Source organism: Aquarana catesbeiana, linkage group LG02, assembly GCF_042186555.1.
Source record: "Aquarana catesbeiana isolate 2022-GZ linkage group LG02, ASM4218655v1, whole genome shotgun sequence".
NCBI lineage: Eukaryota > Metazoa > Chordata > Amphibia > Anura > Ranidae > Aquarana > Aquarana catesbeiana.
The window spans coordinates 156,680,147-156,824,325 of record NC_133325.1 but is presented as its reverse complement, the minus strand read 5'-3'; the positions used below and the strand labels follow the sequence as shown (position 1 = coordinate 156,824,325).

Sequence of the window (144,179 nt, the reverse complement as noted above, 5' to 3'; positions counted from 1 at the left end):
GGTCTGAGCACTGACGGGCTGACCCCCCACCCCTTCAACCTCTGCAGCAATCCTGGCAGCACTCATACATCTATTTCCCAAAGACAACCTCGGGATATGACAACTCAACTTTATTGATCGACCATGGCAAGGCCTGTTCTGAGTGGAACCTGTCCTGTTAAACCGCTGTATGGTCTTGGCCACTGTGCTGCAGCTCAGTTTCAGGGTCTTTGCAATCTTCTTATAGCCTAGGCCATCTTTATGTAGAGCAACAATTCTTTTTTCAGATCCTAAGAGAGTTCTTTGCCATGAGGTGCCATGTTGAACTCACTATCAGTGACCAATATGAGAGAGTGAGAGCGATAACACAAAATTTAACGCACCTGCTCCCCATTCACACCTGAGACCTTGTTACACTAACGAGTCACATGACACCGGGGAGGAAAAATGGCTAATTGGGCCCAATTTGGACATTTATACTTAGGGGTGTACTCACTTTTGTTGCCAGCGGTTTAGACATTAATGGCTGTGTGTTGAGCTAATTTACACTGTTATACAAGCCATACACTCACTATTTTACATAGCAAAGTGTAATTTCTTAAGTGTTGTCACATTAAAAGATATAATAAAATATTTACAAACATGTGAGGGGTGTACTCACTTTTGTGAGATACTGTGTAGCACCCTCTACCATAAGGTAGGTGATAGATTAGGATTTTTTGGTTTAAGATATCAGTGTAGGCAAATTTAGCTAGGCCTGTGCTGTAGGTTAGGCCTGTTTGTTTTGATTTGAGATTGGGAGTGTTTAGTGTAGTGGTGGATGTGACCACCTGTGCTCTGACTCAGAGGCACCTCCCCTGCTTTCAGGAAGATTGTTCTGGAACAGAGGTTGGATCTGAAGTTTGAGTGGCAGGCAGCTTATGTGAGGAGCTCTGGCCAATTCCCATTCGGTATTGCCAGGGGGCAGGCCTCCCATATAAGCTGGGGTCACATGCTGCCCAGGGTTCTGACGGTGCAGGAGAAAAGGAGAATGGAGTTAGAGGTAGCTGCCGCAGGGCGTCCCCATGTGGGGGGCGCGCCAAACACAGAGGAGGGATGGAGGAGCCATTAGGATGTATTCCTGGATAAAGATCTTCATTGTGGAGTTGGTGTCAAGCTGCTGTGACCGGGGAACACAGGACTTGTACACAGGAGAAGATCTGTGAAGGAGAAGCAACAGTAGGACTGAGGAGAATAGACCAAAGTTCTGTGACCGGGGAACACAGAACTTGCACACAGGAGAAAGTCAGTATGAAAGAAGCAAGAGGAGAATTGTTGAGAGTAGTGCAGAATGCAGCATTTGCAGTTATGGACTGGCTGGGAACAGTAGTCCGCCTATTACCGTGTGCTAGGCCATCAGGGAAAGGTACCGGGTATCTCTGGCCTTGTAAAGCACTCTGGTAATTCCTTCCAAGAGACTGTGTACCTATCAATTCACTGAGCCACCGGGGAGAGGTATTGCATGCCTCTGGCTTATTGATTTGCTGAAGCAACACCATTCAAGTACAGCCAGCAAACTAGGGTTATTCAGAACGATCCCTTTTTGTATTACTGGAAGTGAAGCAAAGGGAATCTAACAGTTTTGCAGTAGAAGATTTGTACAAGAAGAGAGGAGTCTAGAGGAGTGATAATCTGCAGGAGTGAGTGCAGAGATAGCAATAGTCTGCAGTGGAGCAATGCAGAGGAAATAGACTGTGAATGTTAGAAGTACATAATTTTCAGGGCTAAAGGTGCTAATCAATGTTCTATAAAAGTGATGACAATTCAATAAGTGCTATGGGCATCTCATATCTTCCTTTACCCCAACCAAGTTGTATCCCGCAATAAACGCAACAAAACTTTGCAAATGACTGCTCATTGTCTCAGAGGTGATAGATGGGGGTCTGGCAGCAGGGTGATTTGGTGGATGTTAGTAACTAGTGGTAACCAACCGCTATACTGTATATATAATCTTTTGCTTAGGCTTTCTGGTCTAGGAGCAGAGATTTTTTTTTTTTTATTAATGGCAAGGTACTTTTATTATTAATGCAATATTGTGATATGATACAGAATGACTCATCTTCAATTGATTGGTGTAAAATGTTTTATCTTCTGTTCTTTTCCACAGGAGCACTTGAACGGTTGTTTTACAGCTGAAGGAAGCTTTCTAATTTAGGAACTTTGTGTGTGGCAGTCCCTGTACCACACTGCAGTGGGGTTGAGAGTTTATTCTCCGCACTTCCAAATTCTCCATAACATGATGCTGGTGCAGCTATCTTTATAGTGTCTCTTCCTCTCTTTAAGTGGTCTGTTAACTTTCACTGTGTCACAAAACAATTATTAGCTTCCCTATCAGCTAATTAGCAATTAGGGTTATCTCAGACCTACACAGGCTAAAGAAACTCCTACACATGAAGGAAGTAGACATAGAAGGGAGGCTGGACTTGCAGGCACAATCTGAATGCCCTCAGGCACCTCGGCAGCTGACACACTCATAACCATGGATGGTTTGCCTTTCATGTCTTTCACTAACAAAAATGATTAAATAAGATTTTGTAATCTGTCCAATATCTTACTTCCTCAAGAAGTGTTGAGCAGCAGACACAGGAACTGCTGCTCAATTGTTTTTTAATAAAGTTTGGGCTTCAATAAAGCAAGCAATGACAAGTATTTGCCTTACATAGACATCGCTGGCAATAAAGGAAATCACTGCTAAAAAGTTACATCCTTAAATCAATCCTGTCACCAACCTTAAAAATTTGGAGGTAAAAGCAAATAAAAATCAAGTAATTTAAAGCGTTTTTTCTGTCCTTAAAGTGGTGTTCCGGCCGAAATTATACTTTTTAAATAAAAGTACCCCTATAATAAACAAGCTTAATGTATTCTAGTAAAGTTAGTCTGTAAACTAAGGTCTGTTTTGTTAGTTTATAGCAGTAGTTTGTTATTTTATAAACTTACAACAGGCCGTGGCCATCTTAAGTGTGGGCATCTGAAGCCAGACTGTATTTCTTCCTGGATCTCATCTTTGCAGATCTCGCACATGTTCAGTGCAGCACAAGCAGTGTAATAGGTTTCAGGTCAGGTTTCCATAGCAACGTCAGTGTCAGAGGAAGTTGCTGCCCCTTCCCAGAAGGCATTGCAAACAGGAAATGATGCGATGGGCCACGGTCAGGGAGGAGGAAGTGAAAAATTAATACAGCAGATATACAGTAGGTGCTGAGAAAAAAAAATTAAAATATCCAATTTGTTTACAGTGCACAGTTTAGTGAGGGATGCTGAAGAGTTGTAAAAGTGGGTGGAACTCCACTTTAAATTACTTTTCTGTCTTTAAAGCGGACCTTCACTTATTGTTTCATCTTTCCATCTAATAAATCTTCTGCCCTTGTTGTTTTAACTTTGGATAGTCAAAAAAAAAATTCTGCCAGTAAATACCTTATACAGCCCACTTCCTGTTTCTTGTCTGGTAAAAAGCCTAGGCATATAACATCATGCACTGCTCTCTCTCTCTCACTTTCATGAGAGTTTGCCAGGAAGGGAGGGGGGATGAGTAATAAGAGGGCTAATGAGAGCTGCAGAGCTGGAGGTGTGCCTCTGTGTCTGTGTAAATCCAGGAAGTGAACAGGCAGCAGCTTCAGCTGCCCACAGTTAAAATGGTTGCAGCCAGTGGAAGGAGATTTCTGTAGCATATTTGGCAAGTACAGAATCACAGTATATACAGGGCTGTCTTTTCGCATGGGCACGCTGGGTGGGCATTTGCCCCGGGGGCTCCACTTGCCTGGGGGGCCCCACCTGCCCAGCGACCCCAGCCAAGCAGTATGTAGTTCCGCCAATTCAGGGGGGGCCCACCACCCGCCCATTCACCCGTGTGAGGGGCACGCCCGCTGCCTACCAGTGTGAGGGGCCCACCTGACCGGCTGACTGTCCTGTCACTGTGTGAGTGTGTGTCCACAGTCCACTCTGGCTGCTGTTCATCCACCGCGAGGAGGGGGGCTTTCACCCGCTATGGGGAGACGGAGAAGGCAGAGGCAGCGCTGAGACTGTGGACTGCCCCGCCCCCACCAACCCAGAGACATAGTGAAGATAGGGAGGCGAGGTGGATACTAAAAAATTAAGTCAGCAGGCCTGCTGACACCAAATGAGAGAAGGCGGGGGAGGAGCTCTCCCCTCTGCGGCTGCAGGGAGTACCTGTAGCGGCGACTACCCATGAGGCAAGGCATCCTGGTGGGAGAAGGCACAGTGATGGTGACGGAATTCCCAGGGAATTGATTGATTGATGGTAAGATGGTAAATATCACCGCTGCCACCCCCCCAAGTACCACTGCTGCCACCCCCCCAAGTACCACCGCTTGCCACCCCCCCAAGTACCACCGCTTGCCACCCCCCTCAAGTACCTCCGCTGCTACCCCTCCCCCCCAAGTACCACCGCTGCCACCCCCCCAAGTACCCCCTCTGCCACCCCCCCAAGTACCACCGCTTGCCACCCCCCTCAAGTACCTCCGCTGCTTCCCCTCCCCCTCAAGTATCACTGCTGCCACCCCCCTCAACATCACCGTTGCCACCCCCCTCAAGTATCACCGCTGCCACCCCCCCTCAACATCACCGTTGCCACCCTCCCTTAAGTACCACCGCTGCCACCAATAAATAATTAGTGCTTTTGTACTGTCCCATTTCAATCTGTAATTGCTTGTTTTTCAATTACTTGCTTTTCAAGCTCGTGTTATATTGTCCAAACGTTGTGTTAATGTTTAAGCACTGATTTTGTTGGACGTACCAATAAATTGTGATTTAAGGATGTAACTTTTTAGCCTTATTGATAATTTGCTTTTTTTATTCTTGTGCATAATTTTGTAGACAGTGCCCCAGTGCATTGTATTGCCTGGGGGCCTATATTGCTCTTAAGATGGCACTGAGTATACATATAATATTATGTAAAATGGTTGGAGGGAAGCTTCAGAATGGCAAAGATGTTTCTATTACAAATTATGTGAGCAGACTGCAGTTCCTCTTAAATTTATTCACTTGCAATGTGCATCTGCAAAAGCAAATTTGACTAAACTTTTCAATCAGAGCAATGCCTTAATGAAATGTACAAAGCCATTGGCTCAAGTTTCCGCTTCATATTGAGGTTAGTCCCCCAAAATGTCAATGACACACGTTTGGTGGTCTTCTCCCTTTATGAACTCCCAGCAAAGGAATGACTATGCCCACCCCTGCTGCTTACACTGTGCTGTAAGAAAACATAGCACACATGGTGCTAAAGTCTTTGGTGGGTCCATCTGGAAAGGACCACACTAACACAATAAAGTAAGGCACAGTCATGAAGAATACCAGTTGTTATTGTATGTGGTCCTTATCAAAATAAACTTCACAACACAAAGAAAAGAGCAATGAATATCTAATAGCCATCCCATCACTTGTAATATAGGTCATGCAATATAATGGTTAACTGGTTGGCAAATCTGATCATACAAGATTATATTAGCAAGCAGTTATAATGAGATGCACCCATTACTGAAAACATCACAAACACTTATAATAGCTGTTAGGTCTGTGGCCAATTTAAACTATTTTTTTAAACTGGGTTTTAAATTCAAAAGACTGATTTTTTTTTTTTTTTTTTAATTCACACTACTGTTTTACCAGTTCCTTGCTGCATTTATTTTTTGGTTCTGTCTATACATTATACAGTATCAAAACTGTTGCATTAGTTACATCAGCCTTTTTCAACCAGGGTGCCCAGGCACCCTGGGGTGACTTGGCAAAATGCCTAAAAATTGTTAAAACATTGTTTACAAGCCAGCAGGCCTGTCTTTTAATTACACAAAGCCCACAAAGCCATGGGTTTTCATTATGCACCATTATGACTTTCTAGACACTGGCATCCTAACAGCCAATGATGTCATTAGTTGTTAAGGAGGTTATCTGTTGCCTCCACATCATCCTTGTTTAACCCTCCTCTGCCCCTCTCCCTCAGCACTGAGGTCACATTAGCTGACTGATGGAGAGAATTGAGGGAGAAGAGAAATATAGGAATACTAGTCAGTACCAGTGTGCAAAAAGTGTATTTGCTTTAGAAGAATAAATCTTGGGTTAGGTGTCCTATGTGTGGAAGTTGCTGCATTGTGTAAAACTATTAGAATAGTTTTTTACATTTTAGAATGGGGTGCCTCAAGACTGTCCATATTTTTAAAGGGTGCCTTGAGATTGTCTATAATTTTAAAGGGTACTTTGACTGGAAAAAAGGTTGAGAAACACTAAGTTACAGGATAGAAAATACAGTATAGTCAAACCAAAGGTAACTCCACTTGGCACATGGCTCTACCCCAATGGTGTCTCCGACATTCTAGTGTTTAAAAATGTGGACTGCGAAAGAATCAGAGGAATAAAACAAGAAAACAATACAGTGAATAGTTAGCCAGATCATTGTTGTAAACATATTGTATGAACGTTTCTGATGTCCTAGGTCAGGGTTAAGCAACTTTAGCACTCCAGCTATGCTGAAATTTCAAATCCCACCATGCCTCGGCCTTGGGGAGTCACGCTTCTGGCTGTCAGAGGTATGCAATGCCTCATGGGACTTGGGGTTCTACAAAAGCTGGAGTGCTGAGGTTGCCTACCACTGTCCTAGATGACATAACCTTTATGCCAGTACTTTAGACACAATAAAATATAATTAAGATTTCCATTTGTTCAGTACCATGGACAGAGAAACTATGCTAAATTGAAACCAAATATGCATTACCAGACAAATTCTGGTATACTATATTTATGTAAATTTGAGCTTTATTACCAGTGCTGATATATTTGTTTTATGGACTACAGAACATACATACTGTATAATAATAGAGGTTTAATAGCAATTGATGCAAGAAAATTATAATGCAAGAAAAAGTTACTTCAGTAAAAACTGAACATCTACTTTCATAAGCATAGCTGACTTCCAGGACAGTAGTCACAATGAACAAACTGGCAACTTCTGTCATTTCACTTTTGGCTGATAACATTGAGCCATATTCTGCAAAAAAGGTTACATACAAGTCAGATATTTACATTGAATTGTATTGGATACTTTTACAATGCATATTTACTTAAACAGTTCTTAAACATAATCCTTCTTTATAGCTTTGTTGCATATCTTTATTTCCTTTATTTTCACCCAGTGATCTTGAAAGTACACGTCTCTTGTCCTAGTATCACATTAAACATACTGTATGGATGGGGGAACAGCATTGTCAACCTGGGACAGGACTAGAACTTCTCTCATCTCTTTTTTCAGTAGTACAGTGGGGAGGTGTTCTGTAGTTCAGAGAGAACTGGGAACGATGCAAACAGATAACAGTCAGCATGGGCAAAGAATACAGAAAGTTATTAGATCACAAGATTTCTGGCAGAACCAACATGTTTTTTTTTTTTGCTCTTATCAAACTAATATGACAAAACACTTTAACAGACAAAAGGAGTAGACAAGAGAAGTTCACTGTTGCTCGGGTTTACATATACTTTATGATTTGCTTCACATCTGACGGTTGCAGTTGAACATGGTTAAACCCAGTTGCAATAAATGCCATTGCATTATCAGCATAAAAATATTATACAGTCAATCACGTCCCACTCTTGCATGTTGTATGCATGAGACATACAGTTTTTAGTACATAAAGGTTTAAAAATGGAACTCCGACTGCATTTTTATTTGCATGGGTGCAAGGCAACTTCTTTATATGGATCCTCATTAAATATAACGTGCATACCTTCTTTTTTAAGAAAGATATCATAGACACAAGTTACTGACCTGAGGCTGTAGGACAGCTGCATTCTAAAAGTGATGATCAATCTGATAGTTGGTTTGTTATAAAAAGCTGAAATAAAGTAAAACTCCAGTCAAATCTTTCAATTTTAGCTCTTGGCAGAATAAGGAAGGGTAAGAACCTTATTCAAAGTTTGTATTACTCTCTATGTCCCCATTAAAGAGATTTCCGTCACTTCCTGTCCTGTGGCCCTCTAAACATTAGTATCTACTCAACAAACACACAAATGGAAACTAAAACCAAGCAGTGGTCTGAACTCTCCCCCACTCTACTAAAAATGTTTCATTGTTCTCTATGCTCCTGCTAAAAAGTGGTTACGCAGTGAGAAAAAGTCTTACAAATGAAGGCACAAACAACAATAAAAACCTGACCATGTCTAACCCGTCCCTACTTCAAGGCAGGAAACAAAAAAAAGAAGTTCCTCATCTAAATTTAAACAGATCTGGGAACACCAAATCACACATTTTTTACATTGCAAACTTTAGATTTGTGAGGCTGATAACATACCCCATACCCAGGGTTGGATTAAGAGCATCATGGGCCGTCTGGTGCTGAGGATTTTGGTGGGCTCAGTTTCCGCAGACACACCCCCTTACATCACAGTCCACAGAGTTCCCCCTTACATCACAGCCCCCCTTTATATACACTGTAAGGGGAAACTCTGATGTAAGGGAGGATTCTGGTAACCAGATATCCTCATACATCAGGGTCCCCCTTTCTATACACTGTAAGGGGAGCCTCTGATGTGATGGGTCTCTGATCACCATAGAGTCTACAGCGATCCCACTTACTTCAATGTCCCCTTTTACCCCAGAGTCTGCAGAGTTCCCCTTTAAACCAGTCTGCCAGATGATGAGGGGGCCAGGTCAGTCATGACAGCCCCCTCACAGAGTCATTTACCGTACATGACTGCCCCTCCCGCAGTATGCGTGAGCATTGCCCTCGCCTCAGTGGGACTACAATTCCCAGCATAGTGGGTTGGGCTCCCATTTCTCAGCTGCTCCCCCGTGCCCCATGCACAGCTAAGACTGAGCATGACTGCACTGCATGAGAGGACACCCTCTCTCCCTGGCTGCTGAAGTGCCACACGCACACACTGCCACTGCCAGAGTCTGTGATAGCAACTAATAATTTTCATAGCGGTGGACAATGGGCAGTGGTAGTGCTGCAGTGCACGCAGCAGGACTCTTTGGGTGGCTGGACCTATATTAAGGTAGGAGTCTGGAGCTGCAGCTCCAATAGCCCCTACGTTAATCAGGCTGTGCCTCATGTGCAATGTTTGTACTGCTTTTTAGGGAGAAAAAGATTTAACAGAAAAAAAAGCTTAGGAAAATAAAAAAAGTGCAACTTCTGAACTCAATACGGTGACATTGTTTTCTGGATAGCATTACTAGTTTACTGAATTATTTTATTTAAAGCTATACTGTAACTCTTTTATAAGGGTCAATTTTAAAGGCACGCAACTCTTGGTTTGTGGGGGGTGGGGGTTGCCATTTTGGCCAGGAGCTTCCCAAGATGATACAAAGACTTGGGAAACTAGGAAAGGCTATTCGTTTTACATACATTTAGGTGTCATTAGATACATTCTGCTGCGGAGTGCAAATCCTGTGGGACTATTAGGTCTAATTTCCACTAAGATGTATACTATGCTTATGTGTTTTCCTTTTCATCTTTGGTTAAGTGTTCTACAATCTAGATACAGCATACTTCTCCATGTCTTCAAACAGCAGCATCTATTCAGAACAAGGCTCAGCGTGGAATGAGAGAAGTCATGTGAGCGGAAATAGGAAACACAATATTGTAGAAGGAATTCTTTCACCTTATCAGTTCATCACATGCAAAGGGGGTTTCAGCTTCAGAATATAACGAAGATAAAATGTAACAACAAACATTAAAAAAGAAAACTCTGGACCGGACACTCAGAAACTGGTTTCCAGATAGTAGGTAATAATGGGATGCAGCAAAAACTATATAGCTATACAATGATGTGTTTTAGATGTAAAATAAATCTATCTATCTATCTATCTATCTATCTATCTATCTATCTATCTATCTATCTATCTATCTATCTATCTATCTATCTATCTATCTATCTATCTATCTATCTATCTATCTATCTCTTTCTGGAAGTATATTGTCCCAGCCATCGGAATTGTCTCTCTAACCAAACGTAGGTAGTAGGCATCATTATATGTAGAGATCAGCAAATTGGTCCCCATTATTTGCTTTCCTATTGTAGAGCTCTTTTGGGGGGAAGGGGGGTTTATGACAAATGTCCCTCCCCAAACAGGATATTGTACTAAGCCTGTAAGTAAATAAGAGAACCAGAACCTTCGCTAAAGCCGTGTACACACTACTGCGGGTTGCATGAAAAAAATCTGTCATCCAAGGTTAGTCCAGCAATCTCCCCCCGCTGAGCTGTTGTGTTCTGACAGTGGGACCGGCTTCTGTCAGACAGACTGACATACACACGAGCAGAATGTCACCCGTTTGTTTTTGAACTGGCAAATGTCTCCTGACATTCTGCCCGTATGTACGGGGCTTTAGTGGAAGAATGGGTTTGATAATAAATTGGTAGTACCTCCACCTAGGACAGAACTTCTGTGATCAAAGGGGAATCCCTTCCTGGAAAATTAACCAGTAATCTGATCAAAGTATCTGGGAGCAGAGAAACCGAAAACAGCATATAACATTAACCATAAGTATATAGATACACACCAGTAGGAGATAATACTGTACAAGCTTTATATAAGACAAGATTAGATAATGGTACATACAAAGTACAGGTATTAACAGCAAAGGCCCCAACAAGCGTCCTGGTGGAATTATGCACATATACCCTGATATATACACTTATTATTAGAGATAAAGCCATGGCTGTGCACTGTTTGCCGCCTCCCCCAAAAAAATACCACCAGCCGCCACTGTTGGCTATATTTGTTTTAATGTGTTAATTCGTTATTTCTGGAGATTACTTATGCACTCGGTTTGGGTTGGATGGAGGTGGATCCATTAGAATCATAACATAACGAATGGAAAAATGTTTATTTCGGATACATTCGTTATATTATGATTTGGAGATTCTTCCTCCGTGTCCCCCTCCATTCTGCTGCTGTCCCCCTCCGTTCTTTCTCCGTGTCCCCCTCCGTTATTCCTCCGTGTCCCCCTCCGTTCTTCCTCCGTGTCCCCCTCCGTTCTGCTGCTGTCCCCCTCCGTTCTTCCTCCGTGTCCCCCTCCGTTCTTCCTCCGTGTCCCCCTCCGTTCTTCCTCCGTGTCCCCCTCCGTTCTTCCTCCGTGTCCTCCTCCGTTCTTCCTCCGTGCCCCCCTCCGTTCTTCCTCCGTGCCCCCCTCCGTTCTTCCTCCGTGTCCCCCTCCGTTCTTCCTCCGTGTCCCCCTCCGTTCTTCCTCCGTGCCCCCCTCCGTTCTTCCTCCGTGCCCCCCTCCGTTCTTCCTCCGTGTCCCCCTCCGTTCTTCCTCCGTGTCCCCCTCCGTTCTTCCTGTGTCCCCCTCCGTTCTTCCTCTGTGTCCCCCTCCGTTCTTCTTCTGTGTCCCCCTCCGTTCTTCCTCTGTGTCCCCCTCCGTTCTTCCTCTGTGTCCCCCTCCGTTCTTCCTCTGTGTCCCCCTCCGTTCTTCCTCTGTGTCCCCCTCCTTTCTTCTTCTGTGTCCCCCTCCGTTCTTCCTCCGTGTCCCCCTCTGTTCTGCTGCTGTCCCCCTCCATTCTTCCTCCGTGTCCCCCTCCGTTCTTCCTCCGTGTCCCCCTCCGTTCTGCTGCTGTCCCCCTCCATTCTGCTGTCCCCCTCCGTTTTGCTGCTGTCCCCCTCTGTCCTGCTACATAGTTACATAGTTACATACATAGTTACATAGTAGGTGAGGTTGAAAAAAGACACAAGTCCATCAAGTCCAACCTATGTGTGTGATTATGTGTCAGTATTACATTGTATATCCCTGTATGTTGCGGTCATTCAGGTGATTACCTAATAGTTTCTTGAAGCTATCAATGCTCCCCGCTGAGACCACCGCCTGTGGAAGGGAATTCCACATCCTTGCCGGTCTTACAGTAAAGAACCCTCTACGTAGTTTAAGGTTAAACCTCTTTTCTTCTAATTGTAATGAGTGGCCACGAGTCTTGTTAAACTCTCTTCTGCGAAAAAGTTTTATCCCTATTGTGGGGTCACCAGTACAGTATTTGTAAATTGAAATCTGCTTTCCCCCTCCATTCTTCCTCCGTGTCCCCCTCCGTTCTGCTGCTGTCCCCCTCCGTCCTGCTGTCCCCCTCCGTTCTTCCTCCGTGTCCCCCTCCATCCTGCTGTCCCCCCAAAAATTGGCAAAAAAAAGTATCAAAAACCATCCTTTTTGGGCGGCGCGGGGGGGGGGGGGTGTCCCTGAATGGCAGTTTGGAAATGTGGTCACCCTACAGAGGAGTACTAGAGGTCACAGTCTCTAGAGGAACAGGAGTACATGGGAAGTCCACAGGAAGTCCTGGATTAGGAACTGGAGCTAGGAACTACAAGAACTGGGGTCTGTGGCAAGGAATACAACTAATGCTCAGGAGAAAAGTGCAAACAGATGGTTGTACATAGGTCTATCAATTTTCCACCTAAGACACAGAAGGTGCATCTGATCCTGTGCATATCTGCTCCTGACATGCATTGGCCACTTCTATAGAAATTGAAATTGTTGTTGTTTCTATCTTTCTCATGCAAGTTTTCTCTGACCTTGTCGAATAGTAGTACATCTACTGTACAAATTGTTCCTTCAGGCTTCACCCTGGCCAGGCTGTCTTACTTGTCCCGTTTCTCTATGGAGAATCTATATTGCTATGTGTTGCAGTTCTAGTGCATATTGAGGAATGGATTCTCCTGCCCTCTGCTTCCTGCCAATGAAGGTCCCCTAATGCTATGCTTGGCTATACAACACTTGTAAGCAATTGACTATCTTGTCAAGGAATTCCTGGTATTCTGCTGTGAGGTACAGGATTAACCTTCTTGCTTCACCCATATAGAGCTAGCTCTGTTTGCTGACCGGTAGGGTCCCGTATGATCAGATCAGACCCTGCAATCTCTTGACCCGATCACTCAAGTCCTAATCTGAATATTTTGATAATTGTTGCAGTATCCCGTATCCAGTATCAAATGGATTCTTCTATCCACAGAAGCAGGCTGTGCCATAGTTTTATAACAGTGGGACTCCTCCACTGCCAGAATACACTACTCTGATTAGATTAGATCATCTTCTGTCGAGCGCGAATGGCCATAGATTGATTGGATTGATCAAAAGTCCATGTTAAATTGGCTAAATTTCGTACTATCTATGGTCTGCTTTAAAGGGGCCGTGCCTGCATTTGAGCATGGTGAGTAAATAAAACCCTGCTACAGTCTCAATCAGAGTAGCATGTGACAGGGTGACAATGCAGGAGTACAGTACAGTGCCTGAATAAGGACCTCCATAGCAAGATTATCAGGTATTATTTTAAAATATCAATTTAAAATGATTGAAAACAACCTTTGAAAGTACATTGACACATTTAAGCTTTTATCAGATTTTAGTGATTGGGTTTAGGCCTACTTTAAGAATGTTGAAAAAATTACCCAGAGGAGCATTACAGCATACCTCCCAACCATCCAGGGTTTGGCAGGACTGTCCCAAGATTTTTCCCGAAATCCCAGCATCCCGCTGACCTGGGCTAAATTGATTGGCACTTGGCTCCACTAATGCACTTCACAGGGGATGCTCTTGTCTGCAGGGTGCCTGAGTCCCAGACACCTCAAATACTCTCCCTGCATTATTGTGACAGGCAGCAGCAGAGAGAGATTCCTACTGCCTGATGCAATCATACATAGATAGTGCAGAGTGAACCTTCATCTAGATCTAGGCTAGCATCCTCTGTTCTGACGTGTATCATGCACAACAGTAGGAGGAGCCCAGGAGAAGGGACTTCCCCTAGCATTGAGCCACACTGATCTGAGGAAGATTTATGCTGTGAGGAGTGATTTTAGAGAGGAGGGGTGAGTTTACGGGTTGTGGGGTGTTTTGCGAGGGGAGAATACTTGTGCTAAAATGAGGAGTTGGGGGGAATTTGGGAAAGCATTTATACTAAAAGGAAGATTTGGAGATTTGGGGGGATTTGTGCTGGGAGGGGGGATTTGGGAGGGCTGTGCTAGAAGTGGGGAGAGGATTTGCACGGGAGGAGGATTGAGGGGGGGGGGTTATGCTGAGAGGGGGGATAGTGGGAAGGAGAATTTGTGCTGGGTGTGGATTGGTAGGGGTGATTTGTGATGGGGTGCCGGGTTGCGTTGAGAGAGGAAATTTGAGCGGGAGGATTTGTGATGGAGGGGGGGGTTGCTGGGAGGAAGAATTTAGGCTGGAATGATGAGGTGTGCTGGGAGGAGGGATTTGGGGGTGAAAAGGATTGGTGCTGGGGGGGGGAGAGGATTTGTTCTGAGAGGAGGAATTTGGGGGAGAGGGGATTTGTACTGGAAAGGGGGATTGGGGAGAGGATTTTTGTGGTAGGGGAGATTAGAGAGAAGGAGGATTTGTGCTGGGGAGGGATTTGGAGAAGAAAAAGATTTGTGCTCAGAGTGGAAGAGGATTTGTGTTGGTAGGGGGATTAGGAGGAATGGATTTGTGCTGGGAGGAGGATGGGGGAAGGGGGGAGAGGATTTGTGTTGGGAGGAGGAATTTGGGGAGTGGAGTAGGATTTGTTCTGGGAAGGGGATTAGGGTGGATGGAGTAGGATTTGTTCTGAGGGGATTTATGTTGGGGAGGCAAAGATTTGTGCTGGGAGGGGCGAGCATGCAGATTAGTGCTACATTTTTTGGGGGGGGTGGAGATTTTTACTGAATGTGGGGCAGAGTATTGCTTGTGGGGAGATTGCACTCGCCCGACCCCTGAACTGTGTGTTACACACCCCTGACTACTGCACTCTTTTTGTTTTGTAATCCTGACCCCTACCGTGCATAGCACACCCCTGTCCCCTGCATTCTGCACTATACACAGTATACTATATTGTACGCTACAGACTCCTGCACTATTATTATACAGGTTTTATATAGCGCCAACAATTTGCACAGCGCTTTACAACATGAGGGCAGACATTACAGTTACATTACAATTTGGTACAAGAGGAATCAGAGGGCCCTGCTCGTTAGAGCTTACAATCTTAAAAGGAAGGGTCAATTGATACAAAACGTAATAGCTGTGGGGGGATGAGCTGATAGAGGAAGTAATACAGTGTTAGTTAGAAGCAGGATAAGCTTCTTTGAAGAGAAGGGTTTTCAGGGATCGCCTAAAGATGGATAGATTAGGGGACAGTCAGATAGATTGGGGTAGGGAGTTCCAAAGGATGGGAGAAGCTCTGGAGAAATCCTGGAGCTACAGACTCCTGCACATTATACTCCTCATCACTGGCATATACCACTTCACACAGTACTGTGTGGTTGATATACTAATAGAAATTAGCCCGAATATGCCCCAGGAGTTCATCCAGCATTCCCTAGATCAACCTTGTAATAACCTAAGCAAGACAAGTGATAGCGGGGCTAAGCCCGGTACCGCTAGCTATGGCTCCCACAGTTTGAAGTGCATATCTAGGATACCCCTACGCTGATAGATCTGCCACTCCTTTAGTACAGTAGTATTAACTTGTGTATCCAAGTAATTAAATGTGTGGGGGGGGGGCTTAAAAGCTGTTTGTATAAAGAGAATATAAGGCCTTTCTTATCAGAGGTGCATGATACATTTCATTTCTTGCCATACCCTTTACTGTTAGGTGTTGTAGCTACAGTCTGAGTTAATACCTCAAACGTCAAAGGGGCGTTTGAAGAAAACACCTCCCAAAACACCCCACGTTTCCTATCTGCAGGAGAGAGCCTGGGGAGGGAGATTAGAGGACCTCCATGATTTGATTATGGTGATAATTCCCCTTGCTTTGGTACAAGTCCATATAAAAGGTGTAAAAGAAATTAATACTATCACCAGGGCAAGTAGATTCCATGGCTGCTGACGTCTGAATAGAAGTAATGTATTTGGATGGAGATTGGGAGCTGGCAATCACGCCTAGTAAATGACCCGTATTTTCCCCATCATCATAATATTGACTATGGGCAAGGAATTGGTTGTGTTCAGCTTTATTCAAGAGTGATTGTTTGTATAGTAATTGTGCATCTTATCACACAGACCTATTTGGAGAAGAGGGGTCAGAAACATTATGAGATTCAAATCTCTGTACCTCCAAAGATAAAAACTCTTCCCACTGGATGCAGGACTTTCTATATTTTCTAATTTCCTTAATCAATAAACCAGTTCCTGAAAATTTCTAAATTCTGAGCAGCCCTGATCCTTCTCTTCTCTTGTCCCCGCTGGAACTCCTGGCCCCTCCCCCTTTCCGAGTGTCCCCACTCATGCGTGCTTGCTCCCAAGCGATCAATTTGGGTACAACCAGCCTGCCAGATTCTCTTTTGCAATTATTGTGTTGATGGGGGAATCATGCCAATTTCTTACCTGCAACCCGTCGCTGCAGGAAAGAAATTTGCACCATGTATGGTCTGCCTTATGAACCCACAGAGGAGGATAGGGAACAAGCACCTATGAGTGTGGGCACTTAGAAAGGAGAAGGGGCCAGGAGTTTCCGGGGAGTGAAGAGAAGAGAAGGATCTGGGCTGCTCTGTGCAAAACCATTACACGGAGCAGGTAAGTATAACATGTTTGTTATTTAAAAAAGCGTGCCTTTAATATCACTGAAAACTTAAATTAGAAGTTTAGGCTATACTATACCCTACACCTCCCCATTGTCCTCAATACATTTTAGCACTAATCGCCCTTTAAATACCTTTTTTTTATATGCGGTCAACCGTAAAGTTATTTTCTGTGAGATGTGCGGCTAGTGTAGGGCAATGCTGGTGGGCGCTGTATTGTACTCGTTTTTGGCTCAGCACATTGCATAGAGGAGTCATAAAAAACAAACCAAAACAAAGAAAAAAAGGTATTCAAATTGTGATTTATGCTAAAATAGGCAATTGGATGCAGTGGGAATGCAACATTTAAAATGTAGGGTATTTTGTAGCCTAAACGTTCTAATTTAAAATCAGGACACCTGTTAAACCTCTTAAACCTGTTTGGAGATCTACTATATTCCTTGCTGCACTGAAAAGTTTGTTGTTTAACTATTCCAGAGATATGCTGGCCATAGATGGGGCCATTTGCTTTCCTGCAACCATGGGTTGGAGCCAACCATGTTGGGAGAATACACAATAATTATTAGTGTCTATAGCCGCTGGCAATAATCACATGATAAATCCAACAGGCTGGTTGTACCCAAGTTGTTCGATCGATCATCTTGGGTACAATCAGCCTGCCCACGCGTGATTCGAATCTCGGCCAGTCCCTGTTGAAGTGGCAGAGATTCAATCTGTTTATGGCCGGCTTTAGAGACTTCAATATGATATATTATTGCCACAATAAGTTATCATTGTACACAACTTTTTTATTACATTTTTAGGGCCAGATTTTATATTTCTACTAATGAAAGTCCATGAAAAAAAAGAGTGGTTTAGCCATCATAAAACAAAGGTATGAAAAAGGGATAAGCTGTAGAAGATCTATTCTTTCTAATGAATGATTAGTGCATACAAACAGACTGGAATGTTACATCTTGTCTGTAGGTGGGGTTTAAAGAAAAAATGAATGTGTTCACCTAAATGCAGAAAACACTAACACTTGACCTTCAACTTGACAACATGTATCAGCCATGCAGTCCATTAATGCTGCTGGCCAGCATACATAGCAAATCACAAAGTTCCCACAGTGACATACAGTTTACCATGGAGTCTTGTGCTTCATCGTTCTCAGAGCTTATCTCAACTCTTATACTGTGTTTCCTCTATGTATTTCTATGTTGGATAGTGTGGGGAAGAATTGGAACCCCTGTTTTTATTGCTGTCTGTGCCCCTTTTAGGGAGCCCAACCCTTGCCCTCTCTTTCTCTCTCTCTCTTTGTCCTGGTGACTACTTTCCAATATTTTATGGTTGTCAGGGGACCAGGAGGTGAGGGAAAATATAGTAGGGACACCAATCACAATGACATCTGTCTAACTGTCCTCAACAGCAGGATCTAGCAGAGTAAAAAAACAGCAATAGCTTAATCAATTCTTTATTGAAAAATGGATAAAAAAAAGTTGACTACAGATACACTTAAAGATTTGGCTTTTAAAGCTTGTTTGCACCTTCCTGCCCTCCACTGCCGCAATTGGCACTTTTTTGGGGTGGAGGGGGAGCGGATACCTGATTTTGACAAGTACGCGCTCCCACTTCCTGGTAAGATCGCTGCACAATGATCTATGTCATCTATGTCATGTCCGGCCCCTCCTCCTTCCTCCTGTTACCTGTCTGTGTCCCAAAAGGTGGCAGGACCATTCAGAAAGGCTCCACTGTTGGTTTCCTTTACTTGCAATACCGGAGCCTGCATCCGAAACCGAGGGACGAATCGGCTTGTGGTGCCAACATCGTAGGATCCCTGGACAGGTAAGTGTCCTTATAATAAAAGTCAGCAGCTACAGTATTTCTAGCTGCTGACTTTTAGTTATATTTTTCTTACAGGCTGGAACTCCGCTTTAAAGTGGAATAATGGGTAAAATAAAATTTATATATATGATGCAGTCTGAAAATTTTTTTTAGTCCCTTGTAACATAGTTTTGTTACCTGTTGATCATAACAGTCAGCTTTTATATATTTTGTTTAAACCTTTTTTTCTGAAAAACTGTTACTATAACTGCTTAAACCCTTTCCACCCTTCCCAGGTATATCTTTAAAAGGTTCTGAATGCTGGGGCAAGATTGGCTGTCATGGTGGTCACACGATCGGGAGCCAGTCCCACCAGCTACCGATCGTTAGTGGGGACCAAGAGCTGTCTTTGACTCTGTGCTGGAAGCACACTCTCAGCAACGAAACATGCCCACCCCCCCAGTGATGCATATGTGCCACCACATACCATATATGTGTTACTTTATGGCTTTATTTGTTTGTCTCTTACTTAAAGTCCTTTTTAAAACTATGTATCCACGTAAGGTGTGTAATTTCACTGCAGAACAAGCAGCGTTACAGAAAGGAAAATAAAATCTACTCATCTAAACTAGGTTATGGGGGACTCACTGTTTAATGAGTTGGATTGCCCCAGTGTGAAAAAGAGTCATGCTTAACATTTAAAAAAAAGAAAAACTCCTGATTTGCTACATGCCCAGAATCCTACCCTTTCTAACCTGTGTTGGAGATGCAGTCAGTCCGTTGGAACTCTCCTCCACATCTTTTGGGAATGCCACATTCTAGGCCCATATTGGAGTGAGGTCCAAAGATTATTACAAACACTTCTTTCTGCAACCATTCCACTAAATCCCATACATTTTCTTCTGGGTCTCCCTTTCCCGGATATCCCTAAATCATCACAGAAACTTGCGTCATTCATATTATTAGCAGCAAAAAGAGCCATCCCTAGGCTCTGGCTCTCTACCTCCACCCCCATTTTACATCACACCCTCTCCATAATAGCAGATATACGCAGGATGGAGCAAATGTCTGCTAAGATTGAAGGTAACTTCCTCCTATTTGACAAAATATGGAAGGCTTGGGATGTTTCAATATTTTATTCCGAACCTGTTGTTGTCACACCTTTTTAAAGTCTGCTAGCAATACCCTTTGACCATCCTTTACACCCGATTGTGTAGTTAACACATTTTAATTTATTTTTGACCTAAATTCAGATACAGTATGGACACTTTTTATTGAAATGATCCAATAATGGAAGCCGCCGACATTTGACTATACTAGTATCCTCACCAAGATATATTATATTACTTTTTCTTGTCTATTGTTTTGATATATATAACTTCTTCTTTGATGTTAATTTGGCTTGATCTTTGTACCTTATGATACGTTGTTTTATAATTGTTAAAACTGTTGAAAAATAAACAATTAAAAAAAAAAGAAAAACAAAAAGAAAAAAAATCACATTTAGTGTAATATTGGCTGAAGCAATTTGATTATTACCTTGCTTCTGGAGACGTAGGCTTATATCTAACTTCAGGACGATCAGGAAAGAAACGCGTTGGGTTTTTCTGAGCGGTAGCATCCAGTGTTGAGAAATACACTTTGCAATTCTTGCTATCTGCATATGTAACATTGACATCAAATTTTTTGAATATCATGCATACCAGAGCTCATGTAGTTTTTAATTCATGTTCTATATATATTTGTACGCAATAAAGAAGATTTCTTTATATATATATATTATATATATCTAGTTAAATTTTTTTTCAACTGCCTATAGTCCCTTGGGAGCATTTTTTCAATTTCACTATATCTAACTTGATTTATCCCCTCTTCTCGTTCTGTCACTTAAAATAATTTACAAGGTGCTGGTTATAAATAAATTGAAGGTATCAGTCTGTCACAATGCTGAATGCTATTTGGACAGGCATTTAGTTAGCTGTGTGTGACAGTGAGAATTTTATAATGTTAGGTGATAGTGACAACTGAGAAAACAAACAGTAAACACTGTCACAACAGGACTGGAGTCTAGAATAATATGTGAAAAGAAAGCCTATGGAATACAAAAATAGCCAAGAATGGCTAGGACCATGACATGCACAGTAGCATTTGGTCATCATTATACTCATATGTCTACTCCCCCCCATCTTCTTTTTGCTGACCCGGAAGCAAAGCATAAAATGAGAGGGGGGAAATGTCACTTCTGGATCCCCCTTCTCTTGTACTGGCATACTGGCTGGGAAAGAATCTAATGCAGTGTGATCTGCACTACATAGGATCCATTGGAAGGCAGGTGAGACGTCTTTTAGACCCGGATGTCTCAATAAAAAGAAACCGTCACCAAAAAATCATTACATGAGGGACTTTTTATCCCTTATGTTATAAAAAAAGTCATGTAAATAAACGAAAGTTACACCCAAGTACTTAAAATCTCCCCCTAAAATTTATTTTAGGCCCTCACCCCCCACCTAATAATAATTCTAGCATTAGATGAAATGGGTAACTCTAAACAGATGACCTGTATGGGGCTTTTATAGGGTCGCCTATGGAAAATATGGGGTACGGAAGTTTGTCACCATTTCAGGGGCGCACGCAATTTTAAGGTTTGACATGTTGGGTATCTATTTACTCAGCACAACCTCATCTTTTAGGCTGTATGTCCATTTTCACTACAAATAAAATAAGCATTTGTTCAGCAGTTCAGGTGCGTTTTTTTGATGTGGTTCTGATGCCAGGTTTATGACCGGATTTTCAGCAATCAGTGCTGAAATTCTGAACTGAATGCTGAACACAACTGAACACATGTGGGATTCAGAGGCGTTCCTATAGAACTCAGTGAGCCTGGAATTCACACCTGAACCGCACTGCAGTGCTCAAAAAACGAATAGGACTCTTTTTAAATTTGCATGCATGTGAACAGCTTCAATGGAAATTCATGTTTTTCCATATATCATGCGTATCAGATGCAGTTTAAAATGCATCCAATTGGCATGTATGTGAACTGAGCCTTATAATGTACCAAGATATTGGGTAATTTATTGCGTTTGTGTGCCCCAAAAAATGACTTCAATGTATTTGTTACTGAAATTTTGCACTTCCTAAACCATTGCATTATATTATATTGTGTAACATAAAAAATTGGAACTACCACCATTTTATTCTCTAGGGCATTTGCTTTCAGAAAATGTATAATGTTTTGGAGGTTTTATGTAATCGTCTCTATTTCCCCAGTCAGTCCATCCCCCACACAGTTAGCAAGCACCTCCTAGGGACACACTTAACCCTTTAATCGCCCCTGATGTTAACCCCTTCCCAGCCAGTATCATTAGTACAGTAACAGTGCATATTTTTAGCACTGATCACTGTAATAATGTCACTGGTTCCCAAAAAAAGTGTCAAAAGTGTGTTAGGTGTCCGATTTGTCCGCAGCAATGTCACAGTCCCGCTAAAAATCACTGATCGCTGCCATTATTAGTAAAAAAATAAAAAATAAAAATGTCATAAAAATATTCCATAGTTGGTAGACGCTATAACTTTTGCACAAACCAATCAATAAATGTTTATTGGGATTTTTTTTACCAAAAATATGTAGCAGAATACATATTGGCCTAAATTGATGAAGAAATGTAATTTTTTAATTAAAAAAAAAAAAACGCAGAGGTGATCACATACCACCAAAAGAAAGATCTATGTAGGGCGGAGGACTCCAAGATGGCCGCTTAAGCCTGGAACTCCGCACCAAACCGGCTGATCAGTTCACGTCGCAGCTGCCTGAGACTGGCAGGATGGTAAACGGCCACATATTCCTCTGAGGGAACCCCTAGGGAGACGTTTCATGTCCAAGGGCATGGCCAGAAAGGACCTGTGGCCTAGAATCAGCACTGATTTGGGTCTGCTCGGATCCAAGATGGTGGCCGCGACGCAAACATGTGCTGAGATGGAGGAGGAAAGCATTAGGCCCGCAACCACGGACCCCCTGCAGGCTTCTCCAGGACCTAATATGAGTAATCTCCACACAGTGGCACCCTCCTCAGCCTCAACAGTGTCGCTTATAGGGCACACTATGGAGAATTACATGCTTTCCCCCTTGGGATCTCCTGAGGTCTACTCGGCCTCCCCACACCAGCGAGGGCACATGAGCTCAGACACCCTGATAAATACAACCGATTTGTTCTATAGACTGTCGGAGATGCTTGATAGGGGACTAACTACCACAGCAGCCAGAATAACTGGAGACATTAAGGCAGACTTCCAGAAACTGGGAGCTGGAATGGAGGCGATCAAATATAAGCTGGAGTCCACAGTTGCTAGGGTCATCCAGAACTCTGATCATATCCAAGTTTTGCAGGGCCAGCTTGACGGCCCTTTCCAGAATTGATGATCTCGAGAACAGATTGCGGAGGTACAACTGTACATTAAGGGGTCTCCCGGAGTCTGTCACTGATGTTACAACAGCAGCCCAGAGCTTCATCAAGGAGCTCATCCCAGACATTCCACAGCATAAGCTAGAATTGGATCGAGCTCGTAGAGCACTTGGTCCCCCGGGCAGAGATGGTGCCCCAAAGGATGTAGTGGTCAAGCCGCATTTTTATTCAGTGAAAGAGGAGATCATGAAACGGTCACACTAGCAAACGTCACTCCTCTGTCAAAATCACCCGTCCATCTCTCCATCAACCATATATAGAAGACGGTCCCTGAAACCCTTGCTGAGGGTCCTCTCTCAAAGGGACATTAAGTATTGGTGGGCCTTCCCTTTCGCTCTCAAGTTTACCTTTAAATCCAAGACCTACTCATTCTTCATACAGGAAGGAGAAAAGCTTTTTCTGGGCCTGAGATTCATCACACATGGTCCTCCTCGCACCCCCCCAAACTCCCAAACGGGGGCCACGAAATGCCAAACACCTGCTAGTCCCATATCTCCAACATGGAACAAGTCCAACTTCAAGAAACCCAAGAAAGGCAGAGCCCCTTGAATTGACAAGGATCAGTGCTCATACACCTCCCTTCTTGGTCAACACCAGATTTTATGAGATTAGATCGGTTTAGGACCTTACTAAGGCATCACAATGTTTTTTTCTTTTCTTTTTTGCACTTCTGTTGCCCGGTACTCCAGTTAGTTTCAATGACTGGACTTTTTTCACTAAGCTCTGTTCATTGGATATTATTGTTTGCTCCATTCTCCCAAGATAGCGGCCTCATCGAATGTTCCAGATTGGTAATGCAATGGACAGAATCCCGATTTTGATAGCCATACCAAGCTACTCAGCGAACATTTCTGCAACCGGCTCTGTGATGCTGCCCTCATCCTCACTCCCCCCCTTTTCACCCTTATCCATAGTTCCCCTCTCCCTTCCCTCTCCCCCTCCCTACCCTAACCCCCCACCCTCCTCGCCCTCTTCCACTCCCCTATCCCATACATTGCTTAGCCTGAGTAGGATGGACCATTTTTTTGATCCATTTGTTGTTATATGCGAGTTTTAGTCAGATATCAGATATATGTCTATCTGGGTCACAGCCTGCTTGTGCGCCCCCCCCAACCCGGTGGATATGTATTCTCAATACTCACTAGGTGGGACCTTAGCCTCACAGGATGAGGTTGAGACAATTGCTGATGTTGTGGGCAGAGACAATATCCCTCTCCCGCCTACTGGAGCTCCCCGAGGGCTCTTCTCTAACCTTTTCTCTTTCTTTTTATTTCGCTAGCACTATCCTTCTGTTTTCTTTGGACGACCCTCAGGATCCCCCTTTTCCTGCCATCTCGCATTGGGTCTTCGGACCTTTCTGGATTGGACCCCAACTAGGATCTCCCAAAGGTAAGTGACAGCGTATCAGGTGAGATCCTTACCCCTCTGCTCGATGGCTAACGATACTACTTCCTCTCCCCCACTGTGGGGATGAATTCACAAAGTGAAACAACTGAAAATTTTGCAGTTGCTTCATGCCCCAAAACATCATTCTCCTTCAGGAGACACATTTTCCGAAGCGTTATAACCTCTCCTCCCTGCATGCCAAATTCCCTTTGTTCTTCCTTGCAAACGCTGAAGACAAGATCAAGGGGGTAGCTATTCTAGTTTCTAACAATTGCAAATTTCCACCTCAGTTAGAACACAGAGACCCCAAGGGCAGATTTGTGCTCGTGAAGGGGACAATAGATGACCAACTGTATTCCTTAATCTTGTACTATGCACCCAATCAGGGTCAGGCTGACTTCTTCCAAGCTATGCTTAAAACGCTAGATCCTATGTATGAGGGGGACTCGAATAATGCCCTGGACTAGGGGTTGGATAGATCTAGACCACCTGGTTCCCAACTCACTTGTCCTCCTAAACTGAGCCTCAAAATAGCCAAATCAATATTCCAATATGGGTTAGAGAGAGATGAACTCAACCAAGTGGGATTACACACACTTTTTGTGCCCACACCAGTCCTACGCAACGATCAACCATATTTTTATAACCACATCCTCAATCCCAAACATATAAAATCGTGCATTAGAGAAATGGTTTGGTCAGGCCATTCTATAGTCCTTCCAGGGGGGACTTATACGTTGAATCCACAACACATTATGGAAACATTTCACACTTTCTATAAGAAACTATATAGCGCGGACGGTAACAGTAATACGTCCCACATGACTTTGTTCTTGGATTCTCTCCCAATTCCGACCCTGGAAACCAGACAAAAAGATAAAATGGAGGCCCTGATATCAGAGGAAGAAGTTCTGCTAGTCATTAAGAACCTTAGGAGGGGGTCTGCCCCTGGCCCAGATGGCTTTCTCCATGCCATAATATAAAACGTTTGCGCAAATTTTAGTTCCACACCTCACACGCTTCTTTACCTCCAAAACTAAAGGGGACCCCTTTGATAAACACCTTGACTCAGCTTTTATCTCAATAATACCCAAATCGAACAAAGACTAAGGAGAGGTGGGGAACTATAGGCCCATATCTCTAATCAATAATGACATGAAGATCCTGACCAAGATCCTAAAGAACTGCATGGCATCGTTCATTGGCTTGTACGTCCATAGGGACCAAGTAGGTTTTATCTCCAGTAGGCGGGGCCCAGATCAAATCAGGAGAGCGATAGATATAATTTCTCTCCTACAGATGGGATGGGACAAAGGGAGACATCAGGAGGGTTTGCTCCTCTTGATTGATCTCCAAAAAGCTTTTGATTCGGTGTCCTGGCCATACCTGTTCAATGTCATGGGTCACTGTGGGCTTTGGTCAGAGATTCATGGGTCTTTTATCAGCACTATACTCCTTTCTGGAAGCCCAAGTTCGCCTCCAAGGGTATTACTCAGAGCCTATTAAAATAGCTAGGTGAACTAGGCAGGGCTGTCCCTTGTCCCCTTTAATATCTGCAACTGCAATAGAAACCTTGGCAATAACCATACATACCCACCAGGACATTCAAGGGGTTAATTGCTGTCCGAAGACCCATAAATGTGCCCTATTTGCAGACGACTTACTATTATTTGTCACTTCACTGATGACTTCTCTCCCAACCATTTGTGCGCTGTTAGCAGATTTTGCCAAGGAGATGGAGAAAATGGAGAAAACTGCTCTGTCAGTTTTCTCCGGGTTTTGCTAGTTCTGGATGGGATTCTGTAGTTTGGAGATCCCTGAGAGTCATGGGTGGGACGGGATCTCCAACCCTGTGTCCAGGTCTTGAAGATAGCAAGCAGGGTGTGTGCCCAGCTGCACACAGCCCATATAACAAGGGGCTGGTGAGAGCAGAAGGTATAAGGAAGGTGGAGTTGGAGCAGTGGCTCCTAGTGAGTGTCTCTGTGTAAAGACAGAAGCTGTGTGCATTGAGGGGCTTGAAGCCTGTGTGTTTAAGAAGCCCGAAACAGTGTGCATCCAAGACCGTGGGCCTGGAAGAGCTGGTGGTTTGAGGGACCAGTACCTGTAGCAGCATTGCTGTTGAAGAGTAGCCAGGTGGGCTTGTATTTTCAGTTGTGTCTGAATGACGTTTAAACCCCTGCATGGGATTCCTGAGTGGACTTTTGTTTCGTTTTTATCATCTAATAAACGTAGGCTACCAGGCCCTTAACTATAAATGCCTGTCTGATGTGGACTCACTACATGAAAACGCATCTACCACTGAGCTGAACAATCCCCCATGCCACAAGTGTTAGCTTCTCCCCTCCCAAAAAAAAAACTTGAAGCGGTTCTCAAGGGCTGGGCTCTCTATGACATATCTTAGCTAGGGAGGATCAACGCAGTTAAGATGACGCTGCTCCCCAAACTACTCTATCTATTTTGTGCCCTTCCGAACCCCATCAAAAAAGATCATCTGCGGATCTTCCAATGCAAAACAATAAAATTCATATGGGGCTCTACAGGACACCGCCTCTCGAGGGGAATACTTTACAGACAGAGACCACAGGGAGGGTTAGAGTTTCCCAATTTATTATGGTACTACCAAGCGGCACGATTAGCATAATTATCAATCATCTACACACGCCTTGAAAAACCTGATTGGGTGCATAGAGAAAGACAAGCAGTCCCCACAAATACACTGGATTTGCTACTCTAGTGCCCTCCTAAAGATCGCCCACCCATTTTGTCCCCCGTGTTGTCTCATTCTATATCCCTCTGGGAGGGTTTGAAAGGCCTCCCATACTTGACCTCGGACATCCAACCACTAGTGCATATCTTTCCTATTCCTGAATTCACACCAAGAATGAACATTAAGGCCTTCAGATGGTGGCTGGATAAGGGGTTATACCGCATTGGACATTTCCTTACCCCCCTGGGCCCACTCTCGCTCAGGTATTGTAAAAGCAGATTGGAACTGCCTGCCTCTGAGAGATTCAGATTCATGCAAATATCTCACTTCTTACACTCTCAATGGAAAAACAGACCAGCACCTCTGAGGTTGACAACCTACGAGCAATGGTGTGGTCAAGCCACAGAGCGGAGGGGGGCATATCCACAATATACCTGTCACTAGCCTCAAACAGCTCCAAGCTATCATATATGCTGGCGTGGGAAGATGATATCCAGGATAGCTGGGATGTAGAGGCCTGAAACAGGAACTTCTTTAGATCCTACAAAGGTATACACAACATAGACCTTATAGAAGCAAACTTAAAAGTGTTAACAAGGTGGTACCTGGTACCTACCAGAAATGTTCCCAGCCTCCTCTCCCCAATGCTTCAGAGGCTGTGACTTCTCAGGGTCCATGATTCATATATGGTGGGACTGTCCGAGAATTAGGGGGTTCTGGAATAGAATATTCCACATAATATGTAAAGTTACGGGATGCCAGGTCCCCAAAGACCCCACAATAGCACTTCTCAATGCCAGGGCTCCTAAAACCAATACAGCTAACCAGAATCTAATTTTCTTTATTCTTTTGGGAGCAAAACTGACCATAGAACGCGCTTGGAAACAACCAAACGTGTAGCCTCCCTGGCGGTTTTCCCGAGTGTAGCTTGGGGTTAAAATTCAGGACCATTAGCGGTAACCCCGAACCACACTCGGGATTACATCGCAGGATCCTGGTGTGGCTTTACTTACCTTGTCCCCGGGATTCTGCGATGTCCCCTGCAGTGTCTGCGGGCTCCGTCCTCCTCCAAAGCCTCTCCGTGCCAGGCTCCGTTCCCTGCGAGCGGCGCAACGCACGGGGGCGGAGCCTGGCGGCAAATTCAAAAAATTGTAAAAACCATAACACATACAGTACTGTAATCTGTAAGTAATTATTTCACATCCCTTTTGTCCCCAGTGCTTTGTCCTATGCCCTGCATGCAGTTTTATGTTATATATACTGTTCTTTCTGCCTGGAAACTGGAGATTGTCCATAGCAACCAAAAAGTGTCCCTTTACATCAAAAGTGGCTTTAGACCAGCTAGAAAATAGCGATAGTAAATTAGAACACTTGCAGAATTGAGCGATAGTGAATCGTGGGGAAATTTATTTTATTATTATTTTTTTTTTTTTTTAATTATTTTTTTTTATTTATTATATTATAATTTATGTTTTTGTGTTTCAAACTTTATCATACCCGGGATATCTACTAGACTCTTGTTTGGACAGATTTAAGTGTGTTATTGTTAATAATTACAGACCTACAATATAAAACGCCAAATTTCCATGCAAAATAATTGTACCGCTTTCCGCACCTAAAATCCGAAATAATCATACCGCCAGGGAGGTTAAGTAGGCCGCTGCCAAACGAAAAATCTCCTGGATAATGGCACAAAAAAATGGTTTGCTCCCTGATGGACTCTGCTGCGAAGTTTGACGCGACCTGGGAACCCTGGGCATTCTATATGGGTATACATTGATTTATCACACATGGTTGTAGTGTGGTGGTGGGGGGGGTCCTGTGGGGTTGGCTGATCTAAGTATTTTCCTTATTTTTCTTTCTTCTGACTTCTCTTTCTTTGATATATAGTTGCGCACTACCTTCTAATGAGTGTAGTTCTGCACATTTAACCACTTGCCGACCAGCCGCTGTCATTATAATGAGGCAGGCTGGCACAATCCCACGGACTGTGGTAGCTGTACGTCGGCTCTTTTAGGCGGGATAGCAGGCGCCCACATGCCGCTGGAGGCGCGGGGTGCCGATGCTCGTGACCGGTGGTCGCGATGACAGGCACGAGAGGCAGAACAGGGACGTGTGTGTGTAAACGCACAAATTCCTGTTCTGTGAGGAGAGGAGATGCAGATCGTGAGTTCCTAATAGCTAGGAACCACGATCTGACATCTACTATAGTCAGTCCCCTCCCCCTACAGTTATAACACACACTAGGGAACACAGTTAACCCCTTTATCGCCCCCTAGTGTTAACCCCTTCACTGCCAGTGACATTTATACAGTAATCAGTGCATTTTTATAGCACTGATCACTGTATAATTGTCAGTCGTCCCAAAAATGTGTCAAAAGTGTCCGATGTGTCCGCTATAATGTCGCAGTCTCAATAAAAATTGCATATCGCAGCCATTACTAGTAAAAAAAATAATAATAATAAAAATTCCATAAATCTATCCCCTATTTTGTAGACGCTATAACTTTTGTGCAAACCAATCAATATACGCTTATTGCGATTTTTATTACCAAAAATATGTAGAAGAATATATATCGGCCTAAACTGAGAAAAAAATTGCTTTTTTTAAAAAAAAAATTGGGGATATTTATTATAGCAAAAAGTACAAAATATTGTGTTTTTTTTCAAAATTGTCGCTCTTTTTTTGTTTATAGCGCAAAAAATAAAAACCGTAGAGATGATTAAATACCACAAAAAGAAAGCTCTATTTGTGGGAAAAAAAGGACGTCAATATTGTTTGGGTACAGCGTCGCACGACCGTGCAATTGTCAGTTAAAGCAACGCAGTGCTGTATCGCAAAAAATGGCCTGGTCATTGAGCAGCCAAATCTTCCGGGGCTGAAGTAGTTAATGTAGTTTTCAGGAACCAGATACCCAGAGGCATTGGGCAGGCAGGATCATTGCCTCAAGATAACACAAGCTCAGTCAATCTGCCATTGAATCAGACACACTACTACACCTTTTATTTGCCATATAGAATCTCTACATTATAATCTTCAGTTAGATCAGTTCCTCTGCGAGTGTTAAAATTTACTGTCTCTTTTAGACGGATGATCTCTTTGCATTATACAGGCCTCTGTTGACTGTTATGCCATTGTAACACCCCTATCTTGACTGTTCGAATTTCTGTTTATGATATTTTATCGCTTGTACAAAACAATAAAAACTTATTAAAAGTAAAAAATAAAAAAACAAATAAAAAAGAAAGTACTTTTTGTGGCGACCGTGCAATTGTCAGTTAAAGTAACGCAGTGCAGTATCGCAAAAAATGGCCTGGTCATTAAGGGAGTAAAACCTTCCGGGGCTTAATGTATAGGAATTATTTTGGAAACGTGTGCAAAAAATGATTTAAAGGGGAAGCACACCTATTATTTACAGTATATTTTTTTGTGTAGCCTGATCTCTTACTTGCCTACAGGTTTAGCACAATATCATGTTTGGGGAGGGCCATTTCTCAACACCCGCCAAAAGAGGTCTATGACCCTATAATTGTGACATGTCAGGAATATATTATTACAGACTTTATTGATAGGTCTGCTTGAATTTCCAATTCTTAAACCTAATTGCAGCTAAAATTTCTATAGCAGTTTTTCTTGATTATGAGTTTCCCTGTGATGCCTGTACAAGAAATTGTGGTGGTGATGTGTGGGGGGTTATCACCAGGACATGAAGGCACTAAAAACATTGTAGCAATAAAAATATTGTTAAAAGCTCTATACCTACAGTACCTCACTGAACTAAAATGTGTCTTTGTTTTTGTCTGTACTTTCTTTGCAGGGGTAGTCTATATATTGCACTCTATACTGATACTTTTTTCTCGGGGTGATGTAGGAACAAGTGAATCCATTGTTCCTGGCAGAAACAAAATGGGCTGGAGTTGGCCTTATATTACATTATCCCATAACAACCAAATAGAATTCACTCTGCTGAAGTCAAGCCAAAACCAAATGAATTTTATGGGGCACATCAAACAATCAATGCAAAGTAATCATCCTCAACACCAGCATGTTACGCCCCCTCAACCCCTTTCTTTACAGGCAAATTTTCAGCGCTGTGATAGCTCGACTGAATTATCTGTTCACTAGTGTACTCAATTTATTTTTATATCATTTTCAGAGACAGATAAAGCTACTCTTTTGGAAGTATTTAAAAGCCACAGTTCTTTTGTTTTTTAATTGTTTAAAAGAAAAACAACCAAAAATGTTGAAAAAAACTGTCTCCCTTACTTTTTGTTCTAAAACATATTAAATAAAGAGTCTTTATCTCTGTGGTTCCATCCCCGCAAATTTGTTTGTTGGGATTGGTGCAGAAACTGGTGCCCAGAGTGACAGAGAGAACTCTGATCGGTCTCCTATTTTATGCTTGGGAAATGATCACCTTGTGTTGGAAGAAGCGGGCCCCGTTATCCCTTTCTCTTTGGAAAACACATGTGAATAATGTGCTGCCCCTTTATAGAGATACATATCTACATAGAGGCTGCCCAAAAAAATATGACAGAGTGTGGACAAAATGGTTAGCTGAACCTTCCACAGCAACAACTGTCTGAGGAGTCCACTGGGTATCTCTTATGCCGCGTACACACGGTCGGACTTTTCGTCTACAAAAGTCCGACAGCCTGTCCGACAGACTTCCGGTGGACTTCCGGCGGACTTTCGGCGGACTTGCAGCAGACTTTCTAACGAACGGACTTGCCTACACACGACCACACAAAAGTCCGACGGATTCGTACGTGATGACGTACACCGGACTAAAATAAGGAAGTTCATAGCCAGTAGCCAATAGCTGCCCTAGCATGGGTTTTTGTCCGTCGGACTAGCACACAGACGAGCGGATTTCGGGGTCCGTCGTACTTACGACGTAAAGATTTGAAGCATGCTTCAAATCTAAAGTCCGTCGGATTTGAGGCTAAAAAAGTCCGTTGAAAGTCCGGAGAAGCCCACACACGATCGGATTACCAGCCAGCTTTAGTCCGTCAGCGTCCGTTGGACTTTTGTAGACGAAAAGTCCGACCGTGTGTATGCGGCATTATACTCCTTTCAAGGTATAAGTTTTAAGAATCCTCACGGTATTCCATCTCCTCAGAGAATTGGCGTCTTGAGGGTCTATTTTTCGAGCAGGAGCCACATTGGTTGTGTTTTTTTAGTTTGCTGCATTTCCTGTGCATTGATTAATGTCTCAGTGCACTGTAATGCCATATTAGGACCCGTGTGTGGGTCTAATGCGGGAGCTGTGTCGGGCTATCTTTGTGATGTTGTATGTTTTGTGAAATTTGTATGTTTTATATAAATAAATAAAAGTTTAAGACTATTTATTTTATTTATTTTTTTATTTAAAAATGTTAACCAAATTGTATTCTGCTACAAACTATGGTACATATTTGTGACATTTATCAACCCTGATGTTCTCATTTCTTGAAGCCCTAAAATGCCATGACAGTACTAGCACCCCCAAAATGATCCCTTTTTAGAAAGTAGACACCCCCAAGGTATTTGCTTAAGTGGCATGGCGAGTCTTTTGGAGATTTTATTTGTAATGACACAATTTTTTGGAAAATGAAGAAACTGTGTGCGCTCCCGGAACAGTTACCTGTGGCTAACGGAAAGCTCCTGATCGCTTCTTGCGATCGGGAGTTTTCTGATCATGTGACCGCTGTGACAGCCAATCACAGTGGTCACATGATCATAAATCATGCGGTCACAATAATTCTCCCACTCTACAAGACTCTGGTTCCGGCCGCACCTAGAGTATGCTGTCCAGTTCTGGGCACCAGTCCTCAGGAAGGATGTACTGGAAATGGAGTGAGTACAAAGAAGGGCAACAAAGCTAATAAAGGGTCTGGAGGATATTAGTTATGAGGAAAGGTTGCGAGCACTGAACTTATTCCCTCTGGAGAAGAGACGCTTGAGAGGGGATATGATTTCAATATACAAATACCGTACTGGTGACCCCACAATAGAAATAAAACTTTTTCGCAGAAGAGAGTTTAACAAGACTCGTGACCACGCCTTAAAATTAGAAGAAAAGAGGTTTAACCTTAAACTACGTAGAGGGTTCTTTACTGTAAGAGCGGCAAGGATGTGGAATTCCCTTCCACAGGCGGTGGTCTCAGTGGGGAGCATCGATAGCTTCAAGAAACTATTAGATAAGCACCTGAATGACCGCAACATACAGGGATATACAATGTAATACTGACACATAATCACACATAGGTTGGACTTGATGGACTTGTGTCTTTTTTCAACCTCACCTACTATGTAACTATGTAACTATAAAACCTGCCTCCCGGCAGGGATGGTGCAAGGTTTTTTGACACCCTATGCAAAACCTCATTTTGCTGCCCCCCATTGGCCCCACCCCTGACTCCACCCCCTTTGCCCTGCCAATGTGACAGGAGGTGCCGCTATACAGGAAGCATCGGCTCTGCTTCCTCTAGCGCTGTAATTAGCAACCGCTAATTACACTAGCGGTTGGACTGAGTTAGTTACATGCTGCAGTCTGCAGAGCATGCAAACGCAGAGGGAAGCCAGTGGCCGGGTGCCCCTAGGCAGCAGTGCGCCCGAGGTGGCTGCCTAGTTTGCCTAGTGGTAGCACCGGCCCTGCCTCCCGGCATATGAGACCTCCTAAAGGGCTCCAAGGTGTTAAAGTAATATTTCACTCTCTCAATCAACATTGAATATTTCTAATCCTTATGCTGAGAGCATTAGTAAATAGATAGGAAAATATATCTTATTTACTTGTTTTAAACTTGTTTTTACATTTCTTCAGTTACTTCCTGGTTTCCAGGCCTAGGCAAATAATGTCCTACATCTCAGGAGTCTTCAGGAGGGAGGAGGGGTTTTCTCAGCTATGCTCACCTCCTGCCTGCATGCCTGAGCTAAGGGCAGATGGATTCAGGAAGTAAATGTTACATGAATCTTCTGCCCTTTCTCAAGATGGCCACAGCCAGAAATACTAGAGGGTAGAGCTATATTTTGTTTGAAAAAAGATGCTTTAACATTGGTGCACTGGAACTGTGATTGTCCACATATAAGTTGTATCCCCAAAGAAATATGGGTGACATAAGATCCCACAGTATCCTTCTGTTGCCCCTCTTAAAAATAATTTTGGTAATGTGACCATTAGCCAGTGATGTCAGTGCTATCCCTTCCCCTTTGTTTACATAGTTGTGGATTCCAGGCAGCAAATTAATGGGTCAGGTGATGTCACTGGTTGCTAAGGATGTGGCAAATGCCGGCACATGCTGCTTCCTCAAAGAGGTTGTAAATGCTTAAGGTTTTTTACCTTAATGCAGTCTTCATTAGGGTATAAAAACCTTCTAATATCAGCTCCCCCTCCAGCCCCCCCAAATACCTATCTGAGCCAAATCTCATCCGTGTCTTTATGGACCTTGCTTTGTACACTGGTGTGCAGTCATGTTGGAACAGGAGGGGGCCATCCCCAAACTGTTCCCACAAAGTTGGGAGCATGACATTATCCAAAATGTCTTGGTATGCTGATGCCTTAAAGTTCTCTTCACTGGAACTAAGGGGCCAAGCTCAACCCCTGAAAAAAAAACCCACACCATAATCCCCCCTCCACCAAATGATTTGGAAGGGTGGCCCAATGCTTTTGGCAATATAGTGTGGATGAGTGAGTTTTGGGTGGAGGAACTTGACTGGCCTGCACAGAGTCCTGACCTCAACACCTTTGGGATAAATTAGAGTGGAGACTGCAAGCCAGGCCTTCTTGTCCAACATCATTGCCTGACCTCACAAATGCACTTCTGGAAGAATGGTCAAACATTCCTATAGACACACTCCTAAACCTTGTGGACAGCCTTCCCAGAAGATTTGAAGCTGTTATAGCTGTAAAGGGTGGGCCAACTCAATATTGAACCCTACGGACTAAGACTGGGATGCCAATAAAGTTCATTTGTGTAAAGGCACGCGTCCTAATACTTTTGGCATTGTAGTGTATGAACAAGTAACGCTTATGGGGGTAGGGTTTGTAGGGATTACACTTCCTCCATGTTTCCCTCCTCGTTGGGGGCCAAGTGTGGGACACATAGGAGGCCTACCCTGGGGTGGGTTCTTTTGGGCTACGCTAAGCACCTTGAACTGGGTCACTGCCTTACACATGGGGTACCTTTGCTTGAACGGATGACTGAACTCTAGTTAATTCTCTTGATGTTAACATACACCACCATGGTCACTGCTGCATTTAGGAGGGACATGCAGAGCCAATGCCCTCTCCACTTGTCCAACGTATCGCCGCTACCTCACTCCCAGTAATGGAATGGGGCCCCGCCATGCACCTAGCACGGACTCCATGCAAGCACTCACTTAACTCCTCCTCTTCTGTATCTGTGCACAGACTTAGGACCTCTGCTGTGCTGATCTTCTCGTATTGCTATGGGAGATGGACCGTTCATAGAGAGAGTGCTGACAACAACTCCTGCAAGAGGCTATCCCACCTGCTATCCCACCTGCCACATATACAGACCCAACAGTGAACTATGTGTGCCGGTTACTTGCATTATACCTCAGACAAAGCACAGACAAGTTTTCCACATGTTTTATTTGAGAAAGTCGAGCATTACAGATGACAGTAACACAGTTCTTCCTAACCTAAGCCCTAACTCAGTCTTTGTAGCTGCCCCAGCCTACCTACACAGTCCATAAAGGCAGATCTCCAGAGCTGGTTTCTTTGGGCAAACTGCAGGTCTCAGTGGTCCCATACACTGTAGGGCTCTTTATCCTCAGGTGCTCTGGACTCGGCAGTAAATTGGATGGACATACTCTGGCAACAGCATCATGTCTTACATTATGCACACCCCACTGAATCAAACCCAGTCCCTTTTTATACAACACAGGACCAGGGGGTCGGACCCAAGAAAGCACGCCAAGAAAGACCTGGGAAGCATGTTAACTTTAACCCTCCCAGCTCGGGCAGCATCAAACTTAATCTGCTTACAAGCTCATTCCTATCAATGGTCAGCACTAAAAACACTGGCACTGACTGTGATAAGAAACACTGGCATTGGTTTAATGAGCAAACCAGGAATTGCCACTGGCTGTGATCAGCAAACTGGATACCCTAGCACTGGCTGTCATCAACAAGTGTTTATACTTGTTATCAATGTGATCAGTCAGATGATCAGAGAGATTTTCATTGTCTCTCTTACTTTTGCCTGTGATTTGTACTGTTCGGTAATAGTGCATGGGTAAAGGGATGTTCCCTGACCAGCCATTTAATTACAACAGCTATTTGTGGAGTTGTTAAATTACAGTGACTGATTCTCTACCAGTGAACATTTTGAGAAAGTTACATTCACCACTTCATACAAATATGCCCATATGTGTTTGCCATAGTTATTAAATTTAAGAATAAGAACTCTTTATTCAGTAAAGTAATTATATGTCTTTTAACTTTATATACAATCCAAATATGATGTGGTTGTTACATAAAAACCTGAACCTCTCTAAGTAGAACTGACATTACCATCTTGGGTACACCATTACATGGCATTAAATATCATCATAGAATTATCCATAGTTGTGCTCAAATTTTCTAACAAAAGACATGTTGTCTGGAAGTTTCTAACTCTACTATTTTCCTTTCAATCTCTACAACACAGCTATAGTAAAAGATTATTTGACATTTATTCACTCCTTTTTATGAAATATATTACAGCGGAAATTAAAAAAATGTTGTAGGTCACTTGATTGGAAAATGACATAACCACAATGACATAACCGTTTGTTATAACACAATGGATTCACTGTGGGGCTGGTAGAGTTCTCTCGTGTTCATTGGTGGAGGTAGACAATACAGTGAATTGTCCCAGCAATGGTGACCTGGTGATGGAATTATGGTGTGGGCACCATATGCTATGTTCCATTTACTCACACTGGTACTGGGGATTTCTGTAGAGTTCAGTGTTTCAGAGGTGAAATTAGAGAACTGTTTTATTGGGCATGCTCTGCAATCTTACAGTAGAAAAGTGTAAGGATTAAAATTAAATATCCTTAACATAATGACATGAGCATGGATCTAGGGATGGGTAAGACATGGGCAATAAAACATATTATGTGAAAAATGCAGGAATTGTCAATGCTAGTTCCCTTGCTTTTATGCTGATCTATTGCGAGACACTGCAAGCATTCCTTATTTTCAGTCCAGGGAAGCCCTGCAGAAAGAAGGAGGAGAAGAATAGGGAATTAGCTCATCACCCTTGGGGGTAAGTACAGCAGGGATGGGGGGGGGGGGGGTCTGAGGATGTAGGATATTAGTTCACCTTTTTGTTGTTTCTAAAAAGGTGAACTTCTACTTCAAGGGTACTTGTACACCTTAAAGCGGGTCAGCAACCTGTAGATCGCAATCTATCAGTAAATTGCAGCCAGGTTACCGGTAGATCACGGTCTGGGCTTGCTGACTCGCCATACCAGAGCATCAAATAGTGCAATGCAGAGGGACTACTTGTAAAGTTGGATCTGTAGTAGAGAGCAAGAGCCACATAAGCCGATGCCTCCTCTGCAGCTTTTCTGTGACTTTGCTGCGCTTAGCCATAGACTTCTATTATATACTGCGGTTTCGGTGCACTTTCTGAAAGCACACTACACCTGCAGGATATAATAGAAGTCTAAGACAAAACTCAGCTAACCCAGGGAAGTTGAAGATGCATTGTGCTGCACCCGTGGTGCAGTAAACCACAGCACATCAGTGAGAAAGCAGCCTTATAGGGGGCTCAGAATGGTAAGGGCAGTTTGGGGGGATGGTAAAAAAACCATAGTTAGGATGTGTTTTTATCACCCCACCCCAACCGCACCCCCTTTACTGCAGGAGTTATATGTCCTGTCATAGTTGGTGGGTGTAGCACCTGCCAAGCAAGGCCCATTCAAGTGAATGCAGACCATCAGTCAGTACAGTGCTCTTAAGCTTGAGTGTTACATTGACCAACAGTGGCCACCCATGGAGACAATCTGTAGCACAGTACAAATTACTTCAAAGAGAATTTTAAAAATATATACTAACCCAGGTGGATGCAGCATTGGTCTGATGCTGCATCTGTCCCCCGCCAGCTCTACAACTGAGAACTAAGCAATTAAACACCACTGATCGCTCAACAATTTTTAATTAAACACCACTGATCGCTCAACAATTTTTAATTAAACACCACTGATCACTCAACAGTCTTCAGCTTGTAGAGAACTGGCTGATCCAGCTGCTGGTCCAGGCATCTGGGCGGATTCTGACTATGTGGTCAGGATCTTTTCAGAGCATGGACCAGTTCTGTGATGTCAGCTGACAGCAGGCTTCAGCCGAATGAACTGCACTCCTGCGATCCGTAGGAGAAGTACAGCCAAAAAAGCTTTGGCTATACTTTTCCTTTAACTTTGAACATAATGAGAATACTTTAAAGTCTCTATTAACTTTAATGTCTGTGCTGAGAAGATCAACCAGTGTTGGTAGTCGTTAGCTTACTTAATCAGTGCCACCTTCCATTGGGAAGTATCTCCCCATTATCTGTTCTTTCTCTTGACACCCACAATTTGGACAGGATGTAAGGATAAGAAACATTGACTAGAATCAAGCTTAAAGTTTTACTAAACCCAGAACCTACACTCACTATATCTGGTCTCCCACAGTACACAGATCATGGAAATACAATTATTTTAGTAAATACAAACTGATAAATACCTTTTCTCATCAGCAGAATATAGCAGTCTTGTGACTTCTATCAGTTCCTAGTAAAGCTTGTAGGAGGAGTTTTCATTCTCCCCTGATCTTCTGTCTGGACAGTGCTGATTGGCTCTGTGCTGACCACATGCACCCTCCCAAGAAAAAAAAAAACTCTGTAGCAATACACACCAAACTGAGCATGTGCAGCCCATCCCCTGGCTCTATAAATTTCAGGTTATTTTTTGGAGACAGTGGAAGAAGAGGAGGATCAGAGAAGACAGGATCAAACAGCCTTTATACACAATGCAAATGAAACTCAGGTTTCACAGTGAGTATAACAAGCATGCTTTACTGCATATACAGACTGATTTAGTAACATTTTAAATATAGCTTTTCACACTATTACTTGTCAAATATACATTTTTATTGCATTAGTGCACTTTATTTTCAGTTATTCCATTATTTAAATCTGCATTCACAATCATTTAAATTATTCTTACCTCCAACTTGATGTTTTGTCTGCATGAGTAGTAAGAAGAGCCAGCAAAACTGTAATCCTTGAAATGTCGTTTATTGGTACATCAGAGTGACAATAAAACAATAAATCTGATGCGTTTCGGGAATAGCCTTAGTAGTAGCTAGTTTGAAACAGATATGGCAATATATATATATATATATATATATATATATATATATATACTCACATACACATATGCAGACTCCATCTCTACATAATTGGCCTATCAGGTTAGTGTCACAGAAAATTACCATATTTATTGGTACCACCAATTATTCAAGTGGTTAGTGACTACACATGTTTTTAGCCAGCATGAGGAGGGGGAGAGGAAAGAAAGGCAATATAAAAAGTTATTTTGTTGAGCCAAAAAGAAGTGTGTAGAAAAAATGCTACATGAGATATTAGAACCTTATTACTCCAAGGGCGAAAGTGCAGACTCATGTTCAAGTAAAATACTATGTGGTAGCAGCACAATGTAAGGTCAAGATTAATGGCAGGATCAAAAAAAAGGGATTCAATTTATGGCAGGATCAAAAAAAGGGGGATAAAATTTATGGCAGGAATAAAAAAGTAGGGATTACATTTATGGCAGGATCAAAAAAGGAGGGATGCAATTTATGGCAGGATCAAAAAAGAGGGATTCAATTTATGGCAGGATCAAAAAAGAGGGATTCAATTTATGGCAGGATCAGAGAAAGGGGGGATTAAATGTATGCAGGATCAAAAAAGAGAGATTAAATTTATGGCAGGATAAAAAAAGGGGATTAAATTTATGGCAGGATCAAAAAAGGAGGGATGCAATTTATGGCAAGATCAAAAAAGAGGGATTAAATTTATGGCAGGATCAAAAAAGAGGGATTAAATTTATGGCAGGATCAAAAAAAGGGATTAAATTTATGGCAGGATCAAAAAAGGAGGGATTAAATTTATGTCAGGATCAAAAAAGGAGGGATTAAATTTATGGCAGGATGAAAAAAGGAGGGATGCAATTTATGGCAGGGTCAAAAAAGAGGGATTCAATTTATGGCAGGATCAGAGAAAGGGGGGATTAAATTTATGGCAGAATCAAAAAAAAGGGATTACATTTATGGCAGGATAAAAAAAAGGGGGGAAGTAGATTAATGGCAGGATTAAAAAAAAGGGGATTCAATTTATGGCAGGATCAAAAAAAGGGGGGGGTTCAATTTATGGCAGGATCAAGAAAAAAACATTTGTCAGGAGGGAAAAATAAAAGGCAGAAAACAAGCAGAGAAGGAACCTACTAGGACAAAAAGGCAAATACTGGAGCAGGTGACAATAAAACTGAAGATGAGATGATGTAATTTGAGAAATAGATCCACATCCCATCTGTGGTTCTTGCCTGTGGTAAAGCGTGTCCCCAACAGGAAAATCCACTTAACTTCCTGTTCTAGTAGCCTTCTGTGCTTGTCTCCTACACGTACCGACATTTTGATTTTTTGAACTGCAGAGAAAGAGAAGGAATCCATGTTACCATCATGCATAAATTTGAAGTGTTTAGATCCATTGGGTAACCTTCTCTCATTACTTTATGCTGCTCCGTTATAATGTTCGCTGATCCTTGTGCGAAGGGGCCTAGTGGTGCATCCTACATATTGTAATTTACAAACATCACATTCTACCACGTAGACTACATATTGAGTACTACCATTTATAAAATCCTTAATAGGAAATACCTTATTATTATGGTACGAGGTGATAGACTTGTGATTCTTGTTATGTTTGTTACAATACCTACAAGTATTTAAACCACAACTATACGAGCCATTAGTACTGAGCCACGTTTTGGAAATAGTGGTGGTTTGGTGTAGACTGGGCGACTTAGTTACCTAAAGTTGGGGCATGACGACAAGAGAAATTACACCCTTTAGAAAGCACATCTATTAGGTCCTTGTCACCATAAAGAATGGGAAGATGTTTATTGACAATCTGATTAAACTCTCTGGAAAAGTTTTGACAAAGGTAAGGGAACTCTTGTCCTTGTTCTTTTGATTTTTATGTTGTGTATATTTTAAAGAGCAAGGGGATTTCTCTCTGTTATGCAATAGGTTGTTCCTGTCCTTCTCTGAGGCTATGGAAATGGCTCTATTTATATGCCTCTACCACTTAATCGTTTTGAGATGTTAGAACATTCTAGCTGAAAACTTCCTGGGGTGGAGCAGTTGTGCTTCGCTCTAATAAACTCACCCACCGGGATAAAACAAATAGTATGAGGTGGATGGCAGCTGGAGGCCAGAAGTAAGGAATTTCTGGCAGTAGGTTTTTCCGGAAGGTTCCAGTATTTATAAGACCAGTGCTGGATTTACCCCTGAGTGTGATATCTAGGAAATCAATCATGATCTTATTGCTCACATAAGAGAATTCAAGATTAAGGCTGTTTTTGTTGAGGTATGAGACAAAAGATGTTAAAGAGGAATCAGTATGGTCCCAAATTAAGATCAGGTTGTCTAGGTATCGCCCATACCAATGGATGTGGGGTGCATAGATATTAAGATGTGAAAAAATCACCATCCCATGTACAAATTAGCTAATGATGGAGAACATTTTGCTCCCATGGAGGCTCCACAGCATTGTACATAGAAGGAATTGTGAAAGAAGTAGTGTTGTAATAAAAAGGTGACAGCCATAATGATGAATTATTTTAGCTTGGGATCATAAAAGCTATATTGTTTTATATAAGCCTACTGTTTTGTCTACATGATCACTGAACGGGGACAAGTTGACACTCAGCTATTTGGTTCATGATTAGCACTGATTTGATTAGCACTGGGCAGCACAGCACTTGAATTTGGAGGACACTTGAATTTGCTTCTGTGAACCTAAAATTTGCCATAATAATTATATAATTTGTTATATATATATATATATATATATATATATATATATATATATATATATATATACATATATTTATTAACATCAAGAACACGTGTTTGAAAAAATTGTAACTGATAAAGTTTTTTCATAAATATTGCTTAAAAATGACTGCTTGACCTTAATTAGCCCCCTTTCTGACAGAATCCATAGCGTGTAGATTTTCCGTGTTTTTTTGGATACAGTACAAATATATTCAGTGGCAAGGAAATCTAGGTAACCAGATTAGGGAATTTTAACACTGGTGAGTGGCTGCTTTTGATGCTGGCAGGGAAAGCTAAACAATAGTGTGCATTCATTACTACATGCAGGAACTATCCAGTAACCTACATTTAAAAAAAGGGATACAAACACTTTAAAAAAGTTCTTTGTTCTTGTTCCTGTGTCACCAACAACCTGACTCCGATTCTTAGATCAGTCAGCTCTTTCATACTCCTGTGTCAGTAAATTTGAGTAGGAGGAGGTAGGTAGCTAACAAGCAGGGCATACACTTCAAAACAACATTGAGATTCCAGCTAAAGAGCCAAGCACTGCCAGATCTCACTTTTTACTCCCAATACCACCATACTTATATGTGTTTATATTCAAGTGCACAGTGTCAGAGAGCCTCTCAATAGCTTTGGTTGCCGAAACAATGGAGAATAAACTTTTTTAAAAATGTGCTGCTATTAGTTTTGGCCAGTTCTCAGTCTCCATACATCATGATTGGTTTTCTATAAACATCCCAGTCATCACCATATCCATTGAAATGGTAACTGTATCATACAGAAGCAAAATAATATATTGTTCCGCATGTAGCATTATATTATAAAGCAATATAATAACAACTCACCAACAATATAATATACAGCACCATTATGATATACAGTATCTCCAGACAATAACATTGTAATATATAACAGCATAAATATATTATTTAAATAGCAGCATCATTGTATCCAGCAAGATAAAAAAAATACATCCTCCAGCCAGTAACCTTATAATTTATCGTGAGAAACTTAATATACCCCTAGCAGCATAGTCATAAAAGATCACTAGCTTTTTGAAGCTTTTTGAAGGATCATCAAATTTCTTGGGACACCGATATCTTTTATTATTATTATTATACGGGATTTATATAGCGCCAACAGTTTATGCAGCGCTTTACAATATAAAAAGGAGACAATACAGTTATAATACAATAAAATACAAGAGGATTAAGAGGGCCTTGCTCACAAGAGCTTACAATCTAATAGGGTGAGGCAGGTGGTACAAAAGGTTGTGGGGAATGAGCTGATGGAAGTGGTAGGAGATTAGTTGGAGACGTGATAGGCTTTCCCGAAGAGATGAGTTTTCAAGGATCGCCTGAAGGTAGCAAGAGTAGGGGATAGCCGGACAGGTGGAGGTAGCGAGCTCCAGAGGATGAGAGAGCTTGAGAGTAGGAGGTCTTGAGAAGAGCAGAGAGGACAATTTGGGTGATATTTGGAGATATTTATTATATCTAGAGGCACCAAATACATTTGCAAAAAGAGTTTTTTTCCTCTGCCTATACCTCTCTTGTGGTTTGAGAGCTGTTTTAGAGGCTCAGACTATTGCTTTGTTTATATTTATCCTGTCTATATTTTACACTGTTCAGTGTAGAGAGCAGGATGAGCTGCAAACCAGGACTGAAAACAACAGGAGAGGCATCTGATCCATCCATACACCTGTTTGTATCAATGCCTTCAATGCCAGAAGCCACATATGTTGATTTCTACACCACACACATACAATCACTATAAAAGAAGATAGGTAACTTAGAAGAAGCAGACCCTTACATACATTTACCTAATCCCTGACATCTCATGTTATTCCAGAATGCCAAATCTGGAAAGCAGAATGTTGAAGGATTGTTGTATTTCCTTGTACTCAGTCATTGTCTGCTGATATCTGCATTGTACCACTGATTAGTGCAGACTGCAGACAAGTTATAGGTAAACAATGCAACATTTACACCATCCCAGGCCAGTGGTGGCAGCTGTCATACTGCAGAGAAAGTAAAGATTATATTTGTATAGTTAATAAAACAATGTGTTATGTTAGTTATATTTTAATCACACTCCCTGGTCTGGGCAGTAAATTTTCCCCCAGCAGAATCTACTAGTCTGTGTAAAGAGGTAATGGGTCCTCTTTACTGGGGAACTAGTGACATGGTAATAGGCTTTCCTGAAGCCATGGGGCACTGCCCCTATGTGATTGGTGGTTGGGGGCCCGATGGGAAGAGTTTGGGACTGCATCAGGAGATGTTAGGATGTGAAGGGGAAAAAGAAATCAAGATTACCAAGCATGTGGAGACATGCCTGACTGCTGAATTGGGAGAGAAAGTCACCTTCGGTGCAACATTCAGAAGTGCTACTTTAGGGCAACTAATGAGACCCATGTCCCTCCTCTCTTGTAGGCAGGTGCACAAACTGCTTTTATAGCCATTGTTGTTGTGCATTCTTTTAGGGCAGTGATCTCCAAATTGTGGTCCATGGGCCAGATGTGGCCCTTTGCTTGTTTTAATCCGGCCCTTTGGGGACCAGTCCATCCATTGACATCAATGATGAGATACCATTCCATCCACTAAAACCAATGATGGGACACTATTCCCCCCACTGATACCAATAATGGGGCACCATTCCATCCACTGCCACCAATGATGGGGCACAATTCCTCCCACTGACACCAATGATGGGGCACTATTCCTCCCACTGACACCGATGATAGGGCACTGTTCCTACCACTGATACCAATGATGGTGCACTATTCCTCCCACTGACGCCAATGATGAGGCACTATTTCTCCCACTGATACCAATAATGGGGCATTATTCCTCCCACTGATACCAATGATGTGGCAATGGTCCTTCCACTGACATCAATGATAGGGCATTATTCCTTCCACTGACACCAATGATAGTGTACCATTTAATCTGCTGACATCAATGGCGGGGCACTATTCCTCCAACTGATACAATGGGTCACTATTCCTCCTATTAAAACCAATAATGGGGCACTTTCTACTCCAACTGGCCATAGTCTGCCTCCCCACCCCAAAAGCCTGAAGGTCAGTAAACTGGCCCTTTGTTTAAAGATGTTGGAGACTCCTGTTCTAGGGATATATATATATATATATATGGCTCAAAATTCCAAGTCCTGAGCTACTAGCCAGGCCTCAAGGATTATTCGCCTCAAGTTGCCCCGCCCAACCCCTACCCTGCCCCGCCCCTAAACACGCCCTCATAAATTATTTCATGAAATGACACTTAAATGTTTTATGCAGAATTAAGTTATAAAAAGAAATATTAACAACAACTTTATCCGTGCCCAACAATGCAGCCTGCCCATGTCCACCAATACAGCCTGCCCGTGTCCACCAATGCAGCCTGCCCGTGTCCACCAATGCAGCCTGCGTCCGCCAGTGCAGCCTGTGTCCCCAGTGCAGCCTGTGTCACCAATGCAGCCTGTGTCCCCAATGCAGACTGTGTCACCAATGCAGCCTGTGTCCCCAATGCAGACTGTGTCACCAATGCAGCCTGTGTCCCCAATGCAGCCTGTGTCACCAATGCAGCCTACCTGTACAGGGGAAGAGAGAGGAGAGCCACCGCTAGAATGATCAGAGTGCCGGTAACATACTAGCTTAATACAACCCCTCCCTCATGTCTGGGGGAACTTTGATAGACAGATCACTTGTCCGGACAAAGAGGAGGGGCTGTATGTGATGGCGCGCAGCGGGGAACACACAGCTACTGAAAGGAAAGCTGTTATGTTCCCAGCGCACTGATCATCCTGGAGGCGGCTCTCCTCTCTCTTCTCCTCCGATCGCTGGGAGAATGGCTCCCATACAACCTGCCTGCCAGCGGTGCTCGCCCCAACCCCCCCCCCGCAGCCATAGCTCACCAGCCCTCAAAATCCACTTGCAAAATGCGAGCAGGTGAGTGGAATTTTTGAGGGCTGTATATATATATATATATATATATATATATATATATATATATATATATATATATATATATACACTGGGTGCCTACCCATCACAGGGTACCAAAAAAAAATGGCACTAGTGGAAGAAGCTCCAGACCAAAGTATAAAAAATCCAAATTCATTTATTAGTTTATACTAAAAATCAGCCAACACATTTCAAGGGTGAAACAAACGCCTCCTTTATCACGGTTTCAGTTCAGGTAAGAACCTTGAAAGGACTCAAAATAGAGCTTTTCTGTGTGAATCTGTGCAGGATAGCTAAATTCTGGATCATGAGAGTTACTCGTCAGTATTATCTGCGTGAGCAGTCAAGATAAACCATTTTTATCTTACCTTTATCTGGATTGCGCATGCAGAAACTTCTGGCCAGTAACTCTCCTGATCTGGCAATTAGCTTCCCTAAACAAATTCACACAGGAAAGCTCTATTTTGAGCCCATTCAAGGTTCTTATCTTAACTTAAGCCCTGACAAAGAGGGAGATACTTTCTGACCCCTTAAAGGTGTTGGCTGTTTTTTCTTAGCATAAATTAATAAATTAATTTGGACTACAGTATTGTATCCTTTGGTCAGGCACTCCTTCCATTAGTGCGTGTTTTTCTTCTAGTAACATGCGGGGGTACCCACTGAAGGGTATCTTTGTCTGTTGTGAGCAGTCTAATCTGAGCCAGTGGGCTCTCTGAATGTTTTTGTGCTCTCAATACTTTGTATGAATTTGTATCAAAATCCCACTGCCTCTTGAATACTTTTTTCTTCATTGGGGACTGTGTACAGAGTGATAGGACAATATAATAAAACACAGGCTATCCTAGCTAATTTTTAAAAAAAGTGAAATTCCCCCTCAGATTCAATTTTTGAATGGCAACAACACCACCAAAGTTATATAAAACCAATGTTTATTAGAACATATTTAAAAAAATGATCACTCACACAAGTGGTGATCTGTAAAAATCACATAGAACAAAATTAAATTGCATAGTTATTGCAAACATCTCAAAGTACATAAATATACATATGTTGTCCAAATTCTCTCCAGTAATCCGAAAAGAATCTTCGGTACCCAACGCGTTTCAGGTCCAAGCCCTTCGACAGGGGTATTTATACAGGAGAATATACGTTCAACAACTTGACTAATAAATAAAGAAAGCAAAATGTTGTGATACAGACACAGAATAAAAAACATATTGAACAAGCACCCCTCAAGAGTAACTACCAACATAAAGATACAATTAAAGATACAATGCTCAGATGTACAATTGTTCAGACAGGGACTAGTAGTCACTGCCACATATGGCGTGATTGCAGGTATAGTGCGACCCCCAAGCCAGACAGGATACCCCACGGAGGTCCCGACTGCAGAAGGTCGCAAGTGCGGATGTAAAAGAGGTACCAGGAGCTGAACTAAAACAAGGGGGGATACATATTAGATCCCACCTCACTCACAAAAATGGCTGAGAAATATTGTGGCCGCCCATGGAGAATCACAGGGAACTACAGAGGCATTCAATGCACTTTTAGTTAAATCAAACAAATGTATGTAAAAGGTTGTTGTTATTTACCCTAATAGTGAGAGAGGTATGGTATAACAGAGCCAAAAAGAGCACTGTATAATCCTTCAATGGGGAACGTAGTGTGAACGCAGCCTCCAAATCTTCCCCCTACAGAATTGAGATGTATCAAAAGTGGTATTTTAGGCTTACATCCAGTAAATGAAAAATGTGGGGTGGGGGGAAGGGAGATCCAGTAAAAGGGGGAGGCCATCTCTATACCTGCTGTGTGCTTATCCCATCCATGCTCCATTCTCCCTGGCAGTGCCTGCTGTGTACACTGACCCTGGGATCTAAATATGGCGCTGGACACCCGCACATGTGCACTGCATCACTGCCGTGCATGCGCGGGACGCGACCAGTGGGACCAATGATCTATGAAGCGCATGGCGCCGCCCCCTCCAAATGGTGGGCCATCACCAATGCGCTCCACGGACACTGATGCTGGGAGGCCCATCGCATCACCAACCCCCTCCATTAGGAAGGAGTCAGTGTGGATGCAGCCAATTGCAGAGGGCCCTCCTCCAAGACAGAATGTCGGGGGCCGGGTGGAGATCAGTCGGTGCAGGGACTACTTAGCGCCCTCCATTGTTAGTCATCACGCCATCTAGTGCTCAAAATGAAGCATTGCATACATTCATTTTGTTATCTGAAATTACAAAAGGCTCCACATAAGGAGCCAATTAACAAAGAAGGAGACCGACTGATCACCATCTGTGCAAGAAACAGTAAACATAGGAAGACAACAGGGAGGGAGGAAAGAAAGAGAGAGAGAGGGAGAGAAAGGGAGGGGGAGAGAGAGATATATAGAGAGGGATGGGACCACAGCAGAAACAATCCATCCACCTGACGTGAAACCTTCCAAGAATGGACGATAGCTCACCCAATCGTTCAACCCAGGGAGGGAGGTGGCTCTTAAGGACACTATCCATCTAGTCCTAGCAACTTTAGGGCAGTTAACAGGTATGCCTTCATAATAAACAGTGTCCGTGTATTTAAGCTGCTTTATAAAGAAACACATACTTTTGCATCTTCAAAATCAAGGTAATTTACAAATGGTGTATTTGTTCTCAAACACTGAAAGGGCACAAAAGTCAATATGTGTTAGTTGGATGGCAAAGGTGCAAGGGAAAATAATTTCCACTGATGTATCCAAAAAATATAGAAACCAGGGGAGAGTTAGACCATAAGGATTGATTTTCTAAATGAATAAAGACTGTTCATTTAGCACAGTGGATATTTAACTAGCTTAGGGTATAGAATAAAGATTTGGTAATTTAACTCATAAAATAATGTACTAGAAACAATCCTGTTTTTTAAATTCCCCTTGCACATGATTCGGCATTTAGAGTGTATACAGCTTCACACTATTCATTTAACTACATGAATATTCACTTTATGTGAGCAGCCTCTACTCCTTTAGTAAATGAACCCCACAGAATATGCCCATATCTAAATTATATTAATTTTTTTTTGTATTAAATAATATTAATTATTAATATTAGTTAATATTAATTAATGATTAATTAATAATTGATAAATTAGTGATTCATATTAATTAATGACTAATATTAATTATTATTATATTTTTAAATTTATATTAATATACCCATATCTAAATTATAATTTTTGGGTGGGCAATCCTTTAAAAGAGAAACGTGTGCCAGGATTTATATTAAATTGGTAGCAAGCTATATCTAACTAGAGCAACTTAAATGTTTTTTTTATGCAGTGTTGGAAAATAATTAATTAGATAATCATCCATATGCAGGTCTTAGTATTATATTGAATGCAGTGTTTTAACTGGAGGTATTGATTGTGGACAGAATTTATGTAGTATGATATAGTATGTTAATGAGTAAGCCAAAGTGTAGGGATGCCAAACACAAAATATTAAATAAAAAATAAAAAAACAGCCAACGTGTTTCAGGGCTTTTACTGACGCCCATCTTCAAGACCTAAAAGTATGGCAACCTGCCCAGAAAGGCTCTTGACTGACAGCATGAGCAGACAATGAAGCCTTATAATATGTTAATAAAACTGGGCTAACTGAGCATGTGCAGCTTACCTGTGATCACACAAGTGCAGATTCACTGTCAGATACAAAAGTCACAGCTGCCGGTGAATGTCAGAGTTGTCAGATTACCAGTTTGGCTTAAGTAATCAATAACAGGATATTAAAACCAAGGCACCAAGAAATACAGTTATGTATTAAATAAAAATAATTAAATGCAAATTTAATGTTGAACTCTGGGAAAACTAAAAGTTCTGTCTTGCAGCAAGGCTGCACCCACACGAAAAGGTTTAGTTCCTTATTTATAAAAGTCTAGGGGGACTGGGTAAATTACTTCTACTTACTGGGCCCTTCAGCCTCTTTTACCCTGAACTCCGGCTGTATAAGGTCACCTGACATCACCAAGACCTATGCAGTGCCCATAGCTCATAGGGACAGCCCTCTGCTGGAGCCTAGGGGAGCAGCGCCTGCCAGGGGAGCAGAGGTAATTTAAAGTGCGTTTCCTGTCCCCTAGACAGAAACAAGCTGCTAATCCTTGAAGTGAGGGTTTCACTGCAAGGGAAGACTTTTATTACTTCTGGTTTTGGGCTTTAAACACAGTGTAAGCTCCTGAAATTGTCTTAAAATCAACCTTCTATAATTTCCATTACATGGCATTCAGACTCGGAGAAGAAGGAGCCAAACAGGCTCTGCTATAATGCACATGAGCTGACCATGCCGACAAGAAGAGAAGGCAGTTAGGCTGACCATACATGTTCAATCCCCTTGTGCAATTTTCCTTTAGATTTATCTTAAACTATGTAGTTCCAAGGACCTGCCTAATTGGATACAATTGAAAGTTGTTTAGTTTGTTTGACCTCATATTATATGGATTATAGTAAATCTAAAGGAAAATTGTACATGAAAATTGAACATGTATGGCCAGCCTTAGCAGAGGGAGGACTCAGTGTGTTGCTGCTCCCTCAATGTCCAATCAACAGGCTTGGGTATGTGCAGCACTGTGCAGCTGCTACATTGTTTGGCCGGGTGATGGATTTATAAAACTGACTGCACAGTATTATGATTCATTTGGTACACACTAGAGCAGGGGTAGGCAACCTGGGGCCTTCCAGCTGTTGTGGAATTACATTTACCATGAGGCATTGCAAGGCTGGCAGTTACAATTTTTCCCAGAAGCATGATGGGACTTGTAGTTCTGCATCAGCTGGAGGGCCCCAGGTTGCCTACCCCTGCACTAGAGAGTATCATGTATGTATTTCTAATGTGTATTTGGCTGCTTAGCTGGAGTCTGGCTATTAGTAGCTATCTCTCCTCTAATTATTCATCAGTAATTACTTTTTATGTTGGAAAGAAAATTAGGATTTTTTTCAGGCCTTTAAAAAACTGTATTGCCCTTTAGTGTAATGATTGTGCAAACATAGCTGTGGTTCTTTCACTCTGGAGTCAAATGAGCACAGCACTGCATTGTTGGAGCCACATTCCAGGAAGCAAGGACTAGGTTGCAGCTAGAGGGAAGTATCGTATGACATCATGCTGCATAAGTAACCAATGGGGCACTCCTCATGCCGGGTACCTACATAGATTCCAAGCTCTCATGGTATTCCGGTTATGAGACCTAGCGGCTGTTTGATCCAGGTTTTTCTTTTTGCTTGTTGTGAGGCTCTAGAAATCTGCAGTTTCCATAATCCCCTATTACATCTATGTTGTAACTTTTTTTTTTTTCTAGTACTGGTGAACCACTGATGACACTATTCATTTGATGTGCTGCTTCTGAGATGGCTCCTTACTGCAGTGCACAAAACAGGAATCTCTTTGTGATGACATGTATTAAAAGGTCATTCTACCCCAAGCTCATTTTTCAGTTACAGGTGGAAGCTGATGAACTCAAAGGGAATTTTCTTGGATAGAATCATAGGAGTTGCTATTGCTAGGCTGTCCTCTCCACCTTGCTTTACTGCTTAGTCCATCACTGGTCCAGATCAAACATAAGAAAAAGGTGTCCACATACATAATGGGGTTGATTTACTTTAGGGAAATAGACTGTGCACTTTGCAAAGTGCAGTTGTACTTTGCAAGTGCAGTTGCTTCAGAGCTAAGTAAATGAGCAGAAGCTCTGCTGACTTCCATCATCCAATCATGTGCAAGCAAAAATGCTGTTTTTTTTTTTAATTTTCCATGCACGTGATTGGTTATTCTTTGCAAAGTGAAGCTTTACCTCATTTACTAAGCTCTGGAGCCACTGCTCTTGCAGAGTCCACAGTCTTTGGGGTTGATTTACTAAAGGCGAATAGGAAGTTGCACACTGCAGGAGTATTTGCTTCAGAGCTTAGTAAATGAGCAGAAGCTCTGCTGACTTCCATCATCCAATCATGTGCAAGCAAAAATGCTGTCTTTTTTTTTATATTTTCCTTGAATGTGATTGGGTATTCTTTGCAAAGTGAAGCCTTATCTCATTTAATAAGCTCTGGAGCAACTGCACAGTCTATTTGCCTTTAGTAAATCAACCCCCTATATGTCTTTATAGGGGTTGCCTTTAGTAAATCAACCCCTATATGTCTTTAGTAAATCAACCCCAGTATGTCCATGCACGTTCCATCTCAATGAGAGCCCTGAAGTTTTCCCATTCAAAAAGTCAGAAATGTCAGCTCCTATATTTTTTATCTTGAAAGATTCCTTTAGGACACCCATTGACTAAAATTTCCTTGGAATGCAGGGGGAAATTTACTAAAGCTGGAGCACTCAGAATCTGGTACAGCTGTGCATGGTAGCCAATCAGCTTCAAACTTCAGCTTGTTAAGCTTTGGCAATAAAACCTGGAAGCTGATTGGTTCATATGCAGAGCTGCACCAGATGTTGCACTCTCCAGTTTTAGTAAATCTCCCCCACAGTAACAGGACCCTGGGTCTTTGTCCCCATAACAAAAAGTTGCTTGTAATGAATGTAACAGGTGGATTGACCTGGGTATTCGTGTGCTGCAATCTCCCCTCTGAAGTTCCATAAGGTTTAGTGTTTTCAACCTGTGGCTCTCCAGCTGTTGTGGAACCACAAGTTTCATCATGCCTCTGCCTTTGGGAGTCATGTTTGTAACCGGCCAGCCTTGCAATGCCTCATGGGACTTGTAGCTCCGAAATAGTTGGGGGGGCCACAGGCTGAGCACCCATGGTTGGGTGAGTCAACACACCAACATCTATCCAAAACTTTAATATCAGCTATGAGAGGACTGAACCTTTAGGACCAAGACAGACACAATATCATCCCTTGTAAGTGACTGATCCTGTAGAACTATAATACCTCTGCAAATAACAGAGCACCCACATTATATTAAAACCAGATCCAGCCAAACTACCCCTTCTTTCACATCTTCAAATCCCCAAAGTAAATATGGCTCAAACGATCCAATGAACCATGCAAAGCTGTGGGTGCTGTCAAAAGAGGTTAGCAGATGTAATAAAATGCGTGGGTGAGCAATTTGGCTAGAACCCATGAGAAGACTTGGCAGCACAATTATCCTCTAAATTAAGATGACAGCGATTGGCTAAACAGCTCTCAGTATAATTGGTTCTCTCCAGTCACACCCATGAGACCAGTTTTATCCAATCAAACGCGGAAAGGAAATGAATCGCCACCGGCTCTATATGTCCCTTTAAGGATACCGAATATGCTAATTATCACTCACCTAGAACTCCATATTTGTAGGTGTCAGCTAATGTAAAATGATATTTTCAGGAGAAAAAAAAATGAATAAAAGAAAGGCAGAATCTGTGGGTGGAAAGGCTTAAACATAATGCTGTTACTTTTAACGGCAAATAACAATAGTCCCTGAAATGAAGTCAAATAGAAATAATTAAAAAAAAAAAATTTGTTTTAGGTAAATATTAATACACGTTGGTGAACTGTTTTCCCAGGTTCTGCATGATATTATAATAATATCGACCCTTCCATCCAGCGATCACATGTTAGATCTGCAGACTAAATAAGTCCTTTAAAAGGACTGTTAGATGACTTCAATATTGTTGAAAGTATTAAATCAGAATAGTAAGCTGCCAAGTAAATAAAAAGTGTTGTCTCATGGAACATCCAACTGGAACATAAAATGCCATTTCTCACCCTCCCTTACAGCACTTAGAGCCCAAAAGGGAAAAACATACAAACATAGATCCCATTCAGCAGGACCACCTGGCCAGTCCCAGCATCAGCTTGAAAACCAATTCCCAGCTTTAGCCTGCAATAGATAGAAAGCTCATTCATGACATTCTTGTGATCACACTGCAGGCATTTTCCGCACTCTATGTATGTATAAAAATGCATGTTAAATGATGCTGAAATAAAGTACATACCTACACATAAAAGAAAAAAAAAGTTTATAGATGACAGATGCATACTATGATAAATAGATAGAGAGATAGATAGAGAGAGAGAGAGAGAGAGAGAGAGAGAGAGAGAGAGAGAGAGAGAGAGAGAGAATAGATAGATAGATAGATAGATAGATAGATAGATAGATAGATAGATAGATAGATAGATGAAGGTGATCATTTGCATATTTAAAGCTAGCATCTTGTTAATCCAGGTAGCAGATTTGCCAGCATAGGTACTCACTGATTGTTAAATGGATGAATAGATAAATGTAGATGAGACAGGAAGAATGTACACAGGGAAAGCTGAAGGAAATTCCATAGGCAGACACACATTCAGAGCCCTGAGCCTGACCAGGGTGTCCCATAGCAGCAGCCATCCATAAGGCAGCCAGCCACTCTCTAGAGCCGTATGAACCTAGGAGACCTCCCTAGACCAGAAAACTTTTCTCCTGCAGCACAACCTCTCCAGACAACTTTTCAGCAAACTCAGGATAGGAGATCTGCTTTAGCAAATGTAACTTTTTTTTTTTTAATTCTCTGCCTTGCTTCTCTCTAAATGGTGGTACTTTTTTTTTTTCCTTGACAGAGGAATGAAAGAGTGTAGGTGATGGGGAGGCAGGAGAGGGGAGGGTGCAAGGGGACAGAGAGTGGCAGGCTTTAGGAAAGGGACCTTTCAGCAGAAGGAGGGGTCTGGTGGGATGGGGAGAGGGCAGAGAGGAGTGGAGGGGGCTCAGATTTCAGCACTGCTGGGGGCAGGGGAGGACTAAGATGTGGGCATATACGTTGACTTCAAGGCACTCACGACTATAACTTCAGTACCTTGGCCCAGAGCAGTTAGTACCTAAGTTCTGCTGGGGCCTGGTACTGGATTCTCCCTCTTTTCCCAAGAAATCGGCTGCATGAAGACAAGATAACTTTTTTTTGGGGACAGCCAACCTCCTCTCCACCCCTCCTCTTCTTCACTTTCTTCCCACAAAGATTCTGCATGTCTAACATTTAGACATGTTCAGATTTGTGGATTCAAGGACACTAGTGCTGTTCGCAGCCACCCAAGTCATATTATTAGCGCTTGTAAGATGCCAAGACGAAGAAGATGTCCGTAAGTTCCAAAACTTCATTTTAACTATGGAAACTTTTTTAATTTTTTTTAATTTTGGTTGTCTGTTACTTTGATCTGCATTTTTATATAGGAATTGTGACTTAGCTGTGGTTTTAGCGGTAGTTACTTTCCATGAGGGAAGGGGTTAATGCTAGCGGGGCTTTGGATGTTAATTCATTGCTATTCCCGATGTAGCCGGTAATTGATTGTCATTAGGGTGAAAGTGCAGCAATGCAAGGTTATGGCATCCTCCGTGCTGACAGCATCCTGCAGCGCTGACATTGCTTGGCAACTGCAGCGCAGATCGTGCTGCTGCTGCTTTGTCTGGATTCTGAGCTGCTGCTGCTGCATCACTGCACCCTAAGCTACTAGCTCAAGCTAGCAAAACACTACGAGGGGGGTTCATCAAAACGGGAGCAGCCAGAATAGAATGTGCAGTAGCAACCAACCCACTTCTATCATTCATTTTAAAAGTTTAACTGAACAAGCAGAAGCTAAGAGCTGATTGTTTGCTATGCACAGCCAGTCTATATTCTGTCTCTTCCAATTTTGATAGCTCCCTCCAAAGGGGTCTAAAATAGGAACTCTGACACCCCACTGAAGTGTCTCTATCTTAGGATTTTTTATAGTTCAAGCAAAGTGAATGGTGACTTACCTGCTCCTCAAACAGTAATATATATATATACTCAAAAAACAGTATTATACTCAAACAGTATATATATATATATATATATATATATATATATATATATATATATATATATATATATATATATAATATTTTTTTTTTTTTTTTTTTAACCTGTTCTTGATATCCTTAAATTGTTTTCCAGTTAGACTAGTATCAGCCCTCCACTGTGAAGGAGCTGCAGAGTTATAAAAGAGACATTTAATGACACTTGGCAGCTGAAATTCCAATGTTTCCACTGAGACCTGCAAATTTCAGCTTTGATTGATAGTAAAAGCCTACAGCGATACGCCACAGCACAGAGCCAACATAGGCATTCAAGTTGATGCTGATCACAGGTTAGGGGTAGTTAGTGTATGTGTGTGCAGGAGTTGCATTCTTTCAGAAACTGATCCCTTTACAGTTTGAAGGAACGCAACAAAAACTTCTCTAGGAGTCCCTGTGAATGTTGAAAAGCATTCCTGGGACACACATTCGATCCCAAATGAAGTCTGAAATAGCTTCACACTTCCTAAGCCATTGTGTAGTGATGGGAAGCAATGCAGAATTTTGGGATAGTCTGATAATTGAGTTCTAAAGGTGCAGGGGTTTGCAGTTACCCATAGCAACCAATCAGCTGTCAGCAGCCAGTGAGCAGGCTAATGAAAGGTGAATGCTTATTGGTTGTTAGGGGATACTGCAGCATTTGTTTTGCAACCTGTTACTAAATTAATCAAATGGCATGAATATATTTCATTCAATCAAATATTTAATTAATACATGACCAGGTGAACTGTTTAATGAAGATAAGTTAAAGACAAAAATTTGTAATAGCTATTAATACTTATATAAAATATATGTATAATACTTATATATGCTATTTATTTATCTCTATATAAAAATTACTCAAATATTTGTTAAACTGGCAAAAATTAGTGGAATATATGAGAAAACACCTGGCTACGGAAATAGTCTGGGCAATCCTTCTAGATCAATGCTGGAAGCTTTATTTCTTAGCAGAAATGCTTTAACTTGCTTGGGCAGATCCCCAATGGTAAGAAAAAAATTCTTTTACGAGCCTTTTAAGTCTTTGCATACTACAGATTGTAAAACCATTGCAGAGAGAGTATGGAAAAGGCATGTTGTCTTGAGTATTTGCCACTTTTCGCTGGAAGCACTTTCTTCTTCCATAAAGAAAGGTCTTCTTTTTTTTTCTTTTTTTTTTAAGAAACTGACATCTGCAAAAAAAAGAAATAAGTGTATAAAATCCTGCAGAAGCCAGCTACAAGGATTGTGAACTGGCTCCTCCAGGAAGATCTGTATAAACATATATAGAGAGAGACATTTTTGTTATATAGAAGTCTAATTCTATTGATGTAAACTGTCTACATTCTTAAAATGTGTAATTGATGTCCAGGAATTGCAAAGGGAAAGGGGCCTTCCGGGGAAGAATAGCATTAGTTTAGTGTTCAGGTGAGCAAAGGCCCAATTGGGATGGTATGTAGGATTCTGGGAAATGAACCTGTAAATTGGAAAACAAATCCTTTATGTCAGTAGCTATATTGATCAGGTCTGATTTGATAGGAGCCAACCCAGAATCTTGAGCATCTTAGGCATGTTTGAAGTGGGTTAGCCTTTAAGACATGTAAATATGGTTTAAAGCTGGGATGTGTGGACTTATTTGAAGACTCCAATTGACTATTGTGATGGTTTATTTGCACTACAGGGATTGGCAGCAATGGGTTCCAGATGGAGCTGAAATGCTGCCCATATTTATTTAAACTGGCCCCTGACAGTGAAATGTGAATTGAAACCTCTGTGTATTTTACAGAAAGGCCCATTCATTAAGGGTCCTCTGGGCTACCCAAGCCTAGGCATGGGACCTAAAGGGAGCTACACTGAATATAATCAAGAGCAATTCATGGAGAACAATGCTCCCATCATAACCTCTGTCATTTTGCAATGTATATTATTGTTTTATTATGTTTTCCTTAATATGAACCTTACTTATGTAAGTATGCATCATATTGTGCCTTGTTTTAGTACACCTTCTTCTTACAGCCATTGCATATCTGTATTTAATGAACACATGGTATTTCATTATTACCTTATTTGCAGTTTTAATTGGATTTTTATTTATTTATAAGCAAATGTGAAAAAAAAGGCCTCATGGATACTTGGGACACTTCTCTGGATGACCTTAAAGAAACTTGCTGTTATTAAGGCTCTCCATAGTTCATGCTGTAATATTATATTACAACTTCCTATAATTCAGGCCAACAAATATTGCACTAGGGCATTCTCCTCCCTCTTACCCCAAGCAGCCCCTTTATAATCTGAACTCAGGTCATATTCCTCTGTCTGATACAACACTGCCCCTCTCTGGTAAATTACAGCATTAAACTTATTTTTAATTCACCTGCTGCTGCTATTGCAACTAATAAAATATTTTTAGCATTTTAAGACTAATTTATGAAGAATTCTGCATAGGTATGCAAATAATTTTTAGACAATTTATATGTTAATGCCATTCCCTAAATATGTCATATATGTATATATACATATGAACTTGTGTATATATACACACGTATAATAGCTGCAATATATGACAGTTTTATTTGACTATTGTATTATATTTTTCCCTTTTATTTTATTTCTGCCTCTGCTCTCCCTTCTGCTGCCTCTTTCTACACTTATAATCCCCTTCCCTTTACACCTTGGCATAGTGGATGCAGGGAACTGCGTGCAGGATGGGCAGAGATATAGTGACAAAGATGTCTGGAAACCCGAACCCTGCCAAATCTGTGTATGTGACACTGGGACTATTCTATGCGATGAGATAATCTGCGAGGAAACTAAAGACTGCTCCAATGCTGAGATCCCCTTTGGAGAGTGCTGCCCCATCTGCCCAACTGAGCCGTCCACCACCAGTGATCGTAATTTATTTATTTGTCTTCCATAAATAAATTACATGTTCATGCCTATGGATGGAATACCTTTCTCTAACAGACTGGGCATCCATGGGTACCATCTGCAATTAAAAAGGGCCCCTTGTGCTTAGCCTTCTGCCAAAGTTCCAAGATTCACTAACCTATTTATAACCTCACCACAAATGGAGAGGGTAAAATCTATACATACATATACATTTATATATACACAACTCTGTACAAGAAAATCAAAGTTTTCTTACTGTTTAATTAAAGATTTTACTAGCGTAGGAACGGTACTCTAGAATACCGTGTCCTTTTTTTGCCTTCTGTTGAAACCACAGGTCTGTACTTTTGCGGTTTATTTTGGCAGCCAGTCTGGAAGCACACAGAGCAAAAAAACACGTGTAGCTATAAATATGAAAGGCGCTTTAACCTATTCTTGTCTTTTTGTTTCAAAGGCAGAAGACATATAATCAATGGGGATCCCTTTTTAATAGCTTACCTGCACAGCTAGCACTGTGATTGTAAACAGTAGTACCTGTGATTACAGGTTCTTGTGATTAATGAGCTGTATCCTTGTGCTCATGTAAGATGTATAACTAGCAGTGCTATGTGCAGGTTTAATTAACATCTGTGATCATAATAACCGTTGTTCGTATTTCTTTGTAACTAATAATTTCCTTCCTAACTTTAGATAACTGATCATGTGAAAAAGTGCAACTAACCCACTTTTATATTGTACCAAAAACAAAAGCTCTTTTCATTTCTCTTTATAATCTTGTACTGACCTGTGCCTCAGAGCTCTGCAAGCCAAAATGTATAGGCATGTAGCACATCCACTTGAGATGGAGGCGTGTGCTGGAACACTGGTTTAGTAGCGGAAGTCCTGTGTCATGTGATATAACACTTACCTTCTTCAAGTGAAGAAGGCCTTCATTGTATCTGACTTTTGTCTATGTCCTGACCTCTCTGTTTAATTGTAGTGTACTGTGTTTTGTCTTGCCTCAATATAAATTACTTTGTACTGATTTTTTTTTTTTTTACCTTTCTTCCAATGAACAGGGCAAGGTCTACAAAAGGTACATTAATTTTTACTTTATACATTGATAGTGATGAGTTGTATAGTAATAAACATTATAGAGAGCCCTCTTGACAGTATAGGAGTTGAAAATTATCCAGTGACTCAACATTTTAAGAAATTATTTGGTAAGTTATCATATAATGTAATATTAGTACTATAGTTGTCATGCAAATGCTGAACTAGAAACATGTGGTAATCCCCAACAAGAATTCATTATTTTCTACTGAGATATGTCTTTGTTAGATATACTCATTCATATTAGGAAACATAGGGATACTTTTGGTTACCCTATAGAAATATACCAACCCAACTGATATTGTGGTCTATTTTCATTTAATCAACATTTTTCCTGGTTGATTTTATAGGGACAAAAAGGTGAACCTGGCGATATTAAGGATGTAAGTACTTTTCTCTATAACAGTATCACATGTCATGCTGGTTTTATTTCTGAAGAAAACATACCAGGAAAATTTCCTTTAATAAATGTATCTCTTTTTGTACAGCTTAATGCACCAAGAGGACCTCAAGGACCACAGGTATAAAAAAATCATTCCTAAAACTCCAGATACAGAATTATAAGTATTCCTTTCCTAGCTCTCATTTAATAGTCATTATATTAATATATTTTATCGTTGCTTATCAGGGTCCTGCTGGTGAACAAGGACCAAGAGGTGAACGTGGAGAAAAGGGCGAAAAAGTAAGAAAATAGATGTGTAGGACCAAACTAAATAGATACCAATGACCAAATGAAAAGAAGTGTGTTATTTTACCAAGAGTTTAGATGTGCAGAAGCCCAGCAAATAGGTAGAAATTAGGCCCAATACATATGTAATGCAGCTATTTTTATTGGTTAGTTGAGTCTTATCACATTTGTAATTATGACACTCTTAGTGAATTTAAAGTGTGCACCAGTCTTGTGCCAATCAAAAGTAACAAGTCTTTATGAATGAAAAAGTCTTATGCCCTTCCTTAAAATGATTGACTTTATATCCATCCCATATGGTTAGCCATCATTGATGGCTTAGAAGTCATGTGTCTGTCTTGCTCCATAACCAATGGAGTATATTCATCTTATCTTAAGAGGGAGGAATAGTGTTATTTCTGTAGGGTAGGGCAAGGTATTATTAAGGATTACTTTATAAATGTGTAAGTTACATGCTTTAGAAAGATAAAAATAATTTGTGATGGGTTAATAAGAGATACTTTAAATTAGCATCATACATACATTTGTTTTAATAGTCTTTCAAAAGCTGCAAATCATTATTCCTTGTCTGTAAATAATACATCCATCTAACATAACTGTAACACAAAGTGTCCATTATGTATATTGGAAATTTCAAACTGCATATTTTTTATGACCTGAGAATAATGTGTCCATTTAATCTGCCACTAAGGGTGCTCAAGGACCCCGCGGAAGAGATGGCGAACCCGGTACACCTGGAAATCCAGGAACCCATGGCCCACCTGGACCTCCCGGAGTCCCTGGCTTTGGCGGAGTAAGTAGGCTCAGCTCTGACACCCAGCCTTTCCCACAAAGCCACAAAGTTCACATCTCATGGTCATATCAGCCTGGGACATTTGCTCTACATGGCTAAACCAACCTGACTGACAGTGCTGAAAGACCCTGCTGTTAGAAAGTAGCTTGTAACAGTCACTCTTTGTAATCAGGCAGTTTGTTTGCATTCCTCTGACACAAAATATCTTCTCTGCCCAGAAAGTTTTTTTTTCTCCTCTGGCTGGACACTGTACAAGCAGATGATTGTCCAACTGCAGACAGAGAGACAGAGGCCTCATCATTATCACCAATGTGAAAACTCTAATGTAGATCAAAGTCATGCACCTAGAGTCCTACATTATTAGGATAGTTGGCTTTCATTATTAACTACAAATACGCATTTCTGTACAGTACTGCAAATTCATTTTCAACGTTCATTTTCAGGTATTAAAAAATGGGTAACAGAAACCCTAAATATATCCTTCAGTTCTTTGTATCTCTAAGTCAAAGTCTTTTGACCAGTGTAGCTGGCTGCATTTCTAGTGTACACATGCATTAAATATTATACATGAAAAAGCAGACAGTATTCTTAATATAAGTCATTCTAGAACCTACAGTACAGCTGGGAAAAGGTCTGTATTAAAAGTAAAAAGTCTTTCAGAGTTTCCTCCTACACAAACTGCTCTGGTATACATTCACCAGCCAAGAAAAACTTGCACTCTGTTCACTTCAAGCTTACAATGATGTCATGGGAAGTTTAACATTTTTTTTTAATACTCCTTACCTCGGATCATTGGACAGTAAGTTATTCCATTGAATTGAATAGTATATTACAAAATTGGGAGCCTGTTACAGCTAATATCATATGACAGATATATGTACATGTGCATAGCACGTGGATGCTTTCTCTGAGCAAGATCAGGATGACAACCTTCAAGCTTGCATCTTTAGTAATAATTTGGCAGCGGCTCATCCCGTGTTTTTACCCTCACAAGTTCCCTTCAAGGTGTTCTTAAATCACAAGATTTGAACATTATCTTACCAAATACAGGCACGTGTGCATTCCTATATCCAGGACTGAATTTAACTTTAGACTCATTAGACCTGTGCCTGTAGGCACCAGAGGCAGCTCTGTAAAGTTACTGGGCAAACATTTTTTGACCATAATTCAAAGTACAGTAATCTGATATAAATTTATTTAGACACTGTCACAATAATCCAAACTTGGGTAGAACCAGTAAAGCAAGAAAAGTTCTGTGTATAGAGGTAAAAAAGTGGTTCCAGTACAGGGGTATGGTTCTGGAAGCCTAAGGTTATGTGCCTACATTCTTAAGTCATGATGGCCAGTTGGCCATATCAAAAAAATATATGTCTGGAAGCCAATCAGAACTTTAGGATGGTATAACAGGCAGGGTTGCCATAAGGCCAGCATTCCTTAACAAATATTACATGGCCCAATTTTCAAGTTACCTCTTTATTTCATTGGCCATAGGTGTCATTTTTGCCCCTTGCAAACAGCTGAATGAACATCTTAGTATTTCTAATATTCATCCTGTGTAGGGGCCTCATTGCTTTAGATCACGTTAGAGTAACCTATAGCCCTTCTAGTTGTCATAGAACTACAAGTTTCAGCACATCATATTGGAAATAATAGTTTTTCCCAATCAAAGGGCATCAGTTTGCTCAAATTAGTACTAAATTGAATAAGAGATGTAATCATGCAGTTGTACTGTAAATCGCATTTAAAATATGTAGTGCACACACACTACAAAGGTACACATCATTTATTGTGTTTCATGCTAATTCAGAAATACCTGCCTAAAGCACTATTTCATTAATTAGGCCCAACATAGTTTAATGGCAACAAGCAGAATTGTGTCATTACAATAATTTTTAGATATGATTATTAGGTCAGATATCTAATTTGTACATTTTAACAGTCACTGTTCAGACACGACTTGATAAAGTCTTATTGGCTGTGTGAAGTACAGCCAGTATAGAATGGGTAACAATTAACCCTAAGAACTTGAAGAATTAAAGTTCAAAGTATATCCAAAGCCAAAGTAGTGTAGTAGGGGAAGATTAAAGCTACTGACAGTTTTTATTTACCACATTAGAGAGATTTCCTTTCACTTCCTGTGCTGTAGACTCAACAGGAAGTGAAAGGATATCTTTCCAATGCAAAGGTTATCCCTTCTTAGACAGTTGTCTAACAGGTACCCTGATGGGAAGATTTTTCCTCTATTACTGTTGGTTTTATTCCCACTATTCTTTACTGTGACACAGGAGATTAGAACAATTAGATTGAGCGAATCTTCCAAACAGGGACACTGACAGCAATAAGATCCTGACAGCAATTTAAATACATCTATAAATATAAATATATATATATATATATATATATATATATATATATATATATATATATATATATATATATATATATATATATTTGTCTTTAGTTACACTTTAAGGAAAACTTTTTGGAGAGAAATGTGGAAGTTTCTGACTTCTAATTATGTAAATGGTAGTTGCCTGGCTGTCATGCAGACCATCTGCCTTCAATACTCTCCACTAACCAAGAGAGAGTGAGTTAGAAGTTCTTACTCTGTCTTTCCTAATCTGTGTCCTTGTTCTAGATTGGTGACTTTGAAATGATTAAAATGGACAGTCAGACAGTCAGGCAATTAGCATGTTTAGAAAGTGCTCAGCATTGGCAGCCTTCGTGTTTCTGTTAGAGAAGGGTTACTTTTAACAGCACAGGAAAACCTAAACAAGGCAGATAACAGGATTGATTTACTAAAGGAGTACCTTTTCTATTTATTTTAGCGATCTTCACTTCAATCATCCAATCGCATGCAATGAAAATTCCTGTTTTTTTAAATTAGTTCTTCTGAACATCATTAGGATTTCAAAGTGAAAAGTTCCCTTGGCTTAGTGAAAAATTGTCCTATAATAAACACAACCAATGAGTTAAAAATACTCTTCACTTTAGTTATCAGCTTTTCATATAACATTCTCTTTATAAGAGCCAGTTCACACCAGATGTATTGAAATGCATTTTCCAGCGCATTCCCAGTGAATAACAATAAAAAGCGATGTTTTCCAATGAGACTATTTCACACCACTGTGTTGCATTTCAATGTGCTGAAAAAAAAGTGCTGCAGGCTGCATTTTTATGCAATGCAACATGACTCTTGATAAAAATGAAAGTGAAAAAAAAAAAAAATACGACAAAAAGCACTTGTAAAAAATGCATTGCAATGCATTTAAAAAAACAAATTTCAATGTATGTAAATGCACTTGCATCAATACAAAGAAAATATGTGGTGTGAACAGGCCCTAACACAGGTTTAGGGGCCCTAAAACAAATTGTCTTATGCAAAAGTCAGAAACCCAGAGCAACCAACGACAAATTGTATTTTACAGCTCCATCTATTATTGGTTGCTGCACCACCCTGGAGCTACATCTCCTAGTACAGTAACTTTATGTAGAAAAAATTCAGAACACATTTTTAACTATACTGCAATCACTAGCTGCCATGATAGTGTAACATATATCTGTAGACATTTTGGGGACTGATTCTCCACCCCCAACACACACACACACACACAATTTGAGAGGCTTCCTGGCAGTTAGTTTTAACCAAATAGATCTGTGTGATAGAGTGTGAACGTTAATTTGGTAGCCATGTAGTGTACACTAATTGCTATGGCTTATAGAGTACATTGTGGTCAATCTGTTTAGTTTAAGTTTTATAACCATGAGCTGAAGTTCTGTCTTTATACTGAGTTGATTCACACCTGCTGTACATGGAAACTAGGCTTGCAATGGCAAGCCTGGATTCCATGTGGACCTTCACCACTAGCATAAAGAGCAAACCCAATTCAGAACAGAGATTCGATGTCAGGAGAATTTTAGGCTTATAGAGTGTTGTCACCATTCTTATGTCATAAAGTGGAGCCTAGATAGGCGCTACACAAGAACGAATGCATTCATTTACAAGTCATTAGGAAATGATGTATGCAGGAAAAAATGTGTTCATGATAATAAAATGAAGGACAGGCTGCCTACCTTTAAAGAAACCCTGTCAGAAAAAAAGGGGTCTACATAAAGCCCACTACTTTATCACCTTATACTTACCTTTCGACCCCCCCCCCCATTGGTTCTTCTTCCATGGCTGCCACTACAAAATAACCAGTGTTACAGAATATTCAGGGGGTTCTGACCTCCTCCATTGTTGGGTCCCTAGCAGCCAATCATTAGGCCTAAATACTATCACATGATAAAGGGGGTAATATAATATCAAACAACTGGATCTACTGGTGGCAGCAGAGGAAGGAGTGGTGGTTGAGTGCTGGAGAGATAATCATAAGGTGGTTAAGGGTGAGCTTTGCACAGACACTGACACTTTGAGTTTGCCAGTAGAGATCTTGACCTTTATAGGCTGTCCCAAAAACACAAGGAAACATGTACTGAAAGAAATAGGTAAGCTGCCATTGCTGGCATCTTCTTCTGAAAATGCTGGTTACCTGGCTGTCATGCCGATTCATTGAAGCTGATTTACAGCAAATTCCTGTTTACTAAGAATACCTAATCATGCACAGATGAAACAGGTCACCAGGAATTTGCTTTTCACATGATTGGTTAAATGAATATTTACTTTATTTACCCTTTATTAAGGGAAGATGCTTCATTTCTTAGTAAATCAGCCTTAATGTGTCCCATGCTTTTTATGTTGCTGACTGTAGCATTCAGATTAGAAGTTCTGACTTGGGTCTGACTTCACTTGCTGCATACATGTTCCATGTTAATGGCTCAGAAAGTGATAAAGATTAGCACGGCAAGCAACTTCAGCCTCCAAATTTCTCCCAGGTCATGATCCTTGAGTAGCCATTTAATGAGTTATTTATTAAAAAAGCATATGTTTTAAGAATTACAGCCCTCAAGATTTGAAGGCCTGTCTTAGAAAGTAGATGCCACAGAGAAGCCTTGAAAAAAGTTTAACACATGACCTGATATCAGGATTTCTTATATAGCCATCTTGGATTTGTGCTACTTATGTAAATTATACAGTTGGCAAACCACTTTTGTTTTAGATGTTGCAGTTAAAACAATGCAATGAATATTGATGATGTAAACTCTGACTGGGATGTTTGTTTGTTTCTGCAGAGCTTTGCTGCTCAGATGACAGGAGGCTTTGATGAGAAAGCTGGTGGTGCAAATATGGGTGTTATGCAAGGACCAATGGTAAGTATGCCACCCGTACCTATTGCCAGTGCTCTGTGGCAAACTGTCTAGGGCACCAAAGCTGGCCATATATATGGAATTTCATACAAACATTCCAATTTTTGGAACATTTGTAGGATTTTATAAAGATTAGTCAAATCAACGTTAATTTTCGACCATAGTGATGAAAAAATTTGTAGGATGGAAAATCTTTCTCAAATAAACTAAATACTAACTGTGAATTTGGTTTTTGTTTGGGAAAAAACCTGTTTATTATATCTGAGATTACATTTAAATAGCAAGTCTGAATGACATTTTAAAGGCTTTCAGATAAATCTAGTTGACTCAGTGATGGCAAGAAAACACAGTTTGAAGTGTTACTAAACCCAGGACCCTGCATTCATTATATCTGGTCTCCCACAGTACACAGAACATGGAAATTAAATTATTTTAGTAAATATAAACTGATAAATACCTTTTTACATCAGCAGTATACATCAGTCTTATGACTTATATCAGTGTCCAGCCAAGCACTGGTTAAAGATTGTAGGAGGAGTTTTCTGACTGTCCTATGAGACTGCAAGACCCCTGACCCTCTTTCTGGACAGTGCTGATTGGCCCTGTGCTGATCACATGCATCCTCCCAAGAAAAAAAACCTCTCTAGCAATACAAACCAAACTGAGCATGTGCAGCCTGACTCCATAGACGATATGTTATCAGGAAACTATTAGGGGACAATGGAAGGAGGGGAGGATCAGAGAAGCCAGGATCAAACAGCCAGGATCAACAACACAATGCAGAGGATTAACCCCTTAGGTTCCACAGTGAGTATAGCAAGCATGCTTTATTGCAGATACAGTTTTATTTTACTGTTGTGGGTTTAGTAACACTTTAAGAAGCTCATGACAAGCTTACGACTGGAGAGAAGGAAATGGACAATTAGACATTTTTTTTTAAATTTCCATAGAATAAAAGTGAAACCTGAACAGTTGCAAGTCCCAAGCATTTGGAAACAATCCTACCTTTGTGCTCATTTTATTTTTCCATTTTCAGTATATTATCATTATCAAATGCTGCCTCAAATTAATCTTGAGTTGCTTACGCAAATTTGTTCCTTCACCTATCAGTTGCTGTCTATATATTTGCCAAACACACAGCATTCCTGTTCACCATTATATAAGATAAAATCCCAGACACACAGAGAGACTATTGATTATACCAAACCGGCAGCCCTCCAGCTGTTGCATTACTACAATTCCCAGGAGGCATTAAAGGCTGTCCATTACAAGCATGACTTCCACAGGCAGAGGCATGATGGGACTTGTAGTCCCACACTAGAGTAACTAGAAAACACAAACACTGTTGATCTCTATTAAGTTGTAATAAACAAATATAGACTTAAGATGATTTTTTTTTAAATAATCTTAAACATTATTTATAACAAGATGTTCACATTCCTAAGCATGGATATTAACAAATCTAAAACATAACTTTAATTATGTCCTGTTATATTAAAGACCTACCAAGAAGAATGTTATTAATATAGCATTGATACACACTGTGGTGTTTTATAAAACCACAGCAAATAAATTGAACTTGTACTTTGCACTTTTAGAGCAAAGTAATGTATCCACTAGATATCCTGCACACCTTGCTGCAGATACTTACAATCCACTGAGGCCCCATGCTTCATCATACATGGAAGTACTTTGTATATCCGGGTATGGTGGAGCATGTGTCTAACTGACCTTCCTCACACAATACAGAGTTCAGCACCTGAGTGGTCAGTAGCCAGGCCACTGCCATGGGGATGGGGAAAAGCCCTGTGTAAGCTCCTTTTCTCTGGGCTCTGATGGCCATGCAGTGGAGGTGGAGGAAAAGCACGGGAAAGATATCAATAGCCAAGGTTAGGGGCATTTAAACAAACTCATACATAGCCCTGCTTTTAAGCAGCTTTCATTAACACTTTTTATTTTTTCAGAACTGCAGTGGTTATTTCATAAGTATTGGCTAGACAAGTCATGATTCCCCAGTTACTTGAACCTGTACCTGACATTGGTTGCTTACTCTTGTTTTAATTAATTACATTTTCATTTTCTGTATATAGACAGGGGCAACACTTTACATTTACCACAATGTCGACGGTACTCCAACAAACAGCCAGACAAATTCGTAACAAGTCTACATCTACACAAATTAGACACAATTACCTTAATTATTTCCTTTCCTAACTAAGTCGTGCAAAAAAAATCAATAAAAGCAACCGCAGACCTGTAAACATAATGCGGGATTTGTTTGGAGCTGGACAGGGCTGCTCTTAAACATGCAGACATCAGCTGCTGCTTCATAGAATCCCCACTGAATTCCTCCAGGAAATGTCTACACTCCAGCCTTTCTTGGCAGGCAGTAAATGAAATCAAGAACTTGTAAACATGGCTGCTGTCCAGCCCAAAGCCTCTAAGAAGCTGTGCTAAATAAATATAGATGTGTTACTGAGTAAAAAACAAAAAGCATACAGTTACATACCAGTAGTGCAATACAGAAGGCCATTGATTCCCTTTTTTAATAAGGCTTCACTATCTAGGTTATAATTTAATCATGTTTTATTTATATCATAGGGCCCTATGGGACCTAGAGGACCTCCTGGACCACCAGGTTCTTCTGTAAGTATTTATATTATGTAAATGCTATAGAATTAGGTTTTCATACAATATATCAGCTTGCTGAGTTCTTATTAACTCAATTTTATTTCATTTTTAGGGACCTCAAGGTTTTCAAGGGAATCCCGGTGAGCCTGGCGAATCTGGTGCTGCTGTAAGTATTACATTTATTTAAAATTTTTGTTTTTTTACACACACACAGTAACTGAGTCTTTCTAGACCCAAGCAATAAATTATAATAAACTGCAGCTTACCAGTCCTTAGATGTGGGGGATGCGTTTGTTTTCTTTTTTTCCTTTCTTTTTACCAGATGATCATGCCAGTACTATACTTGCTGTTTTACATTCACAACACTCAACACACAACACTGCATCTATAGAAAAGCAGCAATGTTGCCCTAGGACAGAAAGTGTAGTAAGACTACAAAACACCTCCCCTCTCATCATTTCTATAAAGTAAGGGGAGGTGTTCTGTAGTTCACAGGTAACCTGAACAGGGAGATAACAGGCCATTTTTACCCTTATCATATAGATAAAACAACACACTTTCAATGCTATATTTCTTAGACCAAAAGAGAGAAAATGGAAGACGTTTATTGTTAGGGTTTGCGTATATATAAACACATCCATAGCTACATACTATAATACTGCCATACTCAAACAGCTCTTGATCTACCTCTCATTGTACTGACATCCGGGCCACTGTTTCACAATCTCAGCCATTTCAGGCTGTGGAGAGGTCTTCTACTCTATACCCCCTGCCAACACCCCCCGCCCCCCATATATACACATACCTTTATACGCAAAACACACACGCACACAGTGCCTTTATAATAACACATATGTTGAGTATCAGGGCTTTTAGGCAGTGGGCAGATATACTCTATTACGCCATAATGACTAGGAACATTGTAGAAAGATGTTTAGAGGTAGGGCATTTTTTTCAGGTCATTCAACATGGATCATTAGGAGGTTCATACAATTTATCTTGCTGTCAAACAGACTTGACCCACATTTGATAAATTACACACTATTGTTTTGCATTTCTCTACAAAATCTTCACCCAACATTAACTTTTTGTGAACCATCAATTATAACTCTGTTAGGAAAGAACATCTGTTTGTCCAAAGTATATAAGCATAAGTGTATTGGCTCTTTAAATCCTATCATTAATTATGTGTGCTATTGAAATCTTGTCACACCATAATGTAGCAATCATCAGTTATTTCAGCAACTGAACAAAGTGCTAATGGTGACACCTTGTTTGCGTTTGTGATTGGAAGTGAAACACATTTGCATGGAACATTTAAGTTATGGCTTCAGCGTGACATCTGTATTGTATGGTCCGAATGGCAGACATATACAGTGGAATGATGTCTTTCGAATACTGTGAAGCATAATTATGGTGTGTGGGCGTTTAAAGTGAGCCATGCACTGCCATATAACATGTTCCTTCTTGGAGTGAAGAGTGTAATATTTGGGAATTCTGCTAGCTATACTATCATACTTTGTGAACAACTTGTATAAATATAGTAGATAGACATGTTTTGGGAATGGAAAGTAAAATTGTTCCAATTTGTGGACAGAGGAGGGAGCACTTCTACCCAACTTGTCATGCCATTTAAAGTTTTTTTTAAAATTATCTCACACTCTTGTTTTGTTTATTGTTTAGGGCCCTATGGGTCCCCGTGGTCCTCCCGGCCCTGCTGGAAAGCCTGGTGATGATGTAAGTTTTGCAATTTTGTTTTTCATGAAGTCCAAAATATGTGTACTAGCAGTGCTATGACATATAAACATAGCATGCATTCAGGTGTGTTAGGCCTGATTCAGAAAAGTATGTTCATTTTACACATCCACTCATGTGAAGGAAAATTTGAATTGCCCTTCTCATAATTGGATGTTTAAAGTGAACATGGATTCATGTCATTTCACTTCATACTTTAGTATATTAAACCCATTAGCCATTTATAAGCCTTCTCTATCAACAGTGGGGTTGATTTACTAAAAGTAAAACTATGTAGTTTAAAGGGCATGCCTAAACAAATTACTTTATTTATAGGCATATAACACGCACTTTTTTCCCCTTAAAATCAGGGGAAAATCATGGTGCGTGTGATTGTGAGCCTTTTGACGGCTTTCGGCGGCTTTCGGCCGCTCTCGGCGGCTTTCGGGCACTCTCGGAGGCTTTCAGTGGCTCTCGCAGTCCTGCGTGAGCCAGCGAAGGCCGACGAGAACGGCCAAAAGCCGCCCAGAGCGGCCGAGACGCGCCGAGAATGGCCGAGAGCAGCTGAGAGCCACCGAGAGCGGTGGCGCCATTATTAAACGGCAAAAGCCTGCAAATGACACAGGGGCAAGGCTGCAGATGGACACTGACAAGGCTGCAATGATGGACAAGGCTACAGATGGACACTGACAATGCTACACTGACACTGACAAGGCTGCAGATGGACACTTACAAGGCTACACTGACACTGACAAGGCTGCAATGATGGACAAGGCTACAGATGGACACTGACAATGCTACACTGACACTGACAAGGCTGCAGATGGACACTGACAAGGCTACACTGACAAGGCTACACTGACACTGACAAGGCTGCAATGATGGACAAGGCTACACTGACACTAACAAGGCTGCAGATGGACACTGACAAGGCTGCATTGATGGGCATTTAAATGTAAGCTTTTTTCCTTAAACTTCCCTCCTAAAAGTTTTTTTCCTTAAAATTCCCTCCTAAACTTGGGGTGCGTGTTATACGCCGGCACGTGTTATACGCCGATAAATACGGTATTCAGTTGGTATCCAAGACAGGCCCTAATACTTCATATCTGGAGGGCCGTAGTTTGAAGACCCCTGACCTAGAGTCTAGCATAGTTTGTCAAATGCTTGGTCTTCTGTATGGATCAATATGACAAAGCTAAATATGAATAATTTGGCAAAGTTGGATTGATTGATACCAAAATATAATAGTCGTAGGAACAATGTTAATGGTAAAATAAGAACAGAATTAGCTGTAATATTATTTAACACCATTCTATGTCAGTGAGCTGGGGTATACAATTGTATAGAAACCATTACTATTGGAAAACTATCTATGCCATTCTTTATCTAAACTAATGTTTCAATTACTCACATAGGGTGAAGCTGGAAAACCTGGCAAGGCTGGTGAACGTGGACCTCCAGGACCTCAGGTATAAAAAAATGTATTAAATTGTGTGTGAAAGCTATTAAAAGATAAGTTCATCTTTTTTTTTACCAACACACATCATAGTATAAATCTCTATGTCCTCCATAGTAGCTATATCCTAATATAGCATGTCATGGCCTAAATCATTTACAACACAGATGCAAGATAGCACATTGATGTAACACATTTAACATAATTGTAAGATGAAGATGTCCATTGGAAGAGCTGATGGAACTTGTTTGATCCTACTTTTGGAAGGCCCAGTGATGGACATTTCATAGGGAAGCATGCCCTAAATCCTAAGGTGAAAGATGACATCACATCTGGAATATTTGATGGTACACTGGAGGACTCTGGATACTGCTATAATAAATGGTGGAGATAATTAATGGGAGTAACAGAATATTTGTGGAATGGGTCATGTCGCGCTGGATAAATAATAACACCGTTAATGAGAAATATTACTTATTCTACTGGAATAATGCTTCAAATTATAGAGACCATCATACAAGAATGTTGGAGCATTGACCCCATTAATGGAAAGCAGCATGTTACAGAGGCTGATCAGTGATCCTGCTGATAAGGAACATCATGTGCTCCTCATGGAATACCAACTAGAAGAAAGTATATCTGACTAGTGGAAGACTGAAAGCATTTATGGGGGTACAACTACATTAATTTTAAATGAAGACTGTGTTGTAACTGAAGGAACATTGAAACAATGAAAGAAGGAGATACTGTATGTCCTACACATGGAGCACAAAATCCTTATTGGAAATGACTGTGTCCTGTGATGGGTCGGACTAATATTTTATAATGCCCCAGGAGTGGAACATTCCAACACTGACCTTAACTTCGGTGAAATGTATACATAAAATACCAAGTTACCTGTCCTCTATATACATGGCTTTTAGAAATAAAATACCTAAAAACCAATGTGAAAATGAGTGATTTTAATGTAAATGTATGATAATGAACATACCCTATTAATATTTATTTTCTAGGGTGCCCGTGGATTCCCCGGAACTCCTGGACTTCCTGGAGTAAAAGGACACAGGGTTTGTATTAACATGCAAAAAAATTGAATGTACAAGTGATTAAATAGGAACCTGTATGTAATCATATATTTCTAATTGCAGGGTTACCCAGGTCTGGATGGCGGAAAGGGTGAAGCTGGTGCTGCTGGTGCAAAGGTAATAATCTAAAACCTAATTTTTTTCTGTTATTTAGCAGTCTTAGTACAGTAGTACATATAATACAAGATCCCATTCTAAATGGAAAGAGCTATTGTAACTTCATGATAACAAATCTTATTAAACTCTTCTAATGTTCTTTATATTCTTATAGGGTGAAGGTGGTGCTCCTGGTGAAGCTGGTTCTCCTGGTCCAATGGTAAGTTAACTATTTTGGTATATACCCCACTCCCAACTATTGCTTTTTATTACTCTTAATACTTTTCATTATAAATATGCAATGTGATTCCTGAATACTTAAATGGGGTATTCCTTCCAATAACAAAGCGGAATACTTTTGAATATGCATTCTGATTTTGACCAATAGTGGCTTCTGTGCTCAGAACCCCCATCAATTAGCTTTTACAGACTTATGAAAAATGGAAAGCCAGAGGGCTTATTTATTAAACAGTGAAAGAGGGAAGACCGAAAACCATTTCAACCATAGTTTACCATACTGAAGTCAGATCAGTACAAAATGTATTTTGATTTATTGCTGTAAGTAGAGCTTTGCTCCTTGCACTATATTATTGAAAAGCCAACTTTCATATATTCTATAATCCCATCTTTACATTCTCTGTAGAATCACATCAAATTGTATCTCTATGTCCTAATGTTGTATATCTATTTACCATTTCACGTTTCTACTCTTTAGATAAAATAAAGTCTTTAAAAAATGCTCTGATTTTGTAGGGTCCCCGTGGTCTGCCTGGTGAGAGAGGACGTCCTGGATCTTCTGGCGCTGCTGTAAGTATTAATTAAGGAATTCAGAGTATATCGTATAATTATGTTTAGTAGGTTCTTGTTAGGACACAAAGCTGCTCCCCAAAATAAATATATTGGTGTGCCTATTAAGTCACTTAGCTACGGTTAGGAATGAGTTAGAATTTAGGGTAATTATTCACAAATAGCAATACAGAAACCATCTTGATTTGCTAAAATTCATAAATGACTGAATAGATTTAACTAAGACACAAACAGAATCACTAAGATCGAGACAGGTGTCAAAGTTGGGGCAAATAGAAATATAAAATAGGGGAGGCTAAATTTGCAGGTTTATTCAGTTGGACAGTGGCCACAAATTTTCCTGGAAAACATAAAGGAAATATGAACATGAAACACTCACCTAAGCATTACTATATGAGTAACCAATAGGATTTACATTTGGTCTACCCATCATATCTGATTTAATAGACCAAAAGCTGTTGCTCATGAAAAAAAATCAGGTTTAAATAATTCTAAAAAATGTAATTAAATTTAAATGTAATTACATTTTTTTATAGGTAATTCTACATATATATGTCTCTTGTTTTCTTTGCTTTAGTCTTTCAAACCCAATCTACTACATGTGCTAACCCAAGAATGTAAATCAGTTATTAAAGCGTGACACAAAAATGGTTTCTCATTAAGTCAATAAAATCCTTTTTTTTCTAAATCCCAAACCCTCCGAACTATGAGCAACAAGACAGTTTGATAAGTTAAGGTAGTTAGTGCATAACTACCCAACAGTCCCCTGAAACCTGCCCACAAAATGGCTGCTTCCTGTGTTTGCACAAAGACTATCACAATTTTCTTTAGATGAATGTAGTCAGACATCCAAGCCACAGTACATTGTTTTCATAGTACCATATCTACCTCTGACATATTTTTCAGAGAGCTAGTCTTAGATTACAAGTGGTTACATCTTTGAAGTTACATCTGTGAAAGAAAAACCTGACGTGACTTGTAAAAAGAAAACAATTAGGGTGTGAATAAGGATTATATTTTTCATTGCATGTGTCTCCTTCATGTACAGGCTAGCCACTGGCATGACAATATGTATTTATATTCACAATGTGAATATAAATGTAAACTGAGACATATCCAAATTGCAACAAATCATTGTACTGGTTTAAAACTAATTTCCAAAAAAATATAGATAAATAAAGGAGCTTTCCTGTGTAAATATACATGAAAGCATATATAGAAAATATAATTGATCAGAACTCATCCTAATCCCCTGCAGCTTATAGGTCAGAGCTGAACATTCTCTTGTCCCATGCCTGTCTATGTGCGGATGGTTTCTGTTTAGGCTTGTTTCCAACATTCCAATCTTACCTGGATTCACACCTGACCTCCAAAAACCTTTAAATATAACATTAAATCTAAAAGCTACAATGTACACAATATAGAAGCTGTTTTTGCGGGTAAAAAATACTTTAAAGCAGGACTAAAGCCTTTTCTTAAAAAACAATTCTGTACAGGCAACATAATTATTGCAGAAAAGACATGTGATGTCTCTTCTGCAATAAAATAAACCTACCTGCCTGCTCGCTGTCTTCCTTAGAATATACACTGAATTGCCTGTGTGCCAGGATGATAGAACTCCTTAGCATGGGAGTTACATCATCCCACGCCAGACAATCAAGATAGCTGAAGACCAGCACCAGAAAGAAGCCAGGGAGGGAACTTATGGGTGTCCTTTGGAGCTAAAGTAAGTATTGCGGACTTTAGTTCCACTTTACCAGGAATAATGGATAGTGTCTAAATTAAATGCTTTAGAATCATTTTAGACCCCTTTGTTTAGAGCAGGCATGAGACTAAAGCAGTCTTTACAAGATACATTTATAGCAGGAAGTGGTTGAATGTTTTTCAGGTTTTGCAAGAGATGTATCAGAAAACCTTCAATCACTGACCCATTTGGATAGTAAATGCAGTCATTGGGCTGACAGATTGTCCACCTCAGCCATTCATTGTAGAGCAGAAAACATTTGGCCATGGTAGTCAGCTGTGAATTTACCTATTGCCTGCCAAAGAATAAATCTGCATATGCACATACAAAGATTTAATATCATTGTGAATAAACAATGCAAATTTTGCATTGCAGCACCATCATTTCTGTGCTTTTGCTAAAAGCAAAAAAAAAAAAATAATAATAATAATGTTCTTTTTTTACACTGTAAACCTGTTACTGTTTGTTCGGCCTTGCCCTAAAGCAATTTTATCTCCAAAAATGTGACCTTTACATTTTTCCAGAATTAATGCTTGCCCCCCCCCCCCCCCCCCCGTACTTGCATGTTTTGAAATTGGTGCAATGCTGCATTTTGCCCACTGTGTGGCACTATAGAGACAGTCTACCTCTGTAAGGTCTTTGCGTTTACAGGTTGCTGCATGCAGTGTTGCCTTTCCACCACTGGGTGGCAGTGTAGAAGCATAAGCTTTATCTATCATTTTGGGGTGCAGATTATGTTTCTTTTAGAACAACAAAACAAATAAATTATCTCCACATAGGGTGCACTCATGCAAGAACAACATATAGGTTTTCAAAAGTTAGCGTTTTCATTACATAGGTAATGAAAACATATAACTTTTCAAAAGTTTGCGTTTCATTACATAGGTAAAGTAAAAGGTATCGTATTTCATTCTAAAAGTCAGATAATGTAGGCAATGTACTGAATATTTATCTAAAGCCAGACAAACTAGTCCCATTTAGCATTTATTTAGCATACAGTCACTGAAAAACCAACCACCTTATACATAAATATGTCCTTACAAAGAAATGGAGTATTTTCCTAATAGCCACCAATCAGATTCAAGCTTCCAGGACAGGTCAGATGCTGATTGGTGGCTGATGAGCAGTACCTCTGGTGGACTGGATCATGCTGGATCCAAATGCCAAATAACTTCTCTGTCAACTAACCTGGCACAATCATGCACATTTGCATTAGGCGCCTAGCAGACATCCCCAGTGTTAGCCTCGCTTAGGGGGAAACATTAGTGATCAGCTGGTAAAAATTCCCTCCTGAAGGATGATTCTTCCTCTCTCCCCCATCACAGAGTGTGTGCCATGATTGAGTAGTGTCTATAGACATACAAATGGTTCCAATGGTGCTAGAATCAGATGAATGTTTTCTGTAGGCACCTTTAGAGGCTCAGCTTTTTCAAAGTGACCTTCACCCCTGACAATTTAGATATCACCTTAAATACTGTACATTCACATCAGTCTGTGCCCTCAAGGAGCTTCCAATCGAAGGTCCCTAACTCACATGCATCCATACACGCACACACATACTGGGGCCCAATTTAGGAAGGAGCCAATTAAGCTATCAGCATGTCTTTAGAGTGTGGGTGGAAATCATGTTTCCCAGAGGAAACCCACACAGGGAGAACATGCAAATTCCATACATACATTGTCCTGACTGGCATTCAAACTAGGGACCCCAGCGCTGCAAGACAGAAGTGTTAACCACTCTCTTTACAAATAGTGTTTAATTGTGATAGTATGTGCAACATTAAATATCATACAGCAGGTGTAACGTTACAAGCAATATAAATAAGGTATTTTAATGTATATGTTAAGAAAGCATGTTATCTGATAAGTATGATTTATTATCTAGCAGAATAAATCTAAGTTATGCCTTATATACAGGAATAACATATCTCTGTAGGTCTCTAAACCACAGAATGTAAGGAATTTAGCTGTCTACTTTGATTTATGATCCACAGATGTAAGACTGATCAAATTAATACACGGTAGCATATTGGTTTCCTTTGTATAGATTAGCCTACTCTATTGTGCTCACATAACAATAGAAATCTTATACTAAACAACAAAGCTAGTTTAGATTCACATTACAGTTCAGGCTTTGCTTAATAATACAGTATATATTCAGGTAAGGTATGCGACCAATGGAATAGCCTTCTGGAACATAAATGTTATAAATCTTAATGGAATATAGCAAAGCAATAACTGAAGAATTATGTTCTCCTTACAGGGTGCTCGTGGTAATGATGGTCTGCCAGGTCCCGCCGGTCCACCAGTAAGTAATGTTTTGTAATATTTTATTTAGATTCCATAATTATTTTAGACAGGGCTTTTTTTTTCTTCAGCAGGAACGTGGGGGAAAGCAGCTAAGACACCTCCAGCACTGACTGTATCTAATGGCAAGGGGTGCTGGGGTGTGCTGGAGGGTCCATTGATGCTGGCTGCTGGAGTATCTATTGTTACTTGGGGGATCTATTGCTGAGGGATGGGTCTATTGTTGCTAGGGGAATCTTATGTTGCTTGGGGGTCCATTGTTTCTGTGAGGGATCAACTGTTCAGAGAGGGGTCTATTGTTGCTGGCTGCTGGAAGATCTATTAATGCTGGCTGTTGGGAGATCTATTGTTGCTGGTGGGGAGTCTATTGTTCCAGGGGTGAATCTGTTTTTGTTAGGGTGTATTCTGTTGCAGGGGTCTGTTGTTTCTGGAAGGGGGGGGCTCTATTGTTGTTAGGGGATCTATTGTGGCTTGGGGGGCTATTTTACTGTTTTTTAAATTATCCCTAACAAACTCCATACAAATTACTTAGCACTGCAAAATGATACTTGGTTTTGTTTTCTCTAAAAGGAGCAGTACTGGGAAGGGGGTAGAGGCTGGAACCAAGGGACAGTGCTCGGAGGTGGGTAGGGGGTGGAGACAAGGGGTAACTTGGAAGAAGGAGTACCTGCATCTATTCTCTGAGAAGAAAAAGCCCTGGTTTTAGATATTAATTTATTTAGTATATTTGTTTGTTTAGATTTTTTGTATATTTTCTAACACTGTTTAGATAGGTACCTTTCCATGTAGTAACATAAAGGGTCCCCAGCTCAAAGTTAACAGCAGTGAAACCCTACTCCAGTTATAAAGACTGAAGACCATAACAATATGATTCTCATAAAAAATAATTAGGATGGAGTTATTAAAGAAATAGGTAATGTTCATGTGGTTTAGTGAATCAAGTGAAGCTATGTTCAAGCCAAGCCAAGCCAATCATCAAATCATATGCAAGGAAAAATCCATTTTTTTTAAATCCCTGGCACATATTTGGGTATTCTTAGTGAACATAGCTGAAGTTTATTCACTCTGCTAAGTGAATATTCTCTAGTCATCCACATGCAGTTATACCAGAGTTCACCAGCAGGTGGCGCTGTAGATCTCAGTGCTGAGAAATCCTAAGCTGTATGGGAAAGCTTTACTGTGCTGCAAAACAGAGATATCCCAAACAGATTAGCAACAGATAATCCCCTTGTGTGATTGACTGTGACAATTTAAGTATGCAATATTTTTATTGGTGTATGGCAACTAATAATACGCTTTACAAAATGAATGAAAATGTTTTCTTTGGAATCTCCCAGCATGCTGGAACATTTCTACTATCCAAATGCCAAAGTTGCCTAGCCAAAAAAAATTTCATCTGATCAATAGAAAAACAAAATAGGGGTAGGAGTCAGAGCCACTTTAGCAACAATGACAATGCATGCAATCTCTGAATTTTCCTTAACCGATCATCTATTAGATTTCACCCAAGACTTACCTAGTGTTGGATCTAAAGTAGACTTGGATCTTAGAAAGTAACCAAATAATTATTGGTGTTTAAATCAGTAATAATTGAGAACAGTTTGAGGGAGGGGAAGTAGTGTTTAGAAGTGGCACATATTTGTCTGATACAATGGGTACAATGTATGTGAACTGTATTGCAGAAGTCTCATTTCCTCTCCAGCTGTAAAAATACTTAGGGCTAAACAGTTTTAAGATTTGTCTGCCGGCTCGGAATCACAGCTTGTCTTTGTTTACAGGGACCTGTTGGCCCAGCTGGAGCTCCCGGATTCCCAGGTGCCCCTGGCTCCAAGGTATGTGTTAAGTTACAGCAATTTGTCTGCAGCCACTCAACAATGACATGTAGATGTGCTGAAAACCAGACAGACAATGAAGGAGACCAGACAGAATACATTCTTTACAAGTGGATACATTGAAACAATGGGAAAAGTGCCATAGGCCTAAGCTGATTGGCTGTCATTATTTTATTGATGTTTTCCCAATATGTAAAATGGAAGCAATAGAGATCAATGCTGTGATGATTGGAATGTTTGAGCTGTTATGTCACTGAATGCAGACAGTGAAAGTTTGGGCAAACACATGCATCAGAAACATACATAATACTACATAAATCATAAATATCATGGGGGAAATGTTCTCATTACCACTCCCCCATTCTTTATACATCATAAATAATAAATACTATAGGGATATATTATCATTACTCCTCCCCCATCCTTGGTACTTTATAAATGATAAATACTATAGGAAAATACTATCATTCCCCATCCCCTATACCAGGGATATGCAATTAGCGGACCTCCAGCTGTTGCAGAACTACAAATCCCATGAGGCATAGTAAGACTCTGGCATAGTAAGACTCTGGCAGCCACAAGCATGACACCCAGAGGCAGAGGCATGATGGGACGTAGTTTTGCAACAGCTGGAGGTCCGCTAATTGCATATCCCTGCCCTATACTTTATAAATTATAACTTCATTAGTGAAATATTGTTAACCCCTCCCCTCCCCCTTCTATTTTATAAATGCTAAATTCAATAGAGAAAAATTATCATTACTCCCTTTTATACGTCATAAATAATAAATACCATAAGGAAATATTATCATTACCCTCTCTCCTTTTTATACTTCATGAATGATATATTTCATATGGAAATATTATAATTACCACCCAACCTACCCCCCTTTATACTTCATAAATGATACATTTGCTAAGAAAATATTATCATTACTCCATCCTCCCTTTATACTTTATACATGATAAATACCATAAGGATATATTATCATTACCCTCTTCCCCTTTCATACTTCATAAATGATCAATTTGATATGAAAATAATATCATTACCACCCATCCTCCCCCCTTTATACTTCATAAATTATAAATATGATATGGAAATATTATAATTACCAACCAACATACCCCACTTTATACTTCATGAATGATGCATTCGATAGGGAAATATTATCATTCCCTATCCCTTATACTTCATAAATTTTAACTTAGATAGTGAAATATCATTAACCCCTCCCCCTTCCATTTTTTTAAAATGCTAAATTCAATAGAGAAAAATTATCATTGCCCCAGTTTATACTTCATAAATGATAAATACCATAAGGAAAAATTATTACCCTCTCCCCTTTTTATACTTCATAAATGATAAATTTGATATGGAAATATTATAATTACCACCCAACCTCCCCCCCTTTATACTTCATAAATGATACATTTGATAGGGAAATATTATCATTCCCAATCCCTTATACTTAATTATAATATTTATAGAAATATTATAATTACCACCCAACTTACCCCACTTAATACTTCATAAATGATACATTCGATAGGGAAATATTATCATTAGTCTCTCCTCTTTTTATACTTCATACATGATAAGTACCATAAGCAAATATTATCATTACCCTCTTCCCTCTTTATACTTCATAAATGATCAGTTTGATATGGAAATATTATAATTACCAACCAACCTACCCTGCTTTATACTTCATAAATGATAAATTCAGTGGGGAAATATTTTCATTACTCCCTCCTCCTTTTATGCTTCATAAATGATAAATCATAGGGAAATATTATCATTGCCTCCTCGACCCTTTATACTTCAGAAATGATAAATTTGATATGGAAAATATGTAATTACCACACCACCTACCCTCCTTCATACTTCATAAATGATACATTTAATAGGGAAATATTAGCATTGGTCTACGTTCACATGGGTCTAAAACTTTTACTGATCTTATTACATTTTTTTTCTAGCGCAAAAGTTCCTGTGTAATGATCACTAAATAGTTGTGTAAAATTTATAAATGATGTTTGATAGGGAAATATATATCATTTATAAATAATACCTTCAACATACTTGTAGACAAATAGGCAAATCATTTAGATAACGGTTACATTTCTTAAAGAGGACCATGCACCAAAAACCACAAGACCTGCTTAATTACTGAGCTTCCTCCCCCAATGCCAAAAAGCTGCAATATATAACTAAAAAAATCTCCGTAGGGAAAAAAATGTAATAAATATACTTACATTGTCCTGGCTTCCACCTGAGGCAGCTAGGCAAGCTGATGTCATTCTCCTCATGGCAAGTTCTTAAAGTGGAGCTTTAGTCAGAAAATTAAGCGTTGCTAGATCACTTCAAGGGGGCCCCTTTTGCAGGTATAGCTATGTAAAACATTAAAAATAAGTGCCTATACTGTTTAAAATCCAGTAATACTGTCTCACCTGCTTTGCACATGCTCAATTGCTTTCTATTTTTAGGCACTGTGCCAAATTTGTAGAGGCCAATCTGCTGACAACCTAAAGATTTACTGTTGTTCAGGTGCTATGGGCATCAGCAAAATGGCAACCTCCAGCAAAAAGAAACAGGAACAATGCTGGAGGCAAATTACAGAGCACACTAATTTTGGTAGCATATGTATTAATGTATAACGTATAATGTTCCTTGCTAAAGAACATTATTTGAATCAAGTTGTCATGGGTAACATTCCTTTTTAAGGAATGCTGAATAGCCCAATGCTATGAGAACACACTCCAACGCGGTGTTTGAGCATCATCTCGCAGGATCTGAGTTACTGAGTCTTCCCTGAGATTTCATCTGAATGGTCATGACATTGTCCCATACAGTACAGAAGCCAGGGGAAAACAAAGTAAATAGGTTAATGAATGGACCTTGCTTGTAGTGCAAGGTGTGTTTTAAAGGGAATCTGTGAGGACAAGTATATAGGGCCTGCCATTGCTGACCTTCTCATAAGAGCATCAGTTTCCTGGCTGGTTTCTAAACTTTCTATATCATTAACCCAGAACAAGCACACAGATAAAAAAACAAATCAGAATTACTAACCTGCATACTAGTTGAAGGTCAGTGTGTCAGAAAGTAATGAAGCAGTTGGGACAATGTAAAAACCAAGCAATTTGCATTCCAAGAAAAAGAGGTCAACATGGCAGCCTCCATAATTCTTCAACACAGTTTCCTTTAAATAGGAAAGATTGTTTGATTGGCCTTTGAGTGCCACATTCCCAATTCAAAATATTCAAATGGCAGGTATGGCAGGATTTTAACAGCACAAGTTCATATATAGTTAAAATATAAGGTTTATTGTAAAAATAAATTTTCTAAAAGATGACGAACATTTACATATAACCTTTTGCACAATCACCCTAGTTAAAAAATGCTAACTTTTATCCAGTGATATGTCTGAGCATTATGTGTCTTATGTTAAATTTCTCCGCAAAACTCGACGCATTTCTTGGACTTTGGTCCATTTCATCAGGAGCTTATTAGTGTACTTCACTGGATAGGGCTGGGTGCAGGGATGGCCAAACCGAAACCCCATTGGAGAAATGAAATGCAGGGGGATCCACATGGAAATATAATATATGTAGGAAATGTATGAATTGTTTTTATGGTATGTGGTTTACATAAAGTATAGTATCTGATGCATGATGGCGTATGCTAAAAGGGTTTTCATTAATCAACTTAACGTGTCATTAAAAGGCCATTTAATCATCCATAGGTTTTTAAAGAAGCATGTGTTCCTAGTATAGAAGTACAATCTAGGGTTGTCACATCATTCCTTTAATCCAGGACACACATTAATTACACAGGTTCTGTGGCTGATTAAGGTGGTAATTAAACTCACTTGGTGCCCTATCTGCATTAAATCAGCCTTAGAACCTGTGTAATTAATATGTGTCATGGATTAAAGGGATGATGTGGCAACCCTAGTACAACCTGTGTGAATTCCCCCAGCAGCATTTTTCTTTTTGAAGCTGCCAGCTAGTTAGCAATACCCAGTAATGATAGGATATTACTAGAGGAAGTAGACATTTTCTAGCTTGGACAAGTATTATAAATTCGGATTGGAATGTAATTGAATTCACCAGTCATTGGTTTAGCCAGCAACATGGCTGCCCTTCAGTGCACATGTATGATTTAAATATATGTAAAATGACAACTAAGTCATTGCACTAGCAGTATGCAAAAAGTCACCAATATACAGAGCAATGCACATTCTCGCCATTGGAGGGCAGACTTGCAAAATGTCATGTTCAGAGGATGTGGCTTGTTCAGTTAGTTTATAGCATTTCAGGGTAGTTTATAGAGTTATTACTTAATCCCACATTAATAGAGGTCATTTAACGACACTTTATTTTATATTTAGTTGTTTTGTTTACTGTTATGAATGCTTTGGTGCTGTCTGGGAATTTCCTTTAGTTGCATTACGTTGTATTTAATGCATGTGAGACCAAAACACTTCCTTTAATGATTGTGCCTTGACCTTACACCTGGTCAGTTCATGGTGGACAAATTCTTCTCTAAGCACTTAAAAGGATTAGAGCAGAGCAATAGGGGGCCAAGAGGTTCAAACTAAGGACAAAAAAAAGAGAGCACAATGAAGTTGGGGAACACATTGCCACAAGCTCCTCCAAGTGTTCAGAGAACTTCAATAGGAATCTCTGTTATTTTTGGTCTCAAGTTTATATTCCCAGGAGTCTCGGTTCATGGGTAACCATAGTAACCAGACAGCAGTGGGGTCTGGCCTGGAATTCCTATAAACAAGGCTCTTTGTCTAAGGAGACAGAGAAGAAAGCATCAGTGCATGAATAAAACAATGATCCCAACAAACTAAGGTCACACAGCTTCAGGAGTCACGTAGATGTTTAACTAAAAGGATGCAAATATTTCTGCAGAAAGATTATTTCTATCTGCATTAGGGAATTTTTCTTTAAAATGTACAATGATATACAATGATCACTGCAAGAAGCATACAACTGAGAACAAACTAGGCAAAAATGTTCCGTGTACCACCCATCCTAATCGCAATATAAACTCTGCCTGATTTTATTAATTATTAATATTCTGTACCTCTGTGGGCCTCATACATAAAAGTACCTTAAAGAATATTATTAATATTCAGGATTTATATAGCACCAACAGTTTGCACAGTGCCTTACTAAATTAAGGGAGACAGTATAGTTACAATGCAAGCTAATACAGGAGGGAACAAAGGGCATTGCTTGTAAGAACTTCTAAAGGAATAGTTCCAAATGAAAGGCAAAGTAATATTACTCACTCAGATTGAATGAAGAAGCTCATGTATACTTCTCTAAAATTATTGACATAAATTACAGGTAGATATTCCAGGGTAGGCCTTAAAAGGCACCAGGGAGTATAGATCTACTTTCTGGTCATCTGCTGCAGTAGTAGAGTCTTGTACTATATTAGCCATTGATTCATGTGGAAAGCAGTTAAGAGGTTAAGCAATGCCCTTTATTAGCTTTAAAAGTTTAGCTTTAACGTTTTTTTGTCCAGCCAAAGCTTTTACCGTTTACCGTTTACTGATTACCGTTTGGTTTTTAGCGCTATCTGTGCCTCTTTTCCAAATGTTCCCTTACTCCTGTCTGGTGAAACCATGGTCACCATGACAATAAGGGCCTGTGTCAGGGGGCTTTTGTTTGCTTCAAGCAGGTTTTGCATATCCATACAAGTCAAGGGGAATGCAAGACCCACTTAAAGCTGGTCAGATACAAGTCAGAAGGAGGTCAACTGCAGGACAAATATACCTATCACTGAAATCTTAATGATCTCAAAAGCATCTCAAGCTCATGTCAAACCAATGCCTTCAACACAAGTACAAAGTCTGTGAATGCATACCTTTAGTGTGGGGTAGTCTCTAAAATGGATCCCATATAAAGGTAAAAACCTAATAGGGATTCTTATACTTCCCTGCTCTATTCAAAAATTAAAAAAAACGACGTTTTGGCTGGGCTTACACTTTGAGTTATTAAAGATGCACGCTTTCATAACTCATTAGGTTCATCCTCAGGTCTTTACCACAAAAGTCCTGCACATATTTATGTAAGATTACATGAATCTTTGGACATAGAAAAATGTTCACATAAATATGCACAAATTTATGCATCATCATCTGCACTTGCTGTGACCGAGATGTTGTTAACAACCATGGTCACAGTGATGTAGTTGCAAGCCCAGGACATTGACTTCCAGCAGTATCACTTTGGTACAAAGTCACCTAATACATTTAAAAAAACAAGTCATAAATGGGTTAAAAGAACAATACAGATTTTTCATTTAGAGACGTCAAGGGAACTGAAAATACTATAATGGTAAACTGAAAGAGCACTGTTCTAGGACTTCAAGGTGTAATACACCAAATGAGCCACTAGATGGAGAAGACATTCACTTTCCCACACTACAGAGCATATTAAACATAACACTGTAAGCATAACAAACCTTAAGTGGTCAGCCGCAAATCCCAACCACAAGATTAGTCTGGCTGTGTTAATATTTTTTTATTTCCGTATATTCAGATGTGAATGATATTCCTTTTCATTCACCCTTGTAACAGGAGAAAATGTTTTATTCTGATGTAATGCATTACTACAAATTTGATTCTTTTAGGAATGTAAATATAAATGAAACCCATTTAAAACTTTTACAGCCTGGTGAAGCAGATATTCATCTAAAACAATCATAACATATTACAGCAGAGCTAGCATAGCTATTTAATAAAAACTTGTCAATAAATAATCTATAACAAGCCTGAAAAATAATTGCATAATTAAAATAGAGTTACTAGGCTCGGCATACTCTTGGTATGGAATTAATATTCTTGATTCATATATACTTTTAGATTATTATTTTTTTAAACATTCATGTACACTAAAAGTACATATTTACTTATATCATAGGACCAAGGTATTTTTTACAAATATATATTTTTTATTATATTAATAATATTATTATCAGTCAACCAAATGCTACTGTCTGTATTTAGTCTTCTCCAAGTATTGAATCTCTTCACTATTATTTATATTATTTTAATATCCAGAGTATCAAAGTTATATTATGGATTGTATTAAATATTAATAATATCAATGAAGGATGTAATAAGATAATAACCAGTATTATCTATTTTTTTACAGGGTGAAGCTGGTCCCACTGGCGCTCGTGGTCCTGAGGGTGCTCAGGGTTCTCGTGGAGAGTCTGGAACACCTGGATCACCTGGACCTTCTGGTGCATCTGTAAGTGTTCAGTTGTTCATACTTAGGTATAGACAATATTATTGGCCTGTCATTTCCTACAGGTTCCTAAAGGTCTTAGTATTAAACAGACATATATACAGAGGTGTGCCTGAATACTTCTGTTTCCTTATGCAAAACCTTAATGGGGGTCCTACAAATTTCCTAATTTTTAAAAGCAACTACCTTTCATCAAACAATATAACAAAAGCCGCATCGTGAAAATGTCTTTTAATTAACAAGCATTATGGAAAAAAAAGGGAATATGGGAAGCACGTTGGACCCAGTGCAGAGTTTAAGGGGCTGCTGTTCTGCTGATTGCTGGTTCCTCTGCTGCCTCTGTTGTTATACTTCATATGGGTATTACTCCTAGCACTGAAATACCAGTTAGTAATCAGTTCATAAGGGGACATAAAGCAGGGTATGCCTGTATGTCATAATAAACATAGAATTTGATATCCATAGAAGCAAGGAGGCAAGAAATTCCCACGTCTAATTTTTATTACATATACTAAAGAAATAGGCCCCTACCACTTGTGTGATAATACTCCAGAATGCACTTCAAAATAGATGAAATAGCAATACTGAGAAACATTCACCACACCGACCTTCTATAAAGACATGTTTAAAAAAAGAGCTGATTAACAAACACTAGACACTAGACATGTGGTGTTAATGTGGTATATACTCCCAGAGCTAATATATTGATTTTAAAACATGTATACATATAATCAGAACCAGCCTGCACTTACAGTCTTTTGTTTATTGGTTTTCAAGTAATTAATGTAAGATTCTATTAATTAAACCGCTGCGTTTCCTTTATAGGGCAACCCTGGTACTGATGGTATCCCTGGAGCTAAAGGTTCAACTGTAAGTATCTCACACTATTTATGATGAGTAATGTGATTTATTTAGATAAATAGTAGTTATTCAAGAGATGTTCTTTTTAAATGATCATTAGTTGTCACTGTTTCATTCATTTTAGCATTTTTTTACAGTTATATAATATATTATAACTCTCTGTCCTGTAGGGTGCTCCTGGTATTGCTGGTGCTCCTGGTTTCCCCGGCCCACGTGGTCCTCCCGGGCCACAGGGTGCCACTGGCCCTCTTGGTCCCAAAGGTCAATCGGTAAGTCTACTATCTACACTAATGTCTTGGGCTTCTGACATTAAATATGACTGCTACTTATGCATACTGTCCTTATTTCTAGACTGTTATTAACAATACTTGATCATTTGTAATCCATAGGTACATTATCTAACAACAGGTCAGTATTATGGATCATGTAATAACTATTATTTTATTTCTGTTTATCTTAGGGTGACCCCGGTGTTGCAGGTTTTAAGGGTGAACAGGGTCCTAAGGGTGAACTTGTAAGTACCAAAATCTTAAATACTTTTTTCAATTTAAATGTCACATATTTCTAAGTTTACTTTGTATTTCCTTTTGTTTTTTGTGACACCCTCATAATAAAATGACTTAAATATCAGGTATATACAAAAACTCTGAATTGTAAAAACAGACTTTGTATTAAAGTTGAAATATGAGTTTCTATATATTTAAGCAAGGTATCCATCAATTACAAGCAAGCATTACATACCAACATTCCAGAGATAATTTGATTTAAAAGTTTATAAAGTCTTGCTATTGATTACTAGTTCAAAGTAAAATTGTTAGCATTTAGTTAATTTGAAACTATTCATAATACTAATTGTACTTTATCATTTACAATCTCAAAACTGTAAATATATAATTCTTGTAAATATACTATTATTAACGCTATCATTTTTCTGTAATATTTTACAAGAGGGTATACAGTAAGCCTAGTATAGCCAAGTATAGCCAAGTCACAGTACAACAGTTTGCATTGTGCATTAATGATGGGTCTGTCCGTTTAATTTTAGGGACCTTCAGGTCCTCAGGGTGCACCTGGTCCAGCTGGAGAAGAAGGTAAAAGAGGACCCCGTGGTGAGCCTGGCGCAGCTGGTCCTATTGGTCCTAATGGTGAAAGAGTAAGTTTAACTTACATTTAAAAATCATGAAGCTAAAAACTGTTCACACTATACCGGTTCACACTATAAGTTGCATGTGAATCATACAGAAACCGCACTGCATTCCTGTGCAATTCACATGCAGTTCAGTGCGGTGTGATTTGAGCCCATTCATTTTGAATGGGTTCAAATCGTACCGTATTGTACCAAAGAAGTGCAGGCACCTTTTTTGGAGCTGTACCGCAACCAGATTGCATAGTTGTTTTGTACCATGCAATCCAGTGCAGGCATACCGCACTGCGTTTGCTATGCATGCATCGGATCGCAAACATAGTGCGATTGCAATGCAGTGTGGGTAATGTGCAGGGATTGCTGCGTTTCCTGCACCGCATATGTGTGAACCTAGGCTAAGGGCCCAAAATGGATTACATCACACATACATAGGGTCATGTAAAAAAAATTAAGTACACTCCATGAAAATTTTAAATTGTTGACTTTTTCCACATAATTGCAAAGGCAAACAACTGATCTTCAGACAGTGCCTACAGCAGTGTTGCCAACCTACCAGATTGAAATTTACTGACAAGACACCCAAAACTTACTGGCACAGTCAAGTTCTTACTGGTATTTCCAACAGTTACAAAATGACAGTTTTACGTGAAAATTTCAGTATTTAGGCTACAAAGTACAAGTACAATATGCAATTAGCAATGTGATTTAAGGTAGATATTAAGGGGAAAAAAATTTTTCTTATTTTATTTTCGATACAGTGAGTAAGACGCTCAGGGACAGGTCAAGGACAGTCTCTCTCCACTTTAGGTGGTCCCTCCAGTCCACTCCAGCCCTTCCCTTGCTTATGTCCCGCAGACCCACGCGCAAGGTTCCAGCCACTCTGCTCGGCTCCCTTGCACCATGACATCACACAACATGCTCAGGCACCACCTCCGCCAGACCCAGGCCCCTCCGCTGACACCGCCCGAACACACTGTAGCAGGCTCCTGGATGGTCTCAGCTGGCTCTGGACTGGAACTGCGCATGTGCAGTTCCGAGTCAAGTGTCACAGCCATATTTTTAACTGGCAAAGTTTTCCTATTACTGGCATTTACTGGCAGGAGAAAAGTGCCCATTTTTTACTGGCTGCCAGTAAAAATACAGACGGTTGGCAACACTGGTGGCCTACAGGTAAAGGTGATGAACTTGATAAAAAAACACAGGGAAAATGTTCCTTTTCAGTAGATTATTTACAAAAATATCAATAGCTGTAATAGTGTAGTGTGGAAAAAGTAAGTGCACCATTGACATCAGATGCTGGTATGGTCCTCTTTAGCAGAAATAACTTCTAGTGGGTGTTTTACATAACTGAACACCAGTCGCTGACATCGACTCAGTGAAATTTTTGACTACATGCCTTGCAAGATGTTTGTAGGTTTCCTTGCATAAACTGCTGATTTTAAATTTCCCACAACATTTCAATGGGATTCAAATCAGGGTTTGGACAGTACCATAGACCAGTCTATAAACTGTCATTTCTACTGATTTGTTAGTGTGCTTTGGATTATTATTGTGTTAAAAGATCAATTTCTACTTTACTTTTTAGACAGATGGCCTCACATTCTTATCAAGCACACTATGATATGATGCAGACTTCATGGTTGACTTGATGGGGTTGGTTTACTAAATGCAAATAGGCTGTTCACTTTGCAAGGGAAATTTTCCCCAAAGCTTAGTAAATGTCACAAAAATTCACTTTGCAAAAAATACCATATTATGTGCATGGAAAAAAAAAAATGTTTTTGCTTGCACATGATTGGATGATGGAAGTCAGTAGACCTTCACCTCATTCACTAAGGTCTGGGGAAAATTCCCTTGCAAAGTGCAACTTCATTTGCAAAGGGAACTATCTATTTTCCTTTAGTAAATCAACCCTGCATGCTGCCCATTACCTGGAGCAGCAAAACAACCCAAACAATAACATTCTCACCACTATGCTTTACCGTTAGTATGAGGTTCTCCTCCTGAAATGCTGTCTTTGGTTTACCCTAAACATGTCTACTGTTACTGTGACCAAACAACTCAGATGCAGTACCTGATTGTAGATGGATGCACTTTGACATCAACTTTTGCAAGAGATACCTGCATATCCTATGATGAAACGTTGGTCTCTCTGGACTCTTTGCACAGCAAACATTCAGATCCTGGGCAAACCAGGCCTGGACAAATTAGCAGCCGGGGACACCACACATGTCAATAGCAAAGAGAACACCAAACCCTAGATGTGTGAGGTTAAAATAAGACAGGTTATACCTGCATACTCTCTAAGGAGATTCTAATTATTGTCACCTAATTTTGAACATCTAATTCTACTGCTGCCATAAGTGTTGGGATGTACTTACAGTACTTTTTTCAATATGACATATCTGCATATATATTAATTCATAATGAGAATGAGTACATGATATCAATTTTATGTCTCATTTATTCAAGTATATCACCTTTATCTGTAGTCACTGTTTGAAAGAAGATCTAATTTAGATATGATGAAAAAGCCAACAATTTCCATGGGGTGTTCTTATTTTTTCACATGACTGTATATATGAAGAAATGCATGGTTGAAAGCCAAGATAATTATTGGAAGAAAAAAATATGTGTATACCTAAGATAAGGATATCTTGAAAACTAAAATGAGATTTAGATATTACAGTCAATTGGGTTGTCTATTTAAAGTCAATGGGGTTGGCCATTTACTTAGCAAGGGAATTTTCACTTAACATAGCGAATGTGTGTGTTTTCAAAGACTTCAAAATTCAAGTATTTTAAAATGTTTCTAAGAAACTTTAAAGTGATTTTCCTGCTCAACAACTGTAACCCAATTGCTCTCTGTACAGTAAAACATATCAGCTGGGCAGTTTTGCTAAATAGAAACTCCCTTTGCTCTTGTTTATTTTTTTATATTTAATCAGCAAGTATGGCTGACCCTGCATACAGACAATCCCTAAATTATAACAGACTGGGAAAGCAAACATTTGGGCTATGTGCCTCATTAAAAAAAGAGGCACTTTGGTTGGCTGGTCTGGCTGGGTGCTTCCAGAAGAGGGCCAAAACGAGAGTCCAAAGCACTTACCATTTGTTTTATTACACTTTATTTTGTGGTCAACAGGAAAAGATGTTAAAAGGGCTGGTGTTTTGAGGGGAGGGTTGTTTTTTAAGCCCAACTTTTAAAGCAACCTATGAATGATGAAGGTAACATATTTTTGCTGCAACATAGGAGGAACTCCCAAACTCAGACATCTTGTTGTGTCTCTTATGTGTTTTGGGCTGGTATTGTTTGTCAAAAAGATATACTAAGTATTAGAAAAATGCATACATAGGTAAGCCCCCTAATCTGACATGAAATTTCAACAATTGTTCTGTTTTATTTTTATTGATAGGGTGCTCCTGGAAATCGTGGTTTCCCTGGTCAAGATGGGCTTGCTGGTCCCAAGGTGAGTGCAACAACAAAATAAGAAGACAAGAATAATATAGTTAGCTAGTTTTAGCTAGTTTAAATAAAGATATGACTTTTGTATTGAGATGCTACATAACCCTACAATGTTCAGTGGCATATTTTTGAACCAGAAGTAAAGTAGTAAAGTATTTATAATTCAGTTAAACAATTATTGTTTTGGCTAAACTTCCTAACACAAGGTTATTTGTGCTAATTGACAAGTTTCTTCTGTTTTAGGGTGCTCCTGGTGATCGCGGTGTCCCTGGCCTTGGTGGTCCAAAAGGAGCTAATGGTGACCCTGGTCGTCCAGGTGAACCTGGTCTCCCAGGTGCTAGAGTAAGTACAAATAAATTGGCAAGTTTGATATGGAATTAGGATAGTGGCCTCAGAAAACACTGGATAACATATTTCAAGAGTGGATGTTTGTGCCCTATACTGATGTGGTGGGTACAGTGATTCCAGTTGGGACACATGTCAGATAATTGGTGTGTTATGGGGAATAGGTAATAGAATATTCTGCTGAGAAAATTTCACTACCTAAAAATGATATGGAAGATAATGGCTATCATACACACCATAGTATCTTAGAGTATCAGGAAGTATTCCATTCTCCCTTATGACATGTCTCCTGAACTGGAGTCTGTTTTTATATAAAGCTCTTTGATAAATAAACAAAGAACTACAGTGTTCAGTTAGCCAATATTGTAAAACATAACCACTCCAAACCAACTTTCAAATCTAGGACTGTCATTGCAAAATTAATTGTATGTTGATGAGCATTTAATTTCCAATAGGGTCTTACTGGTCGCCCTGGTGATGCTGGTCCTCAAGGAAAAGTTGGTGCAACCGTAAGTATGTTTCACATCCTAATTTGATATAAAATGTGCTGAAATATCATTAATTAATATACACTTGTTTTATATTGAAGTTAATAAAAAACCCACCAGGCTGATGACTTGATGTTGTTGCTTCTAGGGTGCTGGTGGTGAGGATGGTCGTCCAGGACCTCCTGGCCCACAAGGTGCTCGTGGACAACCTGGTGTCATGGGTTTCCCCGGACCAAAGGGTGCTAATGTAAGAGACATCTACATATTTTTTTCAAATATATATATATATATGAGTATACTTATGTGGCCAATTAGTGAAAATGAATGTGGAGTGTAGGGGATTACAAGATTGTGCAGCAATATGTAGAATGGGTTTCCCCTGCGATTAGCATCTCGCTGCTTGACCATTGTTGCCACTAGCCTATTGTGTTTTGATAAAGAGAAACATGAAGATACTCTTTCAAGATTAAAAAAAAACTGGCACAATGACAGTTATACAAACCAGTGCAAAGGCCAGTGAAACCTTGAAGTAGATGTGCTGCCTGTAGCAAAAAATCAGCTTGGAGTTACTATTGGCAGTATCACTATGATTTTGTTGCTGCAGTTTTGTAAATGAAATGAGACAAAATTATATTCAATTGGAAACAGAGTAAATGCAACTATAGCTAAAGAAAATAAATTTGGAAGATATGATTTATTGCTTTTCAGTAGGGTAAATATGTAATACTGTATATAAAAAAAAATTCTGCGCTAGAACAAAATACAAAACATAAGCAGCAGTAAACAGTGCGACAACACTAAATAGACAATAAAAAATATTAAACCGCGCTAAGTATTAAATTGATGTAAATGATTGTTATGATGGAAATTTTCACTGCCACACATAAAAATATATATTGAAAAACGTTTTTTTTAAAAAAAAAACAAAACAAAAAAATCAAATGCTAATGAATAAAGGAAAGTCCACATATCTCCTGAGATGGGATCAATCACCAAATCACCAGAATAGATACCAGTCCAAAGATCAAAAAATTATAATGCCCTTACCAGAACTTCAATTAAAATGGATGGATGGCTAAAACCCAGCCAGGGCCTTTGGGATGGAAACCAATCTGTTCCGTCCGGTTGCAAGATGTAATTCCCTCAATGAATACAGGAAACAAAATGACACAAAAGACTGGCCATAGTGTAGTATCGTCAGATGTTAACATGAACATGCAGACATACCAACACCCTGGTGAGCACACAAAAAAAGGGAGGGGGGAGTGAAAAACCCACCACCGTGGCTGTAGATTGCGCTTACCGACTCACAGTGGTAACTAGGCTCTATATCATACTAGAAGCTGATCAATGGATGACAGAGAACGATTAATCCACCCGCTGTAGCCAGGAGTCCATGCCATCTGGTCTGTGTATCAGCCTTGAGGCTGATACACAGACACATAATACTGCATATGAATGTAATGTATCCTTGATTCCAGCAGGTAGCATACTTAAATCTTGAACTTCATATTTTCTGCACAGTGATTTATGTGTATGCTGTGGATAGCCTTAGTAGCCTACATTGTAAGTAGCAGGAGGTCAAATTACACCATCACAACCAAATCAGAGAAAGGACACTCCCTCTTTTTCTCAGCTAGTAGATATAGACTTAAATGGATGTTCATTTAGACAGGGGATGTGAACAAGTGAAAAGGAGGTGCTGGGCTTCCTTATTAGAAAGCCCATCATATCCTGCAAACTAAATCTCATGGGATCACCTTTTCTTAAAAGTTTAGTTGAAAAAAAAATAAAGATTCAATACAAAAAATATATAAAGAATGGTTTATTTTCTATGTCCCCAATGATAGCATCAATGATCTGGCACCTACCAGGAAGTAGATGTGTCCATGTTCATAATGAAATAATACAAAATAAAGGGACAATTCTCATGTTGTTGGTAGATGACATTTAAACTCACACATTTCATATTCTTATCATTGAAGACCATTGTTAATTGGCTAAATTTGCAGATTGTTTTTAAATTATTGTTTTTGACTGTTTTACTATTTCCTAACCTATATTATAAGGGATAATAAATCATTAAACTTACCTATCTGATATTATTTTCAAACAGGGTGAATCTGGCAAGCCTGGTGAAAAAGGATTGGTTGGTGCCCCTGGTCTAAGAGTAAGTACATATATTTCCTCAGGATATACCTTTTTATTTGTGATTTTTGAATTAGATTATTATTATTATTATACAGGATTTATATAGCGCAGCGCTTTACAACATGAGGGCAGACAGTACAGTTACAATACAATTCCATACAAGAGGAATCAGATGCCCTGCTCGTTAGAGCTTACAATCTAGGAGAATAGTCCTTTCCTAACATTCAAAGTTGTAGCATAAGTGTTAAGATTTTAGGCCATGAAAGATATGGCTATTTCCAAGTGGGCATTTTTGTCAGTATATAGGTTGATTAAGAATGAGGTTTGGTGCATTTGTATGTTTAAGATTAAAATTAGTTACAGTAAAATTAACATGAAATTATTTTCTTTTCAAGGGTTTGCCTGGAAAAGATGGTGAAACTGGTTCTCAAGGTCCATCTGGCCCAGCTGTAAGTTCCTCTATCATTTGGTAAAATAAAACAATAAGAAAAATAATGATAAATTGCAATCTACAATCTAAATAGCATGATATTTTCAGATCATAAAATAAATGGCATCCCAATAAAGTCAATATACATATCAGGATAGATTCTAATTTAGAACATTAGACACTTAAAAGAGGTTCCAATAACTTCTATTCAACCTGTTTACTAAAGCATCACACGTAGCACAGAAAAAACAGATAAACCAAAAAGGTGTTTTCTGATTGATTAGTTTATTCTTCCTGATGTTTATGAAGAAGATCTTGTGTGTGTACTCTTGCTGCAAGATATGTTGAACCGAGTGGCTAAAAAGCACTCTATTGTTAAAGCATCACCTTTGCTGTGAGATATGCCATGCTACATAGAAGGCATTGATTTCCCAGTACTATAGCATTAACTATATATTTTAATTCACTAACTAACGAAGTAAAACCCTCAAGTCTAAGTACAGGCAGTTTCTAACAATGCTGGGAGTTTAGTGTGTAGCATCACTGTATAGTTATTCACTGAATGTTTTATTTCAATTAATATATTTCTGTGTAAAATATTGCACATTTAATTTTCTTGTGAAAAAAAAAATATTGCACATTTAATGCAAATGTCGTGCTAATAGCTATATCATCTTTAAGGGTCCTGCTGGAGAAAGAGGTGAACAAGGTGCTCCCGGTCCTTCTGGCTTCCAGGTAAGTCCATGTAGATGCTTATAGTTTGCATTATTGCTCAAAAAAAAATATTTTCAGTTTCTGAGTTACATAAATGTAATTGATTTTTTTCTTTTAAATTTGCTAGGGTCTTCCTGGACCTCCAGGTCCTCCCGGTGAGGGTGGCAAGCCAGGTGACCAGGTAAGTAATTTTCATTATGTAACACCAACTATCTGTGGTTAATTTACTATGGTTAAGAAAGTGAACCTTCAAGATTGACAAACACGGACCATCATGGCTCCAACAGTTATCAGTGATTCACAATCCTAAAATAAAATGCTACATCATAAGTAAATTCCATTTATATTTTAGTCAAATATACAGAAAAGCATTACCTATAATCATGATAGCCAAACATAAGCTATATACTCTATAGAGCCATATATACAATGACTGCTGCTGTAGTTTCAGGCAATTGGCAGGACATCATAATTTTCATGGTGAAAAGTATACAATGATGTTTCATTAACAATTCCACTATTAGCAAAAGTACTGGATATGCTGCTATATGCAGTAAAAATGGTAGAAAAATAGCCATTTTTTTGTGTGTAGTCATTTCCTGGCTGCACAAACAAACCTCTATGATAGCACAACTGATTAAGAACATATAATGTAGTTCTGAACAGTGCAATTTAATTTCATATTCTCCTATTTTGTGGATGTTCAAGCAGAAGGATTTCAATATATAGTACTAATCTGACCTTTTAATGCCTCCAATCAATATTTGTTTTCCTTTATTCATTAATACACTTTTGATAAACCCTCTAGGTTAATCAATTTTAACACTGGGTAAATGCCTACAATAATAAACTTTGAGACTTAATATACAAAGACTCAAATACTTAAACAATAATAAATTACCTTGTAATTATAGTAAAAAAAGTATCTTATACACTAGTCATGTATTTGAGCATTATTATTTCTTTTCCAGTATTTTGTCATTCATTTCTTTGCTTTTGCTTATCTATTTAGGGTGTCCCAGGAGAAGCTGGTGCTGCAGGTCTTGTAGGCCCAAGAGTAAGTAATATTTAAATCGATACTAATGATTACAGTTTACTAGATGAAACACATGCTGCTATGTGAAAAAGGGAAAACATAAAAACTGTAAAGAATTCCACGAACTTTAACACTTTTTGTTTCATAACCTACCTGTGTTAAAAAAATAGATATAATTCCTTGTTCTGAATCATAGTTAGTGTTACTTCTTTTCCATTTTTTTTAAACTTTACTCTCTAAAATTAATAAAATATTATTAATATTGCTACCTTGTAGGGTGAACGTGGTTTCCCAGGTGAACGTGGCTCTTCTGGTCCTCAAGGTCTCCAAGGTCCCCGTGGTCTCCCTGGTACTCCTGGTACTGATGGTCCTAAGGTAAGTTTAGGACATTTTTGCTCTGTTCTTTACTTTCTGAACTGATATTGACTATGCACTGTAAGAGTTCTTGGAGTTAATGGTTTGTGTATTAATGTTTGTTTAATAGGGTGCTACTGGTCCAAATGGTCCCAATGGTGCCCAAGGTCCACCTGGTCTCCAAGGTATGCCTGGTGAAAGAGGAGCTGGCGGTATCCCTGGACCTAAAGGTGACAGAGTAAGTACCCCAATTCCAGTTTTAGTATAGTCTTTATGTCTTGCCAACACCCTATAAAAGACACAAAGATGTTGCAATCTGTGTCCCCTCTGAAAAGGTTCCCCATCACTTGTCATGAGAGGGATAAAAGTGAAATCTCCTCAATGTAGGGACAGACTACAATAAAAACCTGGAAAGGCTTCTATCTTTTCCCACTCTATCCAACACTCATAAAAAGAGAGATTTGGCTGGAGTTGGGCTTTAAATTATAGTCAAAACATGTCATAACAGATGCTTTGCAAAAAGCTGAAGATTTTCTAGTCATCTAAGAAATCTAAGAAATCTGACAATAATTTAGTCATCCGGATGACGTTCTGATCATTCAGTTATATTCTGGATTCAGATATAATGTCCTAATCTTGCAGACCTTTGACCAAGTAGATCACAGCCTGCAATATGAATATGAGGTGTTGATTTACTAAAGGCAAAGGCAAATGAGCTATTCACTTTGCAAGGAAAGTTGATTTTTGCAAGGGAATTTTCCCAAGATCTTAGTGAATGGGGTCCTGGGGACTTCCATCGTACAATCTTGTGCAACCAAAGATGCTGTTTTAATATTTTTTTGCACGTGATTGGGTATTCTTTGCAAAGTGAAATTTCACCACATTCATTAAGCTCTGAGAGAAATTCCCTTACAAAGTGCAACTTCTATTGCAAAATGAACAGTCTATTTGCCTTTTGTAAATAAACTGCATTGTCTCAAAAGACTGATGAAGGAATAACTACTGTTCACCTATGTGTGAAATTGTTTAATTCTCCAGAATTTCTGGTATTTTTTTGATTGAGTGGGGAAGGGTTAGAACCTCTATAATTTTTACTGCTGTCATTTACCCAATTGGGAACATTCCCCTCAATTCCTGTGTGGTCAGCAGAACAGGAAGTATAGGAAAATATCTCTTGTTAGAGAGACATGTTATACGTTAAAACCTTTGCCGCCCCTATCCAAAAAATAAATAAATAACATATAAAAGAAATTCTGATTTAGAGTTGTTGTAAAGGCAGAAGGTCTTTTATATCTTAATGCATTTTATGCATTACGATAAAAAGCCTTCTGTGTGCAGCAGCCCCCCTCAGCCCCCCTAATACTTACCTGAGCCCCATTTCTATGCAGCAGTGTTCACGGGTGTCTTGGCCATCTGGCACTCTCCCTCCTGATTGACTGAAACACAGCAGTGGTGCCATTGGCTCTGATGCTATCAATTAAATTCAGTTAGCCAATCAGGAGAGAGAGGGGGCGGGGCTGGACCACACAGAGCTGCAGCTAAGCTTGGTGTGCCCCCATAGCAAGCTGCTTGCTGTGGGGGCACTCGACAGGAGGGAGGGGCCAGGAATAGTGAAGAGGGACTCAAGAAGAGGAGGATTCAGGCCACTCTGCAAATCCACTGCACAGAGCAGGTAAGTATAACATGTTTGTTTTTTTTTAAAAACAAGACTTTACAATCACTTTAAGCTAATCAGCTATTTAGTAGACTGCTTTTGCCACTAAGTCCAGCCATCTAGAGTGTGATCGGTTCAAAGCATGTCTTTTTTCATTTAAGTCACATTTCCTTTATTTAAATCAGTGTTACCTTTTGCTTGTGTGTTCATAATAGAAGGACATGTATAGTTCTAAAAAGAAACCCTGTTATGTCAGTATTTGCTAATGTGAATTAGAACAACTATTCTAATGCCCCATACACACGGTCGGACTTTGTTCGGACATTCCGACAACAAAATCCTAGGGTTTTTTCCGACGGATGTTGGCTCAAACTTGTCTTGCATACACACGGTCACACAAAGTTGTCGGAAAATCCGATCGTTCTGAACGCGGTGACGTAAAACACGTACGTCGGGACTATAAACGGGGCAGTGGCCAATAGCTTTCATCTCTTTATTTATTCTGAGCATGCGTGGCACTTTGTCCGTCGGATTTGTGTACACACGATCGGAATTTCCGACAACGGATTTTGTTGTCTGAAAATTTTATCTCCTGCTCTCCAACTTTGTGTGTCGGAAAATCCGATGGAAAATGTCCGATGGAGCCCACACACGGTCGGAATTTCCGACAACACGCTCCGATCGGACATTTTCCATCGGAAAATCCGACCGTGTGTACGGGGCATTAGTCTGCAAATGTAAAGTATGTGCAAACAAACACTGCTATATAACCTTTTTCAAATGTATTGTCCTTGCACTACAAGTTCAGCTTTGCTGACTCTGAAAGTTATATTGTGACATGCATGAATCACAAATTTGCCTTAGTATGGCTGAATTTTAAATTTAAAAGTTACTATTTGCAGCTAGTTTGTGTCTCTGATTATTGATTATATAATAATTGTTGTTTAATAATGGTTATGAACATTTCTCCTTTTGTCCCCATCGAAGCAAAATAAACACACAAATTGACAATCTATTTTTTTTTGTTGTTTATATAGGGTGACTCTGGTGAGAAAGGCCCAGAAGGTGCTCCTGGAAAAGATGGCTCTAGAGTAAGTATTGAGATTTTAACTACATTTCTTAGCAGCAAAAGTAGCACAAAAAAAATCTAATACAGCTCGGTTTAATGCATAGATAATTTTTGATAGGTTTACAGTTTGGAAAGATTATTCCAGTAGAGAATACTAAATATTACTTGTGAGTGTTTTATTTACTTCACAAAATATGAATTTATTGTAAAGAGGAAGCATCCTGGGATGAGATTTATTTGTGCTCATCTTACAATGAATTCCTAAATTTAGTCCTAGAGTTTTCTTGGTTGTCAGGCCACATTATGAGTAGCAGAGTTCAGGGTCCTTATGTAGTAATATTTTGTGTATTATGGGAACATCATCCCGTATCGTTATTAGGAACATGCACTTCAACGGGAATGTAAAAATGCTATTTGATCAAAATGTATCTATTTTATTAATAAGTATTTTTCTTTTGTAGGGTTTGACTGGTCCTATAGGTCCAGCTGGTCCATCAGGTCCTAATGGCGAGAAAGTAAGTGAAAAGTATTGTATAAATTATTTTCAAATGGAAATAGAATAGCTATACTACAAGCTTTATTAATATATATAGCATGATCAGAGTGTCATCAACAATGATGGCAAAACAATCACATTCCATAAGTAGACTATTCCACTAAAGTTTAGAAACTTACTAATGTTTGATAGCATAGCACTATAGAACCTTCATAAACACTTGTATTTAGGAAGACAATGTAAAAAAGTGAGATTAGCTCATGTCCCACTGTATATATTCAAATAATTGTAATATATTAGTTGTATTGAGATGCCATTAACACTAACATTATATTACATATGTCCATTGGCTATGTGAAAAAATAGTTTTCACAGCCAGTTCTGAAAATGTGAAATGTGATTGGTTATAATAGACAGCATCCCATCTTTCTTTTTTATAAATTAGCTGCAGTGTGCCAAAATGGAATGCAAATATAGTCTAACTGATAGATGCACACCATGTTAATGCCAGACAGATTTACAGGCATAATTAATTCCACCTTAGTGCATAGAGTCTTAATAATCTGAATGTGGCTGAGGCTCCTGTAATGCCCATCACATAGATGGGCAATCTGTCAACCCCAAGATGTGGCAGAGCTGCAAAACCCATAGTATCGTTTTCTTCTTAGCAATGAATAGTTGTAGGTTGCTCATAATTGGTGAACATCAATAGTTTTGTAGTCAAGCTAATGGATTCTTATACATTAACTTGTAAATTGCAAAATCACGAAAGACAGAAATCACACATCTACCACTGTATTGCACTGATAGGCAAAGTTTTGTTGAGACTGTACAGTTTTTTTGTATAAAAAACATATCTTGAATATTTATGTTACGGCTACCAATTATTTGCAGCAATAAACTTAAACAGATTAATCTGCATATAAGTTTCATTTCATTTTAATATAGTTTAATAATAGGACATTACAGTTGAATGAAATGCAATTGACATTGAGCGGAAATTATTGTATTATAATATTGATTATACTGTGATAACAATGGAAAACTGAAATTCTTTTTCAATATTTTAGGGAGAGTCTGGTCCCCCTGGCCCATCTGGTATGGTTGGCACTCGTGGTGCTCCTGTAAGTTTTTTTCAATATATATATATATATATATATATATATATATAAATTATACTGATACAATATCTTAGTTTGAGTAGCATTGGCGATAAGTTGCAGCATTGGAGGTACCAGTTGCATGTAATTTGTATTCAGTTTTTTCCACTACCCAAAAAAACATACTGGTAGGTTAACCTATCCTACTTAGAATTTCTGCATGTACAAAAGGCCTAACCATCTACCCATCCAAAAACGTTTGCTTTGCCTGAGCTTGTTACATAGTTACATAGTTACATAGTAGGTGAGGTTGAAAAAAGACACAAGTCCATCAAGTCCAACCTATGTGTGTGATTATGTGTCAGTATTACATTACATATCCCTGTATGTTGCGGTCATTCAGGTGATTATCTAATAGTTTCTTGAAGCTATCAATGCTCCCCGCTGAGACCACCGCCTGTGGAAGGGAATTCCACATCCTTGCCGCTCTTACAGTAAAGAACCCTCTACGTAGTTTAAGGTTAAACCTCTTTTCTTCTAATTGTAATGAGTGGCCACGAGTCTTATTAAACTCTCTTCTGCGAAAAAGTTTTATCCCTATTGTGGGGTCACCAGTACAGTATTTGTAAATTGAAATCATATCCCCTCTCAAGTGTCTCTTCTCCAGAGAGAATAAGTTCAGTGCTCGCAACCTTTCCTCATAACTAAGATCCTCCAGACCCTTTATTAGCTTTGTTGCCCTTCTTTGTACTCGCTCCATTTCCAGTACGTCCCTCCTGAGGACTGGTGCCCAGAACTGGACAGCATACTCCAGGTGCGGCCGGACCAGAGTCTTGTAGAGCGGGAGAATTATCGTTTTATCTCTGGAGTTGATCCCCCTTTTAATGCATGCCAATATTCTGTTTGCTTTATTAGCAGCAGCTTGGCATTGCATGCCATTGCTGAGCCTATCATCTACTAGGACCCCCAGGTCCTTTTCCATCCTAGATTCCCCCAGAGGTTCTCCCCCCAGTGTATAGATTGCATTCATATGTTTGCCACCCAAATGCATTATTTTACATTTTTCTACATTGAACCTCATTTGCCATGTAGTCGCCCACCCCATTAATTTGTTCAGGTCTTTTTGCGAGATTTCCACATCCTGCGGAGAAGTTATTGCCCTGCTTAGCTTAGTATCGTCTGCAAATACAGAGATTGAACTGTTTATCCCATCCTCCAGGTTGTTTATAAACAAATTAAATAGGATTGGTCCCAGCACAGAACCCTGGGGAACCCCACTACCCACCCCTGACCATTCTGAGTACTCCCCATTTATCACCACCCTCTGAACACGCCCTTGTAGCCAGTTTTCCCTTGTATTGACTTGATTGTTTTTTGGTTCACATCGTGTTGCTTTTGCTATTTGTGAGCTATGAGGAGTCTTCAGTCTTACTAGTAAAAACTTTTTGGGTGTGGATAGTATGTTCCTGGTTATGTGTTGCCAGGCTTTACGTAGTGTAAAATGGTTTATCATTAAAAAAACAAACAAAAAAAAAACATTTTGTATTCAATTTTCTCCTCAATAAAAAAACTAACAATGTAATTGTTTCCCTTATAGGGTGATCGTGGTGAGACTGGCCCACCTGGTCCTGCTGGTTTTGCTGGCCCTCCTGTAAGTAAAAAAAGATATACAATAATTTACTCTAACAATGTAATGCCTTTTGCAATTAAAGTGGACTAGTGGGTGGAATTCCCCACTGATTTCTTACATCTTCTGGGAACCCTATCTACCAGGTTTTCGATCTGTTCAAAACTACCTTTGGGTCTTAGGTGTTCATGCATTGCATTTTCTACAATGTAAAAACTAAATAAAAAATCAGAGAAGAATAGCGGGAATTTTTCATAACATCCATGGCAAGTGTTCAGACCTGGGAAATCAAGAGCTTAGTTCTCATCAACAGTGTTTCTAAGAGATATAAAAATCCATCAGGTGATTCTGTCACTTTCCAGCATATACCAAAACACGGATTAACTGACCCTTTGAAATTCACAGTTCACATGTGAATGGACAAGGACCAATGTCACCATTGTCGAGCACTACAATTATCACAATTTAAAAAATGTACCTCTTCTTGTCATATGTAGAAGAACTGTTTGTTTCAGGCTCATGTGATAGGCTACATCACATGACCTCTGCTTTCCAGGGGAGGTATGGATTTCTCATGTCATTAAACACTGTTTGCTGTTATTGGGCATTCTTTGTAAATATAATTTTTGCCACATTCACTAAGCTAAGAGGAAATATGCATATTTGCCCAATCAACCCCATTGTGCTCAATTTTTGGTGACTTGATCCATATTGGGGCATAGATGTTTATTTTAAATTTAGCAATATGGTAATTTTGTTGGGGGCAAAAAATATCCATGATAACCACAAGAACAAGCAGATGTCCCATCCATATGATTACTATCTCTCCAATATTTAGACATGAGCCCCATATGTGGATCAACGGTTGAGAAATTAGGTCATTAATAATGAGCCTGTCAATAGTAATCTGAACTAATATATATAATAAGATAAGGGCTATGTGCGCATCAAATTTCATTCAATTAGGAATACACAAACCTTTTTCTATACAAGTTTAAGGAACTGTGCAACCAGTAATATCTTGATGGCATACAAGAAATTGAGAGGGGACCTTTATTAAAATTCAGCCTTCTGCTAACATGTATGTGTGTTAAATTCCAGAATAGATGGCCAGACTGTCTACTACTTTGACAGACATCTTCTAGTGACTACTTAAAGTTTCTCAGACTTGGAGATGTAGAGTTTACTTGCTCAGAAAAGTAGAACCATACTTAGCTTACATCTGTGACCGCTCTGTACATTATAAACACATTTTATTGAAATGGCTTTGTCAACGAAAACTAAAGTATAGTCAGATCAATGGTATGATTTACCAGTCAACAAGCTTAACTGCTGTTATATAAATGTGGAAGAATTCACATGTGCCCTTATCTAATATATTGTTTAATTTCATTGTTCTGATTTGCTTTGTAGCAGGTGTCCTAAAATGTCTATCCCTTGATCTTACAGGGTGCTGATGGTCAGCCTGGTCTTAAAGGTGAACTGGGAGAGCCTGGCCAGAAGGGTGATGCTGGTGCCCCAGGTCCTCAAGGTCCATCTGGTGCTCATGGTCCTCAGGTTTGTTTCATTTTCCTACATCTAGATAGAAATTAGAAATGTATTACAATTATAGAAATAATATAAAGAAAATTAGACACATAAATATTTTACTACTGCAAGATTCCACAATTACTATTACAACACTCTACGCCTATATGAAACATGGAAATCATTATATCAAAGGGAAATGATTGCGTATTTTTAGTGAGCATACATTTGTAGTTATCCTAAAGTTTACTGGAATTTACATGTAATGTTTCCATTTCATATATTAGATGTTCCCTATTATGCAGATATATAGGACCTCCTTCTAGAGACTGCACACAAATCTGCACAATCAGATTTTTTTCATAGCAAATATGTTTTCAACCAGTCTCATTGGACCCACAGATTTGCAAAGATAAGATGAGCAGTAAACCATGATCATTGTGCTACACTACAAAGCAGAAAGTACACAATGTGATGAGGAAAATATAGCTGTTTCCACAAACATATATTTTAAAAATCACAAATAGAACCAAGGTTTTTAAAACATTACCTACATTATTTAAACTAATCAGATCACACTGAAGAAAAAATGAAAACAGACTAGAATTCCCTTTAACAAGTAATTAAATGTATTATCAATGTTGTATGAGTAAACAAAACATAATTGATACAATGTTGTATATGAACCACAAAGAACAAGAAACTGTGATCACAATAAACAATACTTTATTTTCCTTCTAGGGTCCAACTGGTGTTACTGGTCCCAAAGGAGCTCGCGGTGCCCAAGGTCCAGCTGTCAGTATAACCATTTCTTTTTCTGTTCTAATTAGTAGAAGTCTTCTAGTCTTTAACATTATTTTTGATTGAAAATGTATACTTTATTTTGCAAGAAAATATACAAAAAACAAATACTTCAACAGGGTACATTCCACTCTGTACTGCGATGCAGTGCATAAATACACTACATAACAATACACTTCCAAGCATACAAATAAATTACATTCATCCTGCGATATGATGCCTGATGTGTTGCGCAGAGTAATGGTACCCCGAAACATCACATCATGCATGACGCCGCATTACCCTGAAAGCATTATTTCAAAAACATGTCACAAAATGTCAAGTCATACTGTCAAAATAGCATTCAACTGACAATGGTGTGATGGGGGGGGGGGGGGGGGAGAGTTCACAGGCCCGAAGCTTTATTGAACTGCCAAAGAATACAAGGGGGAGAGGGTGGAGGGGAGGGGAAATCTTCAGACCTCCTCTTCCTCCTTAAAGTCCATCAAGTGATAGTCCCTGAGCAGACTGTGGACCAGTCTGCGACAGTCCTCGATGGACATCCTCTCCCACTGGTGGATGAGCCACTTTCTGGCGCACTATACAGCGTCCTTAAAGCAACACAACACCCGCCAGGCACTGTCAATGTCCTCTTGTGAATGAGTTCCACAGAAGAGTCTGTACAACACACCAAAGTGTGTGATTGCAGTCTGTGGTGCAAAGTCTTTAAGTTCTGGTTCTAAGGCCCTCAACAGGTCCTGAGCAAAGGGGCACTCCCAGAAACATGCAAAGCAGTTTACTCCTGGATGATGCAAAAAGAGCAGTGCCTGTATCTGCACAGGTTTCTGGCATGCATGAATGTCCTGAGTGGCAATCCCCCTTGGATTGCCATCCATGCCAGATCTTTGTGCCTGTTGGTGAGTCTCTTTGAAGAAACATTCCTCCAGACCACTTTGCAAGTGGCTGAAGGGAGGCCTGGAACAGTCTCAACAATGTCAGATGCTCTAATCAACTTGTGGATAGTTTTTGGCTTCCACAAGTCGGGCTTCACGCCATGCAGCCCCAGCTCCTTAATAAACTTGAAGGTGTCCAAGTAGTACCAAGGGGTACTACTAGGGGTACTAGTAGTACCAAGGGGTACAGAGTCTACAGTTCTGTCAATCAAAGTCCTGCGGATGCAGTTACAGGCAAAGAACACCCTCAGTAGAGTGGCGATGTCAGGCACGCCCTTACCGCCCTTGAGAGTTTCCTTGAACATAACCACCCACTTCACTCTGTCCATTTTGGAGCTCCAGATGAAGTGAAACACAGCCCTGGTGATGGCCTTGCAGGTGTTAACCGGGGGGGGGGGGACAGGCTAGAAAAACACCTCCTACCTTCCTGATTTTTTTACCTCAATCCCATGCTCTACTTCACTTCCACCCAGTGCACCACTTTGCTTTGATTTAATATCCCCTGCCACATACTATTCCCACTGGGCATCAAGACGTTTGGGCAAGTAAACTTGTCATGAGATAAATACAGAAGCTGCAGTTAGTGACCTTCTAAAAATGCTTGTTGTCTGGCTATCTCTGACTTTAATTCAAGCACTGACCTTAAAATTATGCAGGGCCTAGAGATTTTAATCTACTTTTCCTAAGTTGCATGCTTGTCCTGGGTTACTGAATGGCAGTAATGGAAGCTCCTGTTTTTCTGTCAGCACACTTTAACCCATGGCCAGTCACTTGGTGATATTGGCATTTGTCTCTGTAGCAGTCTTTTGTTCTGGGGTTTCTGTGAAAGGAATGTATAATTTTGTGCTAATAGTGTGTGGAACACACATGAGGAGGCCTTTGACTGCCATGGAAGGTTTTCTGGAAATTATTAGGCAGCATGATGGACATAATATTTATTACTGGACAGGATAAGCCCTTCCTCCTAATAGAAGAGAATGGTACTGGCCAACACTTCCTGTGGACTGTGGCATAAAGGAAAATAAAATGGAAAATCTAAAATCCTACAGTTGTCACCTAAACAGGAATAGAGGGGGAATCATCCAATGGGATTCCTGTTCCAATTGCATCAGCCTAAAGCTGGCCATAGATGGATCGAAATTCAGCCGGTTCAGCAGGGACTGATCGAATTTAGAACCATGGATGGCTACTATGGTTGACAACCCTGTCAGATAAAAGCCGTTCAATCAGCGCTGCAGTCTGTGGACTGCAGCACTGATCTGTGTATTCTGGTGGGGGAGGGGTCTCAGAATGCAATAGCACAGCGAATATGGAGGATTTGGGTCAGTTCCATGATCCATGTATGGCCAGCTTTAAATAGGATTTCTGCTGACATTGTTGTGTATGCTGTCCCAGATACACAACAGAAAGTAAGAGAAAATCTCCCCAATGAGACAGGCAGTAATCATTCCCAAATCTAGTGAGAACCATTTATAAAAAAAAAAAATAGTTTTCAATTCACTTTAAACTATCTGACAAGAAGCCATTAACCTATTTTATTTTGTCCTTTTATTGCTCACATTCAGTATATTTACCTAGAAGTTAAACTCTCTGTTGGCATGACAGAGGTGGGGCAGTACAAATAAAAGGCACAGTAAGGAAGCCCATGTGGCAAAGTTACACCACTCACCTTCTGGTCACTGTCTGGAGCCCACTCTGGGTTATTTAGCATAATTTGTAAGGCAAAAAGAGCATCAGAGTTCAGGCCACTAAAGTTTTAAAATGCAAAAACAAAAGGAAAATAAATACCAAGACACTTCAAATCTCATTATCAGACAAAGGGATAATATTTTTTGAAAAATGAGCTTTTTTTAATTTCATACATACTGTTTATACATACTGTTCATACAGAGGACAGATTTTGCAAAAAAATGATCTATCTATATCTTTTTATGTATAGGGTGCTACCGGATTCCCTGGTGCTGCAGGCAGAGTTGGTCCACCTGGTTCCAATGTAAGTAACCTTGTTTATGAGCTTTAATTAGTGTATTCAATAATGTGCATTATTTTCATGGTGGACATCACCTTTTCATGGACTTTCTTATGGCATCCCTAGCACCCTGAGGCCTTTCTGCTTCTTCGGCTGGTCCACCAAGTTAAAGCACTGTGATATATAATAACATCATCTGACTGTGCTTCACTTTCTTCACTATAACATGTCCAGCCCTGTACCATATTAGCTAATGTTAGTAGACTACTTGATATAAAGGTAAAGGTACTTGTTGTGGCTTTACACCGGCATTCACAAATATTGTTGTCTGTTAACTTTAGACTGCAGCTGCTCTTGACCTAGAACACTGACGGTTCCTAGTATCATTCATAGCCTATTAGAAGAAAATTGGAGCACTGTGTCTTTGGGCAAATTAAATCTTAATGGTCCTGTAACCCTAGGCCCAGGGTTTTGAAATTTGTAACAGTCATTTCTAAAATGAGCAATGAATCTAAATTATTTCATCTTGTAAAAAATTTTTTTCAATAGTAGTTCAATAGCGGATCTTTGTGTAAATTAAAACTTTTTTTCAGCAAGTGCTTTGAAGATCCCTGATGTGAATATTAAATTACCATTATATTTAATTACTAGAGAATCTCCTATAATTTCTTAAAGTAGATCTTTTGTTGAAAATTATACCGCATATAAACCATCAGAGTATGCCAGCATTGCTGAATTACATTATTTTAAATAAAGCTTTTCCTTGCAATGCTGGTCCCCAGCTCCCTGCCCAGGAATTGTAGATCACATGTCTCCAGTCATTACTGCAGATGGTCTATTGTATTTAGTCTGCAGTTAAAGGATCAGGAAGACTGATAACAACAAAATACACATAAAAATAAGGCTTTCAATACCTTAACCCCTTTTTTTTTTTAATTGTTTACCTTAAGTTGATCCCTTTCACATGGATATACCTAAATGTATTACAAAGTCTACAGTTTTCCTTTAAACTGTAGAAAACAAACATACATGTATTAAAGTGTATGTTAACTCTAGGCAACGGCCTCTCAATTACATCAGTTTCGTCAGCCTGCCTTGCATGTCCCTTCACTTTGCTGCTGTGCATCCTATCTGGTTAAAAGTTCATTTAAAGTTTGATGTAATAAATTTTACTTATCTTTTAATTCATGTCTTAGGGTAACCCTGGACCTCCTGGTCCTCCTGGAGGTGCTGGCAAAGATGGACCAAAAGGTGCTCGTGGTGATAGTGGTCCTCCTGGCCGTGCTGGTGATCCTGGTTTGCAAGGTCCTGCTGGTGCTCCTGGTGAAAAGGGAGAGCCTGGTGAAGATGGTCCTAATGTGAGTATAGATATCATTACTTAAAAGCTGCCTTGGGCAAATTGTGTATTAAATCAATATTGGGTTACTTGATCACATGGGTCACCAAGTATTACATATAAATAATCTTACTTACACAGGCCTGTCTTGCTGCTGTCCCAGCTCTATAATTCTGGTGTTATTCCCATTCATTAGGGTCCCGATGGTCCCCCTGGTCCTCAGGGTTTGGCAGGACAGCGTGGTATTGTTGGTTTGCCTGGTCAGCGTGGTGAGAGAGGTTTCCCTGGTCTTCCTGGACCTTCTGTAAGTATGAAATTAAATGCAGTATTAATACATAAATAATGTCTTCTAGCCTGTAATAGCTACAATGTAACCTTCACTTACAGCTAAGACTAGGTGACTATAAGAAGACAATGTGATTAGGTACACAGTCTAATAGTATAGGCTGTGGAGCAGACAGTGACATGAAAACTTCCTAAACCACCCAAGAGTTTCTCAGACAGGCTTTGAGAAAAATTAACATTCCTTTTTACAGTTTCAGAGTTCACTAGTGAGTTATTATGTAAAAACTTCCCACCATGTTTCGGAACATGTCCTATTTATTATGGATCTAATATAAGATGTTCTGTATTAATGAGTATGTTTTAAAATTCTGCCTTGTTTTTTTCTGAAGAGCCAAGTAGCAGAAAATAGCTAATAGAAGGAAAACAGAAGCTGTTTAAAAATAATCTATCAGGGATAAAAATTGCAGGTTTAAAGTGCAGGCACATAAAAATGCCCACACATACCTGCATCAGCTTTCAAAATCTTGCAGATATAGCCAAATGTCGGGCTGTTTTGACAGATAAAACCCAAGCACTTCTTGATAGTGCCAAAGCATGCCTTCTCTTTCTGCTAGTGAGACAATATATCACTATGATGGGCCAACAGGAATATTGGTAGGACATTTTTTGAGCTTTTCCTATCAAAATGGTCTGGTGTTTGGCCATAACTGCAAGTTGATGAAGATGATATAGATATTATAGATATTGGTGGTCATTATGGCTAGAGATTGGAAATATGCTATAGATTTTGTAATAGTTTTAATACTTTCAGAATAATTTTCATGATTGACATTGCTCCTTTAAAATATAACTAAAGGTACTTTTTTGTGGATAGAGTGGAGAGGCATGAGAACACCTGTCAGATTTTTATTGTTGGCTGTGCCCCTGTTAGAGTGATTTACCCTCTCTATCCAGTTTACTGTTATTACAGAGAGTGAAAATTAAAGAAAATCACACATTTTGGGATGCTACTAGAACAGGAAGGGAAAATCTTTCAATGGGCACACTAGTTCTGTTGACCCTGGCGACAGCCAGAGATCCCCTCACACTGCAGGAATTTCCTCTCACTTCTGGTTTGGCTTTGGGGCAGGAAGTAAAAGGAAATTTCTCTGATGGGACACAGATGGGAAAAAACAAAAATTGACAGGAGTTAAAGCCCTCCTATATGCCAAATGAAAAAAGTTTTCCCTTTAGTTCTTCCTTAAGGATAAAATAAAAATAGAAAAAAGATTAATGACATTTTGTTGTTATTGTCAGCTTATAATCATGTTGCTTATGTATTAAGGTGTTGGAAGTCATTATGGCTGGATACCTTAAATTAGCCAGAACTGTTTTTCACAGGTTTACTAGTTCTGTTCTGCATCATTTTAATAATTATTATTGCTTCTTTAGGGTGAGCCTGGTAAACAAGGAAGCCCAGGAGGTTCTGGGGACCGTGGACCTCCTGGCCCTGTTGGCCCACCTGGTTTGACTGGACCTTCTGGAGAGCCTGGACGTGAAGTAAGTTCTTTTTGTTATACCCAAGAAATGCTTAAAATGCAGTTCTGAGTTTGCAAAATGTATGTATATATATATATATATATATATATATATATATATATATACATATATATATATATATATATATATATATATATATATATATATATATATATGGAACAATACTTTTCAAAAAATATAAACTGTTCCTAACTGGTGTCTATATTTCTTCACATTAAAATAAGAATGGGGCCCCGTACAGCCTACCTGATAGGTTCATGTACTAGCAGATAATATATTTTATACAAAACATATTCGAGTAGACATGTTTTTTTAATCAGAATCATGGGGGATGCTTCAAAAACATTGACATACATCTAGTGGGTATTATAGTAAATGCACAAGCCATAAAGGTTAATTTACATTCAATGCAGAAGTACTTGGTATTGCTAGTAGTAGTTAGTTTTATTTAATTTTCAAGACGTGTCACCACTCATCCCACTAGGTACCTCTGTCATTTTGTTATTATAAACAGGTACATAATTATTAGGAAACGTGTTAGTTCAGGGAATGTACCCTAAATACATAAACACAGTGCAAATACAATAATAATCAGTTTTTTTCAATATGTAACTTGTTGAATCTTCCTTTAGGGAAACCCTGGATCTGATGGTCCTCCTGGCCGTGATGGTTCTACTGGCGTGAAGGTGAGGTTGTGACTTTAGCTCTCATGGAAAACCTTCATGAAACGTATGAGGGTAAACCAATTGGTGAAGATCCTGCAATATTTATGTTTAATATATGTTTAATATAATAAAGTTAGTGAATAGTCAGTTCCCTTTCAATCTATATTCACAGAGATATCTATCTATATGTTTCAAGAGCTACATACTTGGAAATATAGATAATTATGGTAAAGTTCTACTCATGAGGAGGGATATTTTTATCCAGTTGCCTTACTCTTATTAATCCAATAGTGTAGACAGGTTCTCATGTGTCCTTCTTTCAGGGCTGCTATTAGAAATCATGGGGCCCTGTACAGCCTACCTGACAGGGTCCTTCTCCCTCTAAAAATATCAAATTATATTTTCGATAAAATGCCACGGTCACGATGCTATGCTTTGCAACCGTGGTAGAAATGATACCCTCATCGATCAAGACCCATTCAATTGAATAGTGCTGCTTTGAAAACACCCCACAACCACGTGCAAAGCATGCAGTTGTGGTGTGCTAGTGTGGGATTAAAGCAGGCAGTGAGGAGGCAATATGTCAAATGTTCTGAAGAGCGATCCAAATGCTGACTGCTCTTCAGAGCACATTTGAACAAGTTCTTAATTTTTATTAAACTATTTTTTATAATTTTACATTTTTTAACTGCATTTATTTTTTTTTACATTTTTTAACTGCCTTGTTGGGAGCCTTTGGTGAAATATCAGGGGTCTAAACAGACCCCTAATGTCTCACATTTGAGACAGAGAAAGGGACTGAGGACATAGATTCATTAGTCCCTTTCACTGTAGCCTCAGCTGCATGGGGCAGTGAATGAATGGGAAGCGCTCTGAGGCTTTATATTCATTCACAAACTGAAGCATAGTAAACACAGTACTGATCGCTCAGTGTGTTCATTCAGGAAAGGAAGGGGCTGGTGAATATGACATATTTATGACCTCCTCTCCATTTCCATTCTAAAATGACTAACCTGTGTGCCCACAGCAGGCGGTGGCAAAGAAGAGGAGAGAAGCTGGCAGCGCTGCAGGCGAGGAGGGCACACAGGGGGGGCATGACAGCAGACTAAAGGGGGCTCAGATCCTAGAACCGATCCCCCTGCAGAGCAGCCAGAGGGAGAAAGAGGAGATGAAAACTGGAAGAAATGCAGGGGGATTCACAAAAGTCACAAGTCTCAGCAATAAGGTAGTACAGCCGACCCTCCTTTGGCAGGTGCCCAGGCTCCCTTTTGAACTGATGGGGCCCAGGCCAGGTACAGGAGGGCCGGCTGTACAGCCTTATCAGTAGCCCTGCCTTCCATAGCCAAAAATGCCAGATGATTAAGAACAATAACTGCATTTAGCATCACAGTGTAAAAACAGGGGCATTCAGCAGTGATGTCTAGAGATGTGTGCAGATATTGGAATTGCAATAAATTATATATTGTATTTATTGATTTTTTGTGTATTTCATGATTGTACATATATTTAAGAACTGTCCTTTCAAAAATATCTATATCTGGCTTGAAACAAACACTAATATAATAAATAGGTTATACCAATTATTGATATTAGCAGAACTAGTGCTCAAAACCTTATACTGGTACTTAACCATTTATTTTAATATTCAAGGGTGACCGAGGTGAGACTGGCCCTGTAGGTTCTCCTGGTGCTCCTGGTTCCCCTGGTGCTCCTGGCTCTGTTGGCCCAACTGGAAAACAAGGAGATAGAGGTGAAGCTGTAAGTATCTTTTAAGATTAAATAATATAGAACAGATATTTAATCTAAAAAAATGTAACATGCAATTGTTTGCACCTTTTTTTTTTTTAGGGTCCACAAGGTCCTTTAGGTCCATCTGGTCCAGCTGGAGCTCGTGGTCTGCCAGTAAGTACTGTTTCTTTTTTTTTGCTTTTTGTAATTGTCCTTCAGATCTTCACATGTAAAAATCTAATCTTACTCATGCAGTGCAAGCATATAAAAACATATTGACTGTGTGCATTTTAAAGCAAAATAACAATGCAACACACACACATTGCAGTCAGTCAATGCAACTAAAGTATAACCAGGTTTTTAATCAGTTTGGTTATACACATACTAAAAAGCCAAGTTGCAAAGAAATAGGTAGTTGTATCATGGCCATCTTTACTGGAAGATGTAGCATGCGTGGATTATAATAGGGGCATCTGGGACAGCAGTTCACGGTTTGTAGATCCTAGGGGATGTGACATATTTGTTCTAATTAAAACGTAAAAATTGATGTGTAGAATATATGGTTTGTGTAAGGGACCTGAAATATATTCCAATGGTAACATAGGGGATGCTTTTTACTTTGTTGTTTGGTTTATTGTTACTTTGGGTTTATTATTTTATTGTATTAGTAAGTAAAAAGGTTTATGACTAAAGCCACTTGGCCGAAACACGTAAGCTGTTTAATCCTGTAATCACCCTATTGCTAATAAAGATTTATGCATTTGGATGTTTCGGGGCTTCAGACTGCTTATCTTCATTATTATATTGATTTTGGTTATAAAACTGGTCATGACTATTCAGATTTATTAAAGTAAGAATGCATTAACTACATGCAAAAAAATTAAAAACACTGCATCTATGACATAACATAAATATGAATAAATTTGTTCAATTAATTGTTAAATGTAGTCATACTTATATTGTGTTTATCTAGCTTAGTGTTCTAGTGTTCATAGTGTAACCTTATGTATTTTAGGGTCCTCAAGGCCCACGTGGTGATAAGGGTGAAGCTGGTGAAGCTGGAGAAAGAGGTCAGAAGGGTCACAGAGGTTTCACTGGTCTCCAGGGTCTGCCTGGACCTCCTGTAAGTACATTTGTAAAAGTATTCATTTTACAAAAAAGCATTTAGTACAGGACAAAGAATTCCCAGAGAACTGCAGGTTAATGGAATAGACAGCACAGCAGGTGCTTCTTACCTTGAGACTCCCTTTGACTAAATAAAACCTCCTCTGCAGGTATTTGATAAGGGATGAGTTTTAGCTATAATGGCTCATTGAGTTCTGTAAACAGCCAACTTCATTCAGCTTGTATTAGCAAAGATACAATGCTTGTAACATATGCAAAGCAGAGTGTGCCACCCACCAGCTAGCTGTAAAGAAGATTTTTTTTTTTTTAAACTTGAACATGATAAAGAAAGAACATATGTGGAAAACACTGTATATCAACTTCAAAGTAGCTAAACATACTGCTAAGTAGAAAAACACATTTTATGTATGGACAATGCTTTAAGTAAGCTATAGACACCTTTAAAGTTTTAGCCTTTCCAGGCTTTGTTGTTAACAGTTTTAATGGCAGGGTTTTATCCCAGTGAGCCCAAAGTGAATTTGCTCAACTTTTAAAAAATTGTCCTGTCGATAAATCCAGATATATTCATTTTTATGCATATTAATGTGCATCTTCCTTTTTCTGCACAAAAATCAACTGAACTGAACTGAACCTACTTAGGTAGCAAAACTAGCAAAACTACAAAAAGACAAGAGTTAAGAGGAACAACAATATTTTTAACCAAAACGTCATGTTTACTATATACTACAAAAATCTGCCATATGTAAAATGTACTAAATGTAATATTCAAATGAAAACTTTATTTTTATTTACCTCCTAGGGTACTGCTGGTGATCAAGGTGCTACTGGTCCTGCTGGTCCTTCTGGTCCAAGAGTAAGTATGAATTTAACTCAAAATACATTAATATTAGCATTATCCCTGCTATTTTTCATGCTGAGTATTATCAATTTGTGTATCTTGATTTGTTTAGGGCCCTCCTGGTCCCACTGGTCCTTCTGGCAAAGATGGTTCCAACGGTCTGCCTGGTCCAATTGGTCCACCTGGTCCAAGAGGTCGTAGTGGTGAAACTGGTCCTGCTGTAAGTACAAACAAAATGTTTTATGTTCTAGGTATGCAAATATAAATGCATGAGAGTTTTACCTTTCTTGATAGTGTTATTTGGTAGGTAATAACAGTGACTATTAAAGTGATTGTAAAGGTAAAATTATGTTTTTTAAAAATATACTTACTTAATTACTTACCTGTTCTGTGCAATGTTTTTGCACAGAGCAGCCCCGGTCCTCCTCTTCTTGGGTCCCCCACTGGTGCTCCTGGCTACTCCCCCCTGCTGAGTGCCTCATAGCAAGCCACTTCCTATGGGGTCACTCATGCAGGCTCGCTTCCAAGCCACGCTTTGTGTGTCCATTGACACACACAGTGATGCTTGGCCCTGACCCCCCCCGTGATTGGCAGCAGCAGGAATAAATGGCTCCTGCTGCTGCCTCTGAGCCAGTGAGGAGAGAGAGAGCAGCAATGCTCTTGGACACAGCACTGGATTGACATTGGACTTTGGTAAATATAAGGGGGGCTGGAGGGGGAGCTTCACACAGAAGGTTTTTACCTTAAAGCGGACCTTCAGTCATTTTTTTCAACTTTCTATCTATTAAATCTTCTGCCCTTGTTGTTTTAACTTTGGATAGTAAAACATTTTTTTCTGCCAGTAAATACCTTATACAACCCACTTCCTGTTTCTTGTCTGGTAAAAAGCCTAGGCTTATGACATCATGCACAGCTCTCTCTCTCACTCTCATGATAGTTTGCCAGGAAGGGAGGGGGGATGAGTCATAAGAGGGCCAATGAGATCTGCAGGGCTGCAGAGCTGGAGGTGTGCCTCTGTGTGTCTGTGTAAATCCAGGAAGTGAACAGGCAGCAGCTTCACCTACCCACAGTTAAAATGGCTACAGCCAGACTTAGTGGAGGGAAATTTCTGCAGCATATTTGGCAAGTACAGAATCACAGTATTTATAAAATAATATGCAAAGTGGTTGGAGGGAAGCTTCAGAATGGCAAAGATGTTTTTAATACAAATTATGTGAGCAGACTGCAGTTCCTCTTTAATTCATATAATGTATTAAGGTAAAACACCTTCTGCCTTTAGAAACACTATAAGTAATAATATAATACAATTAATCTCACAATTATTAATTTTTACTTCCATAATCCATTAGGGTCCTCCTGGTACACCTGGTCCACCTGGTCCTCCCGGTCCTCCTGGCCCTGGTATTGATATGTCTGCATTTGCTGGCCTGTCTCAGCCTGAGAAAGGACCCGATCCCCTCCGTTACATGCGTGCAGACCAAGCCTCAAGCAATCTCCGCCAACATGATGTTGAGGTTGATGCCACTCTGAAATCACTGAACAGCCAAATTGAAAGCATTCGCAGTCCAGACGGAACCAAGAAGAACCCAGCTCGTACCTGCCGTGACCTGAAACTGTGCCATCCTGAGTGGAAGAGCGGTATGTGCAAACTAACTACTAAAGTATTTATAACACACTAGAGTACATCAGAGACAAGAATATTTCTTTCATGTTAGCCAATTTATAGCTGTATTAGATATCCACCTTTAACTCTTCATAATGCATACATGACATACTGTGTGGCTAAATCTTGTAAATCTGCATAATCAGCAACTGGGCTGTGAAATTAGATCAAACATAGCAAAATAAAGCAGTTTCATGATTACCAATTTCCCGTTATAATCTGAACAAATTGTGTTTAACTACAAGAGTAGATTTTCCCCCATACATTGTATGAATGTTAGGACTTTAGACCTATAGGCTTATTAAATACAACCAGAGGTTTCAGTTTACCACATTAAAGCTCGGTAAGATTTCTAATTGATTGCTATGGATTCCTCGATTTTGCATATCACCATGGCTTTTTCAATTGCCTAATTAAATAATGATGTTGTTATTTGCTTAAAAGCATCCTTTGTGTTTTTACTCTGGTTTGTAAAATTCTTCATCAGCCTATTTCATATTCTTTGATGTACTCTGTCCTTTCTCAGTTCCTTTTCCTCTTTGCATAGTGCTCTCTGTTTGAGATCACTGTGTGTATGTAGTGCCCAGTGTTTCTAGGATATAGTTTGTGCAATTCCTATACTGAATCCTATAAGTCAACTTACTACATACTGTAGTTTATTTTACCTTTCATGTGATTTGTACAGCAGACAAACATTTTCAGAAAATGATGGTTTCTTCCATTATTATATTTTATTGATTCTTTCCTTTTTATCTAGGTGAGTACTGGATTGATCCCAACCAGGGCTGCACAGTTGATGCTATCAAGGTCTTCTGTAACATGGAAACTGGGGAATCATGTGTAAACCCAACTCCAAGCAAGATCCCAAAGAAGAACTGGTGGACAAGCAAGACCAAGGACAAGAAGCACATCTGGTTCGGAGAAACAATCAATGGTGGCTTCCAAGTAAGTGCAGCTTCTTTTGTTGGTAAATTTGATATTCATCTTTAAATCTAACTAAAACTGTTGTCTCTTGAGCATTGTTTTGATACATTTCCCATTGAGTGATATATGTTATTTAACTTGTCAACAAACAACAATTTTGTTGCGTTTATTATTACAGTTCAGTTATGGTGATGACAGCTCAGCACCCAACACTGCCAGCATCCAGATGACCTTCCTACGCCTTCTGTCCATGGATGCATCACAGAACATCACCTACCACTGCAAGAACAGCATTGCTTTCATGGATGAGGCATCAGGCAACCTGAAAAAGGCTCTTCTCCTCCAGGGCTCCAATGATGTAGAGATCAGAGCTGAAGGCAGCAGCAGATTTACATACAATGCCTTGGAAGATGGTTGCAAGGTAAATGTAAAATAGAACATTTCACAAATCTGCAGTAAATGTTGAAGCTGAATTCCAGGTATACATTTAAATACACTGATAAAATACACATATAGATGCTGTTTTACCAGCCATTTACCTGAATTTCTATACATCCAATCCAGACATTTACATAGCTATTTTATACAACACAGCCAGGACCCCACGTTTAATTTTACAGTTAAATAACACTGCGGTGTTATCTGATTAGCTCCTTGTACAGTCCTCTCCGCATTCAGTGTGAATAGGGGATTTTAGAAAGGTAATGCTAAGTCAGATTCAGGTACTATCACGTACCTGGTAGCAGAACCTGATATGATGAGGAAGGCCTCTCTTACACCTTTGACTCGGGGCCCCTGATAGTGTAGACAGGAGGCGCAGGAATACAGAGTGGCACGCGTGCCTGTAAGTTTGCTAGCAGCAGGACATGTGTCCACGCTGGGCAGGAGAAGTCATCAGATGGCTCCAGCAAGCAGGGGGCAGCTGGTACTGGCAACAGTAGGCATGTCAGTGTCATACACAGACAGGATGAATCGGGTACAGGGCACAGGCGGGAGCGTGGTCCGGAAACAAGCCAGGTCTAGAACCGATAGGTAAAGCAGGAGCCAATGGAGCAGACAGAAGAAGAGGTTAGGGGACAAGCCGAGGTCGATGCAGGTGGAGTTGAGAGATTGGTCAAGACCAGCTAGGTCAGCAACTGGAATCAGGATACAGATTCACAGGATCACAGGTTACACAGGAGGCTGAAGACAAAGCAGCACTGATCCAGAGCACTGGCTGAGTTTAAATAGCCCCTTTGGCCCCAGCATCTGTCACAGGTGCATGCAAGCACCAGCGCGCATTAGAATGCGTGACGGCTCATGTGCCCACAAATGTGCGCAGATGCATTAGCCAGTGCCCAATTTTTGCGCGCATGAAAGGGAACATGTTTTAGTCTGTGCACAGAAGGCCTTTTCTTACAGGTACTTACACTAGTTGCATCTAAAACCTTCATATAATTATTTAATAATGACTACATAGCTACATTTATATGTTTATTTAATGTCTCCCTGGAGCTCAGCTATAATGGTCCAGTCCCCATGTATATTAGGATACAGATAATATATGTAGAAAACACTTGTTACATCTAAAACATCCATATAATGATCTATTAATGAATACATTGAATGTTATAGAATGTATTCATTGAATTATGTATTTAATATCTACCTGGAGTTCAGCTTTAATGGCACAGCCCCTATGTGCAGTAACATATATGTAGATAATCTATGTGAAAAACATCTTTCTATTACAATTTGTACAAAATAGTCTCAGCTGGAACAAGATCCATATATTGCTGCACAATATTACTTTCTGGTTGATCAGAAATTTTATAGCATGATGGAAGGTCTTCTGTTTAAGACACTTTTACAATACAGTTATAAGTCAGTCAGAGCCGCAGCTATAATATTGTTAGCCCTTATAAAAATTAAATCATTGCCATTGATTAGACATAAGGCTTCTCCATAAACTTTGTGTGCTGAGATTCTCAGAATGTTGCTGCTCTATGCACCTTTAAAGTTTAAAGAACATTTTTGATGCAAACCTTTTAAACTGGAATGTTAGTGGTGCAGCTGCATCTTTAAGTGTCAAATGAAGAGTGGAATAGTGCACATATCAGAGGTCATAAAATGATGTGATATATGATGAATGTCAATTTTGCAATTAATTAGCAATTAATTTATCATTAGTACTGACCACTGTTTTTATATTTTTTTCTAGAAACACACTGGCAAATGGGGCAAGACAGTTATTGAATACAGGACACAGAAAACTTCCCGCCTGCCCATAGTAGACATTGCACCTATGGATATTGGTGGAGCTGATCAGGAATTTGGTGTTGACATTGGCCCAGTTTGCTTCTTGTAAAAACCAAAAAGTAAATAAAATAAATAAAAACCCTAAGGACCTGAGTACTTTCCAATCACTTTTAGGACTTCTGCACTGAATGGCTGAACCGACCCCAAATTTCCATTCATCCACGCGCTTACATTTTGGACACTTTTATTTTGTATTGCAAGGCCAGAACTGGGCAGACTGCGGAATAAAATCACGGTATTATTTATTTATTGTCTTCTTGTAAGACCTATGGGTCAGGTGAAGGTGTGACACTAACTGGCATGATTGAAGGCTCCCCTAAACTGATGTACGAAGTGCAGTTTAAAGCATCCCTCCCCCCCTCACAGTGTATACCAGCAGAAGTACTGTGTGTCATTGAATGAAATGGTGCTATTGTTGTAAAAAAGTTTGTATTTTGTAACATCAACTGATATAAAAAATAACTTTTTTTGGAAAGTACAAGTTGATCTGAGCTTTGTTCTTTTTTATTTTTATTATACTGTAGATAGCAAAGAAAATTCCAGGATTTTGAGTTTGTCTGCCCTTTGTTTTTTATTTCCAGTACAAGATGAAGGAAGTTTAGGGCAAAATCTACAACTTCCCAGGCTTAAGCTACCTCACACTAAGTAAAAAAAAAACTAGAAAGACACAAGTGTAATTTTGAAGCTGAACTAAACATACAGTAGAAGCTACAGAATCATGGATGGAAAGATCATGAGTCGTTTTGCCAAGATAAGGTGCTTACCTTATGTTTCTGGGTTCTCCATTTAGTCAAAGACTAAAGAGATGGATCAAAGATCGAGGATCATGATGAATCAGTGGAGTTGAGAATGGTAACCTTAAGGGTTGCTGTTTTGTGGTGGAACTTGGATAATGCCAAAGTTTAGCAGCTAGAGACAAAAAAAAATCAGTATTGTAGTAGGCAAGTGGATGATTTATTTTATTCAGGTTAAAGCCATTCAAAAGTATTCCTTTGTTGTTTTATTCTTCCAAATTGTGTATGTGAATTACTGATCCCTGTATCCTTTCCCTAAAAAAAGAAAACTAGTTTCTCTGCAAAAATGACAAGGGACAAACAGGTAGGCATTTTTGGCCCAGAGGGGGTGGGGGAAGCAAAACCAGAACGGATAAAGAAATATGTATTATTTTGTATATGTAAAATAGATTTTTTTTTTTTTTTTTTTTGCAATACTGATTTTCAGCATGGTAGGCTAGCGAACATGCCCAACACCAACACTAATCTTTCTTGTGAAATAATTGTCTTACTGTATCTTATTTTCTCATTTTCCCACCCCTCCTACTCTTCCGCAATAAAGATAAAAAGCTTTTTCTATTAAAAAAAATAAAACACGTTTTGTTGGATTTTTTTTTTTTTATTTGTATTAAATTCCGTCCTATGATGTAATCTTTGTTGAATGATGTTAATCTTATCTGGGATATTTCATGACAGAACGAAACAACACAAATAAAAATTTTAATTAAAAAAATAATCATCAGGCTTTTTATTTTAACGGAATTCTATGTGATGTCTCACCTCTATACTTAAAAGATTTGAAGGATGAGAATCAATAATAACAAAACATTAAACTCAGAAGCACAAAGCTAAGCCCCACACCAAGTCAATAATGTCAGTAAAGACCAAATATTCTGGTCTTAGAGTGCCACCTATTCAGTTAGTTTAAGGGACTGCTCCAAGTAGTCAACCATTATAAAATGATTTGTTATATAAATAATAAGCATTAAAATTATTTAAGGAGAAAAAAAACTGTGTGATTTTGTTGTGTCTCTGGCGCTGTTACATTGGTACCATTTTGCAGTATATTGAGTATATTCAGATGATTTAAAAAAGGCCATTTAAGAAAGCTGTAATATATTAGATCTGCATTGTCCAATTCATATGGGTCTGATCTGTATGAATGTATAAACTGTCTTTCTGACATACTTTTTTTATGTAAAGAAACCAATGCTGTAGGGTGAGGGGGTAATAGTTTTGCTTCAGTCAGATTTTATAAATCTAGCCCTTAAAAAGCATGCAGGGCATGTAGCATAGTTTCATTTGATGTCTGCTTTTCCTCCAAGCATATCCGTATTGCCCTAAGGGCACTTACAGGTAATTTGGTGTTCTGGAAAAAGCCACGCAGCCATGGGAAGGCATGATTTTAGACATGTATAAATGTATTATATTGCATTGTACTGTCTTTGAGATGCATTTACCACAATGGGCCTCCGCGGAACTTTTTTCAGGGGGGCATCATTTTAGGGTCACCCATGCGCCAACCCTTTTCGACAATGTCGTTATCACATTGTCATGGTCAGAGACTGCAGATGTAGTACAGTCCCTAGGATAAGTAATCGATAATGCCCGACGGGCCCCCTTACCAGACCCAGCGAAACTACAGAAGTGATCCCTCCGGCTGAACGATCGCTCACTTTGGGTTCCCCGGGGCGATTCTGGTCAGTAGTGTAGCATGTCTGTACCCTGGCAGTGGCTCAGTCTTTCGCTCTCTGGTAGCGCTGGGTAGCGTGGCTTTCTCTCTGGTGCTAGGTAGCGTGGCTCTCTCTCTGGCGCTGGGTAGCATGGTTCTCTCTCTGGTGGCGGTGGGTAGCGTGGCTCTCTCTGGTGGTGCTGGGTGGCATGGCTTTTTCCTCTGGTGGCACTGGGTAGCGTGGCTCTCTCTGTGGTGGCGCTGTGTAGCGTAGCGCTCTCTGGTGACACTGGGCAGCGTGGTGCTCTCTCTGGTGACACTGGGTAGCGTGGCACTCTCTCTGGTGACACTGGGCAGCGTGGCGCTCTCTCTGATGACACAGGGGCAGTGTGGTGCTCGCTGTCTTCCACCCAGCACATGCCTCTTTGTTTGTCCTGTAGCACTCACTCCCTCAGCTTTTTTCCAGGCTGCAGTCTCTCAATCTCTCTCTGTAGCCTCCTCCCTGTGGGAAATGGGGCCACCAATCTCCGGGATAACATGTCCCATGATGCTCTCCTCTCCTAGTCTCCTTTGATTGGCCCTCAGTTATGGCCAATGGGGAAGGAACGGAGGAAGGCAGGAAGCTGGGTGGGAACCTGGGAAGAGCCGCCGTCTCTTCTCCCTGACAGGACAAAGGTGCGGCGAGCGGGGGAAACCTCTGACAGCCCGCAGCTCGCCTTTCTCCTGACACGGCACCAATGAGTTCTCTGCTGGACCGAGCAGGGAAAAGAGCCCGCAGTCACACTACACAATGGGGGGGCTTGACAGCACCTTGATAGTGTCACCCCACTGGCTGCCCGCACCCCCATAGCGATGCCACTGTGCTGAATGTGCCGATCTGATCCGTGATTCCGGGGAGGGCATTTGACCCCCCTTGCCCCCACCTGCGGACGCCCATGTTTACCACTCACCATTAGCATTGCATTCCACTAGACTTGAGGAATAAAAGTTCTTGAATGCTGAATTTGAAAAATACTATGATGTATGTACATAACTTTAAGCCTCTTAAAGGTAAAACTGAAAGCTAATTCTAAATTCATATACTGCATTCCTAATCTTGAAAAATACTACACAAATACATTTCAGCAAATGCCCATGTATGCTACCTATAAGGAAATTAGGGGGAATTATTAACAGAACCCAGGACTGTAAAAAAAGAGTAACCAAGGGGCTAAATAAAAAGGATTGAGCAAGGCTTGCAGAGGAGAAATGGTAGTGGACTAATTCCAGTTGATTTCCACTGAAAGAACATGAATAGAGTAGGCCCTAGGTGTAGAATGAAAAATAGATCAGGTAAGACCATGTAGTTGATGAGAACCATACTCTGATGTAGAGCAAAACTCTCACCAATAGTACTAATGGTAAAGGGAGGCAGTTAAATCTTCCATTTGCACGATCTCGTTGACTTGAGCAAACCATTGGTTCAGGGTCTGTCTCCATAAGGTAGGTTTAGTGGACCTGGCAATGGTAATCGGATTAATCAGTAGTGAGTTCCTGTGTTTTTTTAGAGGTATGATAAAGGTGTCAGGTGGTACAGGAATGGGGGGCATGCATTTTATTTTTTCGGACATCTGTAAGTTTGCAGCACAATGTTTGGACTGAGGACCAAAAGTGGATTAAGATCGGAGATTCCCAAAATATATGTAGAAAGTTTGGACTGAGGACCAAAAGCGGATAAAGATGTGACATTTCCAAAATATATGTAGAAGTGTACCCAGGCACCTACACTTGGGAGAGATATGAGGGTACATTTTGTTCAGTAAGTCTGGTGTCTAATACCATCTCAGAAGTAGATTGTATCCTGCTTCTTGAGCTTTGTTAGAAATGGTGGCTTTATGTGCCAAAAGGAGACAACAATATTTGTTTTTGTGTAAATATATAATTGAGGTATTTTTTCCAGGCTTGAATGTAAAGTGGGGGGAAAGCTAGTTTCTACTTCTTGAAATTTAGTGTAAGTAAAAGAGAGAATGTGACTGTGTGGGGATGATCCTAAACCATAGTTTGTCAAAGGGTGTGGTGTCATGAAATAGGTGGGAAACTAAAGGTAGAGAGCATAAAAAATGAGAGAGTTGGGGCGTTTGCTAATCTCCCAGGTGAGAATGTAACTGCCATCTCAAGCAGATGATTTGGGTAGAACTTACATTCTGCAGCAAAATGGGAGATGCAAAAGATGCCCAGACATACAAAATTGATGAACTTGATGTCAATGTTTCCCGGTATAAATGCAGAGAAACCCAGGATGGGAGATAGTGGAGCTTGTATTAAATAAATCATAGTGGACAGAAAGAGTTTACAGGGGACCATGCATGTAGGATTGTTTAGAAGGTGGTGATTAAGATCTGGTGTAATTTGAACCGGGATCCATGGAAGGCCATCAAAAGTGAGTAAAGCTTTGTTTAATCTGAACCCATGATTTGGAAGAGTAGGAAGTGTTCCAATCTAAAACGTTTGCCAGATGAGAGGCATTGTAATATCGTATGGATTTAGGGAAACAAATTCCTCCACAGTGTTTAGAAGTGCTAAGAACATGGAACTGACTCTTGTTTTTTGCTTGGCTCATAAAAAAACATATGAAAGTTGAATGCAAATCTCTGAGGAAACATTAGGGGAGAGAGATTGGTAGTGTCTGAAAAAGATATGTTTGTTTATTGTTAGCTGAGTTTATAGAGATGATGTAGATCCAGGGGGTAATGGTGCCTGGGTAACATAGATGTGAGGAAGCCCATTACATAAATTAGTTAGATTTAATCCTGTGGACCGTTTGTTGGGGGAGTAGGATCCCTAGAGCTTCCGAATTGTGGTAGTTTATCTTAGAGAGTTTACTAAAATGTTGTAGTTGTGCCATACGAGCTGGTAGTGTGGTTTTGGGTTTAGTTAAGGAAATTAGAAGGTCATCTGCATAAGCAAACACTTTATGCTGACTGGATTGTGTGGAAAAACCCTGAATACCTGATGTGCACATTGCATGCAGGAGAGGTTCCATCGTGAGGACAAAAAGGGAACATAGGACACCCATGTCACGTGTGACAGGAGTCACTTTTGGCGGGGGGCTTGTGGAACCCAGCTTACCTTAGAGAGCTCTGGAAACTCCTTGTCCAGCTCCCCCGGCCTCTCCTATGTGTAAGTGACCCTGTGTCTAATAGGCGCAAAGGGTGACCAAGAACCACAGTCTTATCTGCATGAATCAGACTCACCGTACAACCACACCGGACTCATTTCCTTTTACCCATTATCAAGGGTCTTATATGTGTGGTTTGTGTTGATGTAATGAAGGGGCTCATTCACTTGGGACATTAATATTTCTGAACAATATCCCTCAAGAATATAGGATAAAGTCCACCTGTCGTCAGAGACCATTGCTAGATGGTTTGAGGTGGGGTGGCGGTTGCTATGTGTTTGTTAAATGCCCGTATCCCTTTGTTCTATTGTTTGTGTCTGCCTTGGGAGCAACCTATTATGGGATGTATATGTTTATGTGGATTAGCTGTGAGAGGGGAGGGGGGATTCCTCCAGCAGCCCCTCCCAAAGACGGTCTACTATTTGAAAGTTAAATACACCTATGTCATGCTACTGGAGGGGGTAAAGTTTACCCTGCCCTGTGTCATTATGCAAAGAAGGGGGATTTCCTCTGAGTGTATATCTCTGTACCTGTGTTCAAATAAAGAGTTATTATTGTGATTTACTCCAAAACTGGTATTGCCTAGTTCTTGGGGTAACTATAGCCAGACTTGCAGGTCTCGTGTTCCAGAATTGGAGAAGCAGCTTCTTGGAGGAGATACCCAACAGGGTGTCCGGAGTCCCTCACATTTGGTTGGCAGCAGTGGGATGCTTCCTTGTGCCTGGAACACCCAAACCACCAACGGGACCTAAGATCGGGATAGCAGACTTCACCCCAGCTGGAGATATGAACCTGGCATCAGAGTTCCCAGGGGCTGCTGCGGATTGTTCTTTCAGCATACATCAGGACTGTGTCTGCGGATGAATACCTGGAGCTCAGGCAGCAGATTTGGGTAGGGCTCTGGATTGGAGCCCTCCAGGTCGCTGGTATACACCAGGGCAAGTGCTTTCCAACCCCAGAGCAACAGGCCAGTGACCAATAAGAGATGTGGATGGCATTCCTGAGAGAGCGGCCCCACGAGCAATGGGTGACTGAATTGGACAGTCTGGTCCAGCAGGAGATAGAGCTGGATAATCGATATCGGGCTCTGCAATGGCACGCAGAGCAGGAATATTTAGGGGGGAGACAACAGAATGCTCTCTGGAGGGATATTTTGGCAGACCTGGATTGCTGTGGGAGAGCCTTTCAGATCGTTTTGTGTTTAGCGATGAAGGGGAACCTACCCTTGAGGACCAGCGAGAATACAGAAAGGCTATGCTCAGTCTTGCAGGGATCTCAGAGCTTTAACCTGATCTTGAATACGTGCTAAGGAAAGAACAGAATCTGGAAAGGGAATACAGGGAACTGCTAGAACACGTTCAGCTGCATGCCCTAGAATTCGCAGCAGAAACTCCGGAGATGGCCATCTCCAAAGCTGAAGTGCTGACAACAGGGCAGAGCTCTGCTAACCTCTGCCCAGCACTGATAACATCTTCTGGGTTCCACAGACAGGAGATGGTGAACCTCTATCCACTGACACCAGTTCCAGGGACTGGGGATTTAATAGACTTTTCTGCTGAGAAGGAACAACCTAGCAAGCTGTAGTAATCGATATAATTATTAATATTATATCTGTGTATTAATTTATCTAGTCCCTATAATTAGTTGGTCTATTAAACTCTGAGCACATGCTATTGTTAATATCACAATAATACCAGGTTAGCTATGAAACCAAACACACGGTGCTGCTAGTAAAACAAATTACATTTATTTCTCAATAAAAATAGGAATGTATTAAAACAGCATAACTAGGAAAACTAACATAAAGATACTACAAGAAATTGCAATATTACAAGGCCTACAATCATAACACAATACAAGATTGATACTTAGCACATCCTCCTCGGCTGGTCCTCAGGTCTTAAAGAGACTGTTTCTTTAGCAAACATTTCTTTTTAACAAACATACCTCATCCAGACCCCCCCCCTTTTGCCTGCCCAACTTTGCCTTTGGACGAATCACAGTGTCTCTGGGGCGTTCCCTCAACAGGCTATCATATGGTCCGTCCTGCCATAGCAGTCCTCTGGGGGGCAGTGTTGGTCCATGAATTGCCATCGTCTGACCGATGTCAGATTTCACAAACACCTGAGCCCTTGATTTCCTGTATCTCACCTCATCCATCAGCTAAATCCTGTCAGTTTAGCTGCCTTTGAAGCCTGTGCGGATAGTAGTTAATCAGGAAATTCCCATAGACAGATCGGAGCCAGCATTGTCATGCGCAATGGGAGCTAAACAGGCTACATTCCAACCTGGGAGGCCACATCCTGTCCTCCCCGAAGTATGAAACTTTTCAGTCTTTCAAAAACCATGGGAGCCTGGCTTCTCTTAGGCATAGTAAGGAAATATATGTAAAATACGATATTCATGTTGAATTCCAACACAAGCCTTCAGCAGAAGCTAGCTTCAGAACATGGTGCTGTTGACCTCTGCCCACAACAATCAACTCCGCAGGAGCTCCAGAAAGAGAATGCAATTGGCACCTCACAACTGCAGCTTGAGCTGATATCTGTGGATGGGACTGCGGTCTCCACTGACAGCAACCCAGCAGAAGAGCTTGCAACAGGGCAGAGTGCTGCTGGCCTCTGCCTTCAACTAACAGAAAATGGAATTCCTGTGGTAGTGGATGGGACTTCGATCTCCACTAACCCAACCCCAGAAAAAGGTTCGGCATTGGGACAGGAGGATGTCAGCCTTGTTCTGCAAGCACTGGGGGATTTTTATCTAGTAACAGTGGAGGGGACTTCTGTCTCCACCTGTATACCCCAGGGATGCTGGGCAGTCAGCCCAGATCCCCAACAGCATGACGGAGTTGGCCCAGTCACCCTGTCTTCTCTCCAGCGGCTGAAAGGACTCCAGGCAGAAGGAAAGTTCGCACTTTTCCCCAGCAGTGGATATGTTCTATGAGAGAGGCAGAGGTTGGCTGGGTGAGTAATGCTCACCCAATGTGTTTGGGGTACTGTGTGGGTACGGGCATTGGGGGACTCGTATTACGGACTAACTTCGAAGTCAACCTGTTTGGGGTCTCCTCCTGTGTTAGTCTTCTGCCGAAAGGGGAGATGTGTGACGGGAGTCACTTTGGGCGGGAGGCTTGTGAAACCCAGCTTACCCTAGAGAGCTCTGGAAACTTCAGCTCCCCCAGACCATCCTATTTATAAGCCAACTTATGTCTATTAGGGGCACAGGGTGACTGAGAACCCCAGTCTGATCTGCACTAATCAGACTCACCGTACAACCACATCGGGCTCAGCACTTCCTTTTACCCATTATCCAGGGTCTTATACAGTATGTGTGGTTTGTGTTGAAGAAATGAAGGGGATCTTCCACTTGGGACATTAATATTTCTGAACAATATCCCTCAAGGATATATGAAGATAAAGTCCACCTTTAGTCTGAGACCATTGCTAAATGGTTTGAGGTGGGGAGGGGGTTGCTATGTGTTTGTTAAGTGCCTGTATCCCATTGTTCTATTGTTTGTGTCTGCCTTGGGAGCAACCTATTATGGGATATTAATGTCTATGTGGATTAGTTGTAAGAGGGGAGGGGGGATTTCTCCAGTAGCACCCCCCAAAGACAGTCTACTATTGGAAAGTTGAATACACCTGTGTCATGCTACTGGAGTAGGTAAAGTTTACCCCGCCCTGTGTAATTATGCAAAGAAGGGGAATTGTCCCCTGAGTGTATATCTCTTTACCAAATAAAGAGTTATTATTCTGGTTTACTCCAAAACTTGTATTGCCTAGTTCTTGGGGTAACTATAGCCAGACTTGCGGGTCTCGTGTTTCAGAACTTGGGAAGCAGCTTCTTGGCGGAAATACCCAACAGAGTCCATCACAATGTTCTTTTGGCAATTGGAAAGGAGTTAAACAGTACTCCGTTTGGCTTAACTGGGGGTGCAGGGGAAGAATAAGTAACCTGAATCCACTTTTGCATATTGGGACCAATGTAGGAGAGTGTTTCGGTATGCAATTTTTAAAGCTAGTTTGAATTTCCTTTCCTATTCTGACCCACTTCTGTTCATTCATAATCACAGTAAAAAAAAGCTTATCTCATAGTTTGTGTCCCAAATGTTAAAGAATACGAAGTGGAACAAAATATAGAATGTGGAAAACTTGCGGGGTAAGTAAGGCAAGTTCTAACCCATCCATTAGCCACTCATGCTTGTACTGTATATAAAAGCCCACAAAAACAGGGTGAGAGAGCCTTACTCAATGCTGCTCTACTGTTCAAAGCACTGTTCAAAGCTTTCAACAGACTGGGGGACTCTATGCTAAGGCGGATTTTTGCATATATTTTTGAGACCTGAAACATATATCTGACTTTTGGATGGCATTAATCCTACATTGCTTGTGGGGCATTCCACACGTTATGTGTTTTGAGGAACTATTGTTTTCCTCTGTCTCCATACTATTGGTGCTGCCAGATTAGAAAATTTTACAATACTTGTAAATCCATAAAATTCATGGATCACGGTCCAAACTATTTTTCTGTATGTGAAAGCTGGAAAATGTGCATTTGAAAAAGAGTCAATTCAATTCTTAGGACTTAAAGAGGGAGTCCACCTAAATGCACCTAAAAAAAAAAATATTAAAAGCCAGCAGCTACAAATACTGCAGCTGCTGACTTTTAATAAATGGCCACTTACCTGTCCCAGGGTCCAGCGATGTCGGCAGCCGACGCCGATAACCCGCCCGATTCTCGGCAGCTGCCGCCGCCATCCTAGGTGAGGGAATCAGGAAGTGAAGCGTTGCGGCTTCACTTCCTGGTTCCCTACTGCGCATGCGCGAGTCGCGCTGCGCATCGTAACTGGTCCCCGCTATCTCCTGGGACCTGTGTGTTTCCCAGGAGACAGTGCGGAGGGACAGGAAGAGGCATAGACTCACGTGGGAGTCTATGCAGGAAGTGGATGCAAATACCTGTCTTATGCCCCATACACACGGTCGGACATTGATCGGACTTTCCGACAACAAAATCCTAGGATTTTTTCCGACGGATGTTGGCTCAAACTTGCCCTGCATACACACGGTCACACAAAGTTGTCGGAAAATCCGATCATTCTGAACGCGGTGACGTAAAACACGTATGTCGGGACTATAAACGGGGCAGTAGCCAATAGCTTTCATCTCTTTATTTATTATGAGCATGCGTGGCACTTTGTGCGTCGGATTTGTGTACACACGATCGGAGATCGGAAAACGGATTTTGTTGTCGGAAAATTTTATAGCCTGCTCTCAAACTTTGTGTGTCGGAAAATCCGATGGAAAATATGTGATGGAGCCCACACACGGTCGGAATTTCCCATAACAAGGTCCTAGCACACATTTTCCGTTGGAAAATCCGACCGTGTGTACGGGGCATTAGACAGGTATCTGCACCCCCCTCCCCCCTGAAAGGTGCCAAATGTGACACCGGAGGGGGGGAGGGTTCCGAAAAGCGGAAGTTCCATTTTTGTGTGGAACTCCGCTTTAACGTGATACTAAACAGAGAAGTTATTTGCTGTGATTCATTCACATAAATCATATATTGTATATCATGCCACTGTATTTTTTTCCTTATTCCTGCAGTGCTGATGTGTGGTCACATGATCTTTCATTGTTCTTTGGCATCTGCAGGAAAAGATCCTTGGGAGGGGATTTTATTACTCTGCTGATGTATGCTCTCTACAGTATGAGTCTGTGTCTGGCCAGCCCTGACCGGTTTCAGAAGAGCAATTTAAATTACATTAAAAATATCAAAAAAACTGTTTTATAGCTCCCTATAAAGTTTTATTGAACATCAGATGTGTATTTTTTTTGTGTATTAATATGGTGTAGGCAGAGTCAGAGATAAATGACATTAGCCACTTGAAGACCAGGCTTTTCTGGCACATTTAGTTTACATGTAACCATAGGTATTTTTTGCTAGAAAATTTCTTAGAACCCCCCCAAACATTATATAATTTTTTGAAGCAGTTTGCGTGTGTACGGGACCGACACGTGCTTTCACTTTTGCACACAAGCACAAGGGGACGGGGGGCACTTGAAATTTATTTTTTTTTACACTATCGCTTTACATTTTTTTATCACTTTTATTGCTGTCACAAGGAACCTAAAGTGAGATGCAGCAGGAGGAGCATTGTGTCAATCACAACCAGGGGGGCAGGAGCGGGGGGGCGGGGCTGAGTCCCACGCTCTGTGTCTTATGGACACATAGAGGCAGCTCGGGAATGAGCATGCTCGAGTGCCCCCATAGCATTTGTGCATAGTGACTCGGTTAAATTGATGATAGGCAACTCCTATCCTCATATTGATTAGTGGTTCCAAATTAATAATAACTACTGCAGTAGGGAACAGACACAAAAGATACGCTCAGCATCTTTCCAAATAACTGTTCTGCTTTATTATGACGCAATTGAAGGTTTTTATGCAAATGATTACGTAGGTATCACATTAATATTACAATTGTACGTTTATGGTAACAAGGGGCGTTACATAGGCAGGCTAATTCTAATCAGGACTCAAAAGAATGTAAACATTTACTGAAAACATTATTAGTGCTGTGTGCACAGTGAGGGCAGTGTGCGATACATACAAAATACAATACAATTATATACAGAACTTACAAATTTCCATTACAGTCTCCCCTCTTTTGATCAATATTTTGATCACTAACCATACCTGCTATCACCTGTAACCTGGAACCTCCACACGCTTAGGTGGAGGTAGTCCTGGCCAAAGAGGCAAAAACTCCATTGTGGAGAAAATAATAGCTGAGCAACTTTTTCATTACCAAATGACTTTTCATTGTGAAAAACAAATGATTGATAAGACATATTTACAGAGTACTGGCTGTACACTCCTGTGGCCAGAATGGCCTTCTAGCTGAATTGTTGGCATGCTGACTTATCAGCATATGTAAACACAGACAATTCTACATAAAATGGAAGACGTACAAAAGACAAATATGACTTCAACATGGCTGAACTACTTTTCAAATATATATATATATCCCTTACAATTAAAGTAATTGAATCAAAAAGTACCCTAGACTGTGATCACAAGAGGGAAACAAATCAAACACAGAGATTTCTTTAATTTAGCCATTTTTGCAGTGTCTGGTGTGGATCCAGGTGACTTTTCCTTCAAGTTTTGAAAAACTGTACATTAAATAGATGTTGTATTGAGTCTCCAAACATTTCCTTATATATAAATGTCTCTTAACAATCCACAAGTCACCTGGCTTTAGTTTTAGATCCTTCCAAACTGTTCTTCTCGTTCTGGGGTCCTTAAAGTTGAATTATTAATCCCAGCTATTTTGGGCCAGAACTAGGGTGGAATCTGTGAGTTGCACAGACCCATCAAGTGTCCGGGGCTGTAAATGCAGCATCCTTAGTCACCTGGTCTGCTTCCATGTGTGAAAGTTAATATGGCTACCTCAGCAAGAACCTGGAAGGCTGAAAACAGTCAATCAAATTAACTTGGCATGCTTGGTTGGTTTACCTGCCGAAGTAAAAACAAACTTCTGGCCCTTTAAATGGAACCAAAAGCTCTCTATATCTTGACTATCTATATAAATATACACTCTTTTTATAGCTCACAGGCTTTGCTAAAACATGGAGCTCTGCTTCTTGAGCTGAGGAAAAAGGATCCAATGACTTTGAATACAGAGTATCCTTCTGGGTGATAAACTGCATACTCAAATCTACAAAAAATGTAATATCTGGGTCTTCAGGGAGTGTGTCCTGCACTGGGCTCACAGCAGCTGATTCCCACATCAATTTAACACACATGTCTTCCTTTGTCTCCAGCCTCCTCCAATAGAGGCAATAAGGTGGCTGGATTCAAATGTACGCATTTTTCATTGTTAGATTTGTACATAAACAAACTCATATTTTAAACCTTTCATTAGACAAACATTTAGTTATCTGTATATTTGCTGCACAGAATGTCGGACCATTAAAAATTAAATGTTTGACCAAAACAATATCTAACTTTGTCTAATAGCACCTTTGCATAAAAGCTACAGCTCTGATATATCGGGGTGAACCCTTCATTACTGGGTCCAGCTTGCATAAATATATTACAATGGCTTGTTTTCTATCATGCTATTTGTGTAAGAACTCCAGTTTCATGTTTCAAAAGACAACTTCTTCCTGCCAATATTATAATAAATGATAACAATACCCTGCGGTCATGGAGAGATGCCCATAAATCCAAAATATTCTTCTGCTTATACCACTGTACTTACAAGAAAAAGGGGCACATCATTTCACAATCCACACATTCTGCTTTGGATTTCAAAAATAAAAATAAATAAAAACAAAAGGACCAAGAATCTGTATGATGGACCAGAAAGCATCAAAAACTATAAAACAACTGGCTGCAGGTGGCATCTATCCTAAGAGCCGGTTCACACTAGAAGCGGCACGACTTGCAGGTCGCCTCACTGAGGCGACCTGCACACGACTGCCAGGGCGACTTGCAAGACGACTTCTGTATAGAAGTCTATGCAAGTCGCCCCCAAAGTAGTACAGGAACCTTTCTTCTAAGTCGGAGCGACTTGCGTCGCTCCGATTAGAACGGTTCCATTGTACAGAACGGGAGGCGACTTGTCAGGCGGCTAGGTCGCCTGACAAGTCGCCCCCGTGTGAACCGGCTCTAACAGGGTGTGTGGACTTGATGTGATGGGTCTGTTATATTTAAATTCTATTTATTATTACTCTCACATCATGGACCGCACATCAAGTTATTATCAAGAACCTTGACATTTCATTTTTGTAGAAAAACTTCTTATGTATCCCATTCATCTTGGCTTTGTTAAATATTATGGCAGCTTTATTCCAAATAACAACCTCATCTTAATTGTTTTCTCTCAATAAGGGCTTATTGTATAAATGTAAAATTACAAAATTGTTATCTTAATCTAAACTAATCCCATTCATTACAAATTTCCCCAATAACCTGGATTTCATTTCCAACCAAAGGTTGTCTAAACCAGTTTCAATATATCTATATTATTAATAAAATTGTTAAACTCATATTAGAAATGAATACTCATTATTACTTAATTTTACTTAATTTCCCTTTTTTAAATGCACTGTTTCCACTATCAAAGGATATTCAATTTGTGTAATACGCGGTTAAATGTAACCTTCATTTTACCATGTTTGGAAAACAGATTCAAAATAATTGTGATCACATTGTTTACCATTAGATTCGTTAACCCAGCACATGTTTTGTCTAAAAAACTGGAATTGGCATGGTGTCCTTCCAGCTTATCACTGACCTCTCAGGGACATTCTTTCAGGAGAGCACAAAGGAGGGGGTCACATCTGCGTACATGACACACACAAGCAATAGAACTAAAGGTCCCAGCATTCGCACACACATACACCAATATCTCTCTCACTTTCTTTTAACTCTCATTAATATTTTCCTGTCTAAATTCTGCATTCCTTATTTTGTTCAGATATCTTTTATATCTAGCTTCTATGATCAGATGGTCAGCCAGAGTGCTCATCCCATCTTTCCTCTCTGACAACATATAAAGTATTCTGTTTTACCTCCCATTTCTCTGTTTCTGACTCTAATAGTTATAGTGCCTGACCCCAAATTCATCCCACAACTTAACATGAAAATGTCCCTTTCTGTCTAGTGTTAATGTCACCCTTGATCCATCCTGCTCACATAGATAGCTGTTTCTCTAGCTGTTTACTCTGCATGATTCTTAGTCCCTATGGCCTTTGGTAACCCAGTTACCCATTGTGGATCCCTGTCCACTCTAACCATTAATCTAGGGGCTCAGTATAGGCGGAACCGCACCTTTAGTTCATATATAGCGCTCCTCTTGCGCTGGGCATTTTTGAGGGTCTCTTACCCTTCATTCCCTTACTTAATTCAATGCCCATAATGACTGGCCAGTCTTCTCTCTTCTCTACGTGTGCCTATACCCTCTTGCCTCTAAACTACTTTATCTAGCAGATTTACTACATATACCTGTGAACAGCACTATTCTTCCCTTTCTTATCTATAACACTCCAATGGACAATAGACAGGGACAACATAACATATAACCACCAATCAATACAGTTCGATTAAGGGGAGTAAAATAGGTACCCTTTGTCCCGAAAATGCCTTACCGATCAAGGAAGTCTGATAACTCAAATGTAAGCAAAAGGCTTACCTCAGCCGGCTGATTATCAGAAATTCCGGGATCGTCTCAAGCTCCTCGTTTCGGATACTCAGGGTCACCGGAATCCCCTCCTAAGGCAAAGCTCGCCATGCTGACTCGGTTAAATTGATGATAGGCAACTCCTATCCTCATATTGATTAGTGGTTCCAAATTAACAATAACTACTGACGTAGAGAACAGACACAAAAGATACGCTCAGCATCTTTCCAAATAACTGTTCTGCTTTATTATGATGCAATTGAAGGTTTTTATGCACATGATTACGTAGGTATCACATTAATATTACAATTGTACGTTTATGGTAACAAGGGGCGTTACATAGGCAGGCTAATTCTAATCAGGACTCAAAAGAATGTAAACATGTACTGAAAACATTATTAGTGCTGTGTGCACAGTGAGGGCAGTGTGCGATACATACAAAATACAATACAATTATATACAGAACTTACAAATTTCCATTACAATAGCAAGCGGGGAGGGGCCTAGAGTGCCAGCGGGGAACCCGAGAATAGGAGAATCGGGGCTGCTCTGTGCAAAACTACTGCAGAGAGCAGGTAAGTATGAAAAGATTTTACAGAAAGCCTTTACCAAAGCCCAACAGGACAATACATTTTTTTTTGACAAGAAAAGCAGAGGTGACCTGAGTTTCAAATGTGGAAACAAGGTGTAGCTGTCAGCCTAAAGTTATTATGCCTGTCCAAAAATGAGGTCCTAGATATATTGGTACGTTTAGTGTAAAGAGAAAGATCAATCCAGCTGTTTACGAACTATCACTACCAGAAAGATACATTTCATAGTTTTTCATGCATTTTTGTTAAAGCCTGCTGATTTGGATCCATTTCCTGGGCACAATTCTCTGGCACCTACAGTGATTGAAAACAATGAAGAATATGAAATCGAGATTATTTTGGACTGCAGAAAAGGAAGAGGCCACATTCAATATCTATCTAAATGAGTAGGCTACTGTCCAAAAGAAAACCCAAAACGAATGTTCAGGTCCCGAGACTGGTAAGAGCATTTTTTCAGGCTTATCCTTAGATGTCGTCCCAGATGTGCATCTGAAGGCTGCCCATTTGTGAATGGCAGGCTCAGGAAGGTCAGGTTCACGCCAGAATAAGGAAACCAGTGCAGCATTATATGTGTGTGGATACTTCTGCGCATGGCTTGGAACATAGGGTAACTGCTGGATGTGTATAAGCGAGTACGCATGGACGTTGGTCTGTTCAGGCATTAGCATGCATACTGATCACTGGTACTGCCACCTACATCCTAAATAAACTGGAGCATTGTAGAGAAAAGGGATCAGCTTCTCCTCTTTATGGCCAAATTGGAGAGCAATCGGTATAATTTAAAATTTACCGTGACATATAATCAAAAGGCGATCAATTTCCTTGATATCTCGATCTTCAAAAATTCTGATGGTACGATAGGGTCTTCTCTATTCAGAAAACTATCTACCGGCAATACAATATTGCATGTAGCAAGTTCCCACCCTAGACCCCTAGTTCAAAGTATCCCGTACAGTCAATATCTTACACTAGGAAGGAATTGTAGTCGTGAGGAGGACTTTTAATTTGAGGCCGGAGCTCTATGGTCCCACCTACTTGATACGGGCTACAGCTGTTCTTGCTTAAAAAAGGCCTATCACAGAGCCTGATTAAGGAACAGGCTGGAACTGATACATGCCCAAAAAATCCCCAAAGAGGAACAAAAGGTATGATTTATCACAAGATTTGCTGGTGAACACAAGAAGGTTCGTCATATAATTCAAAAGTATTGGCATCTCTAGGCCACTGATGATGTGATTGCAAAGTATGTCAATCCATATCCCCAGATTACGTATAGGAAGTCCAGATCCTTAAAGGATCAATTGGTACATAGTCACTTGATGCCTAAACAGGGTGGATCTAGTCGGAGAGGAACTGCTCCATGCGGCAGATGTGAATTCTGCAGATTTCTAATGAATTCAGCCGAGTTGGCTCTGCCAAATGGAAGGATGTATAAACCCCATTTTTTTGCAAATTGCCAATCGATTGGTGTGGTTTACTACATGGTATGTGACTGTCAAGCATTCTATGGTTAATTTTTTTGGTCAAAATTTATGGTCCTTTGTTATATTCTTGTTGTGTATTGGTAGACAATACCTTGAATGTTTAGTTTTAAACATTATATATATATATATATATATATATATATATATTTTTTTTTTTTTTTTTTAATCCTTTATCATGGGGATTTTATTGGATTTGGTGGCCATACGGACGCCCAGGGCGTTATTTCTGGTGTAATCCTTTTGGCTTCCACTGGGTGGCGCCGTTATGACCTGGTTGACCTAGGTCCCATTTAGTTGGGTTGCCCTTTATTAGGCCCTTTCTATTTGTGAATTATTATCTCTTACCGGATAGAACATCTTTTTTCTCGGCCCGCCTATGTGTTTTTTATAGGCTTGGGTGTTATACACATCCTCGCGTTTTTTCCCGCAGTGTTTGCCCCATTTGTTGCTGACACTTGTTTTTACATCACATCCGGTCCATTGCCATCTTTAAGGCATCACTTCCAATAGATGTACTTGCCGGAATGGCGTCACTTGAGGTGCGACCTTGGTCGCGCCAACAGGCGGTCATTGAGCCTCCTCACCCTCGAAATTTGGCACCAAAGCGGCCAATTGATTTGAGGGTGGAGGGGGGTATATAAACAGCTCCTATTTTGGTTGTTATTTGCAGTCCAGCATGGGAAGGAGAGAGATGGGTTGGTGAATTCTTGACTAAAGGTAACTTCAATTGTTGCACAGCATTGTTTGCTGTCTCTTTGACTATTGAAATCTATACTAATTAGCTTCATTATCTTTCTGACTAAGGGGTCATTATTTGACTACAATTCAGAAATGAGATCATCTTGATCCAGTCCTGTTGTGGAGCTGGTGATCAATTGTCAAACCTGTGATTACAGCAAAACATCGCTGACACTGAGTAACAACCATTTTTATACTTAGCCAGTTTTGGTTTGGATTGGAATGGTGATTGTTTTGTTACCTTATTATCTAATTTTGCTCATCACCTTACCCTCTAGTTATCGGACCACTTACCGGTGGCTGTATTTTGGATACACCCCCCTCTATGGCTTCGCCAGATGATCCGTCTTTTGATAGCCCCATGATCATGGAGCCTCAATTTATATGTAAATAGTTTGAATCTACAGGTAATTATTATGACCAATTGTGACCTGTTTGCTATGCTATTTTCATTCGATGAATGTTTCTCAATTTGTCATAATTGTGTCTATCCACATAGTGTAATTGTTATTTTTGTTGATTGTTTTGTCTTTTCAACAAAATTGCTTATTTTTAGTGCTTATTGTGCCTGATGGCAATTATATCTCCTGAAGAAGCCAATATTAAGGCAAAACATGTAGAGATTAAATCAGCTAGCACATGTATTAGTACTGTATTATCAATATTTAACCCTTGTATGTTTTGTTTTTATTGTTTGAATACATTTCTACTTTGTTGTAATTTGACACCTTAAAAATCCCATCTACTCTTTCCTAATACTCAATAATTGTAGAGGAAAGTTACTGAGTGGTCTTCACCTAGTTCTTGATTACCTGCAGCCTGACCTGCTAACTCTGCCTTTCGCTGTATGACCTGGCTCGTTCCCGTTCTGCCTCTGGATTGTGTTGCTTCGATGTGATCTCCCATTCTGTTTTTGCTTTCTGACATACCACACTATCAGCTCTTTCTGACCCTGGTTTGTGCAACAACTCTGTCTTCTGATCTGGAACTCTGCTACCCAGCTGTTTCTACTTTGGACATATACCTTAAGCTAGTTCCTATCACCTGATCTGGTAACCTTTGTGTTCCTATGCTTGGTTCCAGGTCTGTGGTCTGTAGTCCTCTGCTCCTTGCAGTGGTACAGATCCAGAACTGCCTACAAGTCTACACTTGTGCCACTCTGTGCCACTTGTGCTAGTCTGCACTGTCAGGCATGAGGTACAAGAGAAACCCCCTTTATTTACCAGGTATGTGATACCTGCACATATTGTTCACTGTCATGCCCTCCCCAATCATGTCCTGCATGTAGTGCCCATTGCCACGACCTCCCCAATCCTCTGCTGTACATAGTGCCCACTGACATGCCCTCCCAAATCCTCTCCTGTACATAGTGCCCACTACCATGCCCTCCCCAATCCTCACCTGCGTATGGTGCCCACTGTCATGCCTTGCCCAATCCTCTCCTGCTCATAATGCCCACTGCCATGCCCTCCCCAATCCTCTCATTTACATATTGCCCAATGTCATTACCTCCCAAATCTTGTAAATATTGCCCACAGCCATGCCCTCCCAAATCCTTTCCCGCACATTCCACCCAATGTCATTCCTTCTCCTGCACATACTGGCCACTTTCGGACCTTCTGTAATCCTCTCCTGCACATACTGCCCACTGTCATACTCTCTGCAATTCGCTACTGCACATATGGTCATACCCTCCACAATCCACTTCTGCACATACTGCCCATGGTCATACACTTCACAATCCTGTACTGCACTACAGTTGTCATAACCTCTGCAATCTTCTACTACACATACTTCCTGCTGTTATACCCTCATTCTCCCTTGCACATACTAGCTATGGTCATGCCTTTTGCAATTCTCTCCTGCACATTCAACCTGCTGTCATACACTCTGCATTCCTATCCAGCACATACTCCCTGATGTCATACTCTCTGCACTCCTGCCTGCTGTCATACCCTCCACCCTGCTCTCCTGCACACACTCCTGTCCTGTATAGCCTTACTAGGGGTCAACCAATTCCGTTATTTCAGAGCCGATACCGATTTTTTTGGCTGTCTTTCAGGCCAATATCAGGTGCCTATAAGACCCCAAACCCCTCCTCTGTACTTGAAAGTATTCAAAAGGCCAAGATTGATGTTTTTGAATACTTTCTATTTTTTAAAACTGGCGCCTTTAAGGCTCCAGTAAACAGGAAGTGATGCCATGACATCTCTTCCGGATTACTAGTTCTGAGACCCGATCAAAGCAGATTCTGGCTTTGTGCTGGTCTCTGGCCAGCCGGCGGACATGCCGGCTGGTCGCTTGGGCTTCCCGGTGGCAGAGGGCAGACGTCCTCTCCCGCTGCTTGTAATAACAGCCAAGCGGCTGCTTAGCCGCATCAGTTGTTATTACAAGAAAGCTGACTGTCTGCTCTAAAGAATGGTACTGGGGTGATGGCTGCAGCTGCATGCATCACCCCGATACAACCCCGTTGAAGCAATATTGATAAGTTTCTGATCGATACCAATACTTTGAAAATTGTGAATATCGGCTGCACCGATAATCAGTCGGCCGTTAATCCTTACCAATGGCATACCCATTACACTCCTCCTGCACATACTCCCCATTCTACAGTCTTATCACTTCTCTCCTGCACATATTAAACTTTAATTTCTTCTCTAAAGGTTAAATATTTTAAGGTGTAACATGGTGCAAATAACCCCCCCCCCACCCCCCCCAAACCTTGTGGTGGCAGATGGGGCTTGTAGTGCATTCATTCTCAATCTTCCTCTAGCTCTCTGACACAAAATATATGCAGTGCCTACCAAATAAATGAATTATGTAATACATAAACTTAATATAAAAGTACTTAACAGAAATGTAAAAAATCATGTCATAAATAAATATAGAAAAGTCTATAAATCAGTTCAATAAGGTGCAACAAATCATCCACCAATATAGAAAGCATGAAAAACAATGTGATATTCAAATCCTGTATCCACAAGGAGTGGAAATGGGGCACGTCCCCCAGAGTTAAGTATTGCTTACCAGCGCATCAACCTCCCAAATAGAGGCGGACAACACAAGTGGGAGTAAATTCCCATCTCTGACTTTTACCTATAGGTACTGTAAATATCTCCAAAATGTGCACTGTTTAGGAGATATTTACTGTACATGCAGCTAATGACAGCACCGGATGGCCATTCCTTCAGAGTCCTGTGCTGTAAACGTCATGTCATCTCCGGCTAGTCACACAGCCAGGGTCCGCAGACCTGGAAGGAAGACCAGGTGAAGATGGGAGCACCTGCAGTGGTGACAGCTTGGCGCCGGAAGGCTTTGTTTTCAGGTAAGTTTAACATAATGTGCCAGTATGCAATGCATACTGGCACATTATGAGATTACTTTTCAGGTTCTATTAGATTGTAAGCTCTTCTGAGCAGGGCCCTCTTAATCCTATTGTATTGTATTGTATTATATTATAACTGTATTGTCTCCCTTTTATATTGTAAAGCGCTGCGTAAACTGTTGGCGCTATATAAATCCTGAATAATAATAATAATAATAATAAAGGTTACAAAAAAACAAAAACACCCAGCGGTTTACTACTGCTTTAAGTACACTGCAGCCTGATCCACAAACACTTCCCACACAGCAGCCCTTCTGTGGTGCCATTGCCTTGCCGGCCAA

The 144,179-nt window shown here is 40.1% G+C and overlaps 1 protein-coding gene and 1 long non-coding RNA gene across 3 annotated transcripts; one reads left to right on the top strand and one right to left on the bottom strand.

The window, feature by feature from the left end:
• Positions 1–54,624: 54,624 nt before the first annotated feature.
• On the top strand, positions 54,625–122,395 carry COL2A1 (collagen type II alpha 1 chain). 2 transcript variants are annotated; one of them, XM_073613667.1, is made up of 54 exons: positions 54,625–54,961; positions 58,355–58,564; positions 59,621–59,637; positions 60,005–60,037; positions 60,143–60,175; positions 60,283–60,336; positions 61,034–61,135; positions 66,308–66,385; positions 68,984–69,028; positions 69,126–69,179; positions 70,697–70,750; positions 72,163–72,216; positions 73,217–73,270; positions 73,352–73,405; positions 73,560–73,604; positions 74,138–74,191; positions 78,199–78,243; positions 80,021–80,074; positions 87,254–87,352; positions 88,175–88,219; positions 88,381–88,479; positions 88,671–88,724; positions 89,256–89,363; positions 92,771–92,824; positions 93,064–93,162; positions 93,621–93,674; positions 93,802–93,900; positions 95,770–95,823; positions 96,200–96,253; positions 96,916–96,969; positions 97,076–97,129; positions 97,961–98,005; positions 98,261–98,359; positions 98,469–98,576; positions 101,030–101,083; positions 101,523–101,576; positions 102,628–102,681; positions 104,255–104,308; positions 105,734–105,841; positions 106,553–106,606; positions 109,484–109,537; positions 110,710–110,871; positions 111,046–111,153; positions 112,566–112,673; positions 113,306–113,359; positions 114,989–115,096; positions 115,187–115,240; positions 116,082–116,189; positions 116,991–117,044; positions 117,142–117,249; positions 118,379–118,667; positions 119,450–119,637; positions 119,795–120,037; positions 121,817–122,395. In XM_073613667.1, exons 1-54 carry the CDS (start codon positions 54,865–54,867, stop codon positions 121,961–121,963), a joined length of 4,479 nt encoding a protein of 1,492 aa, XP_073469768.1. In that variant the 5' UTR covers positions 54,625–54,864; the 3' UTR covers positions 121,964–122,395. The 2 variants fall into 2 exon arrangements, with proteins under 2 accessions (XP_073469768.1, XP_073469767.1); XM_073613666.1 differs by lacking the exon at positions 58,355–58,564 and having other exon boundaries at positions 54,627–54,961.
• LOC141127338 (uncharacterized) lies at positions 56,376–75,780 on the bottom strand. The gene is made up of 3 exons (XR_012241544.1): positions 75,747–75,780; positions 63,946–64,084; positions 56,376–56,866 (listed from the first exon to the last, which is right to left on the bottom strand). It is a non-coding gene; the product is annotated as an uncharacterized lncRNA (long non-coding RNA).
• Positions 122,396–144,179: the final 21,784 nt, after the last annotated feature.

Bases quoted from the DNA above. Each gene is read 5' to 3' on its own strand.
- COL2A1 (XM_073613667.1), top strand. From the start codon at position 54,865: ATGTTCAGATTTGTGGATTCAAGGACACTAGTGCTGTTCGCAGCCACC. The intron at 117,045-117,141 runs GTAAGTATGAAT...TGATTTGTTTAG, and splicing joins CTGGTCCTTCTGGTCCAAGA to GGCCCTCCTGGTCCCACTGG. The intron at 119,638-119,794 runs GTAAGTGCAGCT...TTATTATTACAG, and splicing joins CAATCAATGGTGGCTTCCAA to TTCAGTTATGGTGATGACAG.